Here is a 144,179-nt window from a genome sequence, read left to right as displayed (position 1 = left end):
TAGGAAATCTTGTGTTCGCACCAGATGACAAAGCTAACCTCTTAAGCAATTTCTTTGCCTCAGTTTTTTTGAGCAGGGACCAGGGCATCCCCCCCACCAGGAACCCTGATGGACCCAGGGGAGGTGCTTCCAGGCCCAGGGTCAGTGAGAACCTAGTCAGGGAACTTCTAGTGAAACTAGATGTGTTCAAATCAGCAGGTTCTGATGATCTCCACCTCAGAGTGCTGAGGGAATTAGCAGAGGTCATTGTGGGACCCCTGGCACAGCTTTATGAGCACTCGTGGTGCTCTGGTGAGGTGACAGAGGACTGGAAAAAGGCCAATGTGGTTCCCATTTTCAAGAAAGGGAGGAAGGAGGACCCAGGAAACTACAGGCCTATTAGTCTTACCTTCATCCTGGGGAAGCTCTTTGAGAAAATTATCCAGGAGCACATCTGCAAGGGACCAGCAGGGGAGATCATGCTTAGGGGCAACCAATATGGGTTCATTCGAGGCAGGTCCTGTCAGACCAACCTCGTGGTCTTCTACAACCAGATCACAAAATCCTTGGATGCAGGTGTCACAGTGGAGGTAGTCTTTCTGGACTTTAGGAAGGCCTTCAACACTGCATACCTACAGGCTGGGGAACTCCCTTCTCATCAGCACACAGGCAGAAAAGGATCTTGGAGTCATTATTGATTCCAAAATGAACATGGGCCGCCAATGTGGGAACACGGTAAGGAAGGCTAACCATACCTTGTCGTGCATCACAACATACCACAGATGCATCACGAGCAGGTCCAAGGAGGTGGCCCTCCCCCTCTGTGCAACACTGGTCAGGCCACAGTTGGAGTACTGCATCCAGTTCTGGGCACCGCACTTCAGGAGGGATATGGACAGCATCAAGAGGGTCCAGAGGAGGGCCACTCACATAATCAGAGGCAGCAAGGCAGGCCCTACGAGGAGAGGCTACGGGACCTGAACCTGTCTAGCCTCCACAAGAGAAGGCTGAGAGGGGATCTGGTGGCCATCTACAAACTGGCTAAGGGGGACCAGCAGGCTATGGGAGAGTCCCTGTTCCCCCGAGCACTACAGGGAGTAACAAGAAATAATGGCCGTAATTTGACCGAGAATAGATTCGGGCTAGATATCAGGAGGTGCTACTTCACAGTCAGGGCAGCTAGGATCTGGAAACAACTTCCAAGGGAAGTGGTGCTTGCTCCTACTCTGGGGTTCTTCAAAAGGAAGCTAGATAATCACCTAACTGGGGTCATTTGACCCCAGCATTCTTTCCTGCCCATGGCAGGGGTCAGACTTGATGATCTGCTTAGGTCCCTTCTGACCCTACCAACTATGAAACTGTGAAACAAAGAGCCTACAGAGATCAGCCAACCCATTATTGCAACACAGACACCTGGAACTGCACATCCTCACCTAGAGTGCACATGCTCAGTACACCAGGGCTGACCCGTGCCTGAGCATGCCCCTGCCACTAGGGTCATAGAAGGTCTGCCCCTATAAAAAGGAGTAGTGAAGACAGACCCAGTGGGACACCCTCACCATCTGGACCAGCACTATGCCATGCCACCTATCTACCCAGAGGCCCTGCCGGCGACCCCCTCTGGACAACACCTCACTGGAAAAGACCCCAACTGGCCATCAAGGATAACTCACAGCCCAGAATAGGTAGCTATCACCCACCTTCCTTCCCCAAACACAGGATCTGGACTTTGTCCCTGCACACTTTAACTTCAATCTCTCTACCAAGCCTTTTTCCTGCCTTGCTACTATTGTGTAGGTATGTGTATGCAAACTAGCACATATATATATCTCATTCTGTGCATGATATAGGAATTAGTGATCTGTGTATGTGTATTGAGTGTGTGGGTATTGACAATTTATTTTTGTCTAATTTGTCTACCTTATACATGTAGGCCTAAATCATATAATATCAATAGAAGAAAACAGTAAAAATTAGTAACATTAATATAAAGCAATAAAAATCAATATAAACATAATAATTATACAATATAAAACAGTGACTATCCATAACAGGGCACTTATTTGATTTTTGTGCAATTGTGCAATTGTGTCACACCTTCCCATCTCATGGTGCAATTTTGAGATCCTGAGAGTTGGTCTGGCCTCTCAGGACAACATTTTATGGTGGAGAATGAGGGCAAATTGCATATGTTAGCGGGAGTGAGTAGCGCGGGTTGAGCAAGCTAGTGTGCTTGTCTATATTCTCAGTGTGTGTTTGTGTTGACATTGAAGTATTGCTGCTACTGTTATTTGGTAGGGTTGCCTACACTGTTGTTAGTGTTGTTGTGGTTATAGAACTCACCTCAGTGAGGGGTAGGCATACCTGGTGAAGGGTCAGCATTACAGAATTTGCCCCAGTGAGTGGCAGGCATACCCAGAGAAAGGTCATCATTGTTAAGGAGCTCTCCTGCAGGACAGGGTCACAAGAACCCACAGCAATTTTGTTGTTGTCATTGTGGTTGTTATTGTTGTCATTGTTGTTGTTGTAGTTGTTGTAGGGTGCAGAAGTCCAGTAACTAGTATGTTCAGGAAGAAGACCCCCACACCCGGCATTAGTGATCATGGGGCTAAGCGGGTGAAAAAGGAAGAGGTATCCCTCTTGTGTAGGAAAATCTTGAAAGAGGGTCCTTCTCTTTGGAGGGAGGATGTGTGTGTTCCAGGGTTCTCCTTGAATGATATTAAAGTTCAGTCTGAGAAATTTTGTTTCTGTGAAAAGCCATCAGCCCAGAGACAGCACAGTACTGCAGTTTGGCTACTGTGGCATGCTGTTAAAACAGCAATTAAAGAGAAAACCCAAAAAGCCTCAGAAATTGAGGAAAAGGAAAGCCAAAAATCAGGCTCTGAGGGACAAAAATTCACAATTGGAAATGACTAACCAAACACTGAAAAACCTCCTTCATAATTTGGAAAAGGAAAATGAAATATTAAGAGACACAAATCAAAATCAGGCCCAACAATTACAGTTATTTGATCAGGAAAAAGCAAGCCCAGAGGCCTTGCAAAACCTGGTAAAAAACATGGCAAAAGAACAAGCTGAAACAGAAGCCAAAGCTAATCATGGCCCCTGTGAGGAAACTATTACCCACTTCAAGCAGGAACTCCAGAAGCACAGCTTACAGGTGGCTGCTTTCATGCAGGGAGAAACCAGGAGTGGGAAAGGAGGTTCACGCCATGCACTGTACCCGTCCCTTCAGGATTTAAGTCAGAGGAGGAGACAGAACCAGGGACCTAGGTATGTGCTGTCACACAGACCTCCATAAGCAGGGATGCCCAGGGGAACCCCAGCGAGACCACACAGACCACAGTTCCCATAGTTGGGTAGACTTGGCTACCCTAGGCAAAACACTGGGGCCTGTTAGTATCAAAAACTTGGGGCAATGGCTACAGAAATCATTCCAAGTAGTGAAGAATGAAATCCTAGATACCTAGGAGTGGCACCATTTAATCAGAGCCTGTGCAACCCCAGAAATTATGGCAGCCATAAACCAGGAGTGTGGCTTTAGGGGAAACTCAATTCTGTTGAATATACAGGATCTGGGAGTGTATATTGTGAAGAAAACTTTCAGAGGAGCAATTTCGGGCTAGCAGCCAAAACCCTGGGGAACCAGTTGAGGACTACCTAGTCAGGTGTGTGATGTTGGGACTGTTGTCTGGGACCATCTTGCCTTTGAACAGGGCCAGCAATAGGACCTCTGAAATCAGAAACATTGATTATCCCCCAGGATTCTGGAAAGAGGTGGAGGAGGGAATGCATCAATCCATTATAGGGTTGATGGGGCCACTTAGGGAAACCAGGAATTATGCTCTGGGAGAAACCCTTGCTGAAGCCCAGGATGCAGAGAGTCTGGGTGGTAGGCAAGGTTGGGTGGTGGCCGTCCTCCAGCCCCAAACCAAAACAGTGCACTGAACCACAGGGTCACATACTCAAATGAGAGTGCCTATCCTGATTTGGAGCAAAGGACCAGAATAATTACCCCAGCTATCCCCGATATGACAGTAGGGAGGATTTAATGGGATTTGGGGTACTATATGGGAATTTTTAATGCAGCATGAGGAACCCAAGGAAAAATGGCACCAGAAACCCCTGTCTGAATTAATTGAAGGGATAGTGGAATTGAGTACCAGAGAGAGCAGTTGTGAAAGCAAGGAAAAGGGGGCAGCCTTCCATGCCACCAGGATTGTGGCTACAGCACCAGTATCTGAAGATTGTTGATGGGGCCCCGGTAATGAAACCCATGAGCAGAGCCCAGGCTCATGGGTATAACTGGGCACTCTAAATTGGGATCCAGGAGGGAGACCCAAAATACCCGTTACGGTGGGGAAACCAGCGCTATTCTGGATACCAGGGCTGAGTTAAATATCTTTGGGAGGAGATGGGACTAAAATCAGTATAATAATGAACAGATAACTCTTCACTCTTTCACTGGACAGGAAACCATGGGAATGGTCTGTAAAGATGTAATAATCTGCATCCATTTCCCAGAGAGACAGTATAAAATCAGGATAGGAGGGGTTCAGTAGGCAGGATCCACTGAACAGTTGATCTTGGGGGCTCCCCTGTTTAGCCACAAAGGCTGGGTCTTAGACCTGGCAAACGGGGTGGTGTGGAAAGCCCAAGGGGTTACAGAAACTATAAAGATTAATCCTTACTGAAAGCTGAAATGGTTCAGTGGTATAGGGGCAATCCATTTTGCTGCAGGTGATAAATGGGTCCAGCAATTTCCAGATGTATGAGCAAAGAGCAAAAGTGACTATGGCAGGATTGATGCTTGTGTATGGATTGTGGGTGACCTAGTTCCTCCTCAGAAACAGTATCATTTTCTACAGCAGGCTGAGGACGCTATACAGGCAACCACTGAGGACCTGCTGCAAGGGGTATTCATTGAAACCCACTCAGAATTTAATTTCCCAATATGGCCTGTCCTTAAAGTGGCCAAAGAATCATGGAAATTGACTGTAGATTATAGAGCCATTACTAAGGGAACACGCCCTGTGGCTCCAATTGTAGCTGACATGCCAGCTATGCTCAACAGAGTGCAAGAAAGTCCTCGGTGGTTCTTTGTTATAGACTTAGCCAACTGCTTCTTAGCTATTCCCTTACACCCAGAATCCTGGAATAGGTTTGCTTTTACCTTCAAGGGAAAGCAATATACCTTTATATGGTTTCCATAATGCCCCAGCTATTGCTCACCACCATGTGGTGAGCATGTTGCAGAACCTAAGCAAAACAGACCAGGACAAGGTAATATCCTATGTGGATGGCATTCTGATCTGAGGGGACCAAGAGCACGAGGTCACAGATCAGACCAAAAGGGTGATAGCTTTGATTCAGGAAACTGGATTCAAAGTCAGCAGACCAAAGGCCCAGTTAGTGACTCAGGAGGTGACGTACTTAGGTGTAAGATTGGGGGTAGAAGGGAAGAAGATAGACCTGCATAAGATCAAGGCTCTATCAAACATGCTGGACCCCACAGATCTCCACTCCCTATGGGTATTGCTGGTGGGATTCAACTTCCTTCACTGCTATATGCACCAGTTGCTCAAATAACACAGCCTTTCTGGAGATTGCTAAAAACGAAGGTGAAATGGGAGTGGGGGAAGACCAAACAAAAGGCCTTTTGCCTACTAAAAGAAGCCCTGGTTACTGCACCAGTGCTAGCATACCTAAGCCCAGCCAAACCCTTTTTTGTAAAATTGGCTACAACAGAGCAAGCCCTTTCAGCTGTCCTGTTGCAAAAGGATTCAGACAACGAACTGGTGCCTGTAGCCCATGAGTCACAGGAGCTGACAGGGCCAGAGGTGGACTTCAACCAGTATGAAAGAGTGTTTGGCTGCAGTGTAGGAAGTGCAGAAATTTGAAAGACTGACTGTGATGGCCCCAGTAATTATCCAAATGCATCACTCACCCCTGAAGTACATCCTGTCAGGGAAATTCACAGGGTCCAAGGTCTCTAATACTCAGACCACTCAGTGGGCTGTTTTTAACTGGGAGAGGCGTGAGACATGAAACTCAAGCCAAACTGGATTTAGTCCCCTATGCATTGTTAATAGAAAGCGCTAGCCATGAATGCCCTGATATAGACCCATGCCAAGAAGGCACAGGGGTAACTGAGGCACTACCACTGGATGAAAATCAAGCTGTGAGTGATCAGCCTGCCCATGTCTGGTTCACAGATGGGAGCTCCAGTTTTGAAAAGGTCAAGAGATACACAGGGTATGGAGCAGAGAATCTAAATGAGCATCCATTAGGGGGCCTCCTGCCTGCAGGATACTCGGCTCAATCAGCAGAGTTAAGGGCTATTAAAGAATTGCTTGAGCAGTAATACCCCCTTGGAGGAGAATTATGGGTGTACACTGACTCATATTTCTGTGCCAAAGCCCTAATGCATTGGATCCGCAATTGGAATATAACAAATTGGCATACTGCAGATGGTAAAGAAATTGCCCAAAAGGAAGATTGGCAAGCAATATGGGAGTGGATTCAAAAATATCCCTCCTCATTACACATTCAGCATATAAAAGGGCACCAACATAATAATACCTAAGAAGCCAAAATGAACCAATTGGCAGATACCACTGCAAAGGAAAAAGCTAAAGAAAGCATCCGCAGTACAAACTAGGTCCTCAAGCCACCCAGATTGGAAAATATAGGAGGACTATGCAGTCAGTCAAAAAACTGAGGATGTTAGATGGGTCCCACCCCCTTATTCAGGGAGGTAATTGTCAGTGCCTCCCATAACCTGTGGCATGAAACCCCAGAGGTCACTGCTGCTAGAATAATAGAGATAGACTACTGGGCAAAGATATCTAAGGATGAGAAATGATGGGTGCAGGGATGCTTGAATTGTGCAGGAGAAGAGGCAAAGCTCAGAGATCCAGGGCCCCTCTACACCAGAAGATAGTTGGTCTATGGCAAAGAATACAGATGAATTATATTGATAAACTGCTATGCACCGTTAGAGGGAACCAGTATCTACTGGTGATTATAGACTCCTTCACCAGGTGAGTTGAAGCATTCCCCATGTGAACCCACACCACTGAAGCAACTTCAAAGAAACTATGGGCAGAGGTTATCTGCAGATTCATGGTCCCCCATATCATTGACTGCGACCAAAGTCGACATTTCTTAGGATCAGTGATAAAACAGTTATTACAGGCCCCAGGAATAAGGCAACAACTGCATATTCCTCACCACCCTCAGTCATCAGGACAAGTGGAATGCATGAATTGAACCATTAAGGAGTCATTAAGGAAAGTAGTTAATGAAACTGGTACTGACTGGGATCTGAGGCTGCCACTGATACTAGCAGCTTTAAGAAGTGGGAACCTTTTGGGAACAAGTCTGCAGCCCTACCAGATCTTATTTGGTAAGCACATGGCTCTGTTCCCTACCAGCCTGGTCCCATACTTAGACAGCCTCAGCTTCCCATAGCCCATTGATATTATTGACTGGGTGAAGGAACTTCCCTACTGACTCAAATTGACTTAAATACAAGTTAGTGAGTCTATCCAACAAGCCTGGCTGCAAATGAACAGCCACAGCCACCTGGCTCAGCACCCCAAGCTCTGGGAAGTGGGCCAACCAATCATGTACCTTTGGCAACCCCAAAAGTACATGGTCTGGAATCTAAATGGACTGGGCCATATATCAATCGGCTAAGTCCAACAGTGGTACAGATTGATAAGGGGGATGCAGGGAAATGGGTACACGTCACAACTAAAACTGCTCAAAGGACCAGGGTAGGACTAACCATGAAAACCAGCCTTATCCCAAAAGGATTCGACAGGATTTGTCTGCTCCCATCATCCAGAGATGGAGGAGAAACAGCCAGGGGATTGGGTAACACAGTATTCTCCTCTCTGGCGGCCACCCTTCTGGACTAGCTATAAGGAACCGCTTTGGCAAATACATCACTCAGGCTTACTTGTGTCTATAGCCAATGTTGGGGCAGATAAAGCCATCAGACACCTTTTTGTAGGCTAACTGACACACACCGGTTGGGCTCAATTTTCCCTTGCTTTTCCCTTCCTTTAAAAATTAAAACATTAGGCCTGTGGGGAATCCTTCTCCTATGGATCCTCTCACTTAAGGCCAGCCTTCACTGTATCTTGGAAAGTGAAGTAGCATTACAAAGCAAAGACATCAGATGCTGTCTAGAAGTGATCAGCTGTGACAGCAACTTAGAGGACATAGAAGAGTCACAGTGGCCATCCTCCCAGCAAAAGGGCTGCAAGCACTGGGCAGCCCAGTTCTGGCAGACCCAAAATGGCATAAAGGAATTTAGTTTGCAGGATCCTTGTAACCTCATCATTTTCTCTCAAATCCAGATGTGACCCTCATTCAGATTATGTCTGCATAGGACTGAACCCCAGTAGGGAAATCTGGGATTACCAAGGTGGCAAAGTCTGGAGGACTGCCAGAATCCCCATCCCCATAGGGGGACAGGGAGTCAGGGGTCAGGATGGATGCAGGATGGACCAACTGGGTGCATTGGGCATTCCCATACCTTCAGGCTGGTCCCTACACCCAAACCCACACCTACCCCCACAGTACCTACAACTCAACCCTCTGTATCTCTACCCCCAACATGTTCCTGCATGGCATAGAACCTCTCCAGTCCACTGCCGGCTGAAAAGCAGTCCATCCAGGCATGCTGGGGTAGCAATAGCTCAGATCCAAGGTTCCTAGCTCGAGTAACTGTCAGCTCCCCACAAGGCCTGTTAACCTCATTGTGAGAAAAACTTACCAGAGTTAGGAGAGAGGCAGCAGGATGCCACACCTGTGGATGGAGCCGCCACGGTCAAAGATCAAAGGAAAAACCTGCGGCATAGCCAGGAGGAGCCAAAAATGGCTCCCGCGCTCACCTGGGCATGCTTTATAAAAGCGTGCTGAGGACGACTGGGTGGGTGGGCAACCTATGCCGGAAGAAAAGACCCAGTAGGAAGAAAGCTGGTGGGACCAGAAATAGCGTCCCCGGCTGGCCCAAAGGGGTCAGAACAGCCAGACAATCTGGAGGAGTAGGCTTGGTGGCTCCCTTAGAAAGGGAGCTTAAAGGGAACGCTGGGCCAGCGAGGGCCCAAGGAGTCACTGACAGACCTGGTGTGGACCAAAGCCAGTAGCCACAGTGAATGGGACATCAGTGAATGCAGCGACAATGGGACCCTGACCCGAATGACCGGCAGCAGGTACCAAACTCGGGGGATCAACGACCCGTCAAGGGAGGTGGGAGCCGGGGTAGAGCCTGGCTCCACGTAAGCCAAAGAACAAAGAGGGGCTGCAGAGAGTACTTGGTATTAGCTTCACCAGTGGCCAACAACCGCAGCCCTCAAGAAACTGAGCCCCAGGGAGGTCCCGAGCATCGGCCCCAACAGGCAACACCATGGTTGGCGTTAGGCAGGGTGTAGAGGAGGTGGAGCCCCAAGAAGAGACAGTCGCAAGGACGGCCAAGAGAAAGCACCAGGGGGGCAGGACCAGACATAGTCCTCCCAGTTGGAAACTCCTTATCATCAAAGGTGTAGCAGGAGAGACCCCTGGGGATCCGATCCAAGGCCACTCCCAATAGCCTGGCCATGCAGCCTAAGAAGCCACGACGAGGCTCATGAAGAACCCAAATGCACGACGCTTGGGAGAGAGGCACGGAAAGTTACATTCATCTACCCAAGATCTGAGCCCATAAATCTTACCTTCAATACCACCAGCTGCCCTGGGGATTGCCCTTTGGTTGGCTGCAGCACCCTAATGTATAATTTCTCCCTATCAAGTTCTGGGACATGGAAAGCCTCTGGTCTTAAGGACTCCCCAACCCTAACCACAGATATCATTATTCATGAAAAGGTGCAGAAGCATGAGGTGGGACCCTTTGTAGTGAGGCAAGACATCAGTAAACCTTTGGCTGTTACTAATGTAATAGTCTTTATGGAATATCACCCTTGATCTATGACCCCATGGTATAACCCAGCTGTATCCACAGTGTGCCAGCTACATCATCCCACTGAACTCTGGATGGCAGGAATGGGCTCAGCAAATCACACACAAGTCCTCAACTAGCTCCAAATCCAGTGGCTCACAATGCCAATGATCTCTGGACACAGTACTGGGAGCATTTGGGACTGGCACAGGTATTCTCAACACCATCAACACGGAAGTGCTCCGGCAGCCGTTGGAAATTTGCTCCACCAATTGGACAGACCTACAAAGGGCAGTTTTGAAAGCTCCATTCAGCTGAGTGTGTTGATGACCTCCCTCATGCAGTGGATGACCCAAATAGCTTCCCAGGACTCCCACACCCTGACCGAAGCCATCATTGGCCTAGGGCAAAATCCCCCCCTTGCCTTCATGTGTCCCCAGGCCCAGACATGGTACCTGGATGTGGTTAAGTACATCATACTCCAAGGCTTGGAAGGACACATTCCTCTAGAATTACAACATCTGTTAACAAATAAAACAAAGCTGACTTCACAACTTACCTCTTTCAACCGATTAATACAATTTGGGTTTAATCCAAATTCATGGTCCATCAATTCCATAATAATGGGGGTGGTTAGGGGAAAAATAGACTGAGTATTTCCAATTATAACATTGGGAAGCTGGATCAATGACACATTCATGATCCCTCAGACAGGTAAACACTGGGCCCTGAAACAACCTAATGGCCAATTTAAAGCCATTGCTGTCAATGACTGTGAAGATACTGGCTCTGGTTTCCTTTGTGAGGAACTCATGCTACAATCCCAAGCCCTCTCTTTTGACCCTGACTTTTCAATTTGTCCCTGTGTAATGTTTAAGGACCCCAGCATTCAATCCCTAGTTGTCAACATTGGTTTTGGATGTGTTTGTCCCCACACCCTATGCCCCTCTGTCACAGTGAACACATTTTATAACATCACCCATTTGCAACATAACCTCTGTTTATGTAATGTCAGGTCTATCACTGGGTGTGATATACAGTACAAGAGGAAAAGCATACTATATGAGTCAATCACCCCACAATACAGACTCTTTGAAACCAACCTCACTCCAGTCCACTTAGGCATGTCTCCCCAAGCCCTAAGGATGCCACCACGCAGCCAGAACTCCAACAGGCTTTACAGGCATTACAGTCCCAAGCCAACAGAACCTATACCATCATCCAAACTAATAACAACCAGGTTACCCAAGTCATCACCAAAATCAAAGAAACCACTCAGTATAGCCCATGGGCAACCCTCCTGGGCTGGTCCCCCATGGCCACTGGAATCTTACATCTGATGATGCACCCCATCATAATACTGTTTATTTTAATGATCATCTTAACATTCCTAATCTTGTTCCTATACTGCAAACTGGTTTCTACTCTATGGACAGTATATGCAAAAATAGAAGAGGCTAAAATATTAGCCCAAATGGTATAGTGACATCACCCTGAATGGGCTGATGTGAAGAGGGGGGGAATGTAACATAACCCCCATTTTCTTATATATATAGGTATGCATTCCCTTCCCTTCCCCAACTATTTCTGCCTTTTTCTCCCCCTCTCTATTTCCTATAGATAAGTATGAGTAAGCTAAGACGTAGAGTAAGCTAAGACATAGGATGAGCTTTAGCATTTTATTTTGGTAGTAAGTTTTTATTTTCTCTCCTTTACAAATAAGTGCCCTGTTATGGATATCCACTGTTTTATATTGTATAAGTATTATGTTTATATTGATATTTACTGTTTTTCTATTGGTACTATATGATTTAGGCCTACATGTGTAGGTTACCATAAGTAATGTCAAGTTATGTCAAGTTTCCATTTTGTATACCAAGCCTCCATCTTGTGTCCTCTGCCTGGATGTAACCTATGACTCATGTCTAACCAGTTTCATGTAAATTGGTTCCTGCATGAATGTAGATGAATGTGGGTGCTTGAGATACAATGGTAGTAGGCCTCTGCTGAATAATCAACTCAACGACTGGACCATTAGCTCATCAACCGAACTATTGCCTTCCATTGACTCACCCAGGAACCACGGACTCAGCATTTGAAAGACAAAGACCCTACAGAGATCAGCCAACCCACTATTGCGACACAGACACCTGGAACTGCACATCCTCACCTGGAGTACACATGCTCAGTACACCCCGGCTGATCCTTGCCAGAGCATGCCCCTGCCACTAGGGTCATAGAAGGTCTGCCCCTATAAAAAGGGATAGTGAAGACAGACCCAGGGGGATGCCCTCACCTATGGACAACACTATGCCATGCCACCTATCTACCCAGAGGCCCTGCTGGATATTCTCTCTGGACAACACCTCACTGGAGAAGACCCCGACTGGCCATTGAGGATCAACTCACAGCCCAATATAGGTAGCTATTACCTATCTTCCTTCCCCAAACACAACATCTAGACTCTGTCCCTGCACACTTTAACTTCAGTCTCTCCAACAAGCCTTTTTCCTCCCCTGCTACCATTGTGTAGGGTGTGTGTGTGTGTGTGTGTGTGTGTGTGTGTGTGTGTGTGTGTGTGAGAAAGACACAGAGAGAGAGAGAGACAGAGAGAGAGAGAGAACATACTGGCAAATATATATCATTGTGTGCGTGATATACAAATTAGTGATCTGTGAATGTGCATTGAGTGTGTGGGTATTGACAACTGATATTTGTCTAATTTTCAGTGTGTATAGTGTGTATGTGCTTGATTTGGTGATAGGTGTGCACGTGCTTAGTTTGGTAACCTTGGATGTGTATGTGCCTGAGTTGGTAGCGCGCCTGTGTGTGTGTGTGTGTGTGTGTGTGTGTGTGTGTGTGTGTGTGTGTGTGTGTGTAGGCAGCTAATTGATTTTTGTGCAATTGTGTCACATACTTCCATGTAAAGGCACAATTTTGAGATCCTGAGAGTTAGTGAGGACACAAGAGTTATGCCTGAAGAGTGACAACACTGTGGGTGGACAGAGAATAGTCAAGTCTTAGGTAATGAAGGAGGAGCATGTGGCTCCATAGTTACAGAAAATTAGAATTAAGTACATGTACAAGTGCTTGTTTTCTGTTTTTGCAGTAATTCTGAATAATCCTCACTGTATCAGAAAGGGGTAAGTGGGAGTTAGTTCAGGCTCTTGGGGAAGGCTTTCTTTGCCTCTCCTGTGCATTCCCATTGAAGATATATTTTCCATATTTTTTAGATTAAATTGTGTTTGAGAGAAACTAAACTCCAAAACTACTCCACGGTGACTCAGGGCATGCCTGTTTGCCATTCTGTCTGTATCTCACACTGTCCGTCTCCCGTGTTTTCTCTGATAAGGGGCTTGGTGACTGAAATATAGATCAAAGTCATAGCCTAAGGCTGGTCAAAAGAAAGGGGTGGAGGAAAAATGAAGCACTTTTTAAAATATCATTGAGCTTAAAAGGAAAGTCATTCTTTTCTTGTTTTCTTTTATTTCCTTTTGTACAGTCTATGCCTCATCCTGTATTTAGCATATTCTAAAACAAAACAGAAAAAGAGGAAGGATGAAGGTAGGGATGAAACTAAAAGACATTCTAATATTTTATTCTTATTTTAGTGTATGCTATCTCTACATTCAGCATTACCTGGCTCATGTGTCTACCTCATTATATTGCATGCAATATCTACATGGCATTTCTGGGTCCACATTTGGTTACCCAGCACTATAAAATATCCCATAGGGAAAAATTCAGCACTGGGTGGGAGAAGGGGCTGGCAAATGTAACAGGTGTTTCCCATCCATAAATTCTAAAGTTCTGGGTCATGGGACAGATCCCTGGCATCTGTAAGTCATTACTGCCCCATTGACTTCAGTAGAATTACTCTAGTTTCATGTCAGCTGAGAATCTGGTTCAAGATATGCCTACACCATCACTGCGGAGTCCCCTGGCTGACCACATTCTTGACCACATACTTAGACAAACAAATCTTGTTACACAGGTGGAAATAGAATCTGATATCTGCCCAAAGGGGAAAAAAGCCTCTTGGTCATTTAAATATAGATATGCAAGTAGCAGGTAGCAGGAATTACGGCAGAGGTGATATCTTTTATTAGACCAACTAGATGTCTGCAAAAAAAATTCTTTCATTGCAAGTTTTTGGGCACAAACACCCTTCATCAGGCATCAGAGAAAAGATGGATGTCCCGATTGTTTTTTCCTTTAGACCAATATGGCTTCAATCTGGATACCCAACTAGCAGTTAGACACTTTTAGATGGAATAGTATTCAGGCCTTTAATCTAGAAAAGAAAGTAAGATGATTCAATCAGTGTTGAGTAGCAACTGCCATTAACGATCTTAAGAAATAAAAGGAGGAGAGTATTTCAAGCGTTCTATTGTGTTGTCAGATGACATGTCTCTGTAATAGGATAACAGAAAGACGCTCTCTCTTTCGGTCTCAGCATGACAAGTGACTTTTTCTAAACATGTGTTAGTTAATCAATTAAACCTTGAGGAAATGAGTATCAAGCTAGCATCAAAGAACAGTATTTCAAAATGAAAGCTGTTGACTTAGTCCCAATTCCTAATAACACGCAACATTTTCTTTCTTACTTTAATATATATTTAAATCTGGGACTCAAATATCAAACCTGTTCCTTTCCTGACAAGAAAATCAAATAAGAAACATTACAGACAACACCAAAGACCAGATAAAGAGTTAGAGCCAAATTCAATGGAACTATACCAGCAGCAAGCTTGCCCAGTAGAAAAGACACATGGAATAAACAAAGACAAAGAAAACTGACTGTGTGCTAAATCTGGGATATTTGAAAGAGGTGTTGGATTTAAGAGCCTTTGGCTGGATTTGACTGCATTCCAGTATAGGTGACATCAGTAGGGTGGCACTGATACATAAGGGTTCAGTTTTTGGCTCTCTGGCTGCACACATGCCTCTTGTGGTGTCTCAAAGCAGTTTGAAATGCCGCAAGAGGCATTCTGGAAACAAAAAATGTTCCCCGCACTGCATATTTGTAGCACAGGCTCTAAATTTGATACTCAGAAATTCAGATATTAAAAAACAACCCATGGGAAAAAAGCGGGACAAAGCACACTCCTGTAGCGTACCCTGAAGCAACCAGAGGCGGGGTCTCCAAAGAGATGCTCTGGCAGGTAGCCAGAGTGTCTCTATGGCTGCTCCTTGCCCCAGTGCTTCAGCATGCAGGGGAAGTGGAGCAGTGCAGACTGCAGTATGACCCAGACCGGGCTCTGACCCAGGTGAATAGGGACTGGGGGAGGGACTGAAAGGGGGCAGTGCCAGGACCCAAGGTGACATCCAGAGTGGCCCAGTCCTGCCCAAAGGTGCATGGCCCCAGGCTGGGTCGTGCCTGTAACAAGCAGCACAGACAGCGCTGGGTCTGAGGAAGCTGGGGCTGGGGCTGTGCCAGGCTGTGCAGGGGGCTCTGCCAGCAGTATTCCCTGAGCACCCAACAGCTCCTGCTGCTGCTGCTGCTGCTGCTGCTGCTGCTGCTGCTGCTGCTGAGGGGGGCTGTGTGCCCTGTGGGGGGTCTTCAGGGGACCCACCTCTCCTGAGCAGGCCTCCCAACACAGCCCCCCAGCCCAGTCCCCCCACACCCACAAAACTCCCCACAATCCACCCACAAGCCCCACACCACCCCAACAAACCACTCATCCACCCCCACAACTCCCCTCACAAACCTCACACCCATCTCCCACATCCCTGCCCCCTGACAAATCTCACACCCTGAATGCCCAGCCAGCCACATGGGATGGGATGGGATGGGATGGGATGGGATGGGATGGGATGGGACCTGCTGGAGGGACCTCTGGCTGCAGGGACAATTATCACACTGCAGCCCTGCCCCATGCCCACACCAGTGCTGGGACATGTGTCACCAGCCTGGGGGCCTCCTGGTCCCAGGAACCACTTGGGTGTGATGTCCTGGGGGGATCCAACTGTCCAGTCACAATCCACTGGCAGCTGGTCCAGAGGTGCAGGAGACTCAGCTTCAGTGCCCATACCACAGCCTAGACAGCTGTGCAGTTCCTGTCCAGATCTGGCAGGCATGCAGCCCTGGGCCACAGGTCCAGGAGTGGAGATGCTGTCGCAAGTGGGTAGAGGATGCAGACTGCTGCAGTGGGTCGAGGATGCAGGGGCCATTCCAGGTTAGGGTTGCTTCAGCAGTCCAGCTGACACAAGAGGTAGTATCCCCAGATACCAAGTGGCTGGGCCTCAGGAGCTCCTGTCTATTTGTATCTTCCATATTAAAGTGAACCCACCTAGTTAACTAATAGCCCCCACTGTGTGGGGTCAAAGGTTGAAAGATACAACTTTTTTTTTTTTTTGTGAGACAAAAAAGGAAGAAAAAGGTAGGAGTGACATGGGGGTCAAAGGTTCAAAATGTGAAAGGAAGAAGTTCTCCAGAGGGGAACACCAAGCAGAGCCCCCCGGGCCGCACCCACCAGTCCTCAAAGGCATCCAAGGAGCCAGTGGATGCTGCCCACCGGTGCTCTGCCCGGAAACGTGCATAGACAAGTAAGAGGAAAGTAGCCCCACAGTCTCCTGGCACCTTCCCAGCCATAGCCTCCTTTCTGGTCAAGTACAAGGCCCACTTAGCCAGGGCCAGGAGGTGGTGGACCAGGAGGTCCCAGTACTTGGTGGGGCCATGGATGGGGTGACCAAAAACAAAAATGTGGGTGGTGAAATTCAACCTGAACCTCCAGAGGAGGTTCTGGAGGTGGAGATGGAGGGGCTTCAGTCTGGTGCACTCAAGGGTCATGTGTACCAGAGTTTCCCTCTGCCCACAGAAGAGGCAGGAGACTGAAGTATCTGTAAAGCTTGTCACATACATGCCCATGGCAATGGCTTCACTGAGGAGCCACCAGCTGAGGTCCCCAGTGGCTCATGGGATAAGGGTGGAATACAGACTCAGCCACTGGGGTGCCCCAGCCATGCCCTCACCAAACAGGTCCCCCCACTTGGTGTGGGGGGCAGCATGATGGATCAGGCACGCGAGCATGTTGAGGTGGTGGTGATGGACGGTGCAAAAGTGGACCAGTCTGGTGTCCTCCAGCCAACTTAGGTAGCGGAGTGAGAAGCACCATGAGACTGGCCTCAGGAGCTCCAGCTTCCCCTGGCTGAAGATATGGAAGGAGCTGGGCAGGGTCAGTTTGCTCCAAGTGGCACAATTTTCCCCACACTGAGGTGCATGTTCAGACATGTGTGCTGAAGCAAAAATCTCCAGCACAAATTTGTGCCATTCCTATTTGAGCTGCTAGAAGTGCACATGTTTGCATGTGTGGACAAACATGCGTCCTTTGTTTCCAAGAAATATGCAGCTAGGACCAACAATGAAACAACTGGATTCTAATATGATAGAATTGAGAAAGACTCCAGGTATGAAGGAAACAGGAAGATCCTCGACAGCAGGATCCTATGAGATGATGAGCACACAGTAACTTCAACTTCCTTTCTTTGTAACATAGTAAGTAACTTTTTGGAAGGTGTAATGACCCAGTGTCCTTTGGGATACTACAAGGATTTGGTTTCACTGTCCTTCCACTCAATGTTTTTAAACTTTTGGAACCTGATCAAAGACAGTGAGGTCACTTGGAGTTTGCCACTGATTTCTGAGGTTTTAGATCAGGTCCTAAAGGATTTTCAGCAGCATCCAAGGCTGTGGCCTGCATGTGAGAAATTAAGTCCATCTCCTGACTCCATACAGCATTGCAACATGCTTTTCTAATTCTGAGCTACAACATGGCAGTTGCTTGCAAATACCTAATTTATACCCCCTTCTCCCATCCTGGTCCCATCCCATCTCATCTTGACTCAATACAAATATACATATACAGTAAAAGCTCTGTTAACCGGCACCTTACAAGCTGACACGTTCTATTAACCAGCATGCCGGCTTGTAAGGTAAAGTGAAATCGGAAGTGCCCACTGTGGGCAGGCTGTGCAGGGCCCCCCTCCCTGTCCTTCAGGGCCTGCAGGAGGGTCAGCAATGCAGCACGAGGGTTGGCGATGTCGTGGGAGGGGCGGCAACACCCCGGGTGCAGCAGGAGAAGCAGCGGTCCGAACAGGCAGACACCTGTTCAGGCCTCTCAATTAACCAGAATATTTTGTTATCTGGCACCCCACATTCCCCATGGGTGCCAGATAACAAAGCTTTTACTGTGTGTGTGTGTGTGTGTGTGTGTGTGTGTGTGTGTGTGTGTGTGTGTGTGTGCGCGCGCACGCACTCAATATATATATCGAGAAAACATATACATACACACAAACATATTTCTGTGTATGCCTATTTCACATAGGCTAAGAAGTATTTCTTATTACCTTGTGTGTTTATCTGCCGCTTTATAGTTTGGCCCTAATTATTTCTGTGTTATCATGTGTAGAAGTATTTTTTATATAGCTACATACATATATATGTACACACACATGCATTTGTTGCACGTATGCCCTGATAGCTTTGATCTAATTATCACTGTGTTAGTACATGTAAATTGAGGATAAGCATATGTCATTTATACCTATAGATTGCCATAGTACCCAACCTTGCTTCATTTCTGATGCTGGAATTGGATCAAGTTATGTTGAAATAAGCCTAGCATAATTTGGATATGCTGTCTTGTTATTCATGTTGGAAAATAGGGACAGTAGTCAGAGCAAAGACAATTGGAAGTCTAGTGATCTGTGTCTCAATTATCTTTCTCTTTGCTTGTGATAGTCTAGAGGGCCTAGACATGGGTGTTATATCTACTGTGTTAATTTTCTGTGATATATAACTGGTGGATCTAATATTCCCCTCAGTTTACTGTTTTAATTCCATTAGTAACTCAGACATTTTTTTCTTTTACTCTGCCAATAAATGATGATTGCTCTTTACTAACCAGAGGGGAATACAGTTCAGGCATATAATCCCAGTGTTCTTATCAATCATATTTTTCAATGGCTTTGTAAACCAGTTATTCAATTTTCACTATCCACAGTGTAATTTACATGGTTTCATTACACTGCTGAGAGATGGTTACCATCTTGTAGCTTGCCCAGATTTTTAAATTGGGTAAACAATGTAGCTTCTTTGATTTTGCTGGCGCTTACTCCACCTACATACTAGACGTGGTATACATTAGAAATGTAACTGAAAAAAGTAACCTTTTTCAACCATGAACTGTATCCAAAGCAAAGCCATGGTGAAAGGAGCATGAAATTTTCTGTCAAGCTATCATTTTATGTTTTCAAGAAAGAAAACAAAATTGTTCTTCCAGAGAGTTTGATGTTTATATAAAACTTTCTTTAACATATTAGTGTATAATTATAAATGTGCATTACTGTCAGTAAGGCAGAGGCCCACACCCTGGTAAAGACTTATACACAAAAAACCTCATCCACTTCAGTGAAAGTTCCACGTGCAAAGTGATAACTGAAAAATATAAACCATTTCCTGCCAGATATTTTGCAAGCTGTTCTGTATTATCACATAAAATGCAATGAAGTGAAGACATAGCTGTAGCAATATAAAGTATAAAAAGCTAAAGTCTGATTTTTTTTAGCTTTATAAAATATACAGTAATGTTGCACAAGTATGGTGTATTTGCAAACCATGTGGAACTAAGTCAAAAACAAAAAGTATCATACTGAACAGACTCACCCATGAAAGGAATGAATTGCATTACAGCTTGCCATAAAACTAACAAGCAAGTGGCCTGTTGGACCAACAGGTAATACATTTCAAAGTTGAGGGCTTAGACTCTGATAACTCTGCCCACCCAAAGTTCAAAGCATTAGAATATCTGGTGGGAATGGCCAGCTTGAGTATGGTCATGACCAGCTGGGTATCCGCAGGGAGAGGCCATCGCATATTTGTTGCCTGCTGTTCCAGGTGTGGGTGGAGATACTTAAGGAGCTGGCCCTGGCTCATGTGCAATGACTCCAGCTACTGCTACCCGCAAGCCCTCCATCCTCCAGCTCAGGCTGGGCAAACCCCAACCTGCAGCATGCTCCCCGCCCTTCTCCCCACTCCCTTCTTTCAGGCAGCACCAGAGCCGGGGCTAGGGGAGAGAGGCTGCACGCATGCTCCTCTTCTCCATCAACTACAAAATGGAGCTCAATGCCCCCCACTCCCTTGACCCAACAGGCAAACATCTGTTGGGTTGTGGGGGGAGCTCTAACTTTATGTGAAGCCCCATACATTAGAGCAGGGACTTGCACATCTGTCAACGCCTGTAGTGTAGCCTAGTGTGTTACAGTGTTACAGGCTTGTCTCACGAAGGATACATCCTGTTGCAGCTCTCCCAATTATAAAGAGTAAGCTCAAGCTATAGCTAATGTTTCCATTCTGCAACCTCCAATTTCGTGTGCAGGCCAAGATGATAGCCCTCACAGAAGGATTGTGAAGGAGGTCCACTGGTACCGGAGACAAGGGAAGCTGGCAATGGAAGCAGGCTTATACACAAAGCAACAAAAAAAAAAAAAGGAAAGGAACTGCTGCATAATCAGTAAGAGCTGTAGCTTTGGCAAGTGGAATTATTTTGCCCATTTTCCTGTCTATATTTTATCCTGTAAGCTCCTTGGGGGAGCATCAATCTTCTATGCACACAGAAAAATGTGTACAGCCATGTAGGATAGGATGTAGGAGCCACAATCTGCTTGGGTCCTTTAGGCAATACCAGAATAGATGAAAATAACAAAACAAGAACAATTCAGTCTGAGCAATGTGTGAGCCCTTTTAGAGCAGTGATTCCCCTTCTTGCATCACCCATCCTTTCCCCTCTGAACTTTTATGATACTAATATCTCTATGTTAAAAATTAATATTTATTTATTTCTCTCAGAAACTATTCCAATTGCTGCTTGCATGTGTTCTTTTACCCAGAAAAATGTCATAAACATGATAGAAGAGAGAGAAAGGAAAGCATCCTCTTTCTTTCTTTTGTAGCAAGGAAATACATTTTCATAGCTGCACACAGAGATTTCCTCCTGGAGTCTGCCTCTGTGTGTGGAAACTGATTCTGTTTCTATACACAACGTCCTCTGTCCTCTGTGAACCTAGCGCCATGTATGGGATTTTGAAAAGTGGGGTGCAGATGGTAAGGTGCATCATCACATATAAAGCAACACATTTTTCCCAAGGTAAAAATCAACTAGAAACTTTACAAATATGCTAGGGGCCTAGGGCTATATTATTCAGTTTAAGGTTGCAGCAAAAACAAATATAATTTCATTGGAATGAGTTAAAACAATGTGCAAGAGTGCAGAACAGGGACTTTATTACCAGGAGCAGCTAACAGACAGCAGAATTGCAGAACAAAAGATAACTTGATCGGTGGCAAATGCAGACCACTGAAAAAAAGGATTAGTAATACCTATAGAATGAGGAATTTAGAAGGGATAAGGTAGATGATAACGTGCCATAAAGTCAAGTGACTGCCTCAGCACTGCCTGACTAGAAATGGTGCTGCCACTTCCAGGCAGTGGTTTTGGGTGCAGCAGGAATCAAAGGGTGGGTACAAGTGCACTAGTGCACCCCTCCACCCATGTATCTGCCCCTATGGCCCTGTCCAGGATTAGTACCCAAGACACTGCTGCAGCAGAAACCCTTGAGGTAACTGTGGTATTTCCCTTTCTTCAGATACATATGTCTGTTCGCCTTCATGACTCATTTTCACCTGCCCACCTTAGGGATGGAGGCGATATAGGAGGATGATTTAGTATAGGACGGGAGAAGGAGGGTTGGACCTCTGGAGTGTTCCCCTCCTCACCCTTCTCTTGTACCCCTTCAGAAGCACAGGACACAATCTGATCCTTGCTTGGAAATGGCTTAGCAGGATTCTGTTTTCATGTGTTTTGTAAAGTGCAGCTCACTTCTGTGGTAAAACATAAATAATAATAATAAGGTTTCTGCTTTCCTCTCGTTAATAATGAGTCACTAGGGATTCCCTTGTGGTGATGCATAGTGCATGACATTGCAAAGATTAGGGTTTCAATCACTCAGATTGTCAATATGATTGCTTCTACTAAATACAACCATTGCATGCAGTGAAATATACTCAGCTGGAATATTGCTAGTGAATGTCTGGCAATGTATTCATAAATGAGGATTTATTTATGAATAGTTGCTTTTAGGAGCCTAAACACTTCCTTTCTCAGGGTACAACATGTTGAGAAACGCTGGCAAGGGTTAGCGTGTTAGCAATGAAAGAAGCAGAGATTTTATTCCAAGAAATTCTCCTCCTGCCCTCCCACCTTGGGTAAAATAATTGCGTTAGCTGTAAAGACTGTAAGTTCTTTTAAGCAAGGTATGACAGGGGGCCTTCTCGGGGCCAGTTCTCATCATCAGCCCACCCACCTGTCTAGGGCAGTCTGCCCTGCCTCTCCTGCCATGCCTTGATGTATCAAAGTACATGGAAAAATGTGAGAGGTTGCCCATTTAATGCCCTGATGCCAAGGTTGTAATACATGACTCCAACCTCCCCTTTACCATGTCCAATGCTTCACAGATGGCATCTAAATCACTACCCACTATTACTCCCCCAGCTTCTTAACTGGGCTGCACTCGGCCTCTGGCCCAATTTGGCCTCAGGTGTCCTTAGACATGCCTAGGCCTCATGCCCCCTCACTGAGGCCTCAACTCATGCTATTCTGGCCAGCCTATGTGCAATCCTTCAGGCCACATAAGGCCCTATTCTGCATAGCTATCAGCTCTCACTCCGACCCTTCACTGGGTCTTCTGGGCCTTAGGTGTCTGCTGATGGACCTAGGCCCCCAACATGGCCTATGGCCCACTCAGGCCTCAGGTGTCTATTGACATTCCTGGGCCCTGCCTGAGGCCCTACTCAATGGGCCTGGGCTCTGTGCTTTTTTCTCAGGGTGTACTCCCCTAGCCTTTCCCCTTCACAAGGCCACCCACAAGGCAGTGGGGGCTTAGGCTTTACAGATCATACGAACTAATATATTCAGAAGTTTATGGTACAAATGCTTCTTAGCTATGCTTATGTAGACAAATGGCCCTATTCTAATCCATCTATTAGGTCTAAGTCAACTTTGCTGCTTCAGCGTGATCCTGGAAAACCATTAATGCACCTAATAGGATCTGGCCCCAAATGTGGAAATGCTTACAGTGATTTTAAGAAGCTGAACAAGGTTTGCAGAGTGCTTTTCTTTCCTATCAAGAGATTGAATACATTTTAATATCTGTGATAGGGAAGTTTCAAAACTTTCATTAGGTCCATTCAACCCTTATAACCTAGGGATATAAAGTACTGGGAAAAGTGATTCCAACACGAATACATTTTGCCCATCTATAAGAACAGAACTGCAGAAGTTCATAAAACCTGGAACTCTACAGAGTTCATCCAGCTGCAGAATCAACCCTGAATGGCAGCATTTTTGACAATGATGACTTTAAAAAAAAGTGAGATGAACACAAGCTTATTTGCTTATGGTAATTGCTCTTGTCTGTCACTTCTAGCTGACAATCTGCTCTTTAGCAAATGCTGCTTTGTTTGGCACTTTCTCAATCTTGATGACTGTCTATGGAACAGGAGCCTTTCATTTTTTATATATTTATGAGTGATTTAAACAGAAGCAAAAATGACAGAAACAAAAACAAAACAAGAAAAAAGCAAAGCAATAATGTCTTTCCCGGACCAGAGCTTTAAAGTCATCTCCTAAAATACTGTACAAAATACAGATTATCCATGGGTGCATATCAGCAGAGCTCTATTGAAGACAGTGAAGCTATAGCAATGTGTGTGTGGATAAACTGGACTTTTTTAGTGTTTGGTACCTTCTAACTACATCTCAGAGGATTTCCAAGAGAAAGAGGGCTATCTGTTTTCCTGTTCCAATAGGAATATTACAGTTGTACAAATGTATCAGAATCGTACAAAATAAGGATTGGAAAGGACCACAAGAAGTTATCTAGTCCAACGCCCTGCTCAAAACAAGACCAACCCCAGCTAGATCTTTCGACCCAGGACTTTGCTGAGCCAGGCCTGAAAAACCTCCAAGAATGTAAATTGTACCACCTCTCGGTAATCTGTTCCAGTGCTTCACCACCCAACCAGTGAGAAGGTTTCCCTAATATGCAACCTAAACGTCCCTTGCTTCAGCTTGAGCCTATTGCTTCTTGTTTTGTCATCTGTCATCACTGAGAACAGTCCAGCTCCATCCTCTTTTGAACTTCCCTTCAGGTAAACCTGCTAACAAAATCTCTTCAGTCTTCTCTTCTGCAGACCAAATAAGCCAAGTTCCCTCAGCTTCTCTTAATAAATCATGGGTCCCAACCCCCAACCCATTTCATGCATTGGGGTTTAGCAATGTTATTTCTAGTGTTTCTAAACAACTAAAACCCAAAGTAATATAGGGGCCACTATCCTCAGTTTTATTTATATCTAGCTCCTAGTGTTTCATCCTTATATTGAAGTCTTAACAGGTCCTGTTTGCTACATAGTCCTCTTGTTCCAAATTAAACACAGGACCACATGCTTCATTCCACTATGTAGTGGAAGAGCATAGCAAAAGGCATTTGAAAGGGCCACAGACCTGAGGAGAGGGCCTCAGCTCCAAAGCACTCTCTTATCCAGCCCTAGTAGGTACTTTCTGGCATCTGGCGTCCCCATGTAGCCAAGAGCCAAATACTTGGAAATAGATGAATGGTTGTCTCAGAAATGTTTGCACATTAAAAATGCCCTTCAGGCTGAGAGCAAGTAAGGAAAACTGCAGTTTAAGAGGAACGTGTTTGGAAGGGTTTGAGCAACTAGAAGAAAGGGATTAAAATAATCTGTAATTTTAATAATAAATGCAGTAAAATCACTCTTTCTGGCCACATCCTAACAAGCACACGTGCAGTTTGCAATGCCTCAAACCCCATATAGCACATGTGCACCCGTTCCCTGCGCTGTTAATTTGCAGTGTGGTGGATTTTTTTGACACTGGGAAATCACAGTGTAAAAAATAAAAACCCACTGCTAAAAAAGAAGCGGTGCACCTGGCAACAGTGTGCACCACCAGAAACCAGAGCATGGCCAGTTGGCACCATGCTCTGGCTGCCAGTCGGCACCATGCTCTGGCTGCCAGTCATGCTCTACCGCTGCTGCTTCAGGAAGCCCCCAGGACCCAGGTAAGGCCGATGGGGCCAGCATGGGTGCGGACCCAAGCCTTGTCTTCCCCACTCAGAATGATTTGCCCTGTACCAACCCCATATGCAGGGGTGTGTGCAGTGGCAAAAAGCAGCAGCACAAATTTGTGGCATTGTTATTTTTGCCACAGCAGCCACATGCCTTCTATGTGGGGATGCACCCTCTGGTGCTTTCGTGGCCTTGTCTAAGCTGGGTATGAGGTCAAATCTACATAGCTGATTTGGTCTAAGTAGCACCTTCTAAAACTGATCAAGACAAAGCGAGTGTGCTTTATAATATGCTAGATTGGTTGTATTAAAAGGTACCAGGAAGTCATAGCTAGCTGACTCCACCCCTTTAAATCCCAGTCTAGATGAGATCAGGAATACATGAATACATGGGGAAGGCAAAGAGAGGAATCAAGGTTGAGTTGACCGAAAGACAGACAAGGATGGAACGTCAGGGGAGTGGGAAGAGATTGGGACAGACATGAACAAGATATACAAAGGTGGAAATGTAGAAGAAGAAAAGCTGAACCAAAGGGAGCAGTCTTTATCTTGTAGAAAGAGCACTGGAAGGGCTAGAGAAAGAGAAACCCTTAAAAAAAAAAGGAGGGGGCAAGATGAAAAAAAATGTCTGAGGTAAAGATGGACAAATTGTCTGTGGAAACAGTATTCATCAAGGAGAAGGAAAAACAGGGAGAGGAAGAGGAGTGGGGGAAATGGAAGGAAAAGAAGCATTAGACTTTTAAAAATATGAGTTAAAATGTTCAGCTAAATGATCAGCCCTGTTCAGCAGGACTCCTGCTGAGAGCCTAGTTGGATACATTTATATTAACTGAAGATCTAGCCAATAAAGTGGGAAAGGCAGAAAGTGAGTGTTACAGGTATATGTCAATCCAACCATTTAAAACTCACGAAACACACTAATATAAAGGGGTTGGCTGTTATTGATGTATTTGAGGGTGGGTAAGAAGTGGTTTATCCATCTTCTTACTTTTAAGCCTTTAGGACTCACATTTTAATATTTTTCTTTACATCCCTTTTTTATTGAATGAGAGCTTAACTTCTCAGTCACATGGCTGCAGGACCTGAGATCTTTAACAATATAAGATATCTTAATGCTTGCAATAAAAGCATATATAACTACTGTTCTCTAACAATAGTTTTCTTGGCCCTATTTAACCTCCCTTTGAAGCCCATGGTAATATGACCACTATCCACAGTGAAACAGGGTTGCATAACCATTAGTACATCCTTAAAATGTTTTTTGGAAGTTGTCTTTTCCCCTTTGCTCCTTTGCCACATTCTTATTTTGGTAGATGCTCTTGACTAGTGAAGAAAAATCAATTTAAACAGATAAGTAAACAAGAGAGCACCCAGGCTGTCTTTATCTCACTCTGCTTCCTATCACAGGTCTAATGATGCTTTATTTCAGCTCCACAACTTAACTGCCTGGCCAAGCCCTCATAAATAAGAAGCGAGCAAGTAAATAAAATGCAGGAACTTGCCACGGTGTCAGCATTAAGTCTGGGCCATCTCTAAATTACATGTAATAATAAAAGCAGAGAGGGACAGTCATTTACAATGCAGGCTGGGTTCATGAATTGCTAAGGATGGCAGCAGGGATTTTAATATTAAAAAACAAATTAATACCTTTATCAAATGATTTCCCCTAGGAGAGGGAACTGTACAGCTTCTTTCAGGCCTACTCACTGTTTTGGCTTGGTGTTTTTTCTTTTAACTTTGGAGTGGTTTTGCTTTGCTTTTTAATGATTATTTTTGTACAAGAATGAAACCTGGTGTTGATTTCATATCAGATTTCTGTTAGCCTTAGTGAAACAGCAAGGAGATCTCCACTAACTTAACTGAAATCAGTGGACCTATTTGAGGATTAAGTAGTTTTAGAGTTGCCAGATGACTAATAGAGTTTAGATCAAGTCCATTTATGCCATGTTTTCCTATTCTTGAGAACAGGGGAACTTACTGTCTTTCTCTAACCTTTGCTCCCTTTCCACCTGTTACACTGTTGGAGAAGGTTTCAGTTTTATGAGGTGTTTCTCTTCCCCTTTGTGTGCCACCCTACCTTGTGGCCAAAACTCTTCTCTGGCTTCATAAGCATATACTGTATTGCATCAGGAGTAATAGATGGCTTGAAGTGAATCAAGATCCACCTTAATGCTACATTTTAGTTGATCAAACCTTTTAGAAACTTGAAAGAATATAGTACAGGGAACTATCCAAAAATAAGCACACATGAGCTTAAGCTGCAAAGAGACTCAGAGTACATATTAACTTAGAAACTGCTCTACTAGTGCAATAACAGAGCATTGACAACTGTCTCGTTTCTCCTGCTTTTTCTATAGCACCTTGGTGGGTGTTTGGGTTGTTCTTACTATTGTCATGTGCCTGAAGGGTTGGAATAAATGATTTTTAGGATCATTACCTGGAAAGGGAAGGAACTAGATCTGATGATGGCCCTTTTACTGCTGTTCCCCCCCAGTAGTGTTCCAGAAAGTAGATTAAGTGGAAAGACAGTACTTGTAAGTACTGGTCATGTTTCCACCTTGACCTTTCCCTCTTGGAGAGCTGACAATAACTTGTATACATCTAATATTGTTGCAAAGATTTGAATTCCCAGCTGCCTCAGTTCTGATTGGGGGGGGGAGAAAGACACATGATAAGAATCCATAATGTGCTCTTTTACCACCTGTGACCAATCTAGTCAAGTAACCAGTCCCTAACGATGGTTATTGCTTCAAATGTAGGTGTAAGAAAACTGGAACCTGTCCTCTCCAGGATAACTTGCCTGTAGGGAAAGCTGGAGAATAGCTGTAGTAAGAGACTTCATCCCATCCAAACCTTCTTTGTGTGAGAGCTTGTTTTCCTCTTATTGCTATGTTTCTTAGCTCCCTAGGCTACACTTTAGCATGAACTTTGAACCTAGTGCAAAAATCAGCCTAACTGCTAGCTGCAGTTGGCTCAATGGAGCTGCATTGAGCAGTGATCCAGTAGAAGCATTAGTCATTGCCCTTCACCCTGACTGCTGCTGTGTTTGGGCTCCATATGCTAAACTCATATGCTTTGAAGCTTCCCAAGGGTTGAAAGACATTGCTTCTGATTTTCCCAAGCTTTTGGGGTGCAAATTCTCTGCCTATCATGCATTTCTGAGAGCTGTACCCTGACCTCTTAGTTTAAAATTGGTGGTACCAGTTTCTTAGTAGTTCAAGTACCCCCTTTCTCAGAGCTCCTGTGTAATGGGAACTTTCAATCAGCCAACAGGAGGAAGCTCCTAGCTCCCTGGCTTCTTTATTCAACTCCCTCATTCTTCCATCCCTTACCTTATTTTTCAAAAACTGCTAATGAAGCACCCTTTCTTTTATACTCTCCAGCCCTGTTTATCAGGTGATTCCCTGATTAACCTTGTCAGTTGATCAAAGCCTCCCACCAGATGATTAATTGCTTAGTTATTTCTAACTTGGAGCACACACTTTAAAAATAGGTTAGTCCCTGGAGAATAGAGATTTTTTTTTTTTTATTAAGGATGCTTGCATCTGACTAGAGAACATGGTTTAAAGATCTTCATAGATAGCTCTTGACATTTCAGTCCAAGAGAGAAATACATATACAGCAGGAAAGGCAGACAGGCTTCACAATCAAAATGGACTTTGTAGTTTTGATAAACATATTAGAGTGTTAAACATAAAGCACATAGTCTTGATCAGAGATTCATAACATGTAGACAGACCCATTCCCCAGATGGTCCATAGCTTGTATCAGCACTGCCCACCTTCATTTCTACAGACTCTTTAGTTGGGTTGAAGAGCACACCATATGTTGATTTAATTGACATTACCTTCTGATATCTACCCCATATCAAACACCATTTAGCAAAGGGATTATGTCGCATGACAAGGAAGGGCACAGCTTCAGCAGGGCTGCGATTCTAAGTACCGTAAATAGCAACACTTATGAACAGAGCTAACATTAAATATTTGTAATAAACAATACAGCATGTGTATGGCAACAGGAACATTGTATCAGCATACTGTTAAATACCCTAAACTTGATAAGGAGGTAAACTTTTGCCCATAAGATTATTAGTATCACTTTACAAGCATACATAGGGATGTGGAGGCAGAACAGCCAAGGTGCCTCCCTTGTGCTTCAGATGTATGAGTTCAAATCCTGCTCTGGACTCATGCCAGTGAGTGATGCAGGGATAAATGGGTACCTACTCATTTGGTCAGGTGAATCAAAAGTGACTGACTCTGATGCTGGCCTTAACTGTGGTAGCCCCATGAATTGTTCCATTTAGGTGGAACTTTAATCTGCAAACTCTGAGAGATAAGTAAGTCACTCTACACCCTGCTTATTTTCCATAGGGCATGTCTACACATGCATTAATTTACTGTGGTTACTGCACATTAAGTTGAATACGCACTACACAGTAGTGCCGGTGCATGCCTTTTAAGTGACGCTAATGCACAGGAAGCTAATTCTACCGCGTATTAGCACGATAGCACAGCTTTTGCCATGATGCGCTAACGTGCAGTAGAATAATCCACTGTGCCTTCAGCATCTCATGTAGATGTGCCCAAAGTATCACTTTCAGCTCCTTGAATTTCATTTACCCTTAGTCACATCAATACTTCCAACAGTTGCACATGACTTCTTTCTATTTCTCATATTCCTGGCATGCTGACTGAGCATAGCAAATTAGAAAGCGGTAGACACAGTAGTGAAATCGCATAACCTAGGATGTGGCAATTTGGGCCTTTACATTCAGTTTATTGAAAAATACAAAAAAGCGGGATGACATGGAAATATTCTTGTAATCAGTTGTCAGCACCTGAATCTCAAGAATCTCTGGTGGAGCACAAGTTTCTTGTTAGATGAGAGTTAAGAGCACAGTAGATTTTCACAGATGTGCTTGTCTTCTGCTGGATGAAAAAAGATCAGTTTGTAACAGGATTTGTATGGAAAGAGTTGCTACTACTATTCATTCAGTGTATCTTCCAGATCTAATGGGCTTATGGGGATTCTTTCTTTCCTGAAGCACACGTGAAAGAAAAGGATGTCTCTGCTTTCTCAAGCCCTAAGTTTCTACTTCAGTCTGATGAGCTGCTGTGATAAGTACAGCTGACTGCTGAAATAGCTGCTTGCAGCTCTGAGCAATAAGAATTGAAACTAGGTGAAGTTTTGTCTGTGATAACCTGGTGACAGCAACCAGGAAAGCAGCAAAATTGCGTCAACATACAGCAATGGTTGTTAAGTTTGCCCACAGGTTTTCTCTTTCAGGCAAAGGATTCTCTTTTACAGGCTTGAATCATAAGCAGCTGTAAATTGATTGTGATGTACAAGCTTTTGGCTGCTCTAATAAATTCAAGATTAATTGCAAATAAATTTATATTAAAATCATGTTAATGTTTAATGGAGAGAAAGAAAAGTGTCCTGTCGTACATCTTAATAATTATCAAAGCCGAGACGTTGAATTCCTTGATGCACTAATCAAATCATTTAGTTTCTGCCTCACTTTCCCTATCTGGAAAATGTGAAATATTATTTCTTAATGATTAATTAACGCTTGCATTGTTTGAAAATGAAGAATGCTGTAGAAGCTATTTCTATAGTTACCACAGAACTATCAGAACTGCAAATGCTTCCAATTAAAGGAAAGGAAAGTTACAGTACTACAGATTTCACTCTAAGATGGCTTCTGGCTATGTGAATATTTGGGTTTTTTTTTTCAATTCAGTCAACCTAAAAAAAATAAAAAAGATTTTGTATCAATGTAAAACTAAGGTTTCTGGCATTTTTATTAAAAATGGCTCAATTCACAGAATGCCATTTCTCCAGTACTGTATTCTGGGAATGTAGGAGAACGTTTGATTCAAATTGTGTGTATGCATGAGTTGGTACAGGATGTTAAATATGGGTATTCTTGTTCTCAAGAGTTTGTTTTAACTATTAGGCTATAGACTATTCCAAACTACCTTTCTTCCATCTTTATGTAAAATACTTCCCTTAGACCAAGCAGATATCATGAGAATAAATCTCTATTCTGTTAGTTGGGGCACATCTTGGAAAGATTGGAGTTCCAGTTCCTGCTTCAGGAACAAGCAGAGAATTCCAGAGAGGAGACCTGAACCTGTTGAACTTCACTGGACTACAGATGAGATGCCGCTAGCATCTAGGGCTGTGCGAAACAGCACTGTTCCATTTTGACTTCCATTTCAACGTTTTGACAGGACAGTGTTTCATTTTGAGTTTTGTTTCATTTTGAAACCACTCTTCCGTTTCGTTTCGTCAAAACCATTTCACTGTTTCAACGCTGTTTCTATGTTTCATCCATAGGCTATAATGGGGAAACATGAAACTGCCTATAACTTTGTCATTTCTTACCTGATTCAGATGAAACTTGTAGGAACGGTAGCCCCTTCTGAGGCCATAAAGCCTGCCAAGTTTCAAGGAGGTGGTGCAGTTTCCCATAAACCTCTGCACCTCAGGCTGCTGAGAAGCAAAACTCATAACATGGGTGACACTGTGTGTGTATATAAGGCACAGCGGGGTGAAAACTGCAGGCATGCTAGGCCCTGCTGAGGCCATGAAGCCTGCCAGCTTTCAGGGAGATAGGTGCAGGGGTTTCTGGGAAACTGTATCTCAGGCTGCTGACAAGCAAAACTCATGACATGGGTGACACTGTGTGTGTTAAGATGCACCCTCACTGGCGCTGGGGCCTCTACATGTCGTGGTAGTGTGCCCCAATGAGGCCGCCTCCTCCCTTACAGCCTCAGCCCTCTCAACCACTTTAAATGACAACAGGTAAAATAGTAACTTAGTGAGCAGCAGCACAGTAGCACCAGCAGCATCTCAGGCAGCCAAACTGTCACAGAGCCTTTTTTCCTCTCCTGCAGGAGCTTCTTCTCCAGCAGCTGCCAGAGAAGTCTCTGCCCACCCCCCCCCCCAGCCCTGGGGCTTAGATATGCCCAGGGCCCTGTGCCCTTCTGGTTAAATGCTATGGGTGTTGGTCTAAGAACATGGCACTGGTAGACAAGGTCCTTTGCTTTGTGTCAATCCAATCTGGTATGTTTTAGCAGACCAACTGAATAGTTACAGAAATATATCTTAGCAAGTTTTGGGGTTGAAAAGCCCTTTGTCAGGCTGAGGAAGCACCTGCAGTTGGTCTGTGTGTGTGCTGTTCCTGGATGGAAGGAATAGTAAGAAGCAATATCTATATTGAGTTCTTGAGTTTCTGCACCTAGGAGGCTGATCACAATCTCCCCAAACAAGGCCTTCTGTTGCTCCACCAGCCTCTCGAGCATCAGGTGTGTGGAGTTTCACTGAGTCTCCACATCCTATGATTTTGTGCTGCAGGATGTACAGCTCTGCTTGTTTGTCCCACAGCATCTTGCCCCCCTTGATGCTCAGGTGGAAGTAGCCTGCCACCTTCCTGCATGTGGAAATGAGCTTGCTGGTGGTGCTGGTGCCATCACCAGCAGCCCTGTCCCCCTCCAAGGCATCCCTGACAATGAGTTGGAACTTGTATGCCACACAGCAGATGCCAAAAAAGTTAGCATCATGGACCACCTTGACCATATTGGCCCCATTGTTGGTGACCAAGAACCCACGGGTGAGGTCGCCCTGCCCAATGAGCAGTTCATGGCCCCTATGATCTCTGTTGCTGTGTGGGACTCATCCATTACCTCGGCTTGAAGGAGAGCCCACCAACAGCCTGACTGGTTGCATCAGTGCCCTGTGAGGGAGAGGTAGGTGTGATCTCCACCCCAGCTGCTCCAGATGTCCAAGGTGAAGTGTAAGGCCCCTGCAGACCTGCCTTGCACAGATCCTCCCTCAAGTACTCCCTCCATGCCTCATACAGGGAGGGCACCACCATCCTACTGAATGTGGTGTGTGCAGGCACTTGGCAGGACGGGGCCGCGAGTGCCATGAGCTGCCTGAACCCTGGCTGCTCAACTAAGGGCAAGGGCGGGCCACTGACAGAAATAATCTCCCCAATGCTCTGGGTGATCTCGTTCGGCCTTGCAATGTACCCCCCTTTCTTTCCACCTTTCCCCCACTGTTCCAGGGTGGCCTGCCTCTGCTTTGGGGGCATGGTGGTTTTGGACTGAGAGGGGGACTTCCCTTTGGGCATGCTCCCACTGGTGCCAGGCTGAGGAGGAGCAAGGGCAAGGGGGTGGTGCCTGCAGAAATGTATCAGCATCCCCATGGTGCTCATGTGTTTTTTTCCCTTGCCACAGATGGTTTTGGCTCAGCAATGTAGGCAGATAGTGTATGTGGGATCATCTGCCAGCTTCAAATAATCCCAGACCACAGTACCTGCTTGCTTCTGGGGTGTGGGTGCATGTGTGTGTGCTGCAATTTCCCCCTCCTCAGCAGGGAGAGGCACAGGAACGGGAGGAGCAGACTCAGCTGAGCCGCTTGCCTCCACAACCTCTAGCTCAGCTTCCTCTGAAGTGCCTTCTGGGAATGGAGACCTGGCTCTAGGGGAAACTTGAGGGATGTGGAGCACAAACTCAGCTGATTCCCTCTCCTTCCCCAGAATTTCCCTTGCTAGGACACTGAGATCCAGATCCAGATCCAGCTCTTCCTCTGGCACTTGAAGGCTCAGCATGGGAAGTGAAACAGGGGTTGGGGACACTGTCATGCTGGTGCTGCTGCTTGTTGTCATGGCGGTCATGGTGGGGGCTATGGCTGGTGCTCTTGGAGGAGATACAGACTCAGGCAGAGACAGCGGCACTGGCACTGCTCCCCTCTCCTTGCTGCTTCTGGAAGCTTCATCACTGCTAGTTTGTGGGGGGGAAGAACTTACAGCTCTCCCTCTACCCCCTCTTCAGGCCCTCTGTGAAGACTTGCCAGCTGCCTTTTCACCACGCTTCATGGTGTGTTTCATAGTATGCTGTTTTTATACAAATACATACATATATGTGCATTCCTATATACATTCTCTAAGGTGTGTAGTATATGCTGCAAGGTACAAATGTATAGAAATAAAATGTAACTGTATCTCCCTTCCTACATAGAATCTATAGTATAATAGCCAATATAATTATAAAATTGAAAAGAATAAATCAATGAATATAGTAATAAAATAAAAGGGTCTAGAAAAAAGCAAAGTTACGGTGGAATCACACTCGCTAGGCTAGGCTAGTAAGTAGGAAATCATTCAAATCAATGCTAGTAGTAGCTTTCATTGTCTAATGCTCCTATGTTGCTGGAAGATAGCTCAGTAACTGTCAGACCCCAAGGCACAAAGCAGGCTAGTTCAAACAATGCTGCCTTTTATGCTGTTTTTCCATCCCTCCCCCAGAGCACTGGGATTGGAAGGGACCGAGGGAAGGATCACAGTCACTGGCCAGCTACACAGTCAATATGAGAGCAGTCCTTCCCCCCTCTTTCCCACTCCTCTCCCTCCCTCCCCTTACTTTCTGTTTCCCTTCAGGTAAGCCCAGCTTCAGCTTGAAAACTCAAAATGTTTTGAAACTTTCCAAACATCTTTACTGCTCGTTTCATTTTGAGGCTGTTTTGAAGCCCTTCGTTTCACTTCAATTTCACTGTTTCAAGCTCGAAACAAGTCAAAAGTGTCAAAATGTAACAGCCAGCAAAATTTTGCACAACCCTACTAGGATCCTCTGCCTTCTGCTGGCTGGTTTTCTGAATGGCTTCTTGGGCTCCAAATGTTTTATTTTGCCAAAAAAACAATTGAATTCAGCCTGAATTCACAAATATTTCAGCTTGTCTGAAGCTGCATTTATCAGCAAATATATTATTCAATATAAAAAATTCCCCCAGCCCCACTGCTGACATTTTAAATGCTGACCCACTGTAAAACATTGTCTTGCAGAGACTGCTGCTGTTGTATCATCTGCTTTTGCAAGAATAGTTTTATAAACTTGAATTAACATTTTTTTAATGCTGAAACAAGTGAGTTTCCTACAATGAGGGTGTCAAAAACATGGCCAACTGATCTGTTTCACCTAACCTGAAGAGCTTTTGAAGACCTAGGAATTTGGAGGTGGTGTGAGTGGAGTTGGATCCATCACTCATGGGTGGATCTAGGGTTTTGAAAAGTGGGGTGCAAGTGCTGTGGCACATCATCATAAATAACACAATACATGTTTTTATCTAGTTCAAGGGAAACTAGAAACTTTAGTAATATGCTAGGGACTTAGAACTATAGTATTCAGCTTAAGATCAATGCAAAAATAAATGTAACTGTTAAAATGTGTACTTTTTTTTTATATTATGGATAAAGTTTAAAAAACCACAAAAACTCGGCAAGAATAATCAAAATACTGATAGTCAAAAGATATTGTCTCATTAGTTCTGTAGTCATTATACTTCATTGTACATCTCTTATTCAGATTCATAAAAGAAAATCTAGCCTTCATGGGCACGCATGGGGGCAGCAGGACTCATCCCTGGCTGCCTGGCAGCCGTGCTGCAGCTGCCGCATCATGCGGGTGCGGCCTGGCTTGGCAGGGTGCCACACTCTATCTGGAAGCTGGGGGTGCTGCATCTGTCACCTGGCACTTAGTGCCACTCAGCCTGTGTGGCCCAGAGCTCTGAGAAAGTGCATGGCACCCTGCCAAGCTGGGCACACCCGCACAATGCAGTAGCATGGGTTCCAGGCAGCTAGGGCCAAGCCCCGCTGCCCCCCACATAGGAGGGCTGTTTCATGAAGCCCCGAGCAGCCCCAACCACTGCTGCTACTGCCAGTGAGTATGGTGGGTTGGGGACAGGTGAGAGAGTGTGCGGGGAAAGGGGGAATGAACGGGGAGTTGGGGGAACAAATGGGAGCTGAGGCCGGGTGGGCTCCCCATGGTCCCCTCCCCCCCTTCTCCAGCCCCTGAAACCCTCTACTTACCTGGCGTGAAGCCAGGTCCAGGTCCAGGTCCCTGCAGCTTACACCACTGTCTGCCTTGCATGGGCAGGCAGTGTGTTTCAGTACTCAGGTGAGGGCCAGCTATAGAGATGCTCTGGCTTGCTACCAGAGCATCTTTGTGGAGGACCAAGCCTCTGGTTGCCTCAGGGCATGATCTGGCACAGTGCTCTGCCCTGCATTTTCCCCTTGGGCATTTTTGGCAGATTTGCAGTGCAGGGAACATTTTTTTTGTTTCTGCACATACCTCTTGAAGCATCTCAAAGGGGATTGAGATGCTGCAAGAGGCACATGTGAAGTATTGAGATGCACACTCATCTGGACGCGCCCCCTGAGTGTCTTTACAGTGCCTCCAATACTTCACTGTCAGTCACTTCTACACCTGAGTTACCAAGCCTGAGATAAGATTTTTAGGTAAAGCTAATGTTTGCAGGGCTATAAAATACAAGAGGTTACCAGGAATGCCTAACAGACACAAAAAAATTCAGCCAAAAGGATAATTTGAAGAGTGGAACATTAAAACCATTAAAAAGGGTGGAGGGTTGGTATCACCTGTGCGGTAGAGAGATTAGCAGGAGTCATGGAGATGATAATGAGCCGTGACTGACTCTTTCAGCACAGCCTCAGTAGAAATGCTGCTGCCCTGACAGGCAGTTGGTTTTAAAAATAGGGTAGAACAGGAATCAAGGTGGGTGGAGACATGCCAGTGTGTGTTTGTGTGGAGAGGGGGAGGAGCAACTACAACTGAATGGAAACTGCATTGTAGGTAGGTTCACTGGGGTTGGGGAGATTGGGGGGCTAAAAAAAGCCCCTGGTCCCAGGTGGTAGGGGAGAAAGTCCTCCCATCCCCCCAAACCTTCCCATGGATCCTCCAAGGGACCCAATCCTGCCAAACCCTCCCAGACCTCACCAATCACTTGTGGATGCTGTCTGCCTCCTTGTTATCTCCCTCCCCCAATTCCCCCCTGCAGATCCTGCTTGGCCCCCTGATCCCCTCACATAGTCTTGCTGCCCAATCCCTCCTGCAGATGCCACCTTCCCCCCTGATCCTCCCATGGATCTCCTGGCCCCACAACCCTGAGCCTGGTCCCCCCCAACCCCCCTCCTAGCCTCCCTCATCCCCTCTTACCTTAAATCAGGTGGCCATTTTTAACTTGATCTAACCTCCCCCTAGCCCCCTCAAATGTCTGTACCCAGCCTAAGAGAATCATTAGATAAGTGCAGTCGAGCAAACCTTTTCATGCATATAATTAATTTCCCAAATAATGCAGTTTCTGTTCAGTTAAAACTACTTTGCACAATGGGGTTGAATTCAGCAAAGAGTTTCACTTGAAAAAAAAAGTTTGAAGAAGTCAAGACTTTCATTTTAATATTTCTTAAGTGAAATGTGTTGACACATATTGAGTATGACACACACCCAGGACATCCAAAGCAAGTATCTTGTTTGTTTTGTGTTGAGGAGGATGGGGAAAAATAGTAATTTTGAATTTATCCCAAATAATTTTTTAAAAATTCATAGCGTATTTAAACATCCATTAAGTTCACAGTTTTAACAGCAAAGACATGAGGCTAAACATGTGTTGGCTTACAGTCAGGTGCATAGTAATCAGGACACTGAATTATGAAGCCGGTACTTGCAAAGTTGGGGATTAAAAGATCATCACTGTAACAAAACCATTTTGCCCTTCTGAGTACCTGGTTCTTCAGGCTTCATATTTTCTATTTCAAACTCATGAAACATAAGCCTCTTGCTCCAGTTTCATGCTTGCTCCAATTTCAGTGTTCTCTCTCTCTTCCTCTGAGCCAAATCTTAAAGTCAATACCACTTCTGCAGTTTATAGAAATACTAGTTAAACAAATTCATCCAGGAACTTGCACTATCTTCAGTTCAGCTTCCAGTTTGACAATCTTTCCACCCTTCATGTCAGGGCTCAGTGGATTCTCACCACTTTCCTTGATGGTAGCAAAAGGAACAGAGGAAGAAAAGAACCCTGTATTCTCAGTTTTCTGTCTTTAAATGCAGAATTATCATACCTTTGCTTTCCATCTTCTTTTCTGTCCAGTCTACCCCTTCCTTTTATTCAGTATGTACATTTTCCCTCAGGATTCCCTGGATACCTTTTTATTAATTCTTAACAAGCTCTTTTTAGAACCCCAAATGCCTAGGAAGAGGGCAAATCCTGTTCTAGGCCTTTCTGAAGAGACAAAGCCTTTTTATCAGTCTATGTAGGGTACTTGCAAATATGATCTCTATTACTGTGATATCTAGAGTTGCCTATACACATGCTCTGACATGTTCTAAATAAGCAAGTCTGCTTCATGTTCTAATTAAAATGCTCTAGCATCCCTGCAGAGTCATGTGTATAAGCTCCCATGGGTTTAAAAATGGCCACTGGGGCTCTTTAACTAAAGCTACTCTAATAAGCTTTAGTTAAAATGTCCTGCAGGCATTTTTAAATGTGCAGGGGCTTAATACATGTGATGCTGTAGCATTTTAATTAAAGCGCTCTCCAGGAACCACTCTAGTTAAAGCACGTCCCCCGCCACCTCTGAACACATGTATAGGCACCTTAGATGCTTCACTTAATTGTTCTCACAACTTCTACGGGAGGTAGGGCAGGGATACCATGGGCAACTGAGATGTAGACAGGCTAAATGCCAGGTGCAGAAAGGAAAGTAGCCATCACTTGACATGTCTACATGTTCATTAATTCGCCATAATTAAGTAATAATAAATACTAACTTAATGCACCATAATTGCACTATTGCACTTTTAAAGTGACATTAATGTGCATTAGACTAAATCTACTGCACCTTAATGCATTAGCACGGGTTTTGCCAACTACACTAATGCTTGGTAGAATTAGACTAATGTGCATTAAGTGTCTTGTGTAGACAGGCCTACTGAGTAGAATCCAGAATACTATGTTGTGTGCCTAGGCTTCTCTTCAGTTCTAGGGGAAAATCAAGCATGTCAAAATGAGAACCAGAGCCCACATTTTGACCAGGGAGCTACCTAGAGTTAGTCATTTTTTGTTGTCAGTGGAGGCAATCCCTCAATATAGGGATGACAGTCATCCAGTAAATAGGGATCATCAGTCTGTAGGTGACTGAAGCCAGTCCGAGATCCTTATGCTCAAATGTAGATGTAGCAAATAGTTCTGGGAGGAAGGAGTAGATCCTGGTGATGTCAGGTCACATCTCTTTACCTGTCTCTCTTGTCTATCCACCTCCATCGTGAGGCGGGTTTGCTTGAAATGATCTATGTTTTGTCAAATATCATGGTACCATTGGACATGTTTCAGTGCTTAAGTCTCCCAGGTTGAAAGGCTGAGTCTAAGGGTGTATCATAGACCTACCAGAACTCAAGACCCTATAAATTTGGATGTTTCTTCACTTAATCATTATTTTTAAATACCAGTGCATTCACTGAAAAGGACTATTGCATAAATTGAGTCCCTTTACACAGACATTTGAAAATGTACCTCTGCACAAGGGCTAACTACTTTAAATGTTGTTTTTCTTCTTTTAAATGGAACTCCTTAATTAACAGCGACAGAGTGTGTGACTGGAACTCTGCAACCAGGTACTTCCACAAGTCAATCAAAAATTTAGCAAAAATTACCATATGTGTTAGAGGAAGCTGAACATTTTCTGGCTTTCCACACTGCTGAGGCAGCATCCTCTTACTGTTGATAAAAATTGCTTTGCAAAGGTTGTGCCTCTTTGGATTTATCACTATCAGCATGTGGCAGCATTTGGGCTTCCAGCAAAAAGAAAAAAAATCAAATGGAATTTTACAGTACTTGCTTTGGGGTGGTAGGGTAAAACTGCTCTCTGAGCAGCTTCCAAGTCCCTGGAAACTTAGTCCCTGAGTCTTTCAGCTTTGTCACACCTCTCCAGCATTCCCACTGATTTTTTTTTCCACTTACTCTTTATTTTTCAAGGTAAGGTTCAGGAGAATGTTTTTGTTTCATTTTGGCTTCTTTTGATAGCAGGGTGTTTGAATAAGTGCAGTGCAAAATATAACATGTCTTTTTGCCATGTCTGAGCAGAGGAGTTGATTGCTGATGCAAGGTTTTGAAGAAATCTTATCGTAGAGAGAATCAGAGAAAATAAACTAATTTGTGCAATGGCTCTGAATGCTGAGACAGTGATGGTTTTGCAGCTGGAACAGTGGGTATCTGTTACAACAATCCATTGGAGCAGATCCTCAGCTGGTATAAATCAGCAGAACTCAGTTAACTTTGTTAGTGATGTGACACATCCTGACCCCAGATATAGTCAGATGCATCTTTATGATACACTCCTGGCATAGTCATACCTTCAGGGGTTCCTTTGGCCTCAACCCCTCTCTCTGCCATTTGCTTCTTGACCTCAGAACAGGCTCACCTCCCTGACCTATGGTGCCTCAGCTTTACCCACCTCACCTAAACCTTGCAAGCTCTTAGCAGAGGGGATTTTGCTAGATAGAAGAATCACATCTTTAGCTGGTCATGTGTTCAGAAAGTATAGCTCTCCCCTTCCTTAGAAGAGGCCTGCCAGTGTGGTCAAATGCTCCAAAATCACACTTACTGTTGGCAATATGTTATAAAAGATAACAAGGATTTATTATGAAAACAAGAGCAATTATGAGAAATCTTTCCCCATATGTTGAGATACAGACAGAGATATAAGAATAAACAAACAATAAAAGGAAATCTTGGAACAAAAATCTGATTTTCCCTAGGGTTACCATATTTCCGGGTATAAAAAAGAGGGCAGCTGTCACGTGCATGGGGGGGTGCAGGATATGACTATGGGGGAGGCAGTGAGATGCCAATGCCCTGCCCCTGCCCATTCTGTTGCCCCTCACTGCCAAGCCACAGCTCCCAACCCCCCAGCTCTGCTGCTGCCCCTCAATCCCAATCCACTGACCCCAGCCCTGCCAGTGCCCCTCACTCCCAGACTGCAGTCCCTGCCCCCCTGGGCCTTGATAGTGCCCCTCACTTCTGACCTGCAGCCCCCTGGTGCTGCCAATGCCCCACATTCCCAACCCACAGTCCCCTGTCCTGCCGGTGCCCCTCACTTCTGATCTGCAACCCCCTGCCCCACCCCCACCCCTGTCAGAGGGGCCTTTCCTGCCCCATCCTAACTGGGCCAGAGCACAGTGGTTCCAATTCATTCAGGTGGTGGTGGAGTGCATCTGGTCCCAGCATGGGCTGGAGGGAAGACGTGGGGAGGCTCGTGGCCTGGGATGAGTCTGCACACATCTCTGCAGCTGGAGACAAGTATGTCTGTGCTCCCTGCTGCCTGTGATCACCCTCCCCCTGCTCCCACCAGTACAGCAAAGCAAAATACCAGACATATGGTCAGATTTAAAAAACCCACCTAGACAGAGGCTCAAAAAGAGGACATGTCTGAGAAAAGCCAGACGTATGGTAATGCTATTTACTAGGGGTGTGTGAAGTGGGCCCTATTTGATTGGATTTGGATTTGGCCTGACTCAGGCACAGTGATTCAATTAATTGATTTGGATCATTGTCCCTGATTCGATTCAGCTGAATCTGAAGATTCGATGCTGATTCAGAGAATCGGCAATTCAGACATAGTCCAAGCTTTAAATGTTTATTCTACATACCTCAAGGCACCAGGCATGGCTTGTGAATGCTGCAATGCTGGGGTGGATGGAGCATCCCACAGAAGTGCAGGGGGGCCCTCCACGTGCTCAGCAGTGAACCTGAAAGTGGATCAGAAGTACTTCCAGTTCACTTCTGGGTCCACCAGGGAGTGTGTGGCAGCCCCCACCCCATGCCCCTCCAGCTTGGTGATAGGCTGTGGGGAGACCCTAGGTGCCCCCCCCCCATACCCAGGAGGCACCAGTTACTGAGCCAGGGGGACACAGGGAGGCCCCCCAGAGCACTCACCAGTGGACCCAGAAATGGACCAGAAGTGCTTCTGGTCCACTTCCAGGTCTGCTGCTGAGCATGCCAGAGAGCCCCCCGTGCTCCTGTGGGACACTCCACGTGCCCCAGCATTGAGCATTCATAAGCCACCTGCTACCTAGAGGTTTGTAGAAAAAAACATTTAAAGCTGTGTCTATGTCCAAATCTCTGAATCTTTCTGGATCTCTCTGAATCGATTCAGAGGGTTCCAATTTAATTCGAAGAGATTAAAGGGTCCTCTGATTCGATTCAGATTCAGAGATTCCACCACTGAATCGGGCCACATCTCCACTGAATTGAATCAGGGACTGAAGCTTCGCACAGCACTACTATTTACCCTGCACCCTTAAGCCTAAAAATGCAGCTCCTACGCAGCTCAATGGGTTAGAAAGTAGCTGCTGCCTCTGAGCTTCCTGTCACGGCCCCCTATAAGTTCTCCTGTCAGCCTGCTTCACTCATCCCACAGGCTAAGGGACCAAAGCACCTTATGCCTAGAAAATTTTAGACAAGCCCTAGGTCTCACAGCAAGGTTTAAGTATGGTTTCTTATTTGGACATTTATGTACATATACATAATTCACTAACTTCCTGCGGAGGCCATACTGTGCATATAACTTCCTTCCCCCCCCCCCCAAGGGTGTATTTGTTTACTAGACCAAAAGTTTTCCTGATCTAATTATGACCAGGAGAATATTTACATTCTTTCAGACATAGCCCAAGGATACTGTCTCTCACTTAATTTTCCCACTGTGACAAATATCCTTCCCTGAATAGCTTGGATAGCCGGGTGCTGTTCTTGCTACAGGCTTCTCCTTTTAAAATGTAAATTTGTCATCCTCTGGTAGGGCCCGGATAAAGTGCCTCAGATCAGGCCTGCAAGTGTGAATAGGGGAGGAACACATAAATTAATCATTGCTCTACTAAACAGCCATGGCCAAAATATGAAAAATAAACATTACTTTTATATCAAATACCATGATTCATATAGACATAAAAATGATCAGTTTAAATATAGCTTGTTGCTACCTATGTGTAGAGACTGGCCCATGGGAGTGATCATCCTCAACCGTGAGGGATCATTGCCACCACCGATGTAGAGACTACATGTGACATACCAGTAAAACAAATTCAAGAAAACATGTATTACATTCCACTAACACCTCAAAACAGTGACAATGCATAGGGGGTGCACAGAGGTACACATTCACTGCCTGAGAGCGCTGGTGTACCTCCCTGAAAGCCAGAGTTCCTGGGTGGGGGGGCAGGCAAGAGCACTGGTGCCCCCCCCGAGAGTGCCGGCTGGGGAGAGGGGCACCAGGAGAAGCAATCCCCGTGGTCCTACTATGGCTGATTGTGCCACTTCCAGGTCAGTGCAATCTGCTGTAGGGGACACCCTCCCCCAGTCGGTGTGGTTTGCTGTGGGGGACCTCCCCGCCCCCTTCCTGGTCACTGACAGCCTGCTGGGGGGGCAAGTGCCCCCCCCCCACCCAGGAGGCATCAGTTGCCCATCCTCAAAATATTGTGGGTTTATGACAACCATTCCAGTTTACAACACCTGAGGTTCTGGCCCTATAGTTTGTTTTTAAGGAAAAATACAATTTGAATTTAAATAAAAATGCTGTACATTGAAAAATGTTCACTAGGATTTGATCCTTTTTAGATAATATTCAGTGTCAATATGATTTCAGTAGAAGTTTGGAGCACTCAGCATCTCACTTAACTCGTATTCCATACACTAGGAAGCACAGTATTTCCAATGCATGCTAACCTTGGCTTCATTTTATCCTGTGGTATGCATTTCCTCCCACCCCACCTTTTGTTTTTGAAAAAATATATTTCTAAATATAGAGAGTTATATATACAGCATCTAACATAATCTTTCCTTCACACCCTTAAACCACCTTAAAAGCCTATGCACTCATTACATTAAATGTACCCACACCCCCACCCTCCAGCACACCCATCCACAGTCCTTTCCCTAACCCATTCACAGTTTCTTAGCCCTAACCCTGATTTGGGCATGCATCCCACCTGCAAGGTTGAGAGAGCTGAAGAGGGCTCTCAAACCTAGAACATATTTGAGATTATTTTACTGGGTCTTCCCCCGTATAGGGTTACCATACATCCAGGTTTTCCCAGATATGTCCTCTTTTTTGGCCCCCTGTCTTTGTGTCCAGGCAGGTATTTAAAATGCAAACAAATGTCTGGGTTTTTGCTTTGCCTCTGCTATCCCAGGCACTAGCAGCTTGGCTGCTTGGGGCTGAGAGCAGTGGGCTAAGTGATTGGCTGTCAGGGGTCACATGCTCTTTGCATATGCCCTGGGATGCTGCTCCCAGGTAAGAGACATAGTGTGTGTGTGTGTGTGTGTGTGTGTGTGTGTGTGTGTGTGTGTGTGGTGCGTGCAAGCACGTGCACTATGGGTTGGGAGTGAGGGGAACCAGCAGGGTAGGGGCATATCATTGCCCTACCCCCAATCATATACCCCTTCCCCCTCTTATCCCCCTCCTCCCCCCCCCCCCACAGGTGTCCTTTTTTTAATACTAGAAATGTGGTAACTCTACTGTAGCACCAAGTAAAGCTTTTACTCTAAAGCAGTGTGCCTCAACCTTTTCTGGACTTAAAGCACCCCTTACTGGGCTTAAGGCAGCCCTCACTGGATTTGAAGCACCCTTGCATAACTTTTATGAACTGAATGGTACCCAATGTTAAAAAACTCATTTATGGATTACAATGCATGCTTCCTTTCAGAGGCATCTGACAATGGGAATGGGGCAGGGACATCCTGAACCTGTGCACACCTGCTTAGTTTAGCTGCCTGACATCTCCTGACACCTCACTTATTTCCTCACACCTCATGGCATCCTTCAAAAGATCTGGTGGCACCCTAGGTTGCCCCAGCACCCTCATTGAGAATCACTGCTCTAAAGTCTTCCTTGTGCATTTAATCCTTTACATTACACCCAGTTCAATACAGCAGACAGGGAAGCTATGAAAGTTAATCCATTTTGGAGATGGATCACTGCTGATGAGTGTCCTTAGCCACAGGTCAGTAAGTGCAAGATGGACAAGCATTCCAACACTCTCCTCTGGAAATAATTCCCTTAGAAACAGTAATTGATAAACACTCAGTCTTTCAGCTGTCCATCTACTTTAATGGTAGGGAGCCTGCTCAAGATTTAGTGATGTCTTGGCTCTAGGCAAGGCATAGCTGCCAGACAATGATGGTTTTTCAATGAGAGGCTTGAGGAAAAAATCAGACATACTGGCTCTTCTGAGGGAAGATCTTCTCAGTACCAAACATTCATACACTGGCTTCTCAAGCTGCTTTCCACTTACATACCCCTGCTGACATTTGAATGCCAAAAAACAGAAGGCTGTGCAAAGGCAGAACATATGGGGCCAAGGAATAAGAGAGGCTGTGTATAATTGTTCATTGCACCCAGTCTACAGTCACATTTAAAATGAATGTAGACTAGGAGTGGTGTATGCAGCCATTTGCTGCTCTCAAGAGCCATGCAGAAAGTCCAGGGTATGTAACATGGGTCCGTGATTGGGATGGGTGGGATTAGGGGGACCATTGGGTTCATGGCATGTTCAGATGGTTGGGGAGGGAAAGAACTGGGGAACTAAGAATAGCCCAGTCGGGTTTGGGAGGGTGGAACACAAAGAGACATTTGCAAGGTCGGGTCAACCCTTTCTTAGATCCCCTTAGCCCAATCTCTATCTAAATTAGGTACACTAATTTAGATTGGGTAGGCAATTTTTTGGATGATTTAAGCCCTCTGCATGGCTGTACAGTCAAGCATTTAGATTGACCTAGCCTTGTTAGGTCGATCTAAATGTAACACCTGTACATACCTGTAACAGGGAGCCTGGGGCTCCTGTTACTTTAACAGTGCAGCTGGCTATGTGGAGTGCAGCAGAGGAGCACAGACTTAAGTAAAAGAGAAACTCCTGTGTGTGGCTGGGGAGCCACCTGACAGGAAGAGGCAGGGCTTTGAGGCATATAACCCCATCTGCTGAGTTAGAAGGGGCAATCTGGCCCTGCATGCTGCAGGGAGAGGAGCTCCTGAGGAAGTTGGCTACCTAAAACAGGCCCATGGACACCCAAGCTCCCCATGAGAGTGAGACCAAGAAAACTAAGAGGGAAGTACTGCTTGTGGTGGGGTACTGACCCACAGTGCTGGCAGACTAGTGGGAAGTAGTTTGCCTATATTTCTGCTATGTTTAAGTTTGAAACTCGAGGCCTGGGTTGTGGCTACAGGAGAGGCCATGGGGCACTGGAGAGGCACCCAGCTGTAGAGAAGAGGAGAATATGGTGATACTTACCGAGTGTCAGCAGGAGCTGGCAGAGGAACAAAATGCTCCCCGGGATCTGCAGTTCTGGAGCAGCTGCTCCATAAAGTGAGAGCAGCCCTGGAAGGAAAGGGAGAAAGAGACAGACCCAGATGTAAGGGGAATGGAAGCTATGCATCCTGGAACCCAGGAGGAGGGGCAGGATGATTGCAGTGGCAGCGAACCAGCAGCCAGCTGGCTAAGGAGCTCCAAGGCTTCCCTGAACCTCACCTTTCATTAAGTTAACCCACAACCTCACACCAGCATACAGCTGCCTTGCCAGGATGAGGGATGTCAGGGACAGAGTAGCACACCAACCACCTAGCCAGGGTCAGGGACAGTGGGGGCAGAACAGTGTGCAAGCAGCTGGGAGCAGCACATAATCTGCCTAGCCAGTGTCAGGGACCCCGGGGCAGAGAAGCACATAAACTGCCTAACTGGGGTCGAGGACCCTAGGGCCTGCCACGAGACCACGGCGCAAAGCCTAGGAAGGCAAGACCAGAGCCTGGGGCATAGAAGCTGAGGTCTAGGACAGTGGACCTGGGCTCAGGGGACCCTGCTAGAGGAAAGAGGCTGAAGCCAGGAGGGCAGAAGCCCCAACAAAGGTTTGAGGTGAGGGGGCAAGTGTGGAATCAGTCCCAGGGGCCCCCCACCCCTCCAAATACTGATTGACATCTGCACGGCATGGGCATGGCTTCAGGGGAGGATATAAGCCATGATTATAGTCCCTAAGGCACAACCAGGGACTTAAAGGGGAAACCTACCCCATAATGTTGGGGCAGAAAAGCTCTAAAGACTATCCACAGAGGAAAGGCACCCAGGAAGAGACTACCCCAACCTCTGGAGGCAGCTCCTCCAGTTAAAAGATCTTAAGGTCAAGACATGGCAGATGAGAGACAGGAGGTAAGGGAGGCAACAGAACATGGACATGTGCATCTGACCACTATGGGGCATCAGACACCATGTGGGTAACCTGAGCCTATCACAGTATCCAAAAGCTCTGTGTCTGCTTCATTGTGGTAATGATTTTTGATTGGGCCATTTCTGCAAATTAGCTGTACAAATAACAACTTAGTGGAATGGTTACATATGAAAACACATTATGATTATTGGAAGGGTAGAGGGGAAAGGTACCCTAGCAGCAAATGGCCTAAAAGAACATTATGCAAAGCCTCAGAAGAAACTCTGTAGAGAACCCCCTTGAAAGGATGGTAATCAAGAAATGTTGCAAGTTTTTGCCCACAAAAAATTACTACATTAATAAAGTAACGCTGGGAAGGTTGATCTTAAAGTGCTCATTACTTTGCATGAGACCAGCAAAAAAGGGCAATGGACTGCCCCATACAAACTAAGTAATTTGGTCGTGGTAATCTACTAATAGGAATTTCATCCCTTGTCATATGGCTGGCCACGTTAAAACTTCCACCAAAATCATCATTATCCACCACTGCTTATTTAAAGCTACATTCCATAAAAAGTCCTAACGTGAGTTTAGTGGAGATATTGGGATTATAGTTTAATATGCTGCTGGTAGTGCAGGTCAAAATTTCTCTATGAAAAATCGTGTTTTCAATAAATAAAACTCATCATGAAATATTTCAGTCAAAAAAATCAAAGCTGTCAATCAAAGCATTCAGGTTTGTGATGAAAACTTGGTTTGAGGTTGCTGATTTTGACTTTCAAGATTTCACCAAATCAACTCTTTTCTAGAATAAATACATTCAATCAACTCTGGTTAGTAATAGTTTTCTTCCTTATTTCCTTTCTCTTAATTTTGAATGAGCAATTTTAAATCAAGGCTGTATTTTTTTCCCTGAAAATATATGCTTTACAAACAAGAATTAGTTCAGAAAAGCCTTATAACTTGTGTTATACAGGAAGTCAGACAGAATAAAAATAATGTTCTGTATTTATAGTCCATGAAAAACTACTAAGTTTTCATGAAAACTAGCAATGTGTAGTAGAGAAGTGCAGCCTAGTAGAAATGGACTTGCCTTGAAAGTACAAAATACTTAGATATAAAGGAGTATTTGGTTCTGGATTGTGCATTCATCTCATTACAGCAATAGGCATGGTATAAAATTTTGGATTAGGATTTTGGTTTTAAGCCTTACCTCAAAATCTAGGAATGTTTGAATATAGGGATGTATTTTAAGCCCATCTGCCCTTTTTGGCCTTCATAATATGCTAATGTTAATTACTAAAATGTTTCTCTTAAGCTTGTCACAACCCAAAGTAGTGATTTTTTGTTTGTGTGTGCGCTTCGGCAGTGCTAAATTATTTCCCGCCATTTTTGTTGCTTTCTTTGCACGGTAGAGCTCTCTGCTGCTAGAGAGAGCTCTGGTGCAGCGGGGGATTTCCCGCCAAATTGCAGTTTCTTTGCAGTGTGCATCTCTTTCTTGCACTGTAGTGATACACACTGTAAAGAAGTTCCCGCCATTTGTATTAGGGTCCGCGCCATGTTATTGGCCGACTCCTAATTTAGGCACATGTGGCGGCTAGCGATTGGCTTGCTAGCCGTACATAAGGCTTGGGTAGTTTCCGCCCAAGCCAGAGGAGGGAGGAAGAGAGAGAGATTCTGTGTGAAGATCTCCAAGCGCTGTGGACCCTCACGGACCCGGCACGCCTCCCCTAAGCAGGCAAGAGAGGCAATAGAACCGAGTCTATGGAGCTTTTGCTTCTCGTCTCTCCCCATCGCCGAGCGCAATCCTAGACGTATCCCTTTTCTGTAATTTCGGACCCCACGGAGCCTGGCAAACTCCGGGGAAAACTTATCGGACCCGCGGAGCCTGAATAGCTCCGGGGAAACTTTTCGAACCCAACTTAACCGGACCCGCGGAGCCTAGCAAACTCCATGGGAGCAATCGTTTTGTCAGAGTCCTCCAACGAGGGTTCAAGCGGGAGCTGTGCCTGGAAACTTATCCAGCCTACACCAATATCATCTTTGGGTGTAAGTAAACAATCTTATCAATCAACCATTACGCCTCTGTGACTAATTCTAACTCACGTGCACAAGACTGTCCCGTGGTTTCTCCCACCCCGCGTGCCCGGGCTGACGGCCACAGCCCGCGTGCACCGGAGATGGGTCCGGTACGACCCCGGTTCGCCCCCGGCTTGCCCATGGTGGCCAGAATGGGATCAGAATCACTGCCGCGCATGGCAACAAGGGCGGGCTCGGGGCCTGGCCTGCACAAAACTCAAAAATTAAAAATAAGAAACTAATGCTATGCTTTGTAGGAGATCATAGTGCCAACAATTCCTTCATGTAATTGTACATATTTACAACATATTTTTAGTGATTTAGATAAACTTCATTAGGGCTTGTTACAATCCCAGATACCCTTCATTTGGGAAGGAAAAAAGCATAAGAAGCAATAACAGCCTCAAATTTAAACACAGGTATATCCCAAAACAAAGGCACGCCTGAGTCAACTCAGGAGTTGGAATTGTGTGAGCTTTCCTTAATATGCTTCTAAAAAGAAAGAAGTAGAAAGTGCTAGAGAAACAAATAGAAAGCAGTAAGAAAGCCACAGACCCAGCCTGAGTAACCACTAAATACAGCCCTAAGGAAAGCCTCACAAGAGTGCTTTAGGACTAAGTGCGAACTGAAAGAAATGTAGAGCATTTAGGAAAGAAGCTCGTCCTTGATGTTGGATTCCTTCTTTGTCCAGACAAACAGAATCTTGCACCTTCTCTGTTAATGAACAAGGTTGAACCAGAGAAATGTGAATCTACCATTACTTTCCACTCCTATCAGGAAAAAACATCCGTCTCTGGTCAACTTTGATGTTGTTCTGGTCAAAAGGAGTAACAATATTATTCAGCTAGTAGATGTTGATATATGAAGTGTACTTTCATACAGGTTTGGTCCCTGGTATGGAAAGCCATATTCAAAATGACACCCTGACTTCTGAACCTTGGATATTTTAAAACATAGCTTTTTCCCTCTCTTCAGTGGAAGGTTTAACTTTTCCTCCTTAAATTACCATCAAGGGAAAGATCCTGAAAGTAGTTCAGGACTTCCCTTACCTCAATAGCCACCTCTCTCAGAGAGTGAACACTGAAGAGATCCAGAATAACATCCAGTGCAGAAGTGCCTTCTTTTGGGAAAGTGCTTCAGTGTGTCTTTCTTGATCATGATCTCCAGAAAGACACCAAAATCCAGGTCTACAACACAGTCATCACCCCCATTTTCATCTACAGATGTCAAAAGTAAGTGACCTACCTTTATCATCTCAAGAGTCTGGACAGGTATAACCAACAATGGTTCTGGACAATCCTCCCCATCAAATGGGAAGATTGCCAAACAAATGCCAGCATGCCTGCTGAAGCCAGTGTTACCAGCACAGAGGTGGTTGTCCTCAAGGCCAACTTTGCTGGACCAGACATTGTGTGAAGATGCCCAACTTGACTCCCAAAACAAGTGCTCTGCTCCTAGATTAGTTGCAGGCAGATCTCACAGCAGCCAGTGGATATGCTACAAGGACACACTGAAGGCATATCACAAGAAAACAGATGTCAACATCAAGAACTGGGAGGAGCTGACTAATGACTAACTCTAATGGTGCTGCAACCTCAACCAAGCAGCAGCCTGTTTCAAGGTAATGTGTATTGCCCTTGACGTACCAAAGACAGACAGGTGGAAGGAAAAGGAAAGAATCTCATCCTATGATCTACTCTCCCCTAAGGAAAGTCATGTGGATGGATCTGTGGCTCTGATTGGTCTTTTAAGTCAACTCAAGACCAATCAAAGAGCCATGGTAGAGTTTATCCTCAAACTGAGGGATTGCTGACAATGATTGACTTGAAGCCTGATCACAAGAGGTAAAAAAAGTTTGCTTGCTCAAAAGGAATTGTTCTCCTAGTTCTGAATGTTTTTACTACATCTCTCTTTTCTGTCTGAGCAGAATTTAATACAGCAATCTCAGACAAGATTATCTGCAGAAAAACAATATACCTGCTACAGAGAATATCTCTTGGATTAGCCCACTCAATTTTAACTTGGAAAAGGCTTTACTGATCGGCACATAAAACTCCCGGGACAAGATAATGATTAGATATGAGCATCCTTCAGCAGCTGCAGTCCTTAATATCATAAATGATAGGGGTGTGTGAAATGGGCCATATTTGATTCAGATTCAGCCCAAATTGGGAGACAGTGATTTGATTCATTGATTTGGATCACTGTCCCAATTTAATTCGGCTGAATCCAAATCTGAAGATTCAATGCTGATTTGGAGAATCAACAATTCGGTCATACACACAGCTTTAAACGTTTTTTCTACATACCTTGAGGTACCAGGTGCAGCTCCTGAATGCTGTGATAGTGGGGTGGATGGAGCATCCCACAGGAGTGTGGGGGCCCCCTGACATGCTTGGCGGTGGACGCAGAAGTGGAACAGAAGTACTTCCGGTCCACTTCTGGGTCCACTGTCGAGTGTGCGGGGCCCCCCCCAAATACCTCCCTGGCTCAGCAGTTGGCTGTGGGGGGACCCCAGGTGCCCCCCCCCCAAACTCAGGAGGCACCAGTCACCAAGCCAGAGGGTGGGGGAAGGGTCCCATGTCCGTTCCATGCCAGACCCAAATATGGACCGGAAGTGCTTCTGGTTCACTTTCCAGGTCTACCGCTGAGTGCACTGCCCCCTCCCCTCCCCCGCACCTCTGTGGGATGTTCCATCGGCCCTATCTCAGCATTCACAAGCCACTTGATACTTTGAGGTATGTAGAAAAAACATTTAAAGCTGTGTCTGTGTCTAAATCATTGAATCTCTCCAAATCTCTTTGAATCAATTTGGAGGGTTCCAATTCAATTTGGAGAGATTAAAGGGTCTCCTGATTTGATTCGGATTTGGAGATTTGGCTGCCGAATCGGACTAAATCTCTGCCAAATTGAACCAGCAACCGAACTTCACACAGCCCACAAACATATAACACCCACAAACACGCTTATCTCTGGGTCAGGATATACAGTTTGTCTTGTTGTATCATCTTCTATCTCACATGCTGATTTCACCTCACTTGTCTTCTCACGTGTGTGATTTTAAAAAGTGCCAGGCATAGAATCTGTTATGCAGGAGTGGGATGGCACCTCCAGGTAGAAGGTGCCACCAAACAAACAATTAGTTTTCTTTGACATTAAAGTAATCTTTCTGCTCCAGTTATAGTCATCAAGGTAGGTATACTTACTTTGATCCCTATTAAATGTAGGTTCAAACCTGTTCCATACAACTGTAAAATTGGAATCTGAATTTATCTCTTCTTTCTTTATAGACTCTTCAAGTCTCCTTAGGTTCTTATACAACACTTATCACCATAATATTTAAGGACCTTCCAGAGATGCATTAAGTGATGCCATTAGGAACTATATCATTTGTTCACAACAAAAAGTCTCAAAGGTCTCACAAATTTTCCTCCTTGCCCTTTTTTATTTTCTTTCAACGCACCCATTGAAAAAGAAGGACCTTGTTGTTTGGGCCTTCCAAACTTTCAATTCTAGACTTTGCCATAGACCTCCTGCTTAAACTTGGACAAGCTACGTGGGATAAGAAAATACCTCAGCTGTAGTGATCCTGAGAATGGGGCTAAGAATTAAGTCCCACCCACTTGTGCACATGCCACATGCTCCACATGCAATAAAATGTGCAGTCTGTTTTTGGTGCATGCTTAGCTATACCCTCAAGATCTCAGTTTTGGGCACATACTTAAGAGCCTCACTAGACACCCCTGGGACCACTCCAACAACCACCATGTGACATTTTGAGTGTGTGGCATGTGTACAGCAGGTGAGTTTTCTTCAGTCACCATGGAGGCAGTATAGACATACCTTTAATTATCTCTTTTTGTCTTTGTGACTCATTTCGCTCTCTGTAAAATTGGATAAAAACACAAATCTTCTTTCTCCTTTTATCTGTCTTGCTTGTAAGCAACTGGGGAAGAACTGTCTTGTACTTTGTGCAGTTTCTATCACAATAGCACCCTGATCTTGCTTAGCACCCTTAAATAATAACTGCAACATGAATAATAATAATGTATGACTAAATCTGACAGTAGGAGATGTAGGATCTTATAACCCATTAGGAACCACCCACACTAGAAAACACATTTTACACCTCAGTGAATTGTTCCTACATAAATATTTTACTGTTGAAGATAAAAAGCACAGACGCTTTGAATAAAAGGGCCCATTGAGAAGTTCAGAAGAAGAAAAAGGAAGAGCAAAGCAAATGAGTTGTATCAAGTAAATGTGTACAATGTACAACAGGGTAAGTTCACTAATTAACAAAAGGAAATGAAAGCATCCATTACGTTCTTTTCTGTCAGCCTACCCCCAAATATACAAGAATACATGAGATTCAGGAAGGAAGAGAAAATAGGCACATCAAATAGCTCTAGAATTCAATTACTCCTATAGGGAAGGTAAAAGGAGGTGCCCATTTAATTGAAGCATTTGGCAGGTTTATTTTCAACTCTACCCCCTCCTCCCCCCCTGCACCTGCTCCACAAAGTAGCTAAATAATAAGCATACATTCAATTTCTATTCTTGCTTGCTGAAGTTGGTTTTAAGCAGAGGTTTACCAACTATAACACACTGGGTTCAATATACAACCAATCTACTGCTAGCCCCTCCCCTGTTCCCCATCTCCCACCCCCCTTCACCCCCAGTGTAGTTTCTTTATAATAATGTCTTTTGCTTTCACTGAGGGTAGTAGAAGCACAAAAACTTGGACAGTTATTCAACAGATGTGGTACTACATAGTTTGCCTGGTTAGAAGCTTCGCTTTTTAATTTTTAACACCATTCTAGTTTTACAGAGCATTTATTCATAGCAAGGATGGCACTGGTAATCTACAGATTGTAGATTCAAATTGGATAGAATATTAATGACTTTTGCATCAGGGATAAATTCCATGGGTAAGAGGAAACACAAGGTAGATTTGCTTCTAGAGCCCTTCCTAGTTGGGGGGGCAGTTTTAAAGACCATTTAAGTGAGCTTAATCATCCTTTTCTAAGTTTATTTCAGCTCTTTGGAAGAAAAATTTGGTTTTTCAGTTGTGATATTTCACTTCCCTCCACACTGAGACTCTTCCCAGAAGTATAATCTTTCACAGGGAACAGCATAAACTTCTCAGTGGAAAAAGAAGAGAATTACTTTTAGGTGTTTAAACTATATATTATGAATAGCTTGTCTCTGCATTGGAAGCCTATTTTTACTCTTGGTGAATTGATTGCTATTTGATCCTGATTCATGGAAATGCAAGCATTGTTAGCAAATGTTGACTGAATAGCCTTTGCAAACAAGTGTCAGACCACAGCTTATCCACAAACTACTCTGTTCAGTTGTTCCGGATTTGTGGTATATTTTCATGTCATTACAGTAAATCATCTGAAATGGTCTCTGCACCCTCTCTAGATGGTCACGACATTTAAATAACACGAGACTATTAGTGGATAATGCAGTTTGGATTTGAATTTTCTGCAAAACATAGTATTTCTCACTTGTTTCATAAGCAATAAGGGATGTAGCAAGCTGGCAGCCATAGGAAACCAGTCTTTTTCTCAGCATGCTGAGTGTTTATGCTCAAGCTTTCTAGTTTTATGTGCAAATAGATTAGGCCCTGCAGACATTCTTGAACCCCTTGTGCCACACCAAATAACATTCCTCCCAAAACCTGATCTTCTTTTTCTATTTGCAGTCCACTCTGAAAAGTTCAGGATTTTCCAACATCTTCATGGTCCAGAGCAATAGTTACAGCAGGATTGAAAACTGGGGGTATAAGCCACAATATTGGAAATGTGAGGAAGTAGGAGGGTGAAGCTAGGTATGGGGGAAGGCTGGAATAGGAGTCTGGCCACCTAGGATCCAGTCTGGCTATGTAGTATCCAGTGGAGAAAAGGCTAGGGAGAACTAGGGAATGGAAAGGGAGATTAACTTAGTTTTATTGGGGCAGGTGAAGGTCTGAAGCAGAAGCACTGAGCAGATACTTGTCAGACTCTTTTCACAGCCGACCGAGAAAGAGGTGTAGTCACATAGGACAGGATTTCATGCAGAGCAAGACATATCCCTGTTATCTTATGGCACTCACTCATGACAAATTGGAGTAAATTTGGTGGCTACTACAACCAGTCCTGGCTCTAGCTCTGACTCTCTCTGTAGCCTTATGCAAGGCACTTAGCCCCTCTGATTTTGAGTTTTCCACCCTGCCAAATGTTCAAAAAAGGAGAGAGAGAGAGAGAGAGAGAGAGAGAGAGCACCAACACAATGTAATATTAAGTCTTTATCCTCTCCTTCATGCGTACAGTCATCTCTTTTCAATAACTTTTAAGAATTTACTCTATTGATCATCATACCATAGAGAGACTTGTCAGTTATATAAGGATGATTATTTCCTATGCCAGGGGTCTGTTGAGAACAGTTAATCTTTGTAAAGAGCTTTCACAATGAAAAGGCCCTGTGAAAATGTTGTGGAAACATGAAAGAGAAATCAGGTGACTTGCAAAGCTATTGGTTCACAATAGGGTAATGTTTGTGGTGCTGTAAATAAGGAAGATAGGTTCTGCCTTTGTAATACGTTATGTGCCATCGAGGAAAAGTTAATCTCTGAATGTGTCAGGGCTATGGGTTGTAGCCGTGTTGGTTTAAGGACATGAGCAGACAAGGTTGTTTGGGTAAATCTGATATATTTTATTAGACAAACTCAAATAGTTGGAAAAATTCTTCCTAGCAAGCTTTTGGGCACAAACACACTTCGTCAGGCTGAGGAAGCATCTGCAGATGGCCTGTGCTCTTCCTGGGGAGTCAGATGTTAGGCAGGCTATAATGTGTCGTAAGTAATCAAATCTTGCCAACCTCATCACCAGAAGCAAACTTCCTACGGCCCAAAACACACTGAATGGATTCAGACCATGCTGGGACAAGAAATGTAAAACCTGCCAACATATCTCCACCACCCCCACAATTACTACACCCCACAACAGGGCCATCACCATTCCTGCATCTTACACCTGCACCTGCAGAAATATAATATATCTCATCCAGTGTACCAAATGCCCTGATGGAAAATATATAGGAGAAACCAAATAACAACTGCACACCAGAATGAACGCACACCAAAAATCTATCAAAGACAAAAATACTCAATTACCTGTGGGAGCACATTTCTCACAAAAAAACACTCTTTCTCCAATCTCTCAATTCTAATCCTCAAAGGGAATTTACAAAATACCTTTCACAGATAAGCCTATGAACTTCATTTCATCAATCTACCGGATACAAAAAATCACAGACTAAATATAGACATTGGATTTATGACACATTATAACCCGCCTGACATCTGACTCCACAGGAAGCACCCAGACCATCTGCAGATGCTTCCTCAGCCTTACAAAGGGTGTTTGTGCCCAAAAACTTGCTAAGAAGAATTTTTCCAACTATTTGAGTTACTCTAATAAAAGATATCAGATTGACACAAATAACATTGTCTGTCTCTGAATGTGTGGAGTTCTTCAAGAGGGTACATAATGAGATTTCTTTTGTCAATACTTACATATATCCCAACTCTTCACCAAAGAGAAAAAGCCAAAATGGCTGTTTAAGTACTTACATGAGACCCATTATTACATTACAATTGTAAGTTTGCGTATCCACATGAAGGAAGCATTCTTGTGAAACTGAGGAGCACAGACCTGACAAAAATGTGTGACAGAGTACAGATTTCATCTGTGGCCTGCTTGTTCTTAAGTTACTGCTCTAACCATTGGACCATTCTTTCTCTTACATCTAAAGATGCTGCTAAGATTTTCTTGTATGACAAATGACAAAAATTAAAGACTTGATAAGGGATATATTAATGTCAGTGCACATCCATATAAATGCAATTACAGAAGATAATGAAAAGTCAGTGCTTTACAAGTAGGAGAGAAAGGAATTAATTTAATAAGCTGTATATTTATCAAGAAGCCGAGCAAAAATAGAGCCCTGCCTTTTATGGGGAGTGTACTTTTTAACCATGGTAATCTAGGATGAAATTAAACATGTACAGGACACAGCAGCATATAAAAATCTCTCACTGTTAATTATTGTTTCAAAGACAAGTCACTGATTTTAGGGTTTATAGTACATTTAACTTTACTCAGAACAACCATTTGCTTTCAGTCTCAATGAACATATTTTTATTTAGAAAACACAAGAAAGAACAAAAGCTCAGACTACAGGAGTGACCTCAATGTGTTTTTCTTCTGTGCAGATGAATCACATAGGAGCTTTCTTTTCATAGCAGGAGAGCTTCCAAATCCCCTGGACAGTGTTGACCGTTTTAACCTGTCCCTAAATAGTTACAATTTTTAGAAATGGGAAGAATAGAAGCAGCTTCTTCAAAGTAGATTAGAAGCTATGATAAGAACACAAGATAAGCCAATGTCCATGAGCAGTGACAAAAGTGGCATTTGTTGCGTGACTGGCCCCTAGAAAGCACCCTATAGCTGTGCCTTGTCAGAAGTGCACAGCTGCAAAGCACTTTAAAAATGCCTAATCATTCAACAAATTAAACTGAATTACATGATGGTTCAGATGATGGCGCTCCAAAATGGACTGCCTTCCTTAACTCCTGTAAGTTCCTGCATGCAGCCCAACCCTGCCCCAGGTGCTGTCTGCAGAATGGGAGGAGGAGAAGGGAAGGGGAGAGAGCTGAGGGCTAGGGTTTGCTCAGCCTGAGCTAGAGTGTGGGCAGATGGATTGGAGGCAGGCAGGGCTAGGGGAGACAGACTGCAGCTAGGCAGCTTCTCACCTGGATCAGCTTCAAAGTAGAGCTCAATCAACCCCTCCTCCCTCCCCCCCACTCCTGCCCTCACAACCCAACAGCGAACATCTGTTTTGTTGTGGGGGGGGTTAATTCATGGCTCTTTCTGTGAAGCACAATAAATTAGACTGGGGAGCTAAACATCTGTCTGCACCCCAGGTCTCTGATCCAAACTGCTTCTCATCTTGGTAGGTATCTACTAGTACAGACTGGATCCTTTAAGTATGCACACAATTCTCATACGCTGACGTCAGGTGCATGAGTACATCGAGAATGCTCAGCATTTTGGCAGGACTGAGCCCTCTAGTTCCAAGTCATAAAGAATGAGACCCCTAAAAAATTATTCCTTTGGAAATGTTTTTGGTTAAAAATATTTTCAAGAGGTCCTATAAACAAATAAATCTACAGGTAAAATTGGGAGTGCTGAAATCTCGTCACTGCTTAGATTTGATATGCCAAAAATCCCACAAGTAACCTGTGACAAAGCAACAGATAAATATTTTTCTATTCTACTATTCTTATAATGTAAAATTTAGTTTCTAGGTTAGAAACAGATCAATTTCCCCAGTCAAGAACTAATGGAATTAGGAAACAGGGTTGTAAAAGAATGGACGTCTAGGCTCACCCGTCAAAATCAAAGTTGCCATAACAGGACAGAAGGATGCTGGTAGGCTAAGACGATGCCCAAGAGAAATGGTGGAAGAAACATCTACCTGCTGGACTGAAGGATTCTTCTTACTTTTCGTTACTTTGTTTATAACTTGAGAGTCTTGTTGGAAGTTCAGCTGCTTTTGGATATCAGGATAAAATCAGTGCCAAGGAGAGTATTTATCCATATGTTCTTATGGAACATTTTTCTAAATATAACCTTGTTGTAATTATACTGCAAAAAAATATCATAAACAGCAACTACAGATTCCAGCAGATTACTTGGCAGCCTTAAATATCAAATGAAAATATTAATTATAACAATTTACACTACATGGGTAATTATCCCCACCAAAACAACCCACCTGCTGTCGACAGTAATATACCCAACTAAGAAATTGATATGTTTGTATCATGGACCCTGCTTCACTTCAAATGATCAGAAGAAAATTATAACTGCCCCCCACCCCTCGGTTTCCTATATCACTTGATTTTTTTCATCTGGCATTTAGCAGAAGGCAATAAGCAGGAGAGCTGAATGGTGCACTGGTCTGGCACTTCATTATTTTTTATCTCTGAAAGGCCCAATTTTATCTAGCCCGGGTCACAGCTTGGAAACTTCAGTTCAGATTCATGCAGATAAAAGTGTATTTTTCTTCCTCATGTGTACTGTGGCTTTTCCTCTAGAAACATCACGATAGGACTAGCTTAGGTAAAGTGTTAGTCTCCAGATGACCTGAAACCTCTAAATCTAAGAATTTAGATTTACTATAGCAAATAAGTTCCAGCCTACACGCTATCCTGACAATAAACAAAGTTGTTTTAGGTCCAGAAACATCAATGATCATGTATATGCAGTTTTAGAAAATAAGAGTTAGTACAAAAATAATCCAGAGTATTTTAAAAGGTAAAACATTTTCATACCAAAGTTTGTAACATGGCCATATAACTATAGCCTAAAATCCCAAATTACCCTAAATGGTTTAAGGAAGTACAACTGCTCTTAAGACATAACGTAGGTAGTAAGGGGAATCAAAGCCCCCTTACCTGCCTTCTCCATCTGACCCTGATTTCCAATATTCAGAACTTCTCCCTACTCATAGTGCTTATCAACCAGAAAAGGATCATTGCTGTCTTGACCTACACTACAGTGGCTGTCACTGTAGGAGGTAAATATTTGCTTTTTCCTTCCCAGCAAATAAAAGAAAAGATATGGTTGAGGGGTTAAAGAACAGGCCAGGGATTGATGAGACCTAGATTCTGCTCTTAATTCTCCTCTAAACTCCATGGTGGCTGTTGAGACACTAGTCAGCATGTCTGTCTCATAGGTTCCTCATATATAAAGTGGGGTTAATATGTGCATGGAGTTACCATCTACTTCAAAAGGGTCTTATGGCACTAAATGCACTAATGATTACAATATGTTCCAATAGGTACATTTTGGTGATCAGTGGGTTACTGTGAGGAGCTGAGTGAACAGCTTGTTAACAGATGCAAAACTTCCTCCAAAAATATTTCAATGTATTATTATTATTATTTGCAGCTTGTCTAGGCAAAATGATTTAATCAAACAGGGTTTTTAATTGTGATGGAAACATGCTTTAATCAAAGCGAGCAGCACACTTTAATTAAATAGGGTAGAAAGTGAGAGAGAAGTTGTGAAATGTTATCTTTCACTGACATCCTAAGGGGCTAGAGAAGTCCTTTCAGATGCTGACCTTTTACAAGGAAAATGAATTTGGGTGTACATATTGCTTATGACCACATCTGGGGGTTACATAGGTCCTGGGTCTGACTGTAAATTATATGAACTGGAGGGTCTGGTAGCAATATGGTGGGGCTACTTATGGTGGGGTAGCTCCTATAAAATACCCCAGTGTTGCAACCTCCGGAGTAGGGCAAATGAGTATAGGCTTCCTCAAAACCCTAACCCTCACTGGACACATCTGCACGAGACGCTTAATGCCCAGTAGCCTAATAACACTGTGCAGTAGCATACCAGGCAAAAAACATGCTAATATGCTACTGTGCAGTGGTATTTGGCTACTGCACAGTGTCACTAAAAAACCATGTGACAGTGCTACCGCACAGTAACTGTAGTTACTGTGCATTTGGTTACTACTTCATTAAGCAAGTACTAAACTAAATGCACACTAACTACTACACATTAATGAACATGTATATGTGCCCATTGTCTTGTAGGTTCTCCTTGGTTGGAGAAAGGCTAAAAACATCACCCTGCCAGAAATGTCCCCTCGCTGAGGTAGGTTGTTAGGCAGTCAGCAGCACCTCTTATCTGTTGCTTTCTGCCAGAAGCTACAATCATGAAAGCACTGAACATCTGGACTCAGTCTGGCCTTTGCATTCTGTTTCAATGTTTTAAATGGGGGGTGGTAGGTCTTGGGCAGCCTCGACTCCTCCGTACTCTTGCCTAGGCGTACTCATCAAAGGTCTTGGTGTGATAGTTGCAGGACTCCGTATAAGTGGATTCATCAAGTACCTAACTAAACCTCTTATGCATACACTGTTATCCAGAAGATCGACAGTTGCCTACCTACTACATGTGGGAATTTATGCAGGTGACTGATTGCTTTTCAAGGCAATTGAGCCAGATACATCTTTGTTACACTTGTTAACTTGATCCATTGGGCCAGAATAGGTAGGTGTGAAGTGGCATAACTGCATTGACATTTATAAAGGAGGGTTAGAGGAGATACTCTGGCTGCTGTATTTTGCCAAGCACAGTGGGTGCATGATCAGTTAGTATCACCTGGCATGGTTCCACTGGGTTCACACACATTGAAGGCAGTCATGTTGTTCTTTCTAGCTAATAGTTCTCTACTAGTTAACACCAGTGGAGAACCCGGCCATTGTATCTGCTTCTCTTTAGGTTTACTAGGGAATTAATTTTGTTACAGCACTGGAGGGGGCCTGAACCACATGGGCCTTCATGTAGTTCTTCATCTACATGTTCGCTGAGTCATTTCATGCAAATAGGGAGGCAAAATATAGGGATTTAAATTCAAAACATACACCCAGGTTAATCCGCTTTGCTGTATGCAGGACCCTACATAACACTGCTTCTGTCTTCCTTAAAGAGTCAGTTTATTGAATGCATTAACTATTGTGTGCTGGAGACAGGGGGAAGATTCTTTCACTTAGGTTGGTGCCTCCTATTCTTGGTGTACAAGATCTACCTTAGCTATTCTGTCCTAAGACCTATTCAAGGGAAAGCGACGGTGACAGTGGCAGCAGGGGGAACTGATGGCAATCGGTGCCAAGGATAAGAGTCCATTGTCCAATATTAAATAGTTAGCAATTACTATTGTGCCTGCCTGGCTTGGGACCTATATTCCTGGAAGGTCACCCCTTCTGTGCACACAACTTGGATGTCCCTAAATTGAATAAGAAGGTACCTGGCAATGCAGTGTTTTCCATATTCTGACACTGTGATAAATGTTTATAGGGAATGGAGTTTTGGTAAACTCCCAATTCTTAGAGGTGGTAGACTAGAGCTGAGCTCAAGCTTTAATGATGATTTTGCTAAATTGTTGTTTTATATACCTTCAAATGAACTCCTCTTAGCAGATTAGTTCCACCTTTCTTCTTCTTCAGTTGCTCCAAATCTCAAGAAACAGACTTACTGCTTTCTTTATGTGAAGCACAGTAATCCCTTTTTGGAAAACAAAGTGTTCACTTTAAAATCTGAGAGAGAACTTTGAACCAAAGCTGCACTATAAAAGAATTTGCATTTACAAGCTGTGGGAGAGTGTTATTGACTGTGCCTTTAAAACAGAGAGATAAAGACATAACCGTCTAATTTAAACTGGGTAGCAGGGAAAACAAAAAAGATTAAAAATAAAGGACGCCCCAAAGAGTCTTTTGTAAAGCTGCAAGTTGCTGTGGATACCCTGTTGGTTTTTACATTCTTCCTGAGCTTTGTAGGGGGAAAAATCTTCTTTCAAAGGTGCAGTATTTGTCTTTAAAAGTCCTTTCTGGTACAGTCACCCTTCGGCTAAACCCCCAACCCTTGAATCATGCACAGCACTCACTGACCGAACTGGAAGCTACACATGCCTGTGAAATGTTTATCTTTATATTAATAGCAAGACATTCAGGGTCAGATTCTGTGCTGACTTTTCTGAAAGAGAGTGCGTGCACAGAAAGAACAACTCTCTGTACGATCATGGGTAAGTGGGGCTAGAAGGGACCTCATGAAGACATCTAGTCCAGCCCCCTGGTTAAGGTAGCATCATCCCTGACTAAGCCATCTTAGTCAAGTGTCTTCTAACAAGCGTCTATAGTTTGTGGGGGATGAAGATGACTTTCTTCCACTTTGGGTTTCATTTGTGGTCCAGTATACTGTAGGCCATTTGTGCAATATTTTACCTTTCTGTGGGGGTAAAAAAGAAAAAAAAAATCAGTTTTCCAGGATAGTTTTTATTTTTTCTTTAGTAAAACATTTCCTGACAGTCTAGCCTAGCAGGCTACTGAGTAGCTCAGCTTCTAAATGCCTAGCTGCAGGGAAACCATGCCAGAATTAACCCTGTGAAAGTTATTAGTCTGCTCATCCATCCCAGAGCAAAGTGATGTTCTGATACTTTGGACAGGATAGAGCATTCAAAATACTTACGGACACCTAAGGCAGCAAGACTTGAAGAACACAAAGCTAGAGTTCAAAAACACCAGCATAAGGAGATCCACACACTGTAGCAAACAATGCAAGACAAAGTAAATGCTTAAAATGCACTAAAGGCTCAAACACTACAGTGGGTGGTAAAACTTTGCAAGAGTTTTCAGGCATCAGAAGAGTATATACAGCAGGATAAAGAAGATGACAAGAGCATGGTTAGTTCAGAGGAACACTTTATAAGAGCAATGGACAACATGGCTGCAGGAGATGAATGGATGATCAGACTGACAATCAACTGAGCATTTATTAATTATTAATATTAAGTAGGACAGAGGTGGACAAGTGGACAGAATGCAGTATCAGAAACAGGGCTATCAACGTGGGAAGTAAAGCCATGGGTAGTAAAAGGTAAAATGGGAAAAATGCAAGCTTGCTTTATTAATTGAGATCATCTTTATTAATGGAATATATGTACACTAAATGTATGGGAATAATAACAAATCAGAAAAAAATACTAAGTTTCTTAACTTCCCTTTGAATATAGCCCCTCCCCCCAATCAAAACATTTAATTTCACAAATGTTGAAATTAATGAAATGTGTCATTTTGTTTTACATTGTTTTTGTTTGGTTGATTTTATCTTGAATTATGAAGTGAATATTACCCTAGAATTGTCCCTAAGCTGTATTTTCTGGAAAAATAAATGTTTTCCTGAACAAATAGCTTGGCTCTACTGTCTACCACTCTCTGTTGGACTGCTACTTAATATAACTACTAATCATTTTCTTAAGTGTTGCTGTAAAATAATAATAATTATATGAACCTGTCTCCTTAACAGTAAATTATAGATTACATGGAGCTGTGATTTCCTCCAAAATGTCTAAGACCTAGTAAGTGGAACTAGTTAAATTGAATAAAGGTAGGCAATGCCTATGGATGAAATATCAAAATTCATATTTCAAGGGATAATTTTCTACTGTGTGTGTCTTTTGGGAAAACTGCAAGATATATTAACCAAACCACAGGCGATTGGTAGGAGAGGCATGGGTGGGGGGAGGGGGCACATGCCCCCCCTGAGATTTGCCCCTGACTCAACACCACTCAGGACAGGGCAGTATTTTTGCTGGTGGCTTGTTGGGGGGGGGGGGAGGGGGAGGCACTAAGCCATGGCACAGAAGTATAGGAGTGGATATGGTGCCTTTAGCCTGCCCCCAGGCCCACCCACAAATTGTGCCCTCCCACCCCCAGACTCAGGAGGCGCCAGTCACCCCTGAACAAAACTAACCCAATTTAAAGATAGTTGCCTTCAAAAAGTACAAAGGTGTAATAATGTAATTTCTTCCAAAATAATTGAAGAATTACACTTCAAGAGGGATGTGGATAACTTGGAGAGGGTCCAGAGAAGGGCCACTCATATGATTAAGGGCTTGCAGGCCAAGCCCTATGAGGAAAGACTGGGGCACCTGGACCTTTTCAGCCTCTACAAGAGAAGGTTGAGAGGCGACCTTGTGGCTGCCTATAAGTTCATCGGGGGGCACAGAAGGGAATTGGTGAGGTTTTATTCACCAAGGCGCCCCCGGGGGTTACAAGAAATAATGGCCACAAGTTAGCAGAGAGCAGATTTAGACTAGACATTAGGAAGAACTTCTTCACAGTTAGAGTGGCCAGGGTCTGGAACTGGCTCCCAAAGGAGGTGGTGCTCTCCCCTACCCTGGCAGTCTTCAAGAGGAGGTTGGATATGCATCTAGCTGGGGTCATCTAGACCCAGCACTCTTTCCTGCCTATGCAGGGGGTCGGACTCGATGATCTATTGAGGTCCCTTCTAACCCTAGCATCTATGAATTTATGAATCTATGAACGTTTTTCAAGAGAACACTGAAAATTTCTGGACATTTTTTTTTTTTAAATCAAGACTAGATGACATTAGTCACTGAATAATGTAATAAGTAGTTTCAACTGATTGATACTAAAGCCTACAAAAGGTACAGTTCTCAATGCTTGCATTTGATTTAGGATATCTATCTAGGCTTCCAACTTCTTTTGTGTTCCAATTTTCTCATGGAGTTGTATAAAGTAACACAACATCCCTTAAAACGTCAGTCAGCCAACAACAATAATTTGCAACCATTTGCCAGGGCTGCGTTACCATCCACCAATAGCTTGGTGGTATAATCTTTTGCTAAGAACATGGTGAGCAGTGTTCTAGACCCACCTCTCCTCTGAAAAGACCTGAACTCAGTTCTGTTGCATGTAATCAGGCTCCTAACCACTATGCAGAGCTGTAAGCATCCTTCACCTGTCTTAGGAAAAAAGCTCCACCGCAAGGAAAGCTAAAACCTCTAAGGCAAAGGCCACTACCAGTCCACCGGCCTGTTTTGCTGTTTCCAAACACAGGCTTTCACTCCTCCCTGTTAAGAAACTTCCTGTATGAAAAAGTTCTGTAATTAGGACTATCACCAGGAAGCTTTTCAAATAGAACAGTAAAAGCATCTATTCCAGCCCCATGGGCAGGGAGTTTCAAGTAGGTGGAGAACCACATGAAGCTTGGTCTCTGTCCCCAGTGCTTTTGTCCTTTTCATTCAGTGGCTGTGTCAACATGGGATGCTGACTGCACAGTAGCCTGTGACTACTGCACAGTAGTGTTGCATGGCACAAAGTGTGATGTGAGACTACGGCACAGTCAGCATTACAAAAAAGCTGTTTGGTGATACTACTGCACAGTAACTCCAGTTACTGCACAGCCAGTGTCTTGTGTAGATGTGACCAATGACTACTTAGTGCAAAATTCAGAAACAGCATGTCTGCCTACCTGGTAGCCTGTACCGGTTCATGTGATTGTCCCATCCTAAGTGCAGGACTTTGCACTTCTCCTTAATGAATTTTATGCTCCATCCTCTTTTGAACCCCTCTTCAGGTAGTTGAAGGCTGCTATTAAATCCCTTGTTGGTCACCTCTTCTCTAGACCAAATAAGTCCAGTTCTGTCAGCCTCTCCTTAGAAGTCACATGCCCAGTCCCCTCACCATTTTTTTGCCCTCCACTGGACTCTCTCCAATTAGTCCATGTCCTTTCTGTAGTGGGGGGCCCAAAACTGGATACAGTACTCCAGATGTGGCCTCCTCAGTGATGAATAGAGGGGAATAATCACTTCTCTTGACCAGCTGGCAACACTGCTACCAGTGCAGCCCAGTATCCTGTCAGCCTTCTTGGCAACAAGGGCACACTGTTGGCTCATATTCAGCATACTGTCCACTGTAACCCCCAGGTCCTTTTCTGCAGAGCTGCTGCCCAGCCAATCAGCCCCCAGCCTGTACTGGTGCATGGGGTTGCTCTGTCCTAAGTGCAGGACTTTGCACTTGTCTTTGTTGAACCTCATGAGATTTCTTTTGGCCCAATCTTCCAATTTGTCTAAGCCACTTTGAATCCCAGCCCAACCCTCCAGCATATCTAGTACTCCCCCCAGCTTGGTGTCACCTGCAAACTTGCTGAGGGTGCACTCTATGCCATCTTCCAGGTCGTTGATGAAGACATTGAACAAAACTGGTCCAAGCATCAACCCCTCGGGCACTCCACTTGACACCGGCTGCTAACTACACATCAAGCCATTGACTACTACTGTCTGAGCCTGATGCTCCAGCCAGTTTTCTATACACATTACAGTTCATTTATCCAACCCTTACTTCCTTCTCTTGCTTGCAAGAATGTTGTAGGAAACCATATCAAAACCCTTGCTAACATCAAGGTATACCACATCCATGAGTCTCCCCTCATCCACAGAGCCATTCATCTCATCACAGAAGGCAATCAGGCTGGTCATGCATGACTTGACCTTCGTGAATCCATGCTGCCTGTTCTTAGTCAGTTTATTCTCCTTCAGGTACTTAGAAACGGATTCCTTGAGGATCTGCTTCATGATTTTTCTATGGACAGAGGTGAGGCTGACTGGTCTGTAGCTCCCTAGATACTCCACATTTCCTTTCTTAAAGATGGACAATATATTTGCCTTCCTGCAGGTGTCCATTACCTTTTCTGATCACCATGACTTGTCAAAGATGATGGCCAGTAGCTCTGCAATGACACTGGCCAACTCCCTCAGGCATCCAGCCCCACAGACCTGTACTCATCCAGTTTTTCTAAATAGTCCCTAACCTGTTCTTTCACCACTGAAGGCTGCTCCCCTTCTCCCCAGACTGTGCTGCCAGGTGTGGTAGTCTGGGGACAGACCTTGCCTGTGAAGACTGAGGTGAAAATGCATTGAGTACTTCAACCTTTTCCGCATCTTCTGTCCCTAGGTTGCCTTCCCCATTTAGTAAAGGACCCACACTTTCCCTGACCCTCCTCTTGTTGGTGACATACTTGTAAAAGCCCTTCTTGTTACCCTTCACATCCCTTGCTAGCTACAACTCCAATTGCAGTTGGGCCTTCTTGAATTCATCCTTGCATGCCTGAGCAATACTTATACTCCCCCCTAGTTGTTTGTCCAAGTTTCCACTTCTTATAGGCTTCCTTTCTGTTACTGAAAGGGTTTCCTGCTAAGCCAAGCTGGTCTTCTGCCATACTTGCTAGTCTTCCTGAACATCGGGATGGTTTGTTCCTGCACCCGTAGTAAGGTTTCTTTTAAGTTCAGCCAATTTTCCTGGACTCCCTTCCTCCTCAGAAGGGCTTCCCAGGGTATCCTGCCCAGGAGTTCTCTGAGTGAATCAAAGTGTGCTTTTCTGAAGTATGGGGTCCATACTCTGCTACTCTCCATCCTTCCTTTCCTCAGGAAGGAACTCAATCCTGAACTCAATCATTCCATGATTGCTGCTGCCCAAGTTGCCATCTGCTACTACATTCCCCACCAATTCATCCCTGTTTGGGAGCAGCAGGTCAAGGACAGCACAGCCCCTACCTGGCCTCTCTAGCACTTGCACCAGGAAGTTGTCCCCAACATTCTCCAAAAATCTCCTGGATTGCCTGTGCACTCCTGTATTGCTCTCCCAGCAGATGTCAGGGTGATTGAAGTCTCCCATGAGAACCAGGTCCTGTAATTGGGAAACTTCCTCTGGCTGTTCGAAGAAAGCCTCATCCACCACTTAAAGCTGGTCTGGTGGTCTACAGCAGACACCCACCATGATGTCACCCTTGTTGCTCTCCCCTCTGACCTTAACTCAGAGACTCTCACCAGGCCTATCTCCAGTTTCATATCTGAGCTTTGAGCAATCATATGGCTTTTTTACATAAAGTGCAACTCCTCCTCCTTTTCTTCCCTGCCTGTCTCTCCTGAATAGTTTATACCCATCCATGACAGTGCTCCAGTCATGCGAGCTCCCATCAAGTCTCTGTTATTCCAATCACGTCACAGCTCTGTGACTGTACAAGGATTTCCAATTCTTCCTGCTTGTTTCCCAGGCTCTGTGCATTTGTGTACAGGCACCTGAGGTTACTAGCCAATTGCCCTACTTCCTCAGGAAGAATGAGAACACCTCTCCTGTGGCCCCCTCCTGCTTGCTCTTCCTTCAGATCACCCTTACCTCAGGGCTTTGGTCTCCATCTCCTGGTGAACCTAATTTAAAGCCCTCCTCACTAGGTTTAGCAAGCCTGTCTGTGAAGATGCTCTTCCCTCAATTCATCAGATAGAGCCTGTCTCTTCCTAGCAATGATGCAGAGCTCCACACCTAAGCAGAGTTGTTTGAACTGGGAGTATATAAGCAGGTTAGGAATCAAGATGGATGAATTTGTTCTCAAAAATCATGGATTTGAAAATGTGACCTAAACTTAGTAAGATTTTCTTCACATAGGAGTTACTGTGAAAAGACAAAAAGAGAAAAAAAACAAGTGAACTTTTGGTTGTGTCCTCATTAGAAGCTGTCTGTTTATAGGGATGACAATTCTTCTTCGTCTATCCTTTGTGCATATTTTCATAGCTGTGAAAATCAGAAAGAAACCTAATGATCCTCTAGTTTTATGTTGTGCAAGGAAAATTGCCCAGGGATTTTCAGAAAAAGTACTGCCACAAACTAACCATCTTGGACTGCTAAAAACCGAAGAACCTCAAATTACTATCCACTTTTGAAAATCTTGCCCTATGTGTATATGTAATGAGATAATTTTTGATACTAGTCTAATTCTTCTGCCTTCTTTAATGAAGTGTTATGGTTTCTTTAATTTTTTTACAACAATATGTAGTGAAATCAATTATCTTGAATGAATAAGATTCTTTATTGATTACATATTTCTTAATTTGTTTTTAATCTGTTTATTTTCTATGTACTTTCAACATGATGGTGCAGTAATGTGCAATATAGATTTCTTTTTATTGCATTATATTGGTGTCTCATTTCATTAAATGTTTAGTAGTTTGGCTATCCAATGCATCAGAGTCTATTTTTGGATTTCTGAATGATGATAGTAGAAGGTAATGCAATATTAAAGAGTGTCAGGACAAGTCATAAATTAGTTAACAAGCCAGATGGGCAACTGCAACAAACTCCTAGGATTTTATTATCAGTGCACAGTTCAGTAAATTATCTTCAATCAGTCATTCTAAAAGACAGGCAATTTGCACTCAGAACAATTGTTAGAAAAACATACCAAGACAATTTCTAGATGCAGACAGTCAAGTTGTATTCCCTTTTCCATCTCTGTAAACATGGAGTAACTCCATTGATTTATATGGGGTGACTCCAGATTTACAACCACAGGATGAATATGAATGAGAGCAGAGCCTGTTTACTACAGCTCTGTGAATAATAAGCTTCAGCTCCTCAGAAGTTCAACAACAACAAATCTAAGTCAAATAAAAAGAGTTTTGTTTCACCTGCAGTGGAAACCTTTCATTTCCATTTCTGGAATTTTAACCATTTGTTTAAGGAAGGAAAGGGAAGGCAAGGTAAGGACAAATAAAATCAAGGAGAAAGTGGTATCCCAGCCCCAGTAACATTCCTTTACCACCCCCATAGCTTGGTAGTTGGAGACTTGTGTAGCATGTGGGAAACTTGAGTTTAATCCCACCTTTGTTTGATTAGAGCAGGGACTTGAACTTGAGTCTTTCATCTCCAAGATGAATTCCCTAACTCAGGACTGTCCTAGAAGTTGGACAGCCCTGAGTAATTTTTTAGATTTTTAGACCAGAGTAAAAGGGCAATAGTAGTCATGATGAAAGCAAGATTTTAAGCTACTCTAGTAGTCCTGAATATCATCACTGGCAAACCATTGCAGTCGAGGATGATTGTCTTCCATGATTGCCTTATCTGTGGGTGTAAAGATGGCTGATAAGGCCAGTTGGGGATCAACAGGCTCTACTGTAACTCAAGCACGTGTTTCCATGTGGGGTGGCTGGCTCTGGATTCATAGTTCGGTCTGCTATATGCTGTTTCTGCCTTTCCTGCTTTTCCATCTCCTGTTGCTGTTATGAGGTTTCAAAATACTGATATCCTTGTAGTAGATTCTTCCTCCATTTGGGGTGGTCCTGGGTAATAGTCTCCCACAAATTGATGTCAGTGTTGCATTTTTTCAAGCTGACCTTTAGGACATACTTGAAGCGCTTTCTCTGCCCTTCTCTTGAGCATATGCCTTGACTCAGCTGGAAAAATAAAACTTGCTTTGTGAGTCTGGAGTCAGACATCCTGATGATGTGGCCAGCCCAGCAAAGTTGATATCAGATGATCATCACCTCGATGCTCATGATGTTTCCTTGCACGGCGATGCTAAGATTGGTGCATCTGTCTTCCCTCTGGATTCGAAGGATCTTTTGCAGGCAGCATTGCTGGTACTTGTCTAGCAACTTGAGGTGTCTCCTGTACGTTATCCATGTCTCAGCTCCTACAGTAAGGTAGGGCTCATGACTGCTTGATAAACCATGAGCGTGGTTTCGAATCTGATGTCATGATTTTTGAACACTTGTTTCCTCAGGTGTCTGAAGGCTGCACTTGCACATTAGAGGTGAAGTTGGATTCCTTCGTTGATTCCAGCCTTCTGAGAGAGATGGCTTCCGAGGTACAGGAAGTACACAACGTTCTCCAGAGTCTTGTTGTAAATATGAATTGCTGGAGCTGGGGACTGTTCATTAAGAGCCTGTTGATGGAGGACTGTAGTCTTCTGAATGTTAAGTTTCAGTCTTATAGTTTCATAGTTTCATAGATGTTAGCGTTGGAAGGGACCTATTAGATCATCAAGTCCAACTCCCTGCTCTGGGCAGAAATGAGTGCTGTGGTCAGATGACCCCAGCCAGGTATCTGTCCAATCTCCTTTTTAATACCTCCAAGGAAGGGAACAGCACCACCTCCTGTGGAAGTGTATTCCACATTTTGGCAACCCTCACCATAAAGTATTTTTTCCTGATGTCCAATCTGAATTTGCTCTCTTCCAGTTTGTGGACATTTTTTCTAGTTACCCTGACAGGCACCCTGGTCAACATTGTATCCCCTATTTCTTGTTGGTCCCCCTGCTGAGTTTTTAGGTGGCCACGAGATCACCTCTCAGCCTTGTCTTGTGGAAGCTGAAGAGGTTCAGGTGTTCCAATCGGTCCACATAGGGTTTTTTTTGTAGGCCTTTAACCAGATGAGTGGGCCTCCTCTGAACCCTCTCCAGGCCATCCACATCCCTCCTGAATTGCGGTGCCTAAAACTGGACTCAGTACTCCAGCTGCGGCCTAACCAATGCTGCATAGAGTGGAAGTATAACATCCCTAGACCTGTTTGTGATGCACCTATTTATGAAAGAAAAGGTGTGGTTTGCTTTACTTATTACCCCATCACACTGGTGACTCATGTTCATTTTGGAGTCGACTACTACTCCAAGATCCCTTTCCACAGTTGTGCTACTTAGAATGGTACCTCCCAGGTTATAGGGGTGTTGATGATTCTTCCTCTCCAGGTGCAACACATGACACTTATCCTTGTTAAACTGCATCCTATTCTGTTCGGCCCATTTCCCCAACTTGTTCAAATCAGCCTGGATTCACTCGCTGCCATCTAGTTTGTGTACCTACCCCCATAGTTTGGCATCATCAGCAAACTTGGACAGGGTGCTTTCTACTCCCTCGTCCAAGTCACTAATGAAGATATTCAATAGCACCAATCCCAGGACAGAGACTTGGGGGACTTCACTGCCTACATTTCTCCAGGTAGAAACCGACCCATTCACCAGCACTCTCTGGGTGCATCCCATAAGCCAATTGTCTACCCACCAGACTGTATAATAATCTACATTGCAACTGTTTAGTTTATTTATAAGGATTGGCAGTGACACTGTGTCAAAGGCCTTTTTAAAATCTAAGTAAATAACATCTACCTCTGTTCCTTCATCCTAGCATTTTGTGACCTCGTCATAAAATGAAACCAGGTTAGTCAGGCAGGATCTGCCTGCTATGAATTGTTAAATGTGTTCCTTAACAATTTTCTCAAAGGTCTTACCAAGGATACAGGTGAGACTAACTGGCCTATAGTTACCTGGTTCCTCCTTCTCTCCTTCTTGAAAATAGGGATCACATTGGCCCTTTTCCAATCCTCCGGGACCTGTCCTGAGCACCATGAGTGCTCAAACAGATGTGCCAGAGGCTCCACTATGACTCCAGCTAATTCCCTAAGTACCCTAGGATAAAGATCATCAGGGCCTGTTGATTTAAATACTTGCAACCCCTTCAGGTGTCCCTTTACTAGGTCAGCATGAACAGTTGGTGGGTTGGTATCTATACTGGGCTTACCTAAAGTTCCAATGGGATGTGCATTTGTATACATATACAGGAGCATGGATGCAAAGAAATCATTTAGAAGCTCCGCTTTGGCCATCCTATCTGTTACCATCTGTCTCATTTTCTTGTATGCTTCAGTAAAGATGTCAACAATTGCCTGAAGATCTGTTTCCAAGCGAGCACAGGCTATAGTATCATAAGTGTACTGGAGCCTGATGATCAAGGTCCTGAATATAAGACTGTGCTGACAAATCCTTAAATACCTAATCCTGAAAGAACCACTGATCTTGCTAGTTTAATTTTACTAATAGTGACCCAATCATTAAATGTGTATAATATAAGGAAGCTTGATTGTACTACTCATGATATTTTGCACTCATGCAAAAAATCTGTAGTATTTTTGAACTCAGGACAGCAATTCATGCATTTTTAAGGCAGGAACTGAAACCATGAAAGACAAGACAAGAAAACATAATCAGAAGTTGTTCTTTTTGGTGGAAAAAGATTTTCTAGTGGTCCGTAAAAATGCTGAATATTATTTCAGTTCTTCTGAACAATACTTGGCTAATGCAATAGAAAGCATTTTGTTGCACTGTATTTTATAGCCAGTGGTTTTTTCCAAGTGATGAGAAGCCAGAGAGCCCCCCAGAAAACTTTTCCACCTGCACTATCTCTAATAAAAAACCAACATTTCCTAGCCATTAACATTTATCAACGCTCCAGACAATGAATATACTTCTAATCCAAAAATTTCAGTGCTACAAAAGGATTTGATATTTGGGTATCTGGGTCCCTTAGGCAGTTCTGGAAAATTTAGCTTTGTGGCTCAGATTTAGTCCATCCCTAATCAGCCATATCCTTATTATTGTCAACCCAAGTAATGAGTTAGTCAACAACATATCATGACATTATTTAAAAAGCACTACATTTTGAATCAACTGGATTTGACTCTGTTTTTTTATTGTTGTATGTTGTATTGTCTTGCATTAGGATTTTCTTATATAATTGCATGTTTTCAAGCTTTTCTTGGTTGCAAAATTGGGTGTAAACTGGGATAAAAAAAGAAAGAGAATTGTGATTCTCAAATAATCCAAGAATCTAGGAAATTACGCTTTATATAAAGGATCAAATATCACGCAACTCAATAAAATTGTGTAACGCTGTCTTAACTACATGCTTAATAGCTTTGCTGAACTAAGGCCTTTTCCCATGCAACCTTCTTTCCACCCACCCAGCAGAGTATGTGCAGACAGTGACACAGAGTTCCCAAAAATAGGACACTCCTCTGCATCTTAGGATAAAGTAATTTCTGCGGTTTGAATGATAACTTGCTAAATTCATTATGATGAGCTACTTATCTCAGTTCAGATTTCAAGACCTGTGGAAGGCTTCCTTTCTCTAGAAATTTCAGCAATATCATACATATCTGAATACATTTACTCAGCATAATTGGCCAGTTAAGTCAGGTTTGTGGCTTCTCTATCTCTGTGTAGTAGAACAGGGTTGGCCAGCCCAGACTATTTGTTTCAAATGTAGATGCTTAAAATGAGCAGTCTGATTTTCAAGGGTGCTAAGCATGCACCTCTCTCTCTGACTTTGCTGAGTTCCTGCAATTTTCACTACCTTTCAAAAGTGAAAAGCTAAAATGAATTAGCAATATTCCAGTCTCCATTAAAAACATGTTCCTCACAGAAACTTTCAATGACGGTAGCATGATCCAGACATATGTAAACCCATTTGATGTCCATTTCCAGAAATACTGAAATGTTTTGAACCAATCATTCAGATATAAAATAATAATAAAAAGGGAACCTCAGTCAGTCTGTTCTTTTATTAGAAGTTGAGTAAGAGTGATGTTGTAGCTGTGATGGTCCAGAAATTATGCAAGAGGCAAGGATTTCTTAAGGTGAATTCTTTTATTGGACCAACAATGTAGTCGAGATAAAGTTACAAAAGCTTGCAAATGCAAGACATTCTTTGTCAGGTCTTCATCAGGTACCTGACAAAAAATATTGAACGAACCTTATTAGAACGAACCCTCTTTGTGTTTGCTTACAATCTGACAGTTTTAAAGCATGCATTAGGTGTGAGAATAGTGATTAATAAAAAAGATTGGTATTTCTCATACAGGTTAAACTTTGTTTTTTGTTCCTTGAAACTAGAGGAACTATCCCAACCCTGGGTAATACAATTTTTTTAAACAGAGCACACAACAGAATTTGTACTGTCTTGTATGAGTCACCTGTTTTCTGTACGACGAATGAATTATCCATCTGCATCAGGCTTTGATCTCCTCACTTAAGATGCTGGGGTGGAGAACTGTCTCTAAAACTTCCTTATTTCTTTGAGATTGACTCATGCTAGCATATTGGACTGAAACCTCTTTGCAGTTTGGGGAATCATAGATCCAAACATCTCCGCTGTCTGCTCAAGCTCCTCTTTATATTTTCATATGCTATTTTAGTTTTGCCTAGACTGAGCTAACTAGCATTTCATTCTGGTATAGTTTGATTCTGGATTGATACTACTGTCTTTATTTGCCTTTTAGGAAAAACAAATCCCATTGTAACTTTGGGTGTCTAACAATTAGGCCTCATGCTGGTATGACCTAAAGGCATGTCTGGAAACCAGTCCAGATTAAAATGATATACAAGCCTACATGGATGCCCTTATTTCTATCTCTTGTCTAGATACATTGCCCTCACCATCACACCCCACCCCACTTACCTTAGTATCTAAGCACATTACAACCTTTATTTTCATAAGACCTGAAACATAAGAAAATGCTGTTATCCTCATTTTATAGTTGGGAAGTGAAAAGCAGAGCCATACATTTATGGTTAAACAAGAAATCTATGACCAAGCTAGGTCATCAGACAGTGTTCTAACCGCTAGACCATCCTTCCTCTTCCTTAATTTAGATTAGCATCTGTGGTTCATATTGATTTAGGTTCAAAGCAAAGTAGTGGAAGGCATGCTAAAACTGAAAAAAGAGTGTGAAACCAGATTCTAAGGTGGTTTAAGAAAACCATTTTATACCAGTTTAAGGGCTTGTCTACATGCAGAGTTGCATTTGCTTAGATAAACAGCTTTGTTCAATTAATTTAGCTAAAGTGGGAAAAACTGCTCCTATATCTCATTATCTAGTTTTGAGGTTAGCTTGCAATGATTATGAACAAATATAATTTAAATAAAAACAAAGCTCCGATATACCAAACTATGGCTGTCCACACACAGGTATTAACTAGGATAACTAGGTTAATTAAACAGCTGTAATTCAAATAGTGTTAGCTTGGGTATAGACAAGTCCTAGGTTCAAATAGTAACATTTGTACATGCCATTTGCCAAATACTGACTTAATTCTTCCCATCTTAGGGGAAGACTCAGGTTAGGTGGCTTCCTTTGAGCTGTCTAAACCTGAGTTGGGTTGCGCCACATTCAGGCATTCATGCGGGGAGATAAGTAAGTCAGGGAGGAGGGGCTGACAAGATCAGGGGCTGGCAGCTAGGGGGGGCACTGGAGGGTCTGAGTGGGGCTGGTGGCCCAATGCAGGGGCTGACAGGTCCAGAGGGGTGTTAGCAGGTCTTTTGAGGCTTCCAGGTCTGAGACGGTACTTGTGAGGGTAAAAACAGCATAGCCATGGGCTTGTGGTGAATGGCTTGACTTTCATAGCCACAGGGCTGTGCTGTGAATCTGTGCAGACATTTGTTAGGTGGGGTTAACCCATTTTAGATTGGGTTAGCCCAAGCCAATCTAAAGTTAATTCATCTCTGAGGTTCGGCATGCTATATTTATAGTGATGTTAGCCCCATGCACACCAGGCATTTAGATTGTCCTAAGTTCAGTTTGGGCAATCTAAATCTAATGCTTGCATATACCCCTAGTGTTAGTCTCTAATAACTTTGATTTCTTTCCTTTATTTTAACATTTTAATACAGATATATTGTTTCATGGCTTGTTCTTTCTTTTGCTGTAGTGCCCTATAGCTAGGGTGACCATACTTCCCAGCTTGGCCGGGACAGTCCTGGATTTCAAAGGCCAGTCCCAGCCAGCTGGTGAAAATAAAAATGAGCATCCCAGGTGTGGGACATGGGATAGGGAGGCAGAGAGGCAGGAGCTATGAAACAGGAAGCCCTATCAGAAACAAAATTGCTATAATACGATAGCTTGATTAGTGGAATGACCAATAAATAGGAAATTGTTAACATCTGTGAAGAAAACAATGGGTCATTAATGGGCCATTAACTTATATGCTGCTTAAATAATAATACCAGTGTTGCCCCACCCCCCACCTTGCCTGCAGCATTGAAGTGGGTGGGGGTGGCAGTGTCCCAGACTTCATATTGTCCTATATGGTCACCCTATCTATAAACACAACACGCATTTCTAAACCCCCTCACTCAAATATTATAATGGAGTTTGTTACTTCCCATGCTTAATATTTGGGAATGATGAATGCAACCCTGAGAAAATATTGTTTTTCTACTGCCAAGAAGTAGTATTTTAAGTGAATTGGATTGCACATAAGCACTGAACAGGAAGCAACAGGAAAAGGGAAGATCTAAGAAATCAGGCAGATGTCAAAGCACAGTATATAAAACTGAGGCCAGAGTTGATGAAAAGACCATTTAAAGCACTGATTCTCAATGAGTGCTGCAGCAAACATGCAACCAGGATGCACAAGATAAACCCGGAGATTTCAAAGAAGAATCCATAGTGTAAAAAGCATTCTGACCTATTGTGGTCTTTCTGAGTTCTTTGCAACACAAGGTTTCTATTTATTTATTTATTTGTGTTTGTTTGTATTGTTTTCTAATCATTTTTCCATGGTCAAAAATTAAATGGAGGCTCAAAGCTGGCTTTTTTACAAGTTGTGCACTGGACCGGTTGGGGGAGGGGAGAGAAGGGGGGAGCATATATGTAGTCTAGTGAGGGATGCCTCAAGCCAGAAAAGTTGAGAACCGCTGATTTAAAAGAATGATGCAGTTTGGGAAAATGAACATGGAGAGCTCTAAGAGAAAGAAGCTGCCTATATTCGTAGATTCATAGATTCATAGATGTTAGGGTTGGAAGGGACCTCAATAGATCATCGAGTCTGACCCCCTGCCTAGGCAGGAAAGAGTAGGGGGTCAGACTCGATGATCTATTGAGGTCCCTTCCGACCCTAACCTTGTGTTGCAAATATATGCATCTTGTGCAAATATATACCTTGTGTTGCCTATATATGTGCTTGGGGGTGGAAGCCAGGGGCTGTTTTAATTACAGCAGTTCCTGGACAGCTGTTCTAATTTAAATGGCTCACCATCATGTGTATTGAGCCATAGGAAGCTTTATCTAAAGTTCATTCAATGAGGTTTACATAAAGCACCCCTGCAGCCATTTTGTAATGTGCAGGGGCTTAATACACATGACGGTTAGCTGTTTTAATTACAGCAGGTGTCTGCTCTGCATTTTAAATAGAAGACTTCAGCATCACCTCAACGTCATGTGTATTAAGCCCCCACATTGATTAATTGAGTCTGCTCTGACACGTTCTAATTAGAACGAGCACATCTATAGGCAGCCGTGCTGATTAGTAAAAGGCCTCTGAACTTTTGGAAGAAGTGAGAAATGTGACTTTGGCTTATGTAACTTGTAATTATTTTACTGAATAGAGTTGGTCAAACTGCTTGTAATAGTTTATAAAAACTTGAGATTTCACTTTCATTCATTCTTCTGTGTATTTCATTTTGTGTTGAAAAATTTCTACATGAATCCTCAGGGGTTTTTCATTTTAAAATTTCCATGAGAAAAATCCTAATTTTACCTTCAAATTCTCCCCCCTCTCTACCTCTAGTTTTTTCCTACTGGAAAAAGAGAGGTGTGAAAAGACACAAAAAGAGAGACAAGTTGAAGGAAAAATATTTTCTGAAGGATAAAAAAATCAGCATCACTTTCTCACACTTAGAGAGGTAAAAAGTGAGAGAGAGCGTTACTTTTACATATAATATTAACACTTACAGGTGTTACTTTAACTAGCATCACTTTACTTTCTCTAATCCTACACATAATTGTCTAGGAGAAAAATGTAACAAAAATGAAAGATGAAGAGAAGTTAGGCATTTTTTTTACAATTTTACATTTGAAAAGACTGACAATTTTCATTTTTATTCCAGAATTTGAAACATCCATACTGCAGGGTACATGCAAATCATTAGCTGGGAACAAGATGTAAGTTTTCATGGTGTGAAATTAGATGCATTATGGGAATGCACAGCTTGGTCTGTGTTATTTTTGCCCTGAGTTTTGTGAGGCCATTACAGGAGGAGAACTATATTTCCAAGCCTATGGAAAAAAATGTTGACAGCTCAACAGACTGAATCACTTGGGAGAATGATGGTAGAAAAGCTACAGACAAAACCACCCTTTTTTTGGCAAAGTCTAGCAGGAAGTTCACTCATTTTAAAACAATAACTCTCCTGCATTTTGATTGACAATTCAGGCTCAGGGTAAGAAAAAAAATAAAGCTGGCTGTTGCACACTTGGTCTATGTTAACAATCTGAGTAGCTACATTATTTTGCCTCTGAAAACTGCTTTAATGATGGTTTCCTCACTTTTATTGGACAGGCACAGCAGATTGGGAGGATTTATTTGAAATATTTACCAAAAATATTTACCCACACTTGGCATTCTACCTGCTGCCTGCTCTTCCATCACCTTTACTGAGGGTGCTGGTTGCTTTCTTCCACAGAGTCTGCCATCCTGAGATGCAGTAAGGATGTGGCGTAGACCTAACATCATGACCTCTCTGGCATTAAGGGTCAAGGCCATTAGGGATTATCACCTTGCCTGGTCCCCGCACAAATATATACATTTTGTTGTGCCTTCCAGAGCCCAGGAAGTCCTGCTACAATGCAGTAGAAGCACATGGGGTGGGTGAATGGGCCATGTGCTCTGGGCACTGCCTAAGAGGATGGGTACCAGCGAGACGGTGGGGCCTCATCACTTGAGGTGCTGCATGCCTCCATTTCTGCTGCCTGCCTACTTCTAAGATGCACATTGTCTGTCCACAAGGCATTCTGGAAATTAGTTTTTTAAAACAGCAGTGGAGTTTGCTAAGATGAGGGTAGGGGTTAGGTGGGTACGGGCATCCATTTCTTTTTCACCTGAATTCAGATTTTTTTTTTTTTGCCCTCTGGACCTAGGCTTCAGTGGCAAAAAATTTGTGTGACAGTTTCAGGGGCAGATGTAGGGGGACTGCAGCCTACTTTGATTCCTGATCCAGCTGAAGTTTAAAACCAACTCTCTGACATTGGCAGCAACATTTCTATTCAGGCACCAGTGCTGGAGTCAGTTGACTTCATAGCTCATTATGTTCCACCGAATTCCATCTAAACTCTTCATTCCACAGGTGTTAATGACCCTCTCTTCTTTTCAATGGTTTTGCTGCTCTACTAATTAGGCTATCCTTTCTTCTGCAATGATGCTGACTGTAAGCTGTCCTGGCAATGTAGCTCCTATTTCATAACCCTGTAGACTCTTTTTAACTCTGACTAAAACCATTAATTCAGCAAAGCACTGGATGTGTTGTCAAGATGCTCAAGAAGTCATTTTATCGTTTTATGAATCTGAAAAATTCTAACGACTGCAGGACTAATGAAACAACATATTTCAATATGCTTTCCTAGTTTGTTGCATTTTTGTATATAATATATGATGCAGCAAGGTATGTGTATATTTGCTTTTGTTGCAATCTTGAAATGAATAACATAGCCGTAGACCACTAGCTTATTAGTAAAGCTTCTAGTTTCTTTTTAACTTGATAACAGTATGCATCATGTTATATGTGATGATGCATCACATCCTCTGCACCCCTGTTACCAAAATCCTAGATTTTCCCATGGAAAGTTGTCCCCAGCAGCAGTAAACTCCACTGCCAGTCTAGAAAACTGACTAGGATGACTGCCTGGCTCTCTCTCCTGTTCTTGCACCTGCAAACAACAGGGAGGAAGGGTGAGAGACGGCTGCCCAGGACACATTTTTTCCACCCTATGCCCCTACCACGATCAAAGCCCATGTGATATACATACGGTCACACAGCAAGGCAGGGCTTGGAAACAGACTTGGGAGGCAGTCTGCCAACAGGCAACAACACCCTAGCTTAGAAGTTTCTCACTGCTCTGAATGACACGCAGCACAGCTTTTTAATATTACCAGTAGGCCTTAGACAAAAATGGAATGAGAACAATGAGAATGCATAACAGAACAGACTTGTCACTTTGAAATGATTTGTGTCCTAATTCATGCCAGAGGCAAATGAAGTCCAATTCAAATGAGCAGAGATTTTCCTCTCAGCGCTGCATTGCATATATAATGCCATGCTTTGGTTTCCAGCTTGATTCCAGACATACATAAATATGTATTTCAATATCCGCACTGGAATTGAAAAAAAATGTCTGGCTTAAAGCTAGCCCCCAAAGTCTAGTTGCACTTTTGGGGACTATTTTAACACACCTTTCCCTAATCCCACAAGTAAACATTTACTGAAGTGAGCAAGAGTTGCAATGTTAAGCCCTCACACTCGATTGACATGAGCTATAATTATATTTTCTGGCATGATTTGGTTACATTATTTAGTTTGTGTAAACATTTATTTTCAAATTGTTATTTAACCAGGGGAACCAAGATTGTGCTTTTCAAATTTACCATGTAATATCAGTGCACATTTTAATATAGAAGTATTCCTGTCTTTTCTGTTTCTGACTGAGGGGAATGTAGGCATTAAAAAAATCCTATACAATGCTACAGTGAGCATGATAATGGTGGAATTTGAAGAAAAGGGTTTAATTAGGTGACAAGGCATAAAGGAAGGGACAATAACTGGTAATAACACCGAGCACTTAAATTACACATTCATCAAAGCATTACATCTCAAATTACTGTAAGGAGGAAGAAAGCATTATCTTTTCCACTTAAAGTGACACCTAAACTGTGTGTATTCGCAGAACGCTTGCTTTCAGTGTGGCTTTTTTTCGAGGTCCGCGGGAAGTCATTAAGGGTATGTTCATATTTGCCCTTGGATGTCCAATCAACTGGAATTGCAGCAAAGGAGCCAATGCCAAGAATACCCTTCAGAGATAGTCTTGAGGTCTTAGTTACCGACATATGTGAAAGTAGTTACCAGGGATGCTCCTGAAGCAGCTTCTCCAAGGAGTGGCATGGGTGAGTGGGAGTAGGTATGCTTGAAACTGCCCTTCTGAGACGCAGTAAGGATGTGGCGTAAACATAACTTCACTACAAGAGTCATATGGCCATGGAAAATACATAACACTAGGCAGAGTGGGCCCACCACCGAGGCAGTTGCAGTGAGAACAGAGAGACTTGAGGAAGCCACTTCCCTGTCAGGGCTTAAGCCCAGCGGCCCTGCTCTCGGGACAGAGCTCCTGGGTCAGAGTGCTGTAGGGCTGCTGTCCTGGAGCTGGCTTGCACTGAGCTGTGAGGGGCCCAATCTTTTTTTTCTCCGGAGCTCAGGTGGCGCCCGCTGCCCCTTGCCCCACTGGCAGGGCTGCTGGCTGGCTTGGTTCTGCCAAGGATCCAATCTTTTTTTCTCTGGAGCTCAGGCAGTACCCAGCTCCCACACCACCCCTGGCAGGAGCACAGCCAGTCCAGGTGGTGTCAAGAGGCACCCAGCTACCGGACACCCCAGGGCTCACTGCCCAATGTCCCTGAATGGCACTCACTCTGCCCGAAATCCCCGGAGAGGAGGCCTTACGCCCAGCCCCACTATCCCCCAACATCCCCACTTACCCTGAGTCAGGAGGGGCCATTGTATTCTGGGACACTGGTGGACTTCAACATGGACGCACAGTAATGGAACAGGAACAAAATTAGGCAGATTGGAAATAATCCTGCCCTCAAGTGGCATAAACCGAATAACAAGTGCTTTAAGCCACTAAAGTGGTGTTAATGTGCAGCCAACCCAGGGTTTATGAGCTCCAGAAGCTGCTTAAATTTACTGTGTGTATCTGCACATGCATTTAACTATGCAGTAGACTAATTTGCTGCCGTGTAAAGCATTACAGGCTGCACACATGATGCTATTAGACCATAGCAAGCTAATTTGTGCTACTGTTAAGACAGTACTGCCAGGAAGAGTACTCTTTTATAGTGGCGAAGATAACTGTGCCTAAACGCAGGTCTAATGCCAACCTGGGTGCACATTGTGCCTGGTCAGGCAGGCAGCAGGGGGCCAAACCTCTGTGTGCCACCTATTCCACCATCTCTCTACGTAAACTGTTCCAGTGTTTTATTATCCTCCTAGTAAGAAAATTCTTCCTAATATCTAACCTAAACTGCTGTTGCTGCAACTTGAGCCGATTGCTCCTTGTTCTGTCATCTGCCACAACTGAGAATAATCTAGCTCCATCCTCTTTGGAACCTCCCTTCAGGTAGTTGAAGGCTGTTATGAAATCCCCTCTCAGTCTTCTCTTCTCCAAACTAAATAAGACCAGTTCCCTCAGCCTGTCCTTATAAATCATGTATCCCAGCCTCACTCACCATTTCTGTTGCTCTCCGCTAGACTCTCTCCAATTTGTCCACACCCTTTCTGTAGTGGGGGACCCAAAACTGAACACAGTGCTCCAGAAGTGACCTCCCCAGTATGGAATAAAGGGGAATAATCACTTCCCTTGACCTACTGGCAACACTCCTACCAATGCAGCCCAGTATGCCATTAGCCTTCTTGACAACTAGGGCACACTGCTGGCTCATATTCAGTTGATTGTCCACTGTGACCCCCAGGTCCTTTTCAGCAGAGCTGCTGCCCCGCCAGTCAGCTCCCAGCCTATACTGGTGCATGGGATTGATCCATCCTAAGTGCAGGACTTTGAACTTGTCCTTGTAGAACCTCATGAAATGAATCAGAAATCATTACATATACCTTATATATAATATATACACACAAACACACACATACATATATTATGTTGATTATGGTGATTTTCAGAAATTCCTGCTGGATTTGTGTTCAGATTTCCTATAGTTAAGACTTCTATTATTTTATTGCATTGCATCATGGGGAAGAAATCTAGCCCATGGAATAGCATAACAAATTCCACTTTACCAGCTGAATAAAATGCAAATTAACCCCATCGCTAAAACTAAAAGACATCTCATAGAATTAGTGGGAATAGGGAGGATAATTTAAAAAAAAATCAAAGATACAATAGCATCCCTAAGTACCCTATTTTTTCTTGCTGTTTTCTTTTCAGTATATGATTCCCATGCCTGAGAGTGAACCTTAGGCATGGGAATCATATAATTTATATCTTACATTGTGTGTTTCTTAGAATTCTTAATAATTTCAGCTATTGTGGAATATGGCTGGAAGAACAAACAAACTAGGGTTGCCTATATACGTGCTTGGGCAGGGGAAGTGTTTTAATTAGAGTGACTCTCAGGAGCCATTCAACGAGCTTTAGTCAAAGTGCCCCCTCTGCCATTTTGAATTATTGCATGCTGAATACATGAGACACTGAAGAACACTGGAGCACTTTAATCAGATCGCTCCAGCAGACTCAATTAATCAAGTTAAAGTACCCCATCCAATCCTGCCCTGATTGAAGTTAATGATGTTTATGCCTGTGGCTTCTTGGTAAGCAGAATCTGACCCAGACTGGTCAAATAATAAGCACATGAATAATTTTACTCCTGTAAATAAAGTTAGTCATGGGATCCATGGAGAACTGCCTAGTTACCTGGTGCTGCCTTCTCCTCATTCCCAGATACAAAACTGTATTACCTAAACTCCTTTCCTAACTTTAATTTCCCCCAGTTGCTGCAGTTGCCAAGGGAATGTAATTGGACAGAGTGAGAAAGGAGAAATGATTGAGACTGGGAAGAAAAGTGCTCAAGAAAAAATATCTCTATAGAAATATAAATCACATTACAAAATTTGGTCTCCACTTATCAAACATTTTAATGTTCACATGCCCTAAGGAAAATGTTACTGCTCATTCAGACCTCAAGGACCTCTGTACTATTTAGGCCAGGGCTTTTCAACTTTTTAAAATAAATGTACCCCCAGCAGCCGGATATGGAGCAGGGGTGTGAGGGGTGGTAGAAGCACGGCCAGACATGGAGCAGGGAGGGATACACAGCCAGAGACGGAGTGGCGACATTGCGGGGTGGCAGCGCTGGCAGCTGCCACATGCAAGTTCCTCCTCCCCCCCCCGCCCCCGCCCCCGGCTCCTGGGAGGTGGCACTGCAGGGGGGGGGGTGGTAGTGCTCCATCCCCACCCACCCACCCACCCTCATGTACCCCCTAGGACCTTCCCAAGTATCTGCAGGAGTATGAGTACCCCCAATTGACAACTCCTGATTTAGTGCAAATTACTTTGTAGTGAGCTTTACCATCTTCACATGCAAATGCTTACTGTGCAGTAAATTGCTCTAATCACAAGTAAATTTGCTGCCTGTAAATACAGATTTGCTCCTGGTCAACCAGGAGGCCACCTGCAGCCCAGCCCCAGGGCCCCAGGGCTGGGAGCTTCTCCAGCTCCAGGGCTGGGGTGGCTCTTTGTCTGTTCCAGTCCCAGGCCCTTAAAAGCCTGTGGGGATGCTGGGCCTGGGACACCTGCAGCCAACCTCTGGCCCACTGCATTACACAGCAGAGGCCCTAGGGCAGCCACAGCAGGCTGCTTAGACCACAGCGCTGCTCCCTGGCACCACACTACTGTGTGGCTGCCAGGACTACGTTGTGCCCCTGCACAGGATGCTGCAGGCATATGCCAGGCCTACCAGCACCCTGGGACACCTGCAGCCATCCTTTGGCCACCAGGTCCCACTCCAGCTGGCCCCAGGCCACCTGCAGCAGCCTTCTGGGGCCCCACAGCCTGGCACATCCTGGCTGCGCACTTACTTGTCCCGTGCTGTGCCCCTGTGCTAGGCACTGGTGGTACCTGCCCAGGCCCTCCAGCACCAGGACTGTCATCCGGAGGCCCAGTGAGCAATCAAGGGAGCCACACTGGTGTCCTTCCCAAAACCACACACTACCTCCTGGGGCCCCAACTGGTCTCAGGAGGAGACCATGGACCTCATTGTGCTGCAAGTAGAGACTGAGGTCCTCAGCTAGTTTGCACAGAGTGGGCGCTCCAGTACACACATCTACAAGAGCCTGTCAGGCTGCATGCAGCAGCATGGGCATGGCCAGTCAATGGGGCAGTGCCACATAAAGATCAAGGCCTTGCAGGCACAGTGGGTCACCATCACCAACCATGACCACCAGTCAGGGACTGCTTGCAAGTCCTTGACCTGTATACAGCAGCCGGATGACATCCTCACACTCCAGGATCCTGGCCTGAGCCATGCCATTTTTTCAAGTATGGACAGCTTGCCTGAGCCTCCACTGCAGCCCAGAACCCATGGTGACACATCTCTGGGGGAGGGCCTCTCCTCCCACCAGGAGTCTGTCCTGCTGCACTCCCCACCCCTGGCCTCCCCCAGTAGCTCCACAAACCTGGGCCAACACCTGCCCCAGCAGGTCCACATGCTCAGCCCTGCCCAGAAGGCCAGGCGAGCCATGGCACCACCAGCTGCCAGGAGCTCCAGCTCCTCCCTGGTGGGGGCCCCTGCCCAGGCAGCCAGACGCCATATTCCTGCACCCCAGAACACTGCCATGAGTCATACAGTCTCACTGCCATCGGGGACCAACTTGGGCCACCAGGCATGCCTGCCATGCCTGCCAGGTAAGCTCTGCACTGGAGGGAGGGCCCTCCCTGTCCCTCAGCCCTCCCTGTCCCTCAGCCCTCCCTGTCCTTGCCCCAGCCTCTCCTCCCCACCTGGCCCACCTGTGCTCCCCCGACCCCTGAAGCCCTCCCCACAGTATGTAGGGAAGTGGGAGATAGTGCAAAACTTCATTGAGCATCCTGTGCCCCCAGAGCTAGACAGGCACCAGCCTCTCACATGCTGAGGAACATGTTGATGCTGGGGGCGATGACTTCCTCAGCTGTAAGGGGCAGGGATGTGTAGCACAGCCACAGGGAACCCTCAGGATCCCATGCCAGATTTGCAGGTGTGCCCAGGGCACCATGGCAATCAGCAGCAGCAGGGTCTAGTGCATTGGGAACCCCTCAGCCCATGCAAATAGCTCCTTGCAGCGCACTTGCAACACTCACAGCAGGGGCTTGCTCAGGACACAGAGCCAGCATGGGCAGGTCTCACCCCACAATGCATCCCCAGAGATACCCCCTGGAGGGAGGGCAGGGACACCAGCAGTTCTGCATCCCAGGTGGCTGAGAGCTCCTTGGCCCCCACACCCAGGTATCATGGACTTGGTAGAAGCACAAGAGACAGGCTGGCCTACAGGAGGAGAAGGGGTAGGGAGTGACTCTGGAGCCACAACAGTAGGTGCTACTAGGAGCCAGTCCTGGTCTGGCCTGGGAAGGGAGCAGGGGAGGCAGGCTGCCTGTGACCAGCACCCAGCAGCCTATTGATTCCTGCAGAATGAGTGGGGATGGGGGGCTCACCCAGCAGCCACCTGAGCCAGGGCCTGCTTGGCTGACTTACCATAGTCTGTAGGCACCCATGCATACACAACCCCCAATCTGAAGCCGGGCAGCACAGAGACCCCTGGTACAGAACATCTTATATCAGCATAGCTTGGGTGTACATGGGTTTGTACTCCCCTCTCCAATTGACAGAATTATTGGCAGGGCAGTGTGCTGCGGAGGGACACAACAGCCCAGCAATCACCTCCGTCCCCTATAGAGTCAGGTCCAGTCAATCACCTACTTAACTATATATATATGTACAAAATTACAAAACAATAAATCCTATACCATATATATATATATATATATAGTTTGATATAGATATATATATACACATATATATATAGTTTTGTAATTTGTGTATGTATACACACACACACACACACACACAGCACGAATTATTATTTAAAAATACAGATGAACAATAGAACAACCCAGAACAAAAGATATTGATTTAGCAACCTTATAACTCTATTAATTTAAAAACTATTGCTTCAACTTATTCACATAAACTATAAGGTACAATCTACAAGTATTACCAGCAATCCTTAGACTACCTGGGTGCCCTGCAGGGCAGGGGCCCCACTCCCAAGGTACCACTACAGGAAAGGAGCGGGGGGAAAGAAAAGGAGAGGGAGACCCCAAAGACTCCTAAGCTCCCCCACTATCACCCAGGAGCGGCCCACATGGTGCCCCTTCGCAACCCTGGGGGGTCCCCCTCCCTGTTGGGACCCTCTCTCCAGGAACTTACTACTCCACAGTCCCAGAGGGTTGCCTCCCGTTCTCCAGGTTGAGCTCTGTTCTCTGCCAGGCTTTCCTACCACCTGACTCTGCTGCCACCAGCCTGGCTTAGGGCCACATGCGCGACTGTGTGTAGTAGGCACTTCGCCTTATGCTAGGAGTTGGAGGCCCAGACAGCCTTGTGCAGCACTAGGGCTTGGTCTGATCCCAGGCCCTCTGGGCAGCATCGTCTGCACTGAGCTGCTATCCTGAGCCACCTCAAGTGGTTCCCAGGGTCTCTCATCCTTCGTGCAGTGCCTCCTGCACCGAGCTCCCAGCTTCATGCTGGGGGTTGTGGACCTGAGCTGCCCAAGGGGCCCCAAAGATCCCGCTCCATGCACCGGCCTGTGCACTGTGTCTCTGGCCTCACACCAGAGATTGCAGACCCAAGCCACCTCACGCAGCTCCCAAGGTCTGGACACTGTGTGCCATGCTGCACACCAAGAGCCTAACCACTGGAGCCGTCCACTGCTCCCCGCTGATAGAAGTCTTCAGGGGCTCTTCCTGGGCTACAGCTTTGCCCTGCTGAGCAGCTCTCCTCAGCTCTTCTAAGCCCCACTCTTCTCTCTTCTTTGTCCCCAATGCATAGTCCCTTAGGCTGGGAACACAGCTCCTTTTAAATGTTCCAGGACTCTGTCCCTAAAGTCTTCCAGACTGACAGTTCGCAGCCTTCAATCAGGACTTAGAGAGCTTTTCTCCCCCTCCCTTCAGGAAAGGGGCATGACTTTATTCCTCTTGCTGCCTCCTGATTGGTGGATGAGCTCCACCAATCAGAACAGCAGGATTTCAAGCCTGGGCCTCAACCCAAGCCCTGAAAGGTAAGCCTGCTACACCAAAAATGTTGAAAACTCTCACAAACAAGCTCTTTCTCTAGGCTCTGTAGGATTTGAAGCTGCCATGGGGAAGAGGAACAAGTTGGCAGTTGGGGTGCACCATCAGGGTCACTGTCAGCCTTGTCTGGGGCCCTACAGATGCACCTGCTCTGGCACTGCAGAATGCAGCATCAGACCTGACTTCTGGATTGGCTGGTCACAGTGGCTGAGGAGTGTCTGGTGGACTCATAGGCCTGGCATACAGACTTTGCCTATGAGGAGGTGAGGGACCAGCATGAGGAGGCAAGCAATTGAGTGGACCAGCAGTTCTAGGCCAGGCTTGTGGCCCCGAAGGAGAGATATGTGTAGACCCTAGAGCAGCAGGCTGCCCTGGTGGCCAGGGTAGTGGAAGCCACAGAGGAGGACCACCAGGTGGTGGACACTGTCCTGTGCCTTTGTGCCACCCACTGCCTTGCCCCCAGCCCTAGCCCCACCTGACTCCTGGCAGCTACCTGCTGCCCAGAAGCAGTGCTTCCACTGGCCAGGAACCATCACCCTGACCCCCAACCTAGCTCCCTTGACACCCTGCCCCCCCCGCCCAGCCCTGTCACTTTTCCTGGCTTCATATGGCCACAGACTAGGAGCTGCCTGTAATGGGGCCAGAACCACATGCAGGCCCTGCTGATCAACCCCATTGGCTGCAGGAGGAGATGGACATGCCAACAGAGCAGTGCCCACCAGTGCCCCTGGGCAAGCCCCCCACATGCCAGCCTCACCATGGTGTGTGCACCAGCAAGGGAGTAGCCAAAGACTAGGGTGCTAAACACCTGTCCCTGGGCTCCACCTCCTACATTCCCCGCACCCCATGGTCCACCACCCCAGGAAAGCACCCACAGAACACTCACTTTAAGTAGTTTGTATAGGGAAGAGGGTATATTATTGGCAATGGGTGGGGTGAGTGGTGGAAGGGCTCTGTGGGGAGGGGAGGGATGAAGGGATAGGCTCTGTTGCTGGGGAGGAAGCAGGGAGAGATGTCTGTGTTTGTGGAGGGGAATAAATTGCCTTTTGGTGAACTGTCTGCAGTAAGCGTGGTGCTGGGGGTATGCAATGGGGCAGGGGCCCATGGGCAGCTGTCCAGGCAGACTACAATCTAGGAGGAGGGGGTCAGCCAGTGCCTCTTGCACCTGATACCCTGGTAACCAGTGGTGGGCGAGTGGCTCACCCAGGGCCTTGGTGGGGCAAGGGGGCATCACTATCACTGGCACCACAGCTAGCATTCCCAAAGCCAGGCATCCTCTACCCACTATGCCTCCTCCTCCCAAGTCAAATGAAATAACTCCCCCCTTGGCCTCACAGATGTTATGCAGCAGATGGGTTGCAACAATGACCCAGGAGATGTTGGCCTCTCTGATTTTGAGGCAAGTGTTAAGTGTGCACCAGCATCCCTTGAGGCACCTGAAGCCATACTCCACTAGACGTAGGTCCAGCCCAGGCACCAATTGAAGTATGCCTGGTGAGGCTCCAGCTTGCCATTGTAGGGCTCCATGAGCCAGAGGAAGAAGGGATAGGTGGGTTCCCTGATGAGGAGGAGTGGGAACACCACTGTGCCCAGCTGGAGGTCCAGCACCCCCAGTACAAAGCAGTCACTCTCCACCAGGTCTGTCATGTCCTGGAGGGCACTGCACATCTCCAGGATGGCCTCATCAGTGGTCTCCTTGTCCAAGCTGAAGAGATGACCAACGTAGCGGAGGCTAGTGGGCTATGGCCAGCTGGGTGTCCTCAGGGAAGGGCTGCCGCATGGTAGCATCCTGCCAGTCTAGGAGAAGGCAGAGCTGATCAAGGAGCTCCTGGAAGGGGGCCCAAGTCATGCAGAAGGCCTCCAACCACTGCTTGTCATCCCAGGTGGTCTCAATGATGTGCAGCCCCCCAGTTCTGGCTGGCCAGGCAGGCCCAGAGGCAGAGGAGCTGGAGTCCCAGGAGCACATAGACAGCCCCATTGGTGGCTCCCTGGAGCATATTGTCAGTGTCCCTGCCAGAGTCCAGGCACCAGAATGGGGTCTGGGTGGCAGCAGTGCAGTAGCAGAGGGCCTGGGTTGGCACGGTGAGTCAGGCCAGGCCACCATGTCACGTGGCACGGCTGCCAGGGCCAAGATTTACCTGGGCCATGCAGTGGTCCCTCCAGTGGGCCTGCAGAGTGAGAAGCATGGCAAACAGGAGCTCAGGGCAGTGGATGTCATTCCTGGGGCCAGGGGCTAGAGCAGCCATGGTGCGGCAGGCAGAGGTTGCTGCAAAAGACCTATCATGTGTTGCCACCCGCTGCATGCTGCTCTGGGCCAGGAGAGGTGGTGGCCTGGGAACAGCGGATGGGGCTGCCCTTTAAAGATGGCCGCCTACCACAGGCAGCTGCAGCCAGAGCCTCCAGCTTTGCCTGGTGGTGCAAGGGGGACAGTGCAAGGCTGGCTGAGGCAGGAGTTGACTGCTGCCAAGAGCAGCAAATCTGTTTCCATGTCCCTGCACATGTAGACACCCACCTGCTCAGGGTAGGTTTACTCTAGAGTTATTCACTCTAAATAACTCTAGAGTAAACCCACCCCACAGCAAATGCACATGTAGATGTGCCCACTGAGTAAGAATAAGATAGCATCTTAATGACACCAGATTTGCTAGAGTTAAGGTTGGAGAATCCCTTTCTGTTTTGATGCTGATTGTTCTAAGTCTTCTAAAATTCATGTTTATTTGGATTGCTTTGACAAAGAGATTGAGGATAGGGCTACTGGTCCAAAATTTAAGTCATTTAAATAAAAGATTCAGACTCCAAAATAAAATAGTATTCTTAAGGTTGGCAAATTATACTTGAATGTGTTGTGGAGTAGTTTTGTGCATGTGTACAAATTTATAAATCAAATATTTACAATTCACTATAGCTATAGCTACAGGTAACACAGCCAGCATACGACACCAACATATAGGGTTGCATGGACATACCCACAGATAGGCTGCAGATACAAGCAGACCTAGAGACAGGCTGGCATGTTGAGCAGATTGGAACCAGATGAAGGTCGATAGGGAGAGCTGCATCTGGGAAGGAAGAGCCCCCAGCACACCTACCAGCTGGGAAACACTAACCTGACCAGCACTACAAATGAAAGGGATCTGGGAGTAACAACAGACCCCAGCATGAAAATGACCTGGCAATGTGGCACAGTAACCTCTAGGGCCAATAAAACTCTGGCATGCATCAATCGATACATCTCCAGTAAAACCAAACAAGTGATTCTCCCGCTTTACTCAACATTGGTGTAACCACAGCCAGAGAATTGCATCCAGTTCTGGGCACCACACTTCAGGAAGGACGTGTTAAACCAGGGACAGGAAATTATTTCAGGTGGAGGGTCACTTACTGAGTTTTGGCAAGCCATCAAGGCTGCATGACAGGTTGCCGGGGACAGATAAATATTAATTTTACAATTTTTTTAGGGGCCCTGTGAGCCAGATAGAATGACCTGCTGGGCCGCATCCAGCCCATGGGCCCCATTTTGCCCACCCCTGTGCTAAAGAGGGTCTAGAGGAAGGATGTGCTAAAGCTTGACAGGGTCCAGAGAAGGGCCGCCCGTATGATCAGAGACTTGCATAGCAAGCCGTATAAGGAGAGGCTGAGGGATCTTGGACTCTTCAGCCTAAAGAAAAGAAGGCTGAGAGGGGACCTGTTTGTGGTTTACCGCTATATCAGAGTTATACATCAGGGGTTCATTGAACAACTGTTCACCAGGGCACCCTGAGGGAAGACTAGAAACAATAGCCACAAACTCCTGGAAAATAGTTTCCGGCTGAACATTAGGAAAAAATTTCTTCACTACTAGGGTGTCCGGACTATGGAACAAGCTCCCCCAGACGTGGTGCAATCATCTACCCTAGAGGTCTTCAAGAGAAGACTGGATAGTCACCTGGCTGGGGTCACCTGACCCCAGATGTCTTTCCTGCTCATGCAGGGGGCTGGACCCGATGGTCCTTCTGGGTCCCTTCCAGCCCTATGATTCTATTATTCGATAGTTGCGGTGCTTTTAGAAAACACCCAGCTGCTATTGCCACCTCGATAGGAAGAGCATTAATATTATGTTGGTGTGTACTGTAATTCTGCATTTCCCATTTTTTCAACTTTTTATTTTGAAATACTTGAATTTTTGGTGTTCTAGATTCCAGATTTTTGATTGCTGCATGCAATGCCCTGAGAGGATACAAGATACTACCAGCCAATCTTAACTCTGTACTGGCAGAGTTTATGAATAGATGCTAACATAGATCCTGAGCTTTCTAACACAGGAAGCAATGGCAAAACTCCCACAGACTCCATCAGGCCAAAGTGAACAGTGGGAATCTGAAAAATTTTAGATTGGAGTGGCTAAATCTTAAGCGTGTCACTGCCAAAACCTTGTGCCTGAGCACAATCTAGAGGCTATGAATAAAGTTGATTATTTCTGGTGGCACAGAGTGGTTTCCCCATGCTGGTGTATGGTTGTTTTGCATAATGGACCCTGGGGGCCTGTCATCTGTTACTACAAACTAATGCCCAATTAGCATCTTCATTTGATTCTAAAAATGATGAAAATAATCAAACTAGAATAACTACTATGTGGCACAGTGAGATTGTTTTAATTAAAATTTAATAGGATTTGAAAAGAACCTTATACCAAAGGTGAAATTCAGTAGTCATTTATTTTAGTTGGGAACCTCTAAAAGGTAATTAATGCACTAATTTCTACTGAATCCTCTCTGAATATTTACAGAAGTAGGTCCTGGTGTATACTGTAAGTCAAGGGTGTCAAAGATACGACTTACAGGCCAGATGCAGCTCACAGATCACATGACCCACAGTGCTGGCCATGGGTTTCCGGCTGGACCCGCATGCTGCGTGCAGCGTGCCCCAGACTGCCCTGCATGGCCCATGCAGCGTGTATCAGCCCCAGCCCTGGCATTGCACACTATACTTGCTACATGGGGCTTGTCTGGCACATGTTGCATTCAGCATGCAGTGTGGAGCTGGGGCTGGTCAGGGGCAAATGCTGCACCTGTTGTGGGACTGGAGCAGGTCTGGATACACTGGACTAGCCCTGCACACAGATTTTGGCCCAAAGGGCCAGCTTATGGGTCCAGTCTGGCCCATGGACTGGCTCTGGGCCACCCACCCATCCCAGGAAGGTTTGAGGCCCTGCTAGAAGTGAAAGATCATAAAGTTAGATTTATTTAATTGTATTTATATTTTGCAAAAACCGATATGTCCTCATTTACTAATGTACATCTTGTTCAGCTCTGATAAGAGCATAAGCTTTGCTGTATCTTGTAATAGCACCATTGGCATTTCTAGGTAGCCACAAGCCATGTATTTAACAGCCTGTTTGTGATTTCCAAGGATATTTGCATCTTAAAATCCAGGCTTTTAAGGTATCTCACTAAAAAACAAGGCAGGGCTGGTCAGAGCTATGCAAGCTACCTCTGGATGTGCCACTCCAGAGTCAGAAGCAGTATAGCTCCATTAGCATGGCACTCTACCAGACATAATAAGCCCTGCTCCTCAGCAAAGCTAATTAGCTAATTAGCCTTGGCACAGCCTTGCACTAATGTAGTTATATCGGTTCCTATTCTGCCATTAGCGTGGCACTGTGTTGAGGTACCCTAAGGTGCTTTAAGTGAACTGACTACCAAATGACATTTGGCAAAATTGGTGAGAACTAATTTCCTGGTTTCCCTTGCTAATCTACAGAAATCTGGGGTTTGGGTTCCTTGTTTCTTTTTTTGGCTACTCCCCAAATTGCCATGGAAATGTCTGTGCCCAGAAACTGTATTGCAGCAGAGTTACTAAGTAAGGAACAGGAAAAGGTCCCTTGCTACTTGGTTTTAACCAAATTATCTGTCCTCAAACTCACTCGGGCTAGTTTAGTGCCTTCTTTTCTGCCTTTTTTTTTTCCATCTGCAAAATGAAAACAATGCTTCCTTTCTCAGACTCTGTGCTTGAAATATTTAGATTGAAGCTTTAAGATGATCTCTGCTACTTATTATGGGAATAAATACCTAATGTAATAGATATCCTAGATTTTTTTAAAATAACAATGAATAAACAATTCACAAGTGCACTTAGGCCCAAACTTTGAGAAGTATTTAGGTGCTTTATTACCCTAGATTAAATCCAGGTGATGCTTTTACAGTCTGTATCTAACCACTGGGTTAGATCCTTCTAATCAACTCATAATGCCGCAGCTCTGGGATGTTGTGATACTGTAGTTGTGCAAGGTTGTCATTCACTGATCTTTCTGATAATTAGTTTTTGAAGGTTACTCCCATTAGGCATTTCCATCAATTAGTCTAGAGTTTAATGAATGTTTGAGCTGCAGAACATTACATGACTGATGCAACAGTTGGAGATAAAATTTTCTACACACCTTTTGAGTGCCCCTTATTTTTATTACAATTTTTACTACTAGTAATAAAGGCATAAATGAGACTCACGTGGATTTAGATGATCCAGATCAATCTTGCTCCAAGGTTCAAAAACCTGCTTAGAAACCTAATGGTTCTTGGTAGCTCCATTTTTTTACTTTAAAGTGCACTGAAGCTTGAGAACTGACAAGCTCAGAACTGACCCAGACTAAGTACCTAAAAGCCTAACTCCCATCTAAGCTCTGCAGAAAGGAAGGAATCCAGAACAATGCTGCGGAGCACTTAGGGTGCCTTTAGACATGCCAGAATGTTACCCCAATGCTCTGCTGGAGACTCATGGCTCAATTAATCAAGTCAGCTGGAGCACGCTAATCGGCATCTCATGTATCAGTGTCCCGCACTTCAAAATAGTTGTGGGCATATTTAATTGAAGCATTCAGAGCCACTCTTATTAAAGTGCACCACCTCTGCACCCCCAGATCACATGTAAAAATGCCTTTGAAGTCCACCTAAGTCTCCGGTGTGTTAATCATCCACAGACCTTTCTAGTGACTGTTTAATCAAGAAAGTAAGAGACCCGAGTTCTTGGATCTCCTCAGCCCAAGAAATTAAAACCCACATATCCCCACTTTCCTCAAGCATGTCCTAAATACCTAGGCTCAGTATTGCCAACTCTCATGATTTTTGGCATTGTTCATAAAGTCTGTGTGTTGGGGATATGAAAAACTTAGCTCTTTCTTTCTTTTATATATATATATTTTTTCAAAGTATTAAAATATATATAAAAGAAAGAGCTAAATCTTTCACTTTCCCAAAGCACAGACTTTAAGACCAACACCAAAAATCTTGAGGGTTGGCAATACTGTAGGCTAGTCTCAGCTGGGGGCAAAAAAGGGGTCTCCAACCCCTGCTTTGAAGCTGTGCCATTGGGCAACCTTGGAAGGGAGGGAAACATGGTTTCTAGTTTCTGCTGCCAGTTATTTTTAACCAATGACTGCCTTTTTTCTTCTCCTCATGGCTCCCCACATCTTGTGCTCTTGTCCAAACAGTACCCCAACTTCAACTGAAGACATCCCCAAACAAGACCCTGAACCCAGTAGGTCTGAGAAGGGCTTGGAACCGAGGTAGCTATCACTCTCCCAGGCATTGTTCAAGAGTGCTTGTAGGCTGCTGTGTTTCACACCATCCTCCCTGGTGCTGTCAGTGTCAGTTAGGTATTCTGTTTTAGATGGAGACCATCCTGTAGACATACTGGATCTCATGATGCCAGCTTTTACTCCCCCTCTTCTACCACGTGTAGTTTGTCCAATTGGCTACCCTGTAGGTGCTTCTGCGCTCATCACCTTGGCAGTTGGCATCTATTCTCTGTATTAGTTTTAGGCACCTAAGCCTATCAATTTAGATCACCTTCCTGAGAAAATGCACTTACATTTTAGTTGCTGCAATACCTAAGTGGAACCACCAAATTGATTATGTTCTGGCTCTGCAAACCCTTTTTGAGTAAAATGAACTCTTTTTGAACTCAATGGAAGTTGAGAGCACTTAAACTCTTGTTGAATGCATCTACATGTGCATTAACACACTTTGGTTAATGTGCATTAAATATAGTACTTCCGGGAATCTATACGCACACTTGGGGAGGTGCTTTAATTTGAGCGGCTCTGAGAGTTTCTCTACTTAAAGCGCCTACAGCATCACATATATTCAGCTGCCATGCTTCAAAATGGCAGCGAGGGCACTTGAACTAAAGCTTGTTCAATAAGCTTTAGTTAAAGTGCCCCCGCCACTATTTTGAAGCGTGGGGACACTGAATAGATGTGACACAGAGGCTGCTGGAGCACATTAATTAACACACTCTAGCAGACTTAATCAATCAAATCTGTTCTGACACATGCTAATTAGTATGCATCAGAGCAGACATCTAGCACATGTATAGTTGACCACCATTGTGAGGTACTAGGAAAAAGCACATTAGCCTGTCTCAGTTAATGCTCATTAATTAAAGAGCACTTTTTTAAGTGATGCTTAATGCACATTTGCCTATTTTAATGAGCATTAACTAAATAGCATTTTTTTTTTAGAGATGCTTTAATGCGCATTAAAAGCTTCTTGCCTGAAGACTTTGCAGGTTTATCTTATGCCTTTACTTTACTATAAAGGAAATTCTCATCATGCAGTTTTTATTTTTATTTCAAGCACATCTAGCTAAGGGAGGCCACAGATTTCCTGGTGGCAGAATTCACTGATCCAATCTGTCTAGCAGTCGGTCCGCTATCATGTGAGTCTGTACTTGGCCACATCTACAGATCAAACTGTTTTAAAAATCCCATCTATGCCTTGTAACATGTTGGCCTTGTCCTGTGTGAACACGATTTAGAAGTGAGCAGGTGTTTTAGTAGATCAAAACCTAGCTTGAAAGTAATGTTTTCAGTAAGAAAGCTCAATCACGCTTGCAGAAGAGGGTGCCTTGAATTTGGCATCCAATTCCAGGTGCTTATGTAAATTATAAATCTATCAAGAGTAATACTAAGATAAACCAGATGTGAATTGTGTTCCCATGGGTACCCATCCTAGGAGAGATTCAACTCCAAAGCTTCATAACCATTATGGATGTAAAAATACATTAAAGATTATATTGAAATGTTTGGCTGCAAGCACGAATTACAGCACTATTTAGATATAACTAACATACTGTAACAAGGCCTGACCAGAACCCTGGACTGGTCCAGCCAATCCAAATTAGGAGATCTGGGTAAGTCATCCCCTGGACAGGCATCACCTGCAGCAAAACCAGAGCTGCCCTCTGGTCCCAGCTGAGCTGAATGAAGCATTCAGGACAGCCAGTCCCCTAAAGCCACAGGCAGCAGACCCCATCTGCTTTGTCCCTTCAAAGTCAAGCCCAACCCACAGTCTTCTTGTCCTGCCAAAGGCAAATGTTCTTCCTTACACATGCTTCCTTGCTGGTATTTTGGCTGACTCTGGTTTCTGATTCTGTTAAGAACCTTGACATTCCCTGATTCTGGGTTTTGCCTCTTGATTTTGGTTTGATCTTCAGCTCTGGATTTTGGCTTTTCATTTTGGTTAATCTTTGGTATAGCTTCTGAACCCAGCCTGGTCTAACTTTGGCTATGGCTCTTGATTCTAGCTTTCTCCATACACCAGACACCTCCATACCCCTGGCTCCCTGAGGAGCTGCTCTGGACTGTAGCCATTCTTCAGATGTCTAACCAGTGGGCAAGATTCCCCACATCCCTTTTTCCTAACCCATACCAGAATTCAAGAGGTCCTCAAGATCAGAAGTGATATAAGACTGACTGCCCAAGCATCATCATCAGCATTACTGGAATTTGATTTAGCTATTTCACTTATATGTAAGGGAAAAAGAATTGTTCCTACAATAAAATCTTGAGGTAGGCCACTAAGTTGCCATTCCTGGAAATGGATGTATTATCCATGTGACTTCTAAAATAGCAATTGCATAAAAGAAATTTTACAACATGAAGAAACAACTAGGAAATATTCTAGACCAGTGGCTGTCAACCTTTTTGAGCTGTGAGCAGGAACATCCTGGCTTCAGCCCAACACAGGCCCGTGGCTTTGCTGGTGTATCAGCAGCAGAGGATGTCCCTGTGCCTGTGGCCATACTAGGGCCGGACAACTAGGAGCTGCACCCATGCCACCATCATTTCCCCCAACCCCCTGCTCCCAGGATGGGGCACAGGCATAGCTTCAAGCCTATGGGGAGCTGTGCCAGGGCCGAACAGTTGGAATCTGTGTTCAGACTACTTCCATTTCTGTGCTGCAGCTTGGAAGTTGAACGGGGGAGGGAAGGGGAGAGGAGAAGTGGCAGCAGTGTAAATACTGCTTCCAGCTGCCTAGCCCAAGCACAGCTCCCCACTAACTGGAAGCTGTACCCATGTTGCAACCAGAGGGAGACTTGGGAGAAGGGAGAAAAAGCTGTGGCAGCAAGAACTCAGCTGAAAATTGCTCAGTCTCAGTGCAACTCCTCATTGCGTAGGTCTGATGCAAGCATAAGCACAGGGAAATTCTTTGGACTTTGTGGGCCATATCTAGTAGCTCCACAGGCCAGATCTGGCCCATGGGTCATATGTTGTTTACCCTTGTTCTAGACAATCTTACTAAAAAAGTGGCACAGCATATTGTGTCACAGAGTTAATTCAAGGAACACAGCCCAAGTCTTCAAATTCTTCTACTTGCTATTTTCTATGTGGGCTGTTAACATGCCAATTTAATCACAAATGCTTCAGGTGTAATGAAAACTAGCTAGCTCTGTGACTAGGTGATTGTCTGCCACTAGCAAAGTCTGCTGGTGGATCAAATGTTCTGATACATTGTAGCAAACATTTAATAGTAATGCACAATATTTGGCTGCACAATTTTACTTGGTTTCAATAGGGCAATGGTCTTTTATGAGCACCAAAATTTAGGAAATCTTCCCTAAATTGGGAACAAGGGGTACAATGGATCAACATTCCTATCAGGCCTCTTGAGAATATCTTTTCATCTACTCAAGAAAATAGTAGATTATCCAGGCTGACTAAAATGAAAGGAAATACTTCACATTTTGGTCCTTTGGCCTTTTTAATGTTCAACCAGGCCTATGACTAAGAAATTAAGTACTTTATTGGCCAATTTGCTAGAAAAAGAAACCTTCTCACACAACAAATGTTCTATTTAACATAAACCTAACTTTAGGTGCCTACCTAGGCCATTAATATCAATGGGCTTAACTTCAAACTGTGACAGGGCACTTGGTGAATCTGTCACTTTTTAAGAGGTGAGGCTGCAAGAGGAGAAGCTTAAAGATATGGCAGGAGCTAACAAGGGAGTCATCCAACTAGAAGAGGGCTGGACTTGAGGCAGATAGGCCCAGAGCCTGAGCTGGTTAGGCAGTCTATCCTGAGTGCCATTAAGAGAAGCTCCTGGCATCAGGGCTCCTGACATAATTGCTGGGCTATTGTAAGTATTATTGAGCCCAGGAACAGGCCAGGCCTGGGAACTAATAGACCTGGGAACAGGAGCAGGTGATCCCATAACCCAAGAGGGGCAAAGCAAGCCTTGGAACAGACAGGCCTGGGGACAGAAGCAATGGCCCAGGAGGGCTGCTGATGAACAGCTCGGTCATGGTAGGGACTGAAGGGGAGGTACGGAGGTCCTACCTGGCCCAGAGAAGGAGGAGCCAGAAACAGAGATACATCTGAAGTCCATAGAGACAGAAAGCTTGAGCCCAGGAAGGACTGGGGACTCAGGAGAATGTCTGGTGCCTGGGGGGACCAGGAAGGTCCAGTGCCTGGCGGGGACTAGGCAAACCTGACAAGGTCTGGTGACTGGGAGAGGGGCAGGAAAAGCTCCAGTGCCTGGGGTTTTCCAGAGGGCAAAGTGCAGGGTCAAAGGGCCTGAGCCCAGAGAAAGGGTAATGTGTCCACAGGGCTAGAGAACCCAGAGGTTTTGAGCCCAGGAGAGGTGTAAGTTAGTAGATCACTGGAGAGGTATGGGAGTGGGGAGGATGGAGTCCACAAAACTAGCCATTAAGTCAATAACCATCAGCATCTGTGGTCCCAAGAGTAAGAGGAAGCTTGGGAAGTCATGGGGCAGCCTCCCTTTGATCAGAAATTAATAACATCAAGGTGTAGCAGATGAGTCAATGGGAGAGGGCCCCAAGGGGAGCCAGGTTGGTAAGGGCTGAGTGCCCACCAGGGGCATTGTGACCACCCCTGGGATGGGCACTTGTAACAGAGATGCAAGATTTAAATATCTCTCTGCATTAGTATCCGTCTATAGAAATTTCCAAGAAAATATGTAATTACATGCACATTACAAAACAAGTACCTGTTCAGTGTAAAACCAACAGGGCTGAGCTGACGCTCAGCTGCTTGCCATTTGTGCTAATGATGCAGCCTGTGGGGGGAAATACATAGGATGCTGTCAATCTAAGGGAGTCGCAGAGATTTTTTTGTGTTTATTTGTTCCACAAGAGGAGAATATGTCTTTACTTTTTAGGAAGGGCTAGGGCAGGAGCAGTACAAATTAATTTTACAATGAAAAAGGAAACAGGCAAAAAAAAAAGATTTTCTGAGAGCTTTAGTAGAAAGTATACGCTCCTCAGGTCCATATGAGCTTACTCAAAGTGTACTTCTAGAGTTATATCAGCATTTAGCCATGTGTTCCTCAAGTCAGTGGAGCCACTTACATTTATACAAATTAAGATCTGGCTCAAGTTCTGTTCCCACTTCTGCATTTTGAGTGCTGTGTTTCATCTTCAGACCGAGCCATCTCATTTCATCAGATATAAGCAGCCCATGGCAGGTAATTCAATGAATCATTGGAGTGCATCCCCAAGGAGAAGCTTCTGGAAAAATGAAGAGTCAGTCAAGTACCTTCAACCTGGCGAGATTAGCAACACAAATCCATAGAGACTCTCAGGTCAGTAGCTATCAAGTGCTAGGAAATTGAAGCTAAATCCCCTGTGCTAAACTTCAGTCTGACTGCATAAAGTGGAAGTTAAAACAGTCTGTAGGGAATCTGGTAAAAAACCTGTGCATCTCTGGGGTATGACCTGTTAAGAACATGTGAATATCACAGTGTTGTCTCTGTTGGTCTTCATTACCAGGGGCACAGCTCAACAAGGTGTTGAGCGATGTCTATTCCCACTGAAATCTGCAGTTGAGGGTGTGCAGCATATCACAGGAGTATGCCCAAGATATAAGCATATTAAAATGGTAGCGTTCAGTTTTGGGGCCCCCACTACAGAAAAGATGTGGAAAAACTTCAGAGAGTCCAGCAGAGGGCAACAAAAATGGTGAAGGGGCTGGAAGACATGACTTAACGAGGAAAGACGGAGGGAACTGGGCTTATTTAGTCTAGAGAAGAGAAGACAGAGGGGGAATTCAATAGCAGCCTTCAACTACCTGAAGTGGGGTTCGAAAGAGGATGGAGCTGGACTGTTCTCAGTGGTGGCAGATGAAAGAACAAGGAGCAATGGGCTCACGTTGCAGCAAGGGAAGTTTAGGTTAGATATCAGGAACAACTTTCTCAGAAGGAGGGCAGTAAAACACTGAAACAGGTTAACCAGAGAAGTGGCGGAAGCTCCATCCTTGGAGGTTTTCAAAACCCAGCTAGACAAAGCTTTGGCTGGGATGATCTAGTTGAGGATGATCCTGCTTTGAGCAGGCATTTGGACTAAATGACCTCTGGAGGTCCTTTCCAACCCTAACTTTCTATGATTCTATGGTTCTACGGCTGTACAGGTTGTTTCTGCTGAGTTAACAAAGCAGCTTCCTATTTTACTATGCAGGGATCCTGGTTTTCTCTGATAAAAATGCCCAACTCCTCTGATTTAAAATCTCCCCAAATCTGTGTTTCTCTATGACTAAAATGAAATGCCACTATATATGCAATCAATATGTTTTATTGATATAGTTACATTTTAAAAGCCATTTGGAAGCCTACCAGTGCCTCAATCATTATAATAAAATAAATTGTAAATATCTATATATTTTGGCATTTGATTTGGTATATTTTATCATGTAAAACCAGGGCTCCCCCTGCCCCTTCTGTGCACCAGGAGGCTGGTCCAGCTGCAGCTGTCCACCCCTGCTGCTTTGCGTTGTGAGCACACCTGATATGCCAGTACCCTGCCCCTCCCCATGCCATTGACCCTCACTCCTGACCCATAGTCCCCTGGTTCTCCCAGTGCCCCTCACTCCAACCCACAGCCCCTCACCCCCTCAGGTACCCCCAGCTCCCAATGTGGTACCCCCCATCCCTGCCAATGCCCCTCACTCTCAACCCACAGCCCTGCTGCTGCAACTCACTCCCAACCCACAGCCCCCTGCCCCACAAGCCCTGCCAGAAGGGGCCTCCAGCTGCCAGGGCTACAGGACCAGGTCCAGGCCTACAGCCCCCTGACCCCAAACCTCAGCTGTCACATGGAGGAGGCAGTGGCTGCTGTGGCCAGAGCTGAGCATGAAGCCCAGTCCCCTGCCTCCACTCTCACCATAGGGAGTGGAGCCCAGACAGGGAACAACTCTGTGCCACCACCACAACTGCAGCTGGGTGTGAAGGGAGCACCTTGCCATGGTGGCACAGCTGACACAGGGGTCCCAGCAGTGGCAGCACTGAGCCCCCCTACCCTCTCACTGTGGGTCCTGCTCACTGGGCTACACAGTCCCTCGGGCGGGAAAGACAACAGGATGAGAAGCCCTATGTCCCACAATGAGGAGCCTGCATCCTGCCCCTCCCCATGCACAAATCCGGGGGGGGAGGGCACATGCCCCCCTTGCCCTCTCCAAGAGTGCGCACAGCAGTGGGAAGCTGCACCCCACCCCGACCCCTGGATTAGCCAGCTGGCCCTGCAGCCGCACGTTCCTGCCTTGGCCCTGGTCACTGCTCTGGCTGGACAGTGCCCCCAGTCCCAGCTGCTAAACCTGTCCCACTCCCTCCCTCACCATAGGGACCTCAGTCTACCTCTCTGCTCCCCCACGACCCCCACAGACTTACATGAGCATGGCGCCCCCTGCGTCCTGCTCCCCGCAGCCCCAAACAGCCCCTTTGCAGACTGGAACTCTACCAGACTACAAGGCGAAACCCACAGTTTCCTGCATTTTTCTCTTTCAAAGGAGAAAAATCCATGATCTTTATGGAGAAAAATCCATGTTTTTTCCATGATGAATCAAAAACCTGCATCCCTGGTAATGATGACGTGATGCAACTGAAAACGATGCTATTGATATCAGCATTACAATTTTTACATAATACAATAACATAGATGTTCCTATCATGGGTGAATGGCCTGAGCCTGCACATAGCTGCTTAGTTTATCTATTTATCACCTTACACCTCATTTGTTTCGTCTGACCTCATGACACAGATTCACAGTTTAGGGCTGGAAGGGACCTCGTGAGATCATCAGGCCAGCCCCCTGCTCTGGGCAGGAAAGACTGCTGGGATCATATAACCCCATATAACCCCAGCAACAGCCAGTCTCCTTTTGAAGATCTCCAGGGTAGGTGCCTGCATCACCCCCCCGCTGGGAGTCTATTTCAGAGTCTGATCACATGAACCATGAAGAAGTTTGAAACCCTTCAACAGATCTGGCAGCAACCTGGTTGAGAGAAATCTGTAAAATGAAGACTTGTAGAACCCAGGACTTGGTGGAGTGGTGTGCATGTTTTGGAGGACATGGGGGTGAATTCCCTCATAATTTCTTTTCTATCTTCCATCACCCTTATTTTTTGCAAGAGACTATCCTAGTAGCCTGGAAACACACACAGTAGCAAAAGTCTTACAGACTCTAGTGGGAATAAGAACAGGGAAACACTCTTCCAACCTCCAAGAAGTGTTGTGAGTTTTTGTTATTTTTTTGCAAGATGCTTTCAGGTTATGTAGAATGTGTTATTTTTCACTGTCTTTTGCTGAGTTCAAAATGCTGATTAATTTGGTGGTCAATTGATTTAAGTCAATACCCAGAAAAATATATATTTTTAAATAGTATTTAAACTAGAGGCTTTTTATTTCCCTCACCACTGATATCACTAAGAAAGAGTTTTAGAATTCTTTCATCATTAGCTTTAAAAAGTTTCCATTCAGTTCAACAGTATAAGCACCATTCTCAATTCTGTGAAGAGCTTACAGAAGAAGAAAGGCCTGCAGACAATGAAAAGACACACTTTGATTGCAATGAGCTTTGGATCAGTAGGAAGAACACAGTAATTATAAATAACTGCAATTAAACAATTATATTTTGACAGTTATATTTATGAATTTACAAACACTGTGTGTTTTTTTCAACCAGTCATTCAGTTACAAAGATAAAAATGTAGGCCAGCTATTTCAGTGCACAAAACAAGAATATAGTTAAACAAAAGAAGTAGAACCCATTGTGTATTAGAGCTAATTGAAAATTTCCATGCAATTATTGTTTCCAAACAATACTAAGATAAAAATTGTAAAAGTGTTCTTTCAGTTTTTGACTAATAAATGAAAACCCTTTTAAATTATAGAAGTAGATCATACATTCTTTTCAGACCGTATTGTTTTCATGGCAAATCTAAACTTATGGAAAAATTTCAAATGATGTATTTCCTATACTGAAAATAAATACATCTATTTTGATCAACAATATGATGGATATTTTATCTTCATTCAATATTTTTAGGTAACTGCTAGAATTGTCCAAATATAAGAATCAGATGGATGTGCCTCAGTGAGAGTGACAAAACACATTACTTATCTAAGTGGCATATCGATGAAATGTGCATTGCTTCAACTCCAGCTAAAAAAAGATTTTTCTCATCCATATGTTGCTTTTGTGAGACTTTTTTCTTTACTGCCTTTTACATGACTTCTACTCATGCTAGCACCTGCATGAAAAAAATCTCATTAGGAGATTTATTATTTGCTATCATAAAACCAATATGTATGAGAAATCTCTCATATTCTAACCTCGCTAAGGAATCAGAGTGAATAATATCTGATTTTTCATGCAAGTTTGAAAACCGGTAGAGATTGTTATGATCCAAGGAACTCTGTAGGGTTTACATGAAGTCAAGTAATTCACCTTTTGTCAATTTCTGTACATTTCTGTTGTGCTCTGCAATTGCAAATTGACTCCCTGCTGGCCAATTTAACACCTCTACCTTGTGATTATTTATAAATTGAATTCTGTATAATCTAAGTGGATAAAAGGTTTTATGCTGATTTACCTACAAGATTTAAATTCTGATGGGACTAAGTATTAATTTTCAACACTAACCTATTTTTAAACACAAGCTATGAAATCAGATAGGCTTCCATTTTAATGCCCACAATTTTGAGAATATAATTATCCGCTTTGTGGTTGGTCTTTGTACAGAGGTAATTTAATTCCAAAAGGTTTGCTACGTGTTGTAGACCTGAGCCCAGTTTCAGGTAAACAGAGGCTCAGCCTCTACCCAACTTCGACTCAGTTTCAAACAGAACACCACCACTGTTTTTTCTGCCAGTCTCATCTCAATTTCTTCTTCCATGAAACTTGCTACATTTAGAAATTATTTCCAGACAGCCATGACATTTATTTGAAACATATTCCTTAAACATGCTTTTTAACCCCTCATGTGAGGTCTATAAATTCAAGACCTAAGCTATGGAAAAAAGTTAACAAAATTGATCATACCATTACTTTACTTGTGGAACTAATAAGGTACTAATCTACACTGTTCCGTCACTTATCTACTCTTGCATCTCTTTTTTTTTTTAATTCAGACTTTGGGGGTATTAATCTTATCCTCAGATATGCTTGTAAATAACTGTAAACATATGTCACATTAATAAAGTTGGTCAAAACTCAACACCCATTTTCTTAAATTTATTTTATTTCTCAATGAGTATGTCTAAACTAGGATAAAAAAAATTAAAAATCCCACAAAACTCAATTTAAAGAATAATTTCATTTAAGATTAATGGAAGTGTTCTGTATTGATAAACCCAAAATGCCTCATTATAACACTGAGACTGGGTTTTTTTTAACTAAAGCGTGTTTGAGATTTAGTTAAAGCACTTCAACTGCCATTTTTAACCACTGAAATATTTTGCAAATCTGACCATTAGACACTACTGAAAATTTTTACCCTAACTATCTAATTATCTTTCCCCTTTGGGCCCTTGACATGACTCTAGAATTATACAAGGTTCCTAAAATTGGAAGTAATATATGTACAAAAAGAGTGTGTTTGTTTCACACTTCCTCTTTGAGATCCTTTCAGTCTGTTAAAGTGGTGTAACCCTGCAAAGATATAAGAGAATAAGGTTCTAAATATTTATTATAAAGGAATTTGTCACATGACCCTAAACTTCATGGTAAAGATGGTATTTTGTGTGGCATTTTGTGCGGGCTTTTAAATGGGTGAATTAAATACAATGTCTTTTTGCAATGTTCATGTTCATGCAGGTTATTGGTGGACACTGACTTATAAACATTTACACCATTAAGAGAAATCACTTTCCTATCAAACAAGATTTATCTTTGTTAGAATGAGATTCCATCCTTGGCAGCAGCTAGAACTGGCTTGAGCACTTCCTCACTGTGAAATTCAAGCCTGTACTACAGCTTGGACTGCATCTTGAAAATTAAAGTGTTCAAGAGCTGGTAGCTGCAGCTTTTAAATACTAAAGGCAGAAAAGTTGCTTGAGAGTGGTGGTAGGGAAAAACCATATTTGTCTAAGACTAATAAAGGCAGGGTAGATTTGCACCTTCTAGGTTCATCAAAGTAGATCTATACACAAGCTTCATGTACTGAAGCTATAACTAAATAACTGGGCTAGGCACAGACATTCAAAAACCCCAAGGCAGATTTGAACTAACTTATGTGGGATTCTCTAAGTGGACTAGGTTAATTGAGCAGCAAACAGGACACAAGCTCACCCTTTTGTTGGGATGGCATGCAAGATGCCTGCAGTGACCATGCCCAGCAGGTTGGGGGTGTTCCTGCATGCCTCCCAGTGTGCTGGGGACTGCTGAGGGCAGCTGGATACAGCTAAGCCAGGGATGGGCAATGTATCCTGTGTCCAGCCAGCTCTCAGCTGCAAGCAGGTGGGAGGGGGGGGAAGGAGACGACTGAGGCTTCTATTGCATGGACCTTTCTGAGTCAATCTGTCCACCCCCACCTGTTCGCATTTGAGAGCTGGCTGGATGCAAGATGCAGTACTGGGGAGAGATTCTGTGCTAGCCTGACTCTGTGACAGACCCGGGGGAGGGTGGGGGGGGTCTGCTGTGTACTCGGCCAGAGCACCCGAGTTTTGTGAAGCTCCAGTGCAGCTCCTTGTGAGAAGACTAGCAGGGACCTGCAAAGTAGCCTGGGATGCCAGAAGACAGTGACCTAATATGAATTAGAAAGCAGATTTAGACTAGACATTAGGAAGAACTTCACAGTTAGAGTGGCCAAAGTCTGGAACGGGTTCCCAAGGGAGGTGGTGCTCTCCCCTACCCTGGGGGTCTTCAAGAGGAGGTTAGATAGGCATCTAGCTGGGGTCATCTAAACCCAGCACTCTTTCCTGCCTATGCAGGGGGTCGGACTCAATGATCTATTGAGGTCCCTTCTGACCCTAACATCTATGAATGTATGAATTCATAGGGGATCTGGTACAGAAGATCAAAAAATTGGTTTACCCTAAACCGGTTAAGTCTGATACCACATCCATCCAGGTCTATGTTAGACTGGGCTCTGCTATTTTGAAACTGGTCTTTATGACCCACACTTCTGTTCTATCACAGGTAAAGATCAATTTCTGATCACTTATACCAATGTATGTGTAATGGCTATACCTTGCCCTGGTCATTTAAACCAGAACAGAGATTGTTCTGGGAGGGCGGGGGGGGAGGATAGACTCAGCATGGGCCAAAATTTGGCCCAATTTATACTGCATTATAGTAAATACTACCTTTGGCCATAGCAGACTAATTATCTTCTGTACTGAAATAAAGTTCTATCAAAATCTCTTTGGCAATCAAATTCTTAGGATTGAAGTGTCCTTGTATTGCTGCCTACTGATACATTCCTTTACAATATTCAGCAATGTACTGCGATAAAAGGGTTTGTGTAAGAACTTGGAAAGAATCTCGGACTCTCCTCATTTCTGATGCTAGCACAGAATTTATACGTACAAACTGTACAAACATACAAACTGTACAACCTATTTTGTATTGCAAAGTATGTTGTTGTGTATATGGTTTTAGTGAAATATGATTGTATTTTTTTCTTATATTTCTTGTACATAGTCCTGTCTTTATTGTGTTGTCTCATTTAGGAGATATTGTACTTGGGCAAATACCTGTGGCTTTTGTTAGGCCTATTGTCTAGGGATAGCTCCTGCTGTGAACAAAAGAGCATGGGGGTCAGTCACATAAGCAAGGGGATCAGACCTGTAGCCTGACTGGCTAAACTGGGAAGTGTTGTTTTTACATTAATTGGCTAAGAGAAAAAGGCTAAAAGCCTGGTGATCCCTAATTGGATACTTGGGGTGATGTCATGCTAGGGTATATAAAGAACTCAACTGAGGCTCAGCCTCTTTCTCTTGCACAGCTGCTACAGAGACTGTTGTTGCAAAACTGGGGAGCTAAACTGCGAAGAACTGCTTCTCCTGGGGCTCTTCCCCCTTCTTTACTGGGGAAACGAGTTGAAGTGATGTGATGGCAAACTTGAAACAAAGGAAGAGAAAGTCTGTCTCAGAGTTTGGGACGCAACTTCTCTCTCTCTTTTCCTTTTTTTCCTGGGTTTTGAGTGGGATAATACTGGGGTTGGGCGTATTAATCCCTGCAGCACACTGACCATGGTTGGAACCTGCAAGTTTGCTTATAGTATTGCCCAGGTTTAAAGGCCTGGCAAATTTGGGCCAGGATTAAAAGCCTGTCACAGTTTGGAACAGGGCAAGGAGCCTATAACATTTTGTTGTTTAGCCCAGGCCAAAGTGCAAAATAGGCCTGGTCAGCCCAGGCCCAGCGCAGTATGACCCGCCCCACTTCTCTTGGTTAGTCAAGGCTCAGTGTAAATAGGCCTGGGTCCCCCTTTTCCAGTTGTGACTCAGCCTAGCTGCATAGCTGAACCCCGCTGTATCATCCAGCCCAGGCCAGGATAGGCCTGGCTCCCCATTTTTGAGTCCTTTTGCAGTTTTCTGCCCCAGCAGAACTGGTGGTTTCATTTGTTTTCCTTGCCTTTGCTTTCTGTAATAAATCTGTCCTTTGTGTTTGCACTGCTCGTGATGTGGGAGTTTTGTTTAAGTGGGACACCCCAACCAGATTCAGTAATCCCAGATTTCTGGGTGGGGTCTCAAGCCACGGTCCTTGGCTTGAGACCCTACCCCACAGCCCTTGTTGCTGCCGACCAATGCCCAGCAAAAGGGTTACAGTTATATGGTTAGAAAAACCTGAGAGAGAGAGAGTAAAAAGTTAAAAGAAAAAATATAATAAAGTTGATTTCATAGTGAAACCATGGAGAGACTTGTTACCAGACTGTTTTCCAGCTCAGTGATGCTCTAAATTACTCTTCTACTTGTTACAATTTTTATAGGTGGACAAAAAATGGAATAAGGTAAATTTGACAAAATTTCTGAAATAAAATTCTCTCTCACTAAAAGCTTTCCAAACTTTGATGACAAATGTCAGATTTTGAAAATGTCCTACCAGCTCCAGAGAAGTTAATAAAATACATATGAAGTGTCACTATCTGCCTATGCTGGCCCAAGTTTTGATGAAAAAAAATCATCAGTATTTAAAGCATTTTACTATTGCCTCAGCTATTTGTGCAGCTATTTCCTTGCATCTAATATTCTTCTTATTGCTATATCTCCCTACACTGGCAACAGTATAAGTAAACAATAAATAAATATCTGTGGCTAATATTGTTTTTTCTGGAATATTTCACAGATTATAAAGCTTGTGTTCATCTAGTCTGACTTCCTGTGTAACACAGAGCATGAGTTATCTTACATTAATTATTGTTTGAACTAGAACATCTTTAAGATCTAAGCTTGATTTATGTGAGATGCAAGGATGTCTGTGGGCGATATCTTTTATTGAACCAACTACATGGTTGGGATAGACTTAGATAATGTAATGCATTCTTCCTTAGGTCTGAGGGAAAAACAGGCCCATCAGAGACACTGGCAAGGCAGGTGAAATTTTCAGCACTAGATTGGCCTTTATATAAGAGCAGTGCAGCAGAGAGAGCCTGTGTCTTGGAAAGAGCCACCCAAATACCCCACAGCAACCTACTACTATACAAAAAGAAACACCTCTTTGACTGTACTGGGTCACACCCCTGGGTACAGACAGTCAAAAAGCCTGAGGCTGAATCGATTCAGTCTTTGCAGGTTAGTCTAAGATGCACGGATTAAATTGAATGGACATTTACCTTTGATTCAGGAAATGCAGCTGCATGCCTACTGTGGTTCAGGTCAAAAGCTGGGGGGAGCTAGAGCATGGCTCTCTGGCTCTCTTTACTTCCTCTTCCCGCTGTCCCCGAGGTCTCTAGGATTTGCAGTCCAAAATCATAGCAACAGAACTTTGAGGGGTTCCTCATCACTTCCTCTTCCTGTTTCCAGGTACCTCTGGGATTTGTAGTCCACAGTCAGAACAAGCAGTAAGTTTGAGTGGGGAAAAGGGTGTTATCACCCCCCACCCTCTGGCCCCAGACCCGAACCGGGATTTGTCTCATGGAGGTAGTCCCTGTCTTCCCACCCCTCGCAGACTGTGCTGCATCCCCAGCCAGTCTTGCCCACCTTTTCAGCCAGCCCTCACTGCTCCAGCCAGGGAGCAGAGGGGTGGGGGCAGCCCTGCTCTCTGGAGCAGACAGCACAGCCCACCCCAGGGCTGCCAAGCATGCTGGGATGCAGGGGGACTGTCATTTAACTTGAACCAGGACGGGATCTGGGACAGAAGTTTCATAAACCAGTTTGACCCAAATTAGTTAAGTCTGATACTACATTCAGCCAGGTTTATCTTAAACCAGTTTCAGCCATTTTGAAACTGGTTTATATGCACTGAGCTTCTGTTCTGCTACAGGTGTAAACCAGTTTCTGATCACTTAAAATAATGTATGTGTTACTTCTGTCCCTAGTCCTGGTGGTCACCTGCCACCCCACACACAAACTGATAAGAAGAGCCTATACTTGAGAAAGATCAGACCTTGAAATAAATATTTTCAGCCACCACCTCTGCACCCCAACTTCCGTCTTTAAGCATGATTGAGGGAATTTACTGTGCAGTAAGCACGAGCACGTGTCGATGTGTGTAGTAAATTAGGCAACAGTGCAGTAACACATCTTGTGTAGACGTGCTCTGTATGTCAGTAGTAGTCACACAGGTACCAAACAGTTTGAACTTGTACTTATACATTCAAGGATTAAATTAGCCTTTTTAGCCAGTGTCACAAAGAGCTTCCATGATCAGCTGTCTGTCTACTGTAAATCCTTTTAAGAGTTGCTGCTTTCCAGAATAGGGTCTGCCATCCTGGGAGCATGGCTACATTACTCTTCTTTGCATAATTTTACATTTGGCTATACTAAAATATATACTATTTACCTGGGACAGCATAGTAAATAATCCAACTCTCATTGTAAGGATGATCTGACCACTAAATTGTTCAGTCATCTTCAACCTTTCACAGTGATAAAGATTTTATTTCTTTGTTTTTTTTTCAGGCTCTTGATAAATGGTTAAATAGGGTAAAGCCGTCGGCTGATTTATCTCTGTGGAAACTCGACATAAATATGCACACCCCATGACAATACCCTATTTACAATTATGTATGCGTTCTGTAGCTGAACCTACTTTGATATGTAACATGCCATATTAACTTTGTATCATCCTAAATACTAAAATCAAAATGGTATGTATTAGTAAGGTAAATGCATTATAAAAAAATCTATTATATATTACTTTTGTGAACAATCTTTCATTCTCATAAAAATAGAAAATAGATGCTGTTAGATTTTATCTATCCACCCATATTGATTGACATTAATTTATTTTGTTAAGTCAGTTCTTTCAGTTCTATAACTCTTTACAAATTCAATTCTATATGAGACATTATATTATTTCACCTGGGAGCAGCATCAAATTAATAGGCTTATAATTATCTGGGTTGTTCTATGGGCCCTTTAACTATTGGTACAATTTTGACCATTTCTGGTCTTCTGAAACTTCACCTTGCGTTCCAAGAATTATGAAAACCAGCATTAGTAGTCCTGAAAGCCCCTTCTCCAAGTCTCTTAAAACTCACAGGGAATGTCTAAACTGAAAACTTACCATGCCAACAGGTGTGTCTATGTGTGCAATTAATTCACCTGAATAAACTGGAACTTATTGCTCCTGGGACCACAGCATATTGAGCAGGGATGGAGCAGCTCTGGCTGTCAGGGCCCCTGGAGGCCAGCCTGCTAACCTGGGGCTGCTCCAACCCAGCTCACCATGATGTGAAGGGGCCGGCTGGGACATGAGGTTGCCTTAGTGAAGGGCTAGCTGGCAGGCAGCCGCCACACTGAAGCACGCTTATGCCCCAGCCAGCTCCGTCAGCATCTACATGTGCATTGATGCAGAGCAAATAACTTGTAGTTTACAAGTACTAACCTACAGCAAGGTTAATTAGTTTACTCCATACTAATAGCACTGTACATGTAGATGGTGACATTTTACTATGGAGCTAATCAGGCAGCTGTGCACTAAACTTCTCATGTAGACATGCCCAGCAAGTGGTAAACTCAACTAAAGAGATAGCTTCACAAAAGCTACCTCCTGAACTAGAGGTGTTACAGTGTATGGACACACATTTGGAGCTATTCCAAAAGGGAAGTAGGATTCTTGCTACAAACTGCCCAGCAGCTGTTACGTTCCCTAAACTTCTCTCTAGTTCTCTAAAAACATCAGCTCAATGTCTGGAGGTGACCAAAAAAGGCAATAAAATGTTGGGGTTCATTAAAAATGAAACTGAAAACAAAGTGAAAAACATCATCATGCCACTATACAAATCCACGGGCTGTCCACATCTTGAATATGGTGTGCAGTTCTGGCCTCTACATCTCAAAAAGGATGTAGTAGAATTAGAAAAGGTACCAAGAAGTGCAAAAATGATCAAGGGTATGGAGCAGTTGCCAAACCAGAAGAGATTAGAAAGGCTAGGACACTTCAGTTTGGAAAGGAAAAGGCTGGGGGATATGACAGTTCTATAAAATCATAAAGGATATAGACGAAGTGAATAAGGGACCATTATTCACCGAATCCTAGGATACACTCAATGAAATAATAAGAAGACAGGTTTAAAACTAAGAGAAAATCTTTTTTTTTTACACTTTTCATAATTAACCTGTAGAATTCTCTATCACAGGAGGTAGTAGAGGCAGATTGTACAGCCAGGTCCAATAAAAGAATAAACCAAACCATGGATGATAGATCTATTAATAGCTATTAAATAGAATAGTCAGAGATCTATCCTCTGAGTCTCTAAACCAATGATGATGGATGCCAGGGAAGGTAATGAACAAGGGATAAATCACTCTATACATACTCGGTTCAATGCTCTACTATAAAGCATCCACTCCTGCCACTGTCAGACACAGGGAACTGTGTTAGATAGACCATTGGTCTGACCTACTATGGCACTTCTTATATTCTCATGTTCTAACAGTGAGGTGCAGACAAACTAGGAATGACACAAATGTAGCAAAACACCTCTGACATCCCTAGCTTGCCACACACAACTGTTAGAATATAAGAGCAGCTGCGCATTCCCATCAGCAGCCCCACTTTTGCAGCACTCCCCTTTTGAAATGGCAACTTAAGACCCTTGCTCCTTGTTCTGTCATCTGCCACCACTAAAAACAATCCAGCTCCATTTTCTTTCGAACCCCCTACAGGCTGCTAGTAAGTCCCCTCTCAGTCTCCTCTTCTCTAGACTAAATAAGCCCAGTTCCCTCAGCCTGTCCTTATAAATCATGTATCCCAGCCCCACTCACCATTTCTTTTGCTCTCCGCTAGACTCTCTCCAATTTGTCCACACCCTTTCTGTAGTGGGGGACCCAAAACTGAACACAGTACTCCAGAAGTCTCCTTCCCAGTACGGAATAAAGGGGAATAATCACTTCCCTTGACCTACTGGCAATACACCTACCAGTGCAGCCCAGTATGCCATTAGCCTTTGTGACAACTAGGGCACACTGCTGGCTCATATTTAGTTGATTGTCCACTGTGACCCCCAGGTCCTTTTCTTCAGAGCTGCTGCCCTGCCAGTCAGCCCTCAGCCTGTCCCAGTGCATGGGATTGTTCTATCCTGAGTGCAGGACTTTGCACTTGTCCTTGCTGAACCTCATGAGATTCCTTTTGGCCCAATCCTCCAATTTGTGTAGGTCACTCTGAATCCCAACCCTACCCCCCAACATATCTAGAACTCCCCCCAGCCTGGGGTCATCTGCAAACTTGCACTCTATGCCACCATCCAGGTTGTTGATGAAGACATTGAACAAAACCAGCCACAGTATTGACCACTGGGGCACTTCACTTAATACCTGCTGCCAACTAAACATTGAGCCATTGTTTACTACTCTCTGAGTCTGATCCTCCAGCCAGTTTTCTATCCACTTTACAGTCCATTCATTCAGCCCATACTTCCTTAGCTTCCTTGCGAGAACATTGTGAGAGACCATATCAAAAGCCTTGCTAAGATTAAGGTACAACACATGCAACCATTTCCCTTCATGCGCAGAGCCTGTCACCTCATCATAGAAGGCAATCAGGTTGGTCAGGCATAACTTTCCTTTGGTGAATCCATGCTGACTCTTCCTGATCACCTTCTTCTCCTCCAAGTGCTTCAAGATGGGTTTTTTGAGGATCTGCTCCTTGATTTTTCCAGGGACTGAGATGAGGCTGACTGGTTTGCAGTTCCCTGGATCCTCCTTTTTCTCTTTCTTAAATATGGGCACTGTATTTGCCCTTTTCCAATCATCTGAGACCCCTCCTGATCGCCATGAGTTTTCAAAGAAGGTGGTCAGTGGCTCTGCAATCTCAACAGCCAACCGCCTCAGCACCTTCAAGTGCATCCCATCCAGCCCCATGGACTTGTACGTATCCAACTTTTCTAAATAGTCCCTAACATGTTCTTTCACCACTGTTGGCTGCTCACCTCCTCCCCAAACCTTGCTGCCTGGTGCAGTAGTCTGGGGGCTGACCTTGGCTATAAAGACCAAGGCGTAGAAAGCATTGAGCACTTCAGCCTTTTCTGCATCTTCTGCCGCTAGGTTACCTCCCCTATTCAATAAGAGACCCACACTTTCCCTGATCCTCATCTTGCTTCCAGCATGCTGTAAGAAACCCTTCTTGTTACCCTGCACATCCCTTGCTAGCCACAACTCCAGTTGCGCTTTGGCCTTCCTGACTTCATCCCTGCATGCCTTAGCAATGCTCTCATACTCCTCCCTATTATATGTGCAAGTTTCCACTTCTTATGACCTTCCTTTTTTGTGACTTAGTTTACTAAAGAGTTCCCTGCTAAGCCAAGCTGTTCCTTTACTATACTTGCTAGTCTTCCTGCACATCAGGATGGTTTGTTCCTGCACTCTCAGTAAGGCTTCTTTGAAGTATAGCCAGCTCTCCTGGACTCCTCTCCCACTCAGACTGGCTTCCCCAGGGATCCTGCCCATGAGTTCCCTGAGCGAGTCAAAGTCTGTTTCCTGAAGTCCCCGGTCCTTACTTGTCTGCTCTCCATCCTTCCTTTCCTCAGGATCCTGAACTTAATCATCTCATGGTCACTGCTGCCCAATTTGCCAATTATGCCTGATAGCTTCTGATAGCCTCTTTGTGCTTGATAGCTTCTGTTGTGTTGCAAAAACCCAGCTGAGTTTCCCTTGAGGGGACTGATATTTGTAATGCTTATCTGTATTCTTTAGGAAGGCTTATCTGGGCTCCTAAGGACTGTTTTCCCTTAAATAAATGCCGTATATACATGTTAATTAATAGTTTAAATTGCCTAATTTGGACTGTCCTAATCTGCATTAACTTTAATCCTCACGAATGAGGATTAGTTAATTCAGACTCAAGCCAATTTTAATTCGAATTATAGACATCCACGTGTATATAGCGATGACCATAGTCTGGATTAAACCTAGAACAATGTAACATCTCTAAACAGCCCGTGTACAATATTTACCTAAAACACAGCAGCCCCCCCGCACCACATTAATTACCTTCTGGATGGCAGCTGCATATCTCCCAGCAGTAGAGCTCCCCTGTGATTCTGCAGAAAGGTCTTTGTATTTGACTGCTCTCCCGTACTGTATTAGACAGACAGCTTGACACTTCTCACAAGATTCCTCTCCTCTGACCCTCTTAGCTTCCCTGCTATTTGTTCACATTGTGTGGTAAAACATCAAAATGCTCTGCTCTAAAATTTGTGTCTCGCTCACAGCCTAAATTGCAGCTTCAGGTGCCACTATTGCTGGACTGCTCCGTGCCTCCTTAATTAATGCCTTTTCCCTAGTGCTCTCCTGCACCTGTTATTATATGAAATAGTAAGCAGAAGTAATTATACACAACATATAATAACTACCCCGGCCCAAAATAACAAATTACATGTTATACATGGAAAATGGAAGTCCTGTTCAGTGCGGGCACTGACAGCAGCTGGAGTGAAATTTGTGCTTTTACAAACTGTTTTTACACAAAAATCAAGACTTGGAGGCTAACTATTGGGAATGTCTTTCACAGCTCTGGTTTGAAAAGCGCAAAGAAAGGAACTCAGTGCTAGGGCCATTTATAGGTTAAAGGAAAGATAAAGGAAAATGGAAACCTTTCACCTCAGCTTTTACCATGGATGCAAATCCAATCTATACCAAGCTGTTATCAAGTGAAAGTAGTTGGTGACTTATATAAAATGAAGAAGAGATATGCACCTTATTAACAGGGACCTGGGTTTTCTGTTTACCATGAAAAAAAGTGGTGAAACCCAGATTTTCTCATTTTAAGGAGAAAAATGGGGATTTTCTCATTTCTCCTTTAAAGGAGAAAAACATGGGAACCAGTGGGTTTCCCCTTGCAGGCTGGCAGTGTTCCAGCTGGCAATGGGGCGGAGGGGAGTGAGAGGAGGGAAAAACTTCTTTACGGTAAGGGTGGCCAAAATCTGAAATGGGCTTCCAAGGGCAGTGGTGCTCTCCCCTACCTTGGGGGTCTTTAAGAGAAGGCTGGATAGGCATCTGGCTGGGGTCATCTGACCCTAGCGCTCTTTCCTGCCCAGGGCAAGGGGTCAGAAGCGATGATCTGTTGAGGTCCCTTCCAACCCTAGCATCTATGAATCTATGAGGGGGATCAGGCAGGGGATGCCATGTGCATTTCTGCACTCACAAATGTGCATGGTCTCCGGACAGCCTGGAAAACGGCTCCCTGCAGGTAAATCGGGGCAGGGGGGCAGGGATTGAGGCCCGCCCATAGTGAGGGAGGGAGGGAGCATAGGAGGGAGGAAGTTGGGCAGGGCTGGAGCTGCTGCCCAGCCTGGGCGGTGCATGTGGCTTTGGGCCCGAGGCCTGAATGCATGGTTGCATGGCGCAGGTGGAAAATGAGACTAAGCTACAGGCTCCTTGTCTGGGGCACAGAGGGAGATGGCTCCCTACCAGTGCGCACACTCCTGAGGGGTGTTGGGTGGGCAGGAGGTGCCTCGTCATGGCAGTGCAAGGCTCCTGGTGGTGTCAATGAGTTTCCCTGACTAGCCCCACTCTGCTCTGCCATGTTGGGTCTTGCCTGATGAGCTGCAGAAGTCCCTGGGGGGAGGCATCAGGGTGGGGAGCCCCCAGTCCACAGTGGGCAGCCTGCATCTGCCCCTCACCTGCCAAGTGGACTTGACTCTGCTCCACTGGAGTGGCCGCTGCCTTCCACAGGCAACAGCCAGGGCTCAAGTATTGCTGGGAAGGCAGGGGGCTGCATACCTAGGTCCCTGGCCCCATAGCCCTAGGAGCTGTGGGCTCCCTCTAGCAGGGCTGGGGGTGAGGGGCTGTAGGTAGGGAGTGAGGGACACTGGAAGGGATGGGGGAGCTGTGTGTTGGGAGTGAGGGGCAATGGCTTGGGCAGGGCACCAGCATATCAGGGCTGCTCAGCACCACAAGGCATTTGGGGGCGGGGGAGCAAGCTGCAGCTGAACCTGTGCCCTGGTGAGTGAAGGGGGCAAGAAGAGCTCTAATTTTCCATGATAAAAAGCCCCAAATCAAATGCCAAAATTTTGGGGTATTTACAGTTTATTTTATTATAGTGATTGAGGCACTGGTAGGCTTCCAAATTGTTTTAAAATTGTAAATATATAAATATAACATTGTGTTCAACTCATACCTATATATTGTGGTGTTTCGTTTTAATCACAGAAAACTACAAATGGGGGGGGGTTAGTCAGAGAATTTTGCAATATTTTTATCAGAGAATTTTGAATTTTAAAACAGAGAAAATCAGGATCCCTGCTTAAAAACTTACTACTGTATTTACTCAAATACATATTTATTCAAATACAAGATGAGATCTCCTCCCCCCTTGCTTTCTTACCTTTGCATATAAGGATACTGTATTAAATATATTGAACTGCTGCTAAAAGTAGCATGTGCTCAGTAACAGAAACCAACTATGAAGTTGATTAAAGGCAGCCAGCACTGAGCATGACTATAAAGAACATAGCCCATACTGGGCAAATATTCTTATGGTAACTTTTTTTTTAGTCCTTTAAAAAAATGGGTGGCTGTTCCTTCCACAGGAGACTGGCACCAGGTCTAGCGGTACTGCAATACCAGGCTGGCACCAGGCCCTGACACCCTTCCCTCAGTGCCAAAAATGCTACTTTTGATCTTAGGCTGAGATTCTGATGGGAAACTACTACAAGGATAACATCGTGCAGCCTACCTAATTAAGACAGTAGTGCCCATTGAGCGCAGTTCCCCTCAACACCTACTCTTTTTCAAGTCATAGTGAGTAGGGCTGTGTGAAATGGCCACGTTCTGTTTTGACCAGCGTTTCAGTGGTTTGACGCAACAGCGTTCTGGTTTTAATTTTGTTTTGATTCAAAACAGCTGTTCCGTTCCATTTCATCGAAGCAGGGTCGAAATGGCAAAACTGTTTCGATGTTTCACACATAGGCTATAATGGAGGAGGTCAAAACAGCCTATGACTTTGTCATTTCTGGCCTGAACTTGATGAAACTTGCAGGAATGGTAGCTCCTTCTGAGGGCATGAAGCTTGCCAAGCTTCAAGGAGATGCAGGGGTATCAGAGAAACTGCACCCCAAAGTCTTGAAAGCAAAACTCATGTCACGTGTATACATTAAGCCATAGCAGGATCAAAACTGCAGGGATGCTAGCCCCTACAGAGGCCACAAAGCCTACAAGGTTTCAAGGAGATAGGTTCAGGGGTTTGAGGGAAACTGTACCTCAAGCTGCAGACAAGCAAAACTCATGACATGGGTGACACTGTGTGTGTTAAGGCGCAGCAGGGTGAAAGCTTCAGGCCTGCTAGTCCCTGCTGAGGCCATGAAGCCTGCCAGCTGTCAAGGAGATAGGTGCAGGGGTTCTGGGTTCTGGGGCCCTGCACCCCTAGCTGCTGACAGGCAAGACTCATGACATGGGTTCTTGTACAACTGACTGTCTCTGTTTTGGGGCATGGGGGGCAGGGGAAACTACTGCAGGCCTGGCTGCTAAGCCCTGCTGTGGCCACAAAGCCTGCCAGCTGTAAAGGAGATAGGTGCAGGGGGGTTCCTGGGGCCCTGCACCCCTAGGTGCTGACAGGCAAAACTCATGACATGGGTGCTTGTGCAATTGCTGCCTCTGATCAGGCAGCAGGACTGAAGATCCCCCATTACTTGCCACCAGAGACCTGGGGGTAATAATTGACAAAAGTAATAACATGAACCAGCAGTGCGATTCTGTAGCCAGCAGGGCCAGCAATACCCTGGCATGCATCAATTGATGCATCTCCAGCAAAACCATTGCAAAGAAGTGATTCTCCTGCTCTACTCAGCTCTACCTGGCATTGGTGGACCACAGCTGGAGTACTGCATCCAGTTCTGGGCTCTGCACTTTAATGTGGTAAAGCTTGAGAGAGTCCAGAGAATGGCTACCCATATTATCAGAGACTTGCACGGCAAGTCATATGAGGAGAGGCTGAGGGACCTGGGACTCTTCACCCTGAAAAAGAGAAGAGTGAGAGGGGACTTGGTAGCATCTTACTGCTACATCAGAAATGTACATCTAGGGCTCGGTGAACAACTGTTCACCAGGGCACCCTTGGGGAAAATTAGGAGTAATGGTCACAAAATCCTGGAAGATTGTTTCAGGCTCATTTCAGGATGAACATTAGGAAAATCTACTTCACAGCAAGGGTGTCCAGACTGTGGAATAAGCTCCCACCAGAGGTGGTGCAATCACCTACCCTGGAAATCTTCAAGAGGAGACTGGACAGTCACACCCAAACAGCGTCGAAATGGTGAAACATTTTGACTTGCCTCATTTTGCTTTGAGGTTGTTTTGACTATATCTGTTCCATTTTGATTTTGCTGTTTTGACCTCGAAATGGATTGAAACAGTGTCAAAACAAAAGTGGCAGTGAAATTTCACACAGTTCTAACAGTGAGCCACTACATTGCATATATTTTAACTTCCTCTTTACTCCCATAGCTGAGCTGCACCTTTCTTTCCCATTCCCAATGATTCCTGTTTCTTCACCTGCCTTAAATGACTGGTAGACATAACCAAATGTGGTTATGTGGCCCCAACTTACCCAAAATCCTTCTGTCAACTCCTCTCTAAGACTATTACATATGATTAGTGTGGCCCTGCCCTGCATGAAGTAAAGGTAGACCAGGCTGTCCTATTATCTGCATGTAATTTTTTGGAGGATCCCAGGACTCGTGCCAAAATCACCCAGTTCCAGTCATGAGTAGGGCCTAATTAGCACATGGATCCTTTGGGGGGGGAGGGGAGGGGCGGTATCTGGAGTACATACATATACTGAACTGCAAGGTCTCCATGGCTTGAAATGCTGTTGACTCTACTGGGCCCAGACCAATGAGGTACACGGTAAATCATGAGCCTTTTGGCTTTAAATTAACATCACGCATAGGTTGTATTATATGTAAATAGTAGGGCTGTGCAAAACAGCACCGTTTCCTTTCGACTTCCATTTCACCATTTTGAAGGGACAGCATTTCGTTTTGACATGTAATTTAATTTTGAAGCACTGTTCAATTTCATTTCATTGAAACTGCTTTTCTGTTTCATAGATTTCATAGATTTTAGAGTTGGAAGAGACTCAATGGATCATTGTGTCTGACCCCCTGCCCCTGGCAGGAAAGAGGACCAAGATCAGATGACCCCAGCCAGATGATTGTCAAGCCTCCTCTTGAAGACTTCCAAGTTAGGTGATAGGATCACCTCTCTTGGAAGCCCATTCCAGACTCTGGCCACTCTTATTGTCAAAAAAAATCTTCCTAATGTCCAACCTAAATCTACTCTCCATTAGTCTGCACCCATTATTCCTAGTTACTCCCTGGGGTGCTCTGGTAAACAGCGCATCCCCAATTCCGTGCTGTTCTCCCTTAATAAATGCATTGGCAGCTACAAGGTCACCCCTCAGCCATCTTTTGTATAGGCTAAAGAGATCCAGATCTCTCAACCCCTCGTCATAGGGTCTTTCACAGAGACCACTAATCATGCTAGTGGCTATCCTCTGAACCCTCTCCAGATCCTCTGTGTCCCTCTTGAAGTGCGGCACCCAAAACTGGACACAGTATTCCAACTGCGGCCTGACTAATGCCACATAGAGGGGGAGCATCACCTCCCTCAATCTGTTGGTCATGCATCTGCTAATACACGACAAGGTGCGATTGGCATTGTGGGTGGCCTTGTTACACTGCCGGTTCATGTTCATCTTGAAGTCAACTATGACTCCAAGATCTCTCTCAGCCTCTGAGCTGCTGAGGAGGACACCCCCAACCTGTAGGTGTGCTGGGGATTCCTCCTTCCTAGGTGGAGTACCTTACATTTATATTTGTTGAACTGCATCCTACTACTTTCCACCCATTGATCTAACCTGTTCAGGTTGGCCTGTATCTGCTCCCTGCCCTCTGGTGTATTAACTTTCCCCACAATTTGGTATCATTCGTAAACTTGGAGAGGGTGCTCACCACACCCTTGTCCAAATTGCTGATGAAGATATTAAATAACACCGGCCCATGGACTGAACCCTGCGGGACCCCACTGCCCACCTCCTTCCAGGCCAAGAATGATTTGTCAACCACCACTCTCTGGGTCCGGTCCCTAAGCCAGTTAGCCACCCAGCTGACTGTGTAGGTATCCACTCCACAGCCTGTTAGCTTCCCTATGAGAATAGGATACGAAACTGTGTCGAAGGCCTTCCTAAAATCCAGGTAGATGACATTGGACTCAGCTCCTGTGTCAAAGCAGTGTGTGACCTGCTCATAAAAGGCTATAAGGTTTGTCAGGCAAGATCTACCTGTGATGAACCCATGCTGGTTTCCTTTCAGTATTGTTTTCTCTGCTGGGCCTTCACAAATATGTTCTTTGATGATTTTTTCTAGTATTTTCCCAGGGATAGAGGTAAGACTGACTGGCCTAAAGTTACTCGGCTCCTCCCTTCTCAACCCTTGTTAAAAATGGGACCACGTTGGCCTTTTTCTAGTCCTCAGAGACCTGGCTGGAGCACCATGAGAGCTCAAACAGCCATGCCAGTGGCTCAGCAATGACATTGGCCAATTCCTTCAGCACCTGTGGATGGAGGTCATCTGGGCTGGCTGATTTGTACCCATCCAGCCCTTCCAAGTGCTCTTTAACTGAGTCAGCATTAACCTTTGGCAGTCTGGTGCCTTATGGACATCTGTCTATGCTCAAGGTGAGGGGATTGTCTTTGTCAGTATTAAGGAATACTGAAGCGAAGAACTCATTAAAAAGCTCTGCCTTTTTCTCTGCGTCAACCACCAACTGACCTGATTTGTCCTGCAGGGGCTCTATGCCACTCTGCACTTTATTTTTGCTCACTATGTATCTGTAGAAGAACTTTTTATTGCCCTTAATTGTTGTAGCCAGCCTAAGCTCCAGTCCTGCCTTGGCCTGCCTAACTGACTGCCTTCAATAGCATGCCAGGGTGGTGTATGCCTCCTTGGTGGCTGCCCCCTGCTTCTACTGCCCCCCTGCTTCTACTGCATCTTTCTTTGCCCCCAGTCTTTCCTGAAGCTCCCTTCTTCAACCAGGGAAGCTTTTTTATCCCCTTAGCCCCTTTCCTGTGTAAGGGGATAGACTCCTTTTGTGCCCCAAGAATCACTCCCTTGAGAAACTTCCAACCCTCTTGGACCCCCATTAGCTCGATGCTCTTGAGTTCTGCCACCTCACTAACTAGGTTCCTAAGTTTACTAAAGTTGGCCCTTCTAAAGTCTAAAACTTTAGCATCACTGGATATTTTTCTCACCCTTCCCTGAATAGTCAACTCTACCAAGTGGTGGTCACTATGACCCAGGTTACTGTGTACCCACAGGTTCCCCCGAGATCATCTCCTGTTGCTAAGACCAGGTCTAGCAAGGTGCTACACCTGGTGGGACTGGACACCATCTGGGTTAGGTGGAGGTCCTGCACACAGTGTAAGAACCTCCTTGAGCAGCTTGTTTTGGCCGCCTGTACCTCCCAGCTGATGTCCAGATAATTCAAGTCCCCCATGACCACTGCATCCCTCGCCTGTATGGCATCTGAGAGCTGCTTGGAGAATACCTCATCTAGCTCATCATCCTGGTGAGGAGGTCTGTAGTAGACCCCCACTACCAAGTCCTTTTCCCCTGGCCTCCCCTGGATCCTAACCCACAATGCTTCGGAATTCCATTCCTCCACTCCTGCCTTGATGACAGAAGATGTGTACTGCTCCTTAAGTTAGAGAGCTACAACCCCGCCTTTTCTCCCTACTCTATCTCATCTATACAACCTGTAGCCCTCAATGCGTACAGCCCAGTCATGCGTAGAATCCCACCATGTTTCAATTAAGCTCACTAGGTCATACTGTGTGCTAGCAAGTAGGAGTGCGAGTTCCTCCTGCTTGTCCCCCATACTCCTGGCATTTGTGTAAAGACATGTAGTGGGTGCTCTTGGTGTCCCTTTGCCTTGATGGCATATGTTCCCCCTAATGCTTACCTGGTTAGGACCGGTGCCTTGTTTGTGGCTTTCCAACCCTGGGTTCTCATCAACCACTGGTTCCCTATCCCCTGTCGAACCTAGTTTAAAGCTCTTTGGAGGAGATCACCCAACCAGCAGAAGAACAGATGCTTACCTCTAGGAGAGAGATGAAGATCATCCCATCCTAGGAAGCCTTCTGCCTGGAAGTGCTGGTCATGGTTGCAGAACCAAATCCTTCCTGAAAACACCATCTCTGAAGCCACTGGTTGACTTCCCTGATGCGGGCATCCTGGTGCCTTCAGCTGCTGCCAACTGGATGGATGGAGGAGAATACCACCTGTGCCCCTGACTTTCTGAGGCTGACCCCCAGCTCATGGAAGTCCTTCATGATGCGGTCAGGACTATTCCAGGCTGCATCATTAATGCCCACATGGACAAGGACCATGGAGCAGTAGTCAGAGGGCTTGATGAGTTTAGGAATCCTTGCAGTGATGTCACTGATCTTAGCTCCAGGCATGCAGGAGACTTCCCTCATCACAGGATCTGGTCAGCAGATTGGCCCTTCCATGCCTCTCAGGATTGAGTCGCCCACCATTATAACTCAGCATTTCTTCTTCTGCCTGGGCAGTGGTCCTCTAGTCTGCCCAGTGGTGGCTGCAGGGACCACCTCCTCTGCATCCTCCTCTACTGGAGAATGTTCCTCCTCTGTCTCCTCCTCCAAGGCTGCCAGGGCCCCATACCTGTTCCCCAGACACACTGGGGAAGCAAACGCCACGTCCTGTCACCTGGGTCTGGAGGTGACAGTCTTCCACTCCCCTGCTGTAGATTCCTCTCATGGGGTTTCACCCGTAGGCTTCTGGAGCTGTAAGGAATGGAAGAACCCGGCAATCACAGCCTCATCCTCCCTGATCCCCCTCAGCCTGCTCACCACCTCCTGGAGTTCCCTCACCTGCTCCTTCAAGGCCCGAAGGTGGACACATGAGGGACAGGTGAGGCCCCCCTTCTCCCTTGATGGCAGGGTCTCCACCAAGTCACCCCTGCAGACAGGGGGGCAGGGCTCTGTCTGGGTGGAGGCCTCTGAGGAGCTGTGGGTGGGCAGCCCCATCAGGGCAGGGTACCCAGCAGCAGCACCCCGTGCCCTTACCTTAGCTGCAGAGCTACGAGTCCTCATCACTTTCCTGTTGGGTGCTTCTTCTTGTCTCCTTCTTCTGGGCACCTGTCTTGTGTGAACACCTGCTGAAACACAGGTGCGCCCTTTCACGCTGTTTGTGTGCTCTGTTCACGCATGCAGCTCGGGAGCACAGCTCCCAGCTGGCTCACTTAAGAGGGCTCCGGGCGGCTCCCCCTCTGGATCCTCTGCAGCTGTGCCGGCCCTCTGCCCCACTTACCTGAAGGGTCTTCTGCTGCCTCTGCCTCAGGTGAGGCCAGAGGCACCCGTGCGCTGAGGCAATGTTTCAGTGTTTTGCCCATAAGCTATAATGGGGAATCACAAAACTGCCTATAACTTCATCAATTCTTGCCTGATTGGAATGAAAACACCAATCATGGTAGCCCCCACTAAGGCCACAACGCTTCTCAAGGTGGAAGGAGATAGGAGCAGAGGTTTCTGGGAAACTGCACCTCAAGATGCTGACAAGCAAAACTCATGTCACTTGTGTGTGTTAAGGTGCAGCAGGGTGAAAACAGCAGACATGGTATCCCCTTGTGAGGCCATGAAGCCTGCCAGGTTTCAAGGATATAGGTGCAGGGGTTCTGGGAAAATGCACCTCAAGCTGCTGACAAGCAAAACTTGTGACATGTGTGACTTTGTCTGTGTGTTAAGGCACAGCCTCACGGGCACTGGGGACCCTACATGACACTGGGACCAGCGCTGGGCATGTGCTGTTCCCAGTCCCAGGGAAGATTGCTAGGCAGCAGCAGCAGCCTCCTCTCATCTGGTGCTCAGCCTCCTCTCATCTGGGGGCTTGCAGCCCCAAGAGGAGTCTGTTACATCCCCACAGCCCTCCCAGGGGTGCAGGCCCCCAGATGTGCATGCCAGATGACAGGAGGCTGCCGCTGCTGCCTGGGACCGGTACTGAAGCCAAGTAAGCCCAGCTTTGAAACTTAAAACTTTTCAAAACTTTCAAAATGTTTCGTGTGCTCTTGTTTCATTTCAAAACTTTTTCAAAGCCTTTTGTTGCATTTCATTTTCACTGTTTCAAGCTCAAAACACATTGAAGCAGCTTCAAAAGAAAACACCCAGTGAAATTTCGCACAGACCTATTAACTGGCAACTTAGTTTCAGTAGACAAGCTGAAGACTAACTTCAGCAAGGAGACAGAAATCCATCTACATAATAGCCCTTCAGCATACATTCTGACCATCAAAAGAAAGCCTGAAGCCCAATTATACAGAAAAATACCAGGCTCCAGGGCAACTGCGCTGTCATTTTCCTTGTGTCATAATCAAAACCTGTTGTGGGAAGGTTATGCACTGGCTTGCTTCCTGAAGTTCAGATACCAGCACTACTATGAAATAGGTGTGGGAGGAAAGAAAACAAAGTCACAGAAAAATAGGGTGAGAAGGGCCTTCAGGGGTCATTTAGTTCAATCCTCTGCTCAAGACAGGATCATTTCTATCTAACCCATCACACACAGTTTGTTCAATCCTAAGCAATTTGACCCAGTTCCCATTTTTCTGTAAGCTTGCTTTTTTAAGCTTCAAGTTATTAAAGAGCTCATGATATCTGGCTATCCTACCTTTTCTTCCAACACATTTGGAGAGCATGCTCTTTTTGTGGTCAAAATTGTGTGGTCAAAGAAGTCAGAGCCTTGTAAGTAATACCATCTATGCATGATAGGTATGAGCATGCAAAAGACAGCCATCACACTTTAGTTAGGAAAACCTATATACAAGAGTATCATAAGTGGTAGCTTTTTATCCCATTAAGGGCTACAGTACTACTATATGTTATTGATTTCTCCTCAAGGAAAATTTGTTGCTGACACTTCTTTGTCTATATCCTAAGATTTTGTGCTATTCAGTTCCTTAGGTTCTTTTAGAGCAGTCACTGCTAATTGAGAAGGTTTCATCTGAGTAGAAAGAGGATGTTTATGGTATTGTCATTTTTTTCATCAGTTTTTCAACAAAAATGCAAGTCAATATTTATAGAAATATTGGGAACAAGTGAACATGAGTTGTCTGTCTCACATCTCTTCTTCACAAAAGAGAATATTATAAAGCGATTATGGCTGATAGAAAGGTTCGTTATCATTGATGTTGGGAATGAATATAGAAGGACTGCAAGCTGTTGAGATTGAACTGAACTGAGGAAAAAGGAGATATAGAAATAATCTGCTGGGATAATTATACAGAGTAACTCCCAATGAGATAAGAAAAGCACAGTCCTCTTGCATCAGTCTCATTGCTTGCACTTAGCAGAGCGGCTGCCTACATAGAAGATGCCCACCTAGAGTAATGTACAGGATATGGACGGCCCCTTTTTGAACAAATCTCTGCTCCCTTTAATTTTAACGCACTTCAAAACCTTCCAGCTCAAATAGCTGGTATCCTTTCTTTCCTGTAAGAGTGAATATCAGCTACCTTAGAAGGAAGTGTAAACCGTGTACCATAGCACAAATGTTGATTTCTAGTCTTGGGAGGAGGCCAGGTCTTTCCATGAAAATTCAAACCCAAATTAAAGTACTGTTAATAAAATAGCTTCACTTCAGTCCCAGCACATCAAACTTCACCTTTTCTTTTTTGGAGTCTTCTAAAAGATACCTTGGAGGTCCCTAGAGAGTACAATATACTTCATTTGAGTGAACAAGAGTATGACTCGCTCTTCAATCTCCTTAGGTTAATGGCAGTATGAAGTACATAAATTATATAAGAAGACAAACTGGCACAGACTAGCTTTGTAAAGAATATTTTTCTTTATTCTAATAAAGGTCTTCCAACAGTGGACAAACAACACTTTCAGTGATCTTTTACTATTGCTGGTTGCATATAGCTGATTGATGGTAGCTGCCCGTGGCAAGTTGTACTCAAACCTTCAAAGCCAAGGTTATTTCTCATCCAAACTATATAAACCTGAGTATAGATTGTCTGATCCCTAGTCCTGACACCTACATAAGCATGTTGAACTCTGACAGCACATAGGTACACTAGGTAGCAGACACTGCCAAAACCACAAACTGTTTAAACCACCAACCCCCAAAACTCTCCATCTCTCCCTTTCCTGTTTTACATCATTGCTGAGCAATTTTCCCAGTTTCTTCAGTCACATTCATTTTTATTCCTTGTTTTGTTGAGCTAAAAAGTTATTATCATGTGTATAACAACCCCCGGCTATTTTATTCCTTTGAGCCTGCTGGTTTAAACAATTATCACTTTAGCCTTTTGCCTGTGGCTTGTCTGTAAAGCCCAGGCCATTTTTTGCCATTCCCACAGAAGTTCTAAGTGAATATTTCCTGTCCTCCCTGACTGTATCCCTGCCCTCCCTGACTGTATGCACTGTATCCCAAAAGTATGTACTTTGTATGCTGTTTTGATCCCTTCTTTGGATCAAGTGACAAATAGCCAGAATTTTATTCAAGTACTAGTAAAATAAAGAGCTGAAATAATATGGTACCATATACTAATAGAATGCCTGGGATGAATCAGAGTTTACACAGTCAAGCAATCTTTTGAACTAAGATACTGAACTGATAACATTTCTGCTTTCTGGAGATTCTTTTCACATGAGCTCTTCTTGCTTTAAGACTAAACATAAGGCCAAGGGCAAGTGAAAAGTCTTGTCCTTTTAGGGATGGAACAAATGCATGGGCAACTGGTGCCTCCCAAGTCTAGGGGGGTACCTGCAGAAGTCGCCGGCAGCATTGGCAGTGGGGACAAGGTTGGTGACCACCTGCAGAAGCTGCCAGCAGCATCAGCAGTGAGGACAGGGCTCATGAGCGCCCTCAGAAGCCACCAGTGGCAGTGGGGATGGGGCTTCTGAGCATGTGTAGAAGACGCTGGCGGTGGCAACAGCAGGGACGAAGCTGATAAGCACCTGCTGCACCTGCCGGCAGGTATCAGCAGTGGCAGTGATGGGGCAGGTGAACACCTGCAGAAGCCGCCAGTGGCATTGGCAGCAGGGACAGGGCTGGTGAGCACCCACAGAAGCTGCTGGCAGCATCGGCAATGGGGATGGCCCTGTCGGGGGGGGGGGGGCACATGCCCCCCATGTCCCTCCTATCAGTTGCCTATGAATGAATGCATGGTCAAACACAGATTGGGGAAGGACTGGCTAGGCTGCCATACTGCATAAAAGGATCTGGGGGTTACAGTGAAGTATAAGCTGAATATGAGCCAACAGTGTACTTTTGTTGCCAAAATAGCCAACAGTATCCTGGGTTGTATTAACAGAAGCATCATTTGCAAACAAAGGGAAATGATTCAAGAAGAAAATTGGTGAAAAAGGAGTCAAGGAAGGGTGATCATTCCTAAAGGGAGCAATCCTACAGGCACAGAAGGAGACAATCCCTTTGTGCAAGAAAGGGGGAAAAGGGGCCAAGAAACCCTCTTGCCTGAACAGGGAAGTCCAGGAAAGCCTAGGGGCAAAAAAAAGAGGCATATGGGCTGTAGAAGCAGGAAGTAGCACCAAGGCGGAGGATACTTAGTTGGCCTGCACTTGCAGGGAGGCAGTCAGAAAGGCCAAACCAGAAATAGAACTTAGGCTGGCAACAAAAATTAAAGACAACAAAAAGTCCTTCAGATATATAGGGAGCAAAAAGAAGGTGCAGGGTAGCATAGGCCCCCCTACAAGACAAACTAGGGCAACTAGTAACAGATAGTGGGGACAAAGCTGAGCTCTTCAATGAGTTTTTTAACTCTGTATTCCTGAACTTAGATCAGGAAGAATCTCCCAGCTGGATCATAGACAGGCATAAAGGGGAAACCAGCCCAACAGCTCTTAGGACTGACTTAGTGAAGAGACACTTGGAGGGCTGAATGGGTTTAAGTCAGCAGGCCCAGATGATCTTCATCTAAGGGTACTGAAGGAATTGGCAAGTGTCATGGCAGAGCCACTGGCACAGCTGTTTGAGCACTCTTGGTGCTCAAGTCAGGTCCCAGCAGACTGGAAAAGGGCCAATGTGGTCCCTATTTTCAAGAAATTGGGGAAGGAGGGTCCGCGTAACTATAGACCAGTTAGTCGCACCTCTATCCTCGGGAAAACCTTTGAAAAAATTATTAAGGATCACATTTTTGGGAGTCTAGCAGAGAAAGCAATGCTAAAGAGCAGGTAGATCCTGCCTGACTAACCTTGTTTCTTTTTATGACCAGGTCATAAAATGCTTAGATGAAGGAATCAAGGTGGATGTCATCTACTTGGATTTTAAGAAGGCCTTTGATATGGTATCTCATTATAGTCTCATAGATAAACTGAGCAACTGTGACGTATATGATTACATGGTCAGGTGGGTGGCAAATTGGCTTAGGGGTTACACCCAGAGAGTGGTAGTGGATGGGTCAGTGTTGACCTAAAAAGATGTGGGCAGTGGAGTCCCACAAGGCTCATTCCTTGGACCAGTGCTGTTCAAGTTTTCATTAGTGACTTGGATGAGGGCGTGGAAAGCACTGTGTCCAAATTTGCAGATGATACTAAATTATGGGGTAAAGTTAATATGCCAGAGGGTAGGGAATGAATCCAGGCAGATCTGGACAGGTTAGAAAAATGGGCGGAACAGAATAGGATGCAGTTCAATAAGGACAAATGCAAAGTGGTGCACCTAGGGAGAAAGAATCACCAGCAAACTTACAAGCTGGGGGAGGACCTTCTCAGCAACACAGCAGCGGAAAGGCTTTTGGAGTCACTGTTGACTCCAAGATGAACATGAGTTGTCAATGTGATGAAATGATCAGTAAAGATACCTGTGCTTTATCATACATTAACAGGTGCATAACAAATAGGTCCAAGGAGGTGATACTTCCCCTTTATGTGGCATTCATCAGGCCTCAGTTGAAGTACTGCATCCAGTTTTGGGTGCCACACTTCAAGAAGGATGTGGACAACCTTGAGAGGGTTCAGAGGAGGGCCACTCATATGTTTAGGGGCCTGCAGGCAAAAACCTATGAGGAGAGATTGACAACCCTGGATCTCTTAAGCCTCCACAAGAGAAGGCTGAGAGGTGATATTGTGGTTGCCTACAAATTCATCAGGGGGGAACAGCAAGGAATAGGAGATGCTTTATCTACCAGGGCACCCCATGGAGTAACTAAGAACAATGGCGACAAACTGACAGAGAGCAGATTAGACAGGTTAGACATCAGGAAGTATTATCTGCTTTTGAACCCCATATCTCAAGAAGGAGGTGAGCAGTTTGGAGAGAATCCAGCACAAGGCAGCAAAAATGACGCGGGTCCTGGAAGAGGGAGACAAGATTCATGAGGAAAGGCTAAAAGAAGTAGGGTTATTTGCCTGGAGAAGAGAAGACTGAGCGGGGGATTTGGTAACAGTCTTCAAATACCTAAAGGGTGATTACAGAAAGGATGGAGATGGGCTTTTGTCTGTGGCTGTAGGGGACAGCACTAGGAGCGATGGTCTCAAACTGCAGCAGGGGAAATTTAGGCTGGAGATTAGGAGGAAGTTTTAGACTATGAGGGTAGTTTAGCATTGAAACAGGCTACCAAGAAAAACTGTGAAATCTCCATCTTTGGAAACTTAAAAAAAACAAGTTAGACAGACACTTGGCTAGAATAGTTACATCAGGGATATTCCTGCCTTGACTAGATGGCCTCATGAAGTCCCTTTTAGCCCTATTTTCCTATAATCCTGTATCACAAGAATTCTGCATATGCTGTTTGGCGTACCTCGATCTACAGAGAAGAGATAAGCCAATAAAGTAGAGCTGCTGGAATTTCTCTCTATCATTTATGCAGTGGAGGAAAGAGAGAGGGGAAAAAAGAGAGGAATGAAAAACCCTAAAGAAAGAAAATAGAAAAGTATTTATAAGTGAGGAAGGATGGTCTTGTGGCTAGAGGGATTAGAGTGGGAGTCTCTGGCAGAGCTAGTTCAAGTTTCTGGTCATAAGTTTGCTTTATTTTTTGGCGTTTTGAGAATGGAGAATTTTTAAGAAGTTCTGTTTTAGAAAAAATATTAAGCTCTTGAGGCTCTTAACTAAAACATGGCATCCATGGCTTTTGCATATCTACACCATCTCCAAACTAGATTGGACTTGCAAAGAAATAAGCCCCTCAGGCTTACGCAGGCACAATTCTCAGAGGACCTGGACACACTGCTAGGATGTGCAGCCACACTCTCAGCCTCCCTGCCTGCTCCACAGACTGGTGGGCCTGGATGTGCTTGTTGGGAACGTGCATTTCTTGGTGGCATGGCCAGACGTATTCAGGATGTGATACAGACATACTCGTAGACTCCTGCTTTCCCTGTCGGCAATCAAAAAGCCTAGAAGGTAGGAGTCGCAAAGCTCGAGTGTTGGGAGCATTCACAAAGATAGGGTTCCCAGTTCTTTCAGATTCCCAGCTGCGAGGAGTTCACAAAAATTCCTAAATCCTTGCTGGAAAGTTGGAAGCTAAACCTGGGCTCTCTGCTTTTCAGTGACAAGAAGTCTGGAGGCTCTAGGATCTCCAGCTCTAGGGCAACCTATTTTCTCCTAGGAAACTTGCATGGAAATTCGTTCTCCTCAGCAATCTGCGATGTGAATGGGCAGGAAACCAAAAAGGAGCTTTGCCTGCATGTTATCAGAATCTTATCCAGCGCATAGATGCTGGAAGTCCCGGGACCCCCAAAAGATACCTTTTTTTTTCTTCTATTGGCTTGCATCCAGGATTAGTTTCCTCTACACTTCCTGCCTGCTCTCTCCCATGTTGCTCTAGTATTAAACAGGAAAATGAGAGATTCCCAATTCCTTTCCACTCTTCTGACTGCTGTTTTGAGTCTTTTCCCTTTCACTAACATTTCCAGAGGAGAGAAATACAGCAGCAAATGAAAGAGGGCTTTCTCTCACAGTGGGAAATAGCTGGTAAATAAAAGTAACTGGACATTGCAGCAACTTTGGCAGAAAAGTAATCCGATGCCTCTCCCAATATCAAATAAAAAATGCATAATAAAACCTAGATAAGTGCAGTAGTAGTAGCACTGGGGGAACAGGTTTAGATGCCAAGCAAGCAGAAGACATGATAGTGGCTTGTCTGCGAACATCCTTCCTATCCTGTACTGGACCTCTGGTCAAATCCCAGAGGGATTATTTAGGAGCGACCTCTTTTCTAGAGGTTTGAAAATCCCAGTCAGCAGTTACCCTTTTCCCAAGCATCATACAGCCAAAGCAAAGCCCTGTGCATGGCATCCTGGGCCTTATCTGTGTTGTTGCACTTCTCTGTATGTCGGCAATATCTGATACAGTTAAGAGTTAGGAGATCTTAATTTGATTTTCAGGAGTTGCTCTGCTATCGATTCCAATCTTATTTTGCACACTAGAAACAATTTGTAACCTTGAAGAATTGCTTTTCTGGCTTAGCTCTGATACCATACAGTTTCTTGGGATCAAGCTTTCTTTTCTATTTAATGCTTCTGCTAGTTGAGATCATCCACACAGGCTCAACTGTCATAAGTGTGCAGATGGTAGCCAGATTTATCTGTCAATTCCTTCTGAGTCTGAAGAAGTACCAACTAATCTTCCTGTTTGATATTCAATCTGTATATTTGTTGTGGGGAAAAAACAGGACAGTTTTTCCTCACTTCCCATTAGCAACTAGATGACTCTTTCTAGTAGTGTTCTCTGTCAATAGCAACATATTCATTTGCCACCCTCCATTCATTCAAGTCATTCTTTAGCACTTCTGCCCTGATGATTGAAAAAAACAAAGTTTTTAAGGTCCTTTATAGGACCAATTTATGTTGCTGAGAGATAAAAGACAAGCTTTCAGGCTTCAAGTGCCTTCTCTCAGGTCTGAGAAAGAAGTAGCCATTGCCCAAGTGCAGATTGGAAAAATTCTTCTTACTTCACCACAGTTATTTGCCACATTTAGAGCAGCATGTGGTGGCCCAAAAGTTGTAAGCAAGTCCTCTGGGGATGGTTTTTGAGAAATGATTTCTTAAAAAACTAGACATTTACATTAATTGAGAGTTAAAATTTTTCTTAAGCTCCAATGAAGATGTAAAATAAAGTGGAACAAAATTTTCTCTAGGGTATCATTATTATGAATATGTGCTGGCCACTTAACATCTGCCTTGTGTAAAACACTACAGTACAAGGTAGAGAGTCCAGGCAAGATTAGTTACCCTTGATAAGAGTTTAAAGTCTAAGGCAGCGATTCTCAATCAGCATACTATGGCATTCTGGGTTTCCTTGAGATCCTGTCAAGGGTGTCATCCAGTGTTAGCACTGTGAGATGTGGAAACATGATTCACAACATAAACCCAGAGTTTTCAAATAGGAATCCATAGTGTCATTAATATTCTAATCTGTTGCAATCTGAATCCTTTGCAACAGAAACATTATTTTAGTCTTTTTCTGTAGTCAAAAAAGAAGAAAAAACTAAGAGCTGGCATTTTTCAAGAGGTGCTTTGAGTCTATCGAGGGGTGCCTCAAATCTATTGAAGGGTACCTCAGATCTAAAAAGTCTGAGAACCACTAGTCTAAGTGTGTAATACTAAAAGCGGTTGGTAATGGGTTGGTCTTCCCCACTCTCTCCCTACCTCCTGCCCAGGTCACATCTTTCTGTAATACAATGGGGAAATTAAGAGACAGAGGTTACAGGAAAAGCAAACAAAAGAGCTGGGTATAAAACTCTTGAGATAATGTCATTTACCTTATACTCATGAGATCATTCTCTTTCTCCATTTGGCATAATTCAATGACTCTCAAATTGGGAGATGAGACATTTTAGAGTATTGCGAGATTATTTGAGGGAGCTGTATATTATTAGCATTTTTAGGTGTACAAACACTTACACAGGATTCACAGGATAAACCCAGGGGGTGCATCCTGATGAACACACATGTGCAGTTTGTGGCATCTCAAACCCTAGTCTAACAAGGAGGTGCATGTATGTGTACGTGTGAAAGGTTTTTAATCTCCCATTAGAGCACAGGTAACTGCTGGAGATTACTACATCAAATGTTTTAATTTCTTGCTCCTCTAAGATAATCACTAAAATCAGCAAGTTTGCTAAGGAATGCAGAGTTGGGACTCTTATGGATGAACAGTAAATTTCTGAATTAAGAATTAATCCACAACCTCTTCTGTTCCTTTAAACCAGGGATCAGCAACCCTCGGCACGCATGCAAGCATGGCATGCAAGGCCATTTTGCTTGGCACCCCACGGCCAGTCCCAGCTCTGGCTAGCTGCTGCCAGCAATGGAGCACCTTCCAAGGTAGGCATTGTGGGGGTTTTCAGCACTCCGGCCAAGAAACATTGCCCACCCCTGGTTTAAACCAATGGTATAGCACCTGGTTCAGCCAATCCAGTCTTTGAAACATATTTCTCTAACCTGCTTTATCTATTTCCCCCAACTCTCATACTGGAGAGTTCTCAGCATGTGAGAAGACATTGTTTACAAAGGCCTCATACAGCCATTCAGTTACTCCATTGCTCTCCCAGGAGAAACCACAGTTGTAGAGATGTTCAGGCTTTTTCTCCCAGATTAAAATAGGTTTGAGGTGCCACAAACTACATGAGGCACATGTTTGCCCATTCGCCACTCTGCTAATTTGTGGTGCAGTGGTTTTTTTGACAATGGAAGACCCTGGTGTAAAAAAAAATGCTGCTAAAAAAAGCAGCCTTGCACACATGGCAGCAGTGTGTGCCACCAGAAATGGAGCCTGGTTGGCCAGAGCCATGCTCTGACTGCTGGCCAAGGTCTGAGTGTCTGGCTTAGCCCTGCTGCTGTCCCAGGAGGCTTCCAGGACCCCAGGTAAGGCTGCTGGGGCCAGCACAGGTACTGGCCCCAGCTTCAGTCAACTTGCCACACACCAGAGTATGCATGCAGGGGCATACCTGGGGACAAATAGCAGCAGCACAAATATATGCCACTGCTATTTGCTCCATGGGAAATGCACACCCCTGCACTGTGTGCTTATCAGGATGTGCCCAAAGAGTTTAAATGAGAAGCCACAGCGTCAAAGACATTCTGACCTATTGTAGTCTTTCTGAGTTCTTCACAAGGAAAGAATTGCTATTTTATATTCCCATAGTCAAAAACACGGGAAAACTAAGAGCTGGCATTTTCTAAGGGGTGCCTTGACTCTAACAAGGGGTGCCTTAAGTCTAGAAAGATTGAGAACTGCTGGCATGTGTTACAATGTGCTTCTCACAAAAAGTGCCTCTCCTTCCCAACCAATGTTCCACTCTTATTGTGTTTATACATGAACATCTATGAACAGCATCACCTTGCCTGTCATTGTCCAACATCATGTGTGTTTTTCATAATTTACCATATGCTGTTGCTGCCTAAGTTAGAGCCAAGACACAACATATTTTTTATTAGAGTAAGACATGAGTAAGTTCACAAAATTCAACTGTATTGTTCTGTGAGGGAGACCTCAACCCATTATTGTATAGACATATCTACAGTATCAACAGGGGTATTATATGAGGAGAGCGAGTTGAATTGAACCCTTCCCTTAAATTACATTTAGCAGAATTCTGAAACACTTAAAAGAAATAAAGAAACAGACACCACACAAATATTCATCTCATTTGCCTGCTACCTTGGCTTCAAGAGTAGCCATCAGGAAATGTCTGAGTTGAAAATTCTAGTAGCTTCATAATAGACTTCAAATGCAGTGTCCATATAGGAAATTTCTCTCTTGCATCCTTGAATTAGTGATTGGCTCATTTCCTGGAGCATGAGTGTTTATATTTCTTATACCTTTCATCCTCTAACATATCTGGATACAACTTTCCGTAGGCATTTCTAATCTTTTATACAATTCTAGTAAATTCCTCAACTGTAATGTTCTGTGGGAAAGAGCTCCATGGGTTCATTACTGTCTATAAAGAGGGATTTACTTTTTATTAGTTTTTAGAGTGTTGCCTTTCAACATCATTGGAAAACTAGAAGCATCCTTGTTATTGCTGATGGGATAGTCTACCATCTTCTTCCAGCTCATGCTTTTTTAGCCACTGAAGAGGATTCCAATTCTTTGGTGTTTAGTCTCTGAAATTGGCCTCCTGCTGTCTATCACCTGCCTTTTATTGCAAGATTATTTTTGGAGTCATACCTAACACTAATTTTTCCCACCTCATTACTCCCACAATCATCAGAAACCCTGAGAAAAATTGATTACTTGCCAATTAATGTATTCACTGCTTCCCAAAATTTTTCATTCCTGTGGCTTTCAAATACCTTCAGCACAGCTTCTATAGCTACTAAGACTGTGGCTGAACTAAAAAAAATGGATTGGATAATATTAAGGCTTTAATATTCTTCAGCTATGCAAAGTAAGAATATAAAATAGATAATTGCACTTCATGTTCCCAGATGAGAGCAACATGCCAACTTTTTGTACATGTAGCATCTCCTCAGTTCACCAGAATTTATGCTCTGTGTGTGTGTGTGTGTGTGTGTGTGTGTGTGTGTGAAAGGTTTTTAATCTTCCATTAGAGCACTGGTAACTGCTGGAGGTTAGTACATCAAATGCTTGAATTTCTTGCTCATCAAAGATAATCACTGAAATCAGCAAGTTTCCTAAGGAATGTAGAGTTGGGACTCTTGCAGATCAACAGTAAATTTCTGAATTAAGAATAAATCCACAACCTCATCTGGATGAGGTTACTTTTTAAACCAATAGTATAGCATTTGCTTCAGCCAGTCTATTTACAATTCAGATCCAGTCTTTGTATGTGTGCATTTTGTATCTCCCCTTGTATTTTGGTATTTGTATCTAGTTATGTGCCATGGCATTACTCTTATAGCTTATATTTTATACTCCTTACCTTTTAACTAAATGTGTTTAGTTTCAGAAGTGAGTTATACAGTGTAACAATGTTAACAAGGGCAGGAATCAAACTGCCGCTTCCCTGTATCAGGCTGGTCCCTGAAAGAGTGAGTGAATCAGTGATTGAATGGGTAACACAGTAGCAGGGGGTAATTAACACCTAGGGAAACCGCAGATCAACCAACGGAAGAAATCAATAGGAGACAGTGTAGCAACCGGGAATTCTCTAAACTACACTGTTCAAGGGCCAGAAGCCCTGGTCTGAGTTAATCAATGCCGGGGACCAAATTTTGGGCTGAATATCTCCAGATCAACTGTTCCCAGAGCTCTATTCAAAATTCATCAACGGACTCCCAAACCTGCACATATATGTGGACGACCCCTGGGGCTGACAGATGCCATCCAGTAGCCACCAAGGGGGAAGTCCCACGAGGGTCAACGACCCCTGGATTGGGCAAACCTGAAAACTGGGGAGTCACCAATGTCTGCCAAGGACAGATAAAAAGCAGTGAAAACTGACCCTCAGGGACGCCCTCTTGACCTCCAACTTGACCAGTACCTGACCTGTCCAGCCAGAAGGACCAGCCGGCGACCCCCTTCTGGAGGATAACACCATGCTGGAAGAAGCCTCAACTGGCCATCGACGGCAGACTCCAGCGCCTGTGGGATAGGTATACCCAGCTCTTGTAACTCACTACTGTGTGTGTGCATGTGTGTGTGGGAGGGGGAGGGACCAGCCCCAAGGTTTATGATTTCACTTCATTACAGTGTTTCAATCTGCCTAATAAACCAGAATTTTAAGGATCCTGAGTTGGACATTTGTAGCCAACACTGGGAGGTGTGAGTTACAGTGCCCTCAGCACATTTGCATGCAATACCTAGATTATTGTTACAAATCTAAAGTATATGGAGCTCTTCCAAATTGCAAAATTAGGACAAAGTCTGCAAGTGTTTCGTTTTTCACAGTCAGGCTGTCCAGACTGTGGAATAAGCTCCCTCCAGAGGTGGTGAATTCATCCATCCTGGAAATCTTCAAGAGGAGACCAGACAGTCACCTTGCTGGGGTCCCCTGTCCCCCAGTTATCTTTCCTGCTTGGTGCAGGGGGCTGGACCCGATGATCATCTGAGGTCACTTCCAGCCTTTACAGTCTATGAATCCATGTTTCCCAGGAATCATTTGGTTCCCATGTGACTAGTCATGGTAGTGAGCAATATATCCAGTAGCAGTTGTTTGCAGGCTCTGATCCACAATGTGATGGCCATTTGCAATAAGGCTCTGATGCTGCAGTGAGCTTTAGACCAGCAGGCACTTGTGTCCTTGCACATCCAGGTCCACCTCATAAGGAGCATACTGCCATAAGCAGGCCTGAAATAGAGGCCTAAAATAGAAACTATGCTTTCCTGTGAAGGGACAGTTTGTGACGCGACAGACAACGTATTCAAGAATTCAATAGAATAACTCTGGGAAGGCTGGCAATTGTTCGAATGAAGTGCCATGCCTGGAATATTGCACCTAGTCAGCAACTGTTAAAGTGCTTATATATATATATATATATATATATATATATATATATGTACACACACACAATTTTTTAAGTACTGATAATGTGCCTTCATTTTACTTTTAATGACTGCAAATTTATAGGCATTAACTTTGAAAATGGTGGTTTGGAATTACATATATTAGAATATAAACAAGATTTGTGTCTGCAGCAACCACACACACCAGGTTTGATATTTACCTTAGACTTCCTACCAAGATTTTTCCCTCCCAAAGTATTCCCCGACTCCAATTTACTACCCTATGTATTGGCATGGGGACAGCTGGCTTATAGGGTTAGGATACAGCAGTGTGCTGTTATGCCCTACCTTATGCTGACATTTCAGATCCAGCCAACACAGATAGACACTGAAAGCTCATTTCCTTCATAATTACATAAGTACAAGTGTGCACATAGCAGTAATTTCTGAGGCTGCAGATGCAACCACCACATTCATAATAAATGTAAACTGTGAACACATTTTAATGCATATAAGTGTGCATATGTCATTAAAATTCTTGCCCCAGAAAGATTTTAGCATCTTATTGATATGGGTTACAGTATAAAATGAGCTTGCTGGTCTGAGTCAGTTCTCTCTGGAAAAGTAGGATTAAGCACATTAATTAATTTTCTTACAGACAATAAACATTTTTGTTTGCTTCCTCTGTTAAAGTAAAAAAAAAAATGTATCTACGTGTAAAGTTTTGAATATAAACATCAGGGGAATCTGTTATCCTAAAGAAAAAAGACTGCACTAGTGGGGTTAAGTTATTTAAGTATACATTTAGCCTAATTTTCATTTATATCAAGTTGCTTTTATACAGCAATGTACAGGGAGGGGGAAGGGGGAGAAGAGGGCCAGGAGGTAGCTTAATATAAACAGTTTTGTATTAATAATAGGAAACACATTGTTTTATTCATGTAACCAAGGTCTTATCCTGCACAATGCTTTTTAGGGTACAGTACACAGCTCAGTACCCACAAGCTATTTCCATCCTTCCTGTTTTCTTTCAGTGAGAAAGGGTTGAAAATAGACTCCATACTTTTATTTGCCTATTCTGTTCTTTCCTGTGTTTCCTGAACCAAGTAGAGTCCTGGGATGCATCCTTTCCATGCCTAATCAACCCCCTTTCCTGAAACTGGAGAGAGTCCTTCCTGCATGTTCTTCTCCATATGCAATCCTCAGGCATTTTCACAAAGAAGACCCCGTTCTTGGGTAAAGACTTTTTTTCCCTCGGCAATGTGCTTGACTGGAAAATCCTTTCCCAGTCTTCCTACTTGTACCCCATATAGAAATCAAAGAACTTAAATTGCTGTCCTGGCAGCTTCTCAGTGGGCACGTCCACATGTGCATTAACACATTTTAGTTAATGTGCATTAAATCTAGTACCTCCAGGCACTTTTATACATACTTCAAGGGTGGGAGGGAGGGGGGCAGCATTTTAATTAAAATGGCTCCGACAGCTGCTCTAATTAAAGCACCACCACGTCTCCTGTAGCAGCATCCCCGTGCTTGAAAATGGTGGCAGGGGCACTTGAACTAAAACTTGTCCGATGAGCTTTAGTTCAAGCACCCCTGCCACCATTTTTAAGTGTGGGGACAATGATACACAAGACACAGGAGGCTGGTGGAGCACAGCAATTTCCATCCTCCAGCAGACTTGATTGAGTCTGCTCTGACACTCTGGATTTCCCACACACTGGAGCAGCCTCGGTGCTCGTATATAGGCTCCTTCCATTGTGAGGCACCAGGAAAATGTGTATTAGCCTGTCTTAGTGTGCATTAATTAAAGAGCATGGTTTTTAAGTGATGCTTATGCGTATTCACCTATTTTAACACACATTAACTAAATAGCATATTTTTAGTGAAGTTTTAATGAGCATTAAAATAGGCTGATTCACATTAAATCACATGTGTAGACATGCCCAGTTATAATCTCTCAAGGAAAAATCAAGCAATCGCCTGCCAGAAATGAAATTCAATACACTGCCCTTATGTTTAATATGTAATGGAGCATAAATTCCTGAACTAGAAACAGATATATCATTGGGCTATTGTGTGGGGTACAAGCAACCTTCCTTCAAGTTTGAATTCAGGGACCAAGATCTAGCTTCCAATTTCAAGATTCTAGTTTCTTTATTTACCCCTGATTCTGGTAGTGAGAACCCAAGGCCAATTGTCTGGGGACAAGCCAAGGTCAGGTACCAGAATCAGGAGGTAAATCAAAGTCAGAAATGTATAGATTCATGGATTCATAGATTGTAAGGCTGGAAGGGACCTCGGAAGATCATTGGGTCCATCCCCCTGCAAAAGCAGGAAAGACAACTGGGGTCAGGTGACCCCAGCGAGGTGACCATCCAGTCTCCTCTTGAAGATTTCCAAGGTAGATGATTGCACCACCTCTGGTGAGAGCTTATTCCACAGTCTGGACACCCAGACCATGAAGTTTTTCGTAATGTTGAGCCTGAATTGATCTTCCAAGACAAGGGACAGCTATCCATAGCAGGGACAGACACATTTTAACTTCTTGCACAAGAGAAAATCTTCCTGGTTTGTTATTGTTTGACTACCATGTTTGACTCTTTATGGTATGCTTGAAGACCTTGATTCTGTCATTCTGAGTCATAAATAGTCCCCAAGTAATTACTGGATTCACCAAACAAGGTGTTCTTTGAGAAAGCAAAGACGGCAGGTAGTAGACCATAATAATTTGTCAAGGGCAATGGACATTATTCTATGAATAATGCAACCCGTTATTCATAGACTATGCCCGTTTATTTATATTTTCTGGATAAAAATAAATACTAGGAAAGGCAACCAGATAGAGAGAGAGAGAGAGAGAGAGAGAGAGAGGCAACAAATTTCAAGCATGAAGGGAAGAAACAGTTGATATATAAACAAAACTACAACATGTTTGAGGGCTTATGATTGGAATACCACTTGTCTTTGTCCTGTCTGATCACTTCCAGCCACTTAGACTGATCTAACACTACTTGCAAGTGCCATAACCACCCCTCAAGTAAGATGGACCACTATTAGTGGATCCCCAATGCTCCTATTAGGCAAACAGAGTTCATTTATCGATGAAAATCAGGAAGCAGTTCTTAACTCTGTGGGACAGGTTTCAAAGGGAGGCAAGGAAGTCGTTTTTATTATCCATTTAGAAATGAAGGAGAGAATGATTGTGTGATTCAGCAGAGTACTAGTGGGGGATAGGATTCAATTAAATGGAAAAAAAAACCCTTCTGTCTAGAGCAGTGGATTAAATTCAAGGTAAATCAGTAGAGACTTGCTACCAGTGGAAAGCAGCTCGGTACCCTATAACATATGAAGCAATTTTACTGGTATCAGGTCACTTTCTTCCAAATCCACTAACACACACAAGTCACAGGAGAGAGAAAAAAGACAGGATTATGGGATGAAAAGAAAGAATTACCTACCTGATCCAATGGCTCTTCCAGGCCAGGGGTAAGGCAATGGTGGGGCAATGTAGAAAAACTTGTCCTGACCCT

The sequence above is a fragment of the Alligator mississippiensis genome, chromosome 4 (assembly GCF_030867095.1).
Source record: "Alligator mississippiensis isolate rAllMis1 chromosome 4, rAllMis1, whole genome shotgun sequence".
NCBI lineage: Eukaryota > Metazoa > Chordata > Crocodylia > Alligatoridae > Alligator > Alligator mississippiensis.
This window is presented reverse-complemented; position numbering follows the sequence as displayed.